This window comes from Leucoraja erinacea, chromosome 25 (assembly GCF_028641065.1).
Source record: "Leucoraja erinacea ecotype New England chromosome 25, Leri_hhj_1, whole genome shotgun sequence".
NCBI classification, from domain to species: domain Eukaryota; kingdom Metazoa; phylum Chordata; class Chondrichthyes; order Rajiformes; family Rajidae; genus Leucoraja; species Leucoraja erinaceus.
This window is the reverse complement of record NC_073401.1, coordinates 23,248,699-23,392,877: the sequence shown is the minus strand read 5'-3', so window position 1 is coordinate 23,392,877 and position 144,179 is coordinate 23,248,699. Positions and strand designations below refer to the sequence as shown.

Here is a 144,179-nt window from a genome sequence, read left to right as displayed (position 1 = left end):
GCATCTGTAGTTCTTTCCCACACTTTTTGTCTGCTGGTGTAACTCAGCGAGTCAGGCAGCATCTCTGGAGGACATAGGTAGGTGACATTTTGGGTCAGAACTCTTCTTCAATATGAACAGGAATGAGTTAACGAGAGTTAAGGCTGAAGGTTTGGGATAGTCAAGCTCATCCATTAAGCAGCACATTTGGCACACTTTGTAAACTCCTGTTAAGATAAAAGGTGCAGGAAGGAACTGCAGATTCTGGTTTACACCGAAGATAGGCACAAAATGCTGAAGCAACTCAGCGGGACAAGCAGCATCTTTGGAGAGAAGGAACGGGTGATGTTTCGGGGAGCCTTCTACAGACTGAGAATCAGGGGAGAGGGTGACTGGAGAGATATGGGAGGGTATGGTGTGAAAACGACAGATCAAAGCAGACGATGCTCAAGGAAAATAGAATGGATCATTGTTAGCTGTGGGGAAAATGATAAGGAGGCATACACGATACAAATAGTAAAATTAATCCATTCTGTCAACCCCTTTCAAAATCTTATATGTCTCAATATGACTCCTTATTCTTTCACACTAATTAATATAATACAAAACTCCTCAATCGTTCTTCATTTGTCAACTTATTTCTTCATTTGAGAACTTGTTTCTTCATTTGAGAATTAGGATGAGGGGGGGGGATGGGGAGAGAGGGAAAGCAAGTTGGAGAAATTAAATATTCATGTAACAACTGGGTTGTAAAAGGTGCCTCTGCCGTGCACGCGCGCACGCTGCACCGCCCGTGGGTGTGCGGTGCGTGCGCGCTCCCTGTCACCGCAGTGTGGTTCGCCCCGCGCCGGGAGCGGGGACGCGCCCCACAGGCGTCGACGCCGCCGCCGTTACCCCGAGCGACCGGAGAATCGGGCCCAGTCAGTCCCCGCGGAAAGGGGCAGCACGGTAACTGTGACAGTCTGCGTCTGGCCCGGTCCCCCCACACCCGGTGCATCACATCGCCTCCCCCACCCTCACCTCACCAATTCCCGGCGTTGCAACTGGTGGCTTGCCGACCTGTGCCAGCCAGAGGCCGTCAGCGGGGCAGCGGCTGGGCCTCAGGGCATGGTGGTGGGGTTGGGGACAGTGTGGCAACAAATAACCAAAGAGGCGAGAGGTGGAGGAGACTTCCTGGACAGGCTATCAGAGTTGGGAGAAGAGGATGGGAGAGAGAACATTTGCAAGAGTCTGCAATGGTGAAGCACGTGTTGTGGATGTGTCAACCATGGCTGAACGGGCAGCAGTGCCGCCCCCCTCAAGCAGAGTTGTCACTTTGCCTCTTGCCTCGCCAACATGAGGACAAAGTGTAGTCTGCACGCTGCGGGGCAGTAAAGGGACACCACGCCCAGTCCCTAACAACGAAGGAGCACCACTGTTGCAGATGCGATCCTTCAGATGAGTCAACTAAACTTACCAAACTTGGGCGTGTGTGGAAGATTTCTTGACTCTATTCAAAGAATGTTCTTCTTCTCCTGGAACCGCACCAACGTCATTCAAACTGGTTGTCAGGTTCACATCACATTGCTGTCTGTGGGAGTTAACTGTGTATCCTCCATTACAACAGTGACTATTATTTAAGAAATACCTAGTTGTCTGTCACATGCTCATTGAAGGCAAGAAAAGCACTGTTGAAATGTAAGTTTATACTTTTTGATAAATGGAAATATATCCTTGAAGTATGTAATAACAAGGTCAAACAATCATGGTACAAAGTAAATAAATCTGTATGTATACAAAGCGGAATTTTGGTTGGTATGTTTATATTTTGAAGAAAAAGTAATATTGAATGAATAAGCACTAATGTGTACAATGTGAACACCTTCCACGATGCAGTTAAAATCTTCAGGGTAAACACCATGGGAATGATCAGTGGACGGGGATAGGTGTACATGACAATGAGTGTGAATCCAATAGTTGGCATTTGGGACGCAGCTAGTACAGCTGACCTGCAAAGTTCCAGCGATCCTGTTTGCATTTTGAGTTCCGGTGTTTTATGTGTAGTTTACAATTCTTTCTGTACCATTAGGGTTTGTCTGGGTGTTCAGGTTTCTTCCCATGTGCCAGCGACGTGGATGTTAGATTAAATGTGTAGGAAGGAACTGCAGATGCTAGTTTACACTGAAGATAGACACAAAATGCTGAAGTAACTCAGCGGGACAGGCAGTATCTGTGGATAGGAGGAATGGGTGACGTCACCCGGCCCTCCTACCCACAGATGCTGCCTGTCCCGCTGAGTTACTCCAGCATTTTGTCTCTCTTGGGTGTTAGATTAATTGGCCACTGTAAATTGCTCCTAGAATTTACGTGGCTGGTGGAATCTGGGAGAGGTTTATGGGAATAAAGAAGGATTAGTATAAACGAGAACTTCTTGGTTGGCACACAGATGGAATGAAGAGCTTTTTCATGTTTTTCATGCATAGCCCTTTCATGTCCAGCAGGCAAGACATCCTGTCTGAAAGAGAACACAAAGACTGCAGGGAGGAAGAAAGGGGTGGGGAAGTGGTTGTGGTACAGGATAATATACGTGAGGTGATATTATTCGGTTTTGCTGTGAGCATTGGTCCGAAAGGTTTTTGTGCCTGCCTGTTGTTAGTGTTAAGGGAAAATCATTGAGGTTGGAGAGGAATGTGCAATAAGATCCAGTAGTTGTGGTACACATGGTACCAATGATATAGATAGGAAGAATACAGTTCTGCTGGCAAATTAAATAACTAGGGCTTTATATAGTGGGGAAGAGGATCCAAGTGAGGCAAAACCTTAAAATAAATTGAGTAGAAAGGATAAGGATATAGCATGGGGTTTGCAAAGTGATAAGTGTCCCAACTCAAAACATTGCCTATCCATTTCATTCACAGCTGCTGCCTGACCCACTGAATTCTTCCTGCACTTTGTGTTTTGCATTTCAGGGACATGGTTGTCAGGTGACCATGGCTGGGATCTAAATATTCTTGGATACTTGACATTTTGGAAAGATGAGTGGAAAGGAAATGGAGGTGGGGTTGTTTTGTTAAGTGAGGATGAGACCAGCACAGTAGCTAGAATTGATCTTGAGTCAAAAGATCTGCAAAGATTACCAGATTAGAAATATTTTAGGAACCAGCAAAGTGGGCAGAAAACAGATAATGGTAGTTAGTTAGCAAAAAAAAGATGGCAATATTATATATTCTTGCACATAAAAAAAGAAGTGTTAAGATAAACATTGATCTCTTAAAACGTGAGAATACGGAATTAATAATGGGAAATAAATGGTCAAAACTTTGCACAAATCTTTTGTTTCGGTCTTTAGGGTATAAAACACTAAAACCATTCAACTGATACTAGAATATCAGGGGGAGGGGGCAAATGAAAGAAAGTTCACAGGTTGATTCTTGAAATGAAGAAATTATCTAATGAGGTAAGAATAAGCAGTTTGAACCTATGCTCATGAACATGTATAAAAATGCAAGGTGATCTTATTGCAACATTTAAGATTTGGAAAGGGCTTGACAGGGTAGATATTGGGAGGATGTTTCCCTTGTGAGGGAATCTAGAACTAGGAGGCATAGATTTAGAATAAGGTGATGCTTGTTAAGATAGACATGAGGAGGAATGAGTTCTCTCAGAGGATAATGAATTTTGAGAATTTGCTGCCCTGGAGATGTGGGGCTGAGTTATTGAACTTCAAGGCTGAGACAGAGTTTTCACCTCTTGATGAATTGAGGTTGTGTGGGGAAGAGGCAGAAAGGTGAAGCTAAGGTTAGATAAATCCTGCTCTCTGAGAGGTGGAAAAGACTCCAACAGACAAGTGGCCTACTCCTGCTCTTATTTTTACGTAACAAACTTGGGATTGAGGATTAAAGATAGGAAATAGGCATTTCATATGAAGAAATTATTTGGATATGGGTCAAGCACCTAAAAACATGTAGACCCATGTCAAACAAACAAGCTTTTATATCATAAGAGGAGTAAGAATTTGACGTTGGCCTATTTTGACACGACAGGATGTGGGTTAATTTCCCTGGAGAATGTTTATCTGATTTAAGCACTATACTTTTGAGATACTTACTTATGGTCTTTATGGCAGGGCTGAAACTTTCTTGTAGAAATTGGTATGGAGCCCCGTTGACTACGATACCCACATTCATTTTAAGAGGCAATGTAGTACAGCGCAGAAACAGGCCCTTCAGTCCAACACATCTATGTCAACCAAGTTGTCTGACCAAGCTAATTCCACATGCCTACGCCTGCCCACATCTCTCCAAAACCTTCCTATCCATGTACTGTCCAGGCAATTTTTAAATAGACAATAGGCGCAGGAGTAGGCCATTCGGCCCTTCGAGCCAGCACCGCCATACAATGTGATCATGGCTGACCCCATTCCTGCCTTCTCCCCATATCCCCTGACTCCGCTATTTATAAGAGCCCTATCTAGCTCTCTCTTGAAAGCATCCAGAGAACCTGCCTCCACCGCCCTCTGTGAGAAAAAGTGTTTCCTCGTCTCCGTTCTAAATGGCTTACTCCTTATTCTTAAACTGTGGCCCCTGGTTCTGGACTCCCCCAACATCGGGAACATGTTTCCTGCCTCTAGCGTGTCCAAACCCTTAACAATCTTATATGTTTCAATGAGATCACCTCTCATCCTTCTAAACTCCAGAGTGTACAAACCCAGCTGCTCCATTCTCTCAGCATATGACAGTCCCGCCATCCCGGGAATTAACCTTGTAAACCTACACTGCACTCCCTAAATAGCAAGAATGTCCTTCCTCAAATTAGGGGACCAAAACTGCACACAATACTCCAGGTGTGGTCTCACTAGGGCTCTGTACAACCGCAGAAGGACCTCTTTGCTCATATATTCGATTCCTCTTGTTATAAAGGCCAACATGCCATTCGCTTTCTTCACTGCCTGCTGCACCTGCATGCTTACTTTCATAGACTGATGAACAAGGACCCCCGAGTTGTATCTGCCTTTTCCACTTCCTCTGGCAGTTTGGTTCATATTCAGAGATCCAAACTTCATCTCATATTTATTATCCTTGGGCTTGTGGGCATCACAAACATAAGCCAGAGTGGCCACACTAATTTATTGTCTGATTGCCCAACAATAATTGCAGGACTGGTCAATATATGCTTCAGCTCAATGTTGCCAAATGCAAATATTCTTCTTGCTTCAGGTTAAGATCATTGATAACACTGATGGTCACACGCCCATCCAGTTAGCAGATTGATTTATAATACACAATGTTAACTTTCACCAAGACCACGAGAATTTCTTATTCCTTACCCCACATCCAAAAGACTTGTATTTGTGTCTTAGTCTGTCCTTATCGCTTCCACATTGCCAAACCCCTTGTGCCACTCCTATGTCTATGGAGGTTTTCATCGTGGGGTTCTCACTGATGACCTTTCCTCCAACCTTCTACAAAAAAAGTTATCCATGCATTTCAGCTGATAATCCTCCACCCTGATGGAAAAGCTTGCATTTATATTGAAGTGACAATGTGTTGTAATAGAGGGCAACCTGACAGCTAATTAGCACACAGCAGTGTCGCACAGACAGCATTTAGACAATAGATCAGGTGGCTTGTTATGGTGCTGCGGAAATGGGATGAACACTGCCCACTGAGAAAATTCCTGTGGCTAATAAAAGGATTAACAATAAATTTAAAGGAACAGCCAGGCAGATCACATAATCTGTTATGGTGCAGTTATCCCTCATTACTGAAACAACAGCTTTGATTATGTACGCTCCTTTTTCCATTGATGCACATAGATTTCTGGTTTGTTCTCCCGGCTTAGCCATCTAGGACCTTGCCAAGTTTACTGGTTCAAGTTTGAAGAAGGGTCCTGACCTGAAGTGTCATCCATCTTTTTGATGTTCGTAATTACTCTGACACTGCTATATCTGTATGTTTGACTATATGTGCAGCTGTAGGAGTTTCCCCTCAGGTAATTATAAGTAATATGATGAAGTTCCAGTAAGCTAGCAGCACATTCAGATGAGTTTGGGCCTGCAACATTTCTCCTTGGTTATAGAGATCGATGGTATTGGGCTGCAATGATTTAGGCTGTGAGTCACCTTCTGCCCTGCTCGTGAATTTGCAGTATTCAAGCTGCAGAGAAGCACCTTGGCTGAGTCTGAAGAGCAGATTTTTGTATCACTTGCCTTTCTTTGATGGGAAACTGTAGATGGGTGATAAGTTAGAGCTCGTTTAAGTGTCAATTACAGCATCCTCCACACAGTCTGTTTCACCTTCTATTCAGATAATTGGTAAAGAAAGTGAGAGGAGGATGGTATTTAACACCTATAGTGTTTCTCTGTTCTGATTCTCTTGACCTTACCTTTTGAGGTGACAACATCATATTTTTATGTTCTGTGGGAAAAAAAGTACATCTTGATCTTAAAGTCTTAGGTGTAATATTAAGATTGCTGCCCCTTGTGTTGGATTCCCCCACCAGTTTCTCTTTAGAGCCATTCATTGAGCTTTGGGCCTCATGCCTGTTCCTTAGCAATAATTTTTTTTCCTTATTACATTTCCTTGGCTTAGTTACTGCTGAAGGCCTCATCCATTCCTCTAGTAACAGTACTATTCCAACGTCCTCTTGACTGATTTCCATCCCTCTCCCCTGTTGGTTTTATTCCAAATGTTGCTATCATGTTTGAGCGGCCCCTGCCCATGGACTGCTAAATCGCTTTCAAACTTTATGTTATGCCTTTTACAAAGTACAAGCTCTGGTATTTGGCGTTGTGGTTTAATGTGGGCAATGTCGCTCCTATCAGCTGAGCAGTCTGGAGAAGGCCCCGACCCAGAAAGTCATTAGTCCATTTCCCTCCACAGGTCCACAAGATTCCAGTATCAGCCGTCTCCTGTGTCTCCATTAACTCTGTCATAGTGTCATTGTTATTTCATGCTCCAATCCAATCTTGCCACCAATTTTTGTGTCATTGGCAAACTATATAATTATCCAATGTCAGCTATTTCTCATCTGAATGAAGCAAGTAATGGAGGTCTTGCTCAGAGCTTGTTGGATGCCACTGGTTGGTTCTTCCAATGAAGGGGAATGTGTATAAAGAAGATTCCGCCTTGACGCTCAATTCTGATTTCAGACCATGATCATTTACAGAGTGAGGGCAGCACAGCAGTAGAGTTGCTGCCTTACCGTGCCAGAGACCCAGACCCGGGTTTGATCCAGACTATGTGTGTTGTCTGTACAGAGTTTGTGCGGAATCCGGTTTCCTCCCACATTCCAAAGACATACAGATTTGTAAGCTCATTGGCTTGGCAAAATTGAAAATTGTCCCTAGTGTGTGTAGGAAAGTGTTAGTGCGCGGGATCACTGGTCGGCGTGGGCCTGGACCTGTGTTTCAAAACTAAACTAAACTAAGAGTTTTTTTATACAAGGTGCAATATATGTCCTTTTGACTGGAGATTAATCTTAAATCCAGACCTGTCCAATGTGACAGAATTTGGGGTCAATGGCCTACTTCTGCTCTTATGTCTTATGATCTTATTTCTCATTCTACTTTGAATACATTTGAGGACATTGTTAACCTGGTTTCTATTGAATTGTGAGCCCCATTGTATAATTTGGTATAATACTTGTATTTGTACATCCAGTGAAATGGAAACTCTCATTTAATCCACTAATCTAATGGGATCATTACTTTAAGTTGGAAGCCAGACATCTTTAGTGTTGATTTTCTAATAGTCAGCAGGTTTTGTATCAGGGTGCGGTGCTTAGTAAAGAGGCATGGAGTTGAGGATGAGTAATCACTCCTTAATGCAGGTACAAGCATGCAAAATATTACATTGCTGTGCAAAAGAAAAGTAGCTGTGACAAGCTTGGCATTGAGTATTGAAACATTTCAAGAAAATATGATATTTTAACTTTTATGGTGACTCATGTCTGAGCATTCGTAAACTCATTGTGAATATGTAATACCCCTTTTTGGTAGTCACTGTTGATAGCTCTTCCTCTCCTAATTGGTGAACCAGTGTCTCGAAGGCAGCACAGGAAAGGCACATTGAACTTGCACCTACTATCTAGGACTAACACTGAGCTCAAACTAAGCAGCCGCATTTAACTTAAAAAAAAAGAAAAGATAATTGTGACTCAACCCTTGTTAAGAAAGTAGACAGTTAAAAGTCTGGAAATTAGACATGGTGGCTTAAATTTCCTCAGCTTGGTTGGCAGGGCTTGTATCTTAGAAAGTTGAGGACCCGCTCCATAATATTTGATCTCTGCTGATAGTCTTCCACTGAATCAAATTTTGGGGTTCAAGCCCTAGTGCCAGTGATTTAAGGACAGCTGGGTTCATGTGTGTGTGTATGCTTGACTGAAGGAGTGCTGCTTGGTGGAGTTGGCCTCTTTAGTTTGGGATGTTAAACCAAAATGTGTCTTCCTCCTCAAGTAATGTTAGGGAGCCCTCAGTGTTTTTCAAGGGGAGTAAGTAAGTTTTATTTTGCTGTTCTACAAGCATATCTTACAAGCAACATCCCAAGTGGATAACATGGCTGATAGTTTTGTTGCTGCTTGCGGAGGCTTGCTTTGTGTAAAACTGGTTACCCATCATTATAGTATTTTGCGTCTACTTTGGTGTATGCCAACATCTACAGTTCCTTCCTACACATTATAAATGCACTTGCAGTTAAGAAGTATTTCATGAATTGTAAACCACCCTGAAAGGTTTATTTGCTTCTAAAAACATATTTACTGTTTACTCATCAATCATACTTGAGGTGGGAGATTGCAACGTTCACGTGGTCCGCCATGTTTCGACGAATGCAATCAACCTGGCGTGCACTATCAAATAAGATCAAATAGAACAAGTTGTCCTCCAACTTTAGGCTGTGCCCGCCATAAGCAAGAAGAAGAAGAAGATTGATTCTACTTGCCCTGTTTCCACTTTAAAATAATTTTCTGTATGTGAAATGCTGTTCATGTTTTCATACATCAGAGCGCATTTGGGAAACTGAACATTCTTTATTTTCAGGGCTACCTCCAGCACTTGTAGACAAAAATGTGAAGTAACACCTCTCACTCTCCCATTTCTCATACATTAATTGGTTACAGAGTGAAGGTCACGCAACACAATTTCATAAAGCATTTCTAGGTTTGGCATAGCAAGGGTCAAATTCAAAGTAAACTTTACATTGCCGCATTATGCATAGCCAAGGACGTTGTAATTTAAGTTAAGTTCAAGAACAGTATCATGTTTTACATTGACAATTTGATGTAACCTCAGACTTTGAATCCTGAACTTTGAATGTTGTGCTTATAATCTGTAAACTAATCATTCGGATCTGCTAGAAAGAAATAATCATGTTTAAATTATTGAAACATTTACCTTCTGATAAATGGGTTGACACTGCATCAGATTCATTTAATGTACAATCTAACAGTGGAAGCTCATTTTAAATCTACGTTGCCACGGGAAAATGGTAAATGGACCATCACTGAGACTGGAGCTTCCACACAAATGGAATTTGTTTGTCAGGTGACCTGTACCATTTTTCTTCTGGATGTAGCAGCATGATTAGTTTAATTATATTTCTGACTATTCTCCGTGCACTCTTAATTGTTTGGCCATTATGTAGAGTGGTAGCTTAAGCGTCATTGCAAATTTAGAGAGTGCTAAGTGTTTTAGTTCATTGAAGCATTGATCATATTGCAGCCACTGTGTGTTTATAGAGGTTGTATATAGGAAGATGCCCTGGTGTGTGGTTGCTCCCTCAACCTTAGATGATTACCTTTATGAGGATAGGAACTCAGTCTTCTAGAGAGAGCCTGTGATCAATCGATAGGATCCTTTCCCCCTCGCTGTTGGCATCTTTCACCTTAGCCGCCGCCATATTGTGCAGTTGTTTCTATTGGATTGGGGATTTGCATCTGAATTTGAAGGGGTAAATAGAGTTTAACTCATCAGTGTTTCAGGAACAAATTATGTGGAGAAATTATCAAGTTTGCAGATATTCCAATTTAACACTTTTTGATTTTTTAAGGAACGTGGATTTATCTGGATGATCGATATTGGTAATTATCAGTGATCTGTTTCTTTGTTTCTGATGGTAATACTGCATTTTGTTGGTTGTTGCTCCATTAGTTGTTTGATCACCACTATTATAGCATTGGTAGTAGATTTTCCTGTATACAGCAGGATGAGTCATGAGCAGTTTGTCATATTCCATTTTATGTTAAACTGGATTTTGTGTTGTCTCTCCAAGTCAAGCCAGTTTAAAGAAGAAGATGTAACTGTAGATTATCGGGCATTAAGAAAAACCTCTTGAAGAAAATTAGGTGACTCTTTTTCAGATGGCCTCTCGTCCCCTCTCTTATTCTTCCTCATTAAGCCACCTTGTATTTAAGGTGAGGATTTTTCCAACTCAGATACATAAAACTGTGTAGCAGAGAAATTAAGGAGCTCAAGCAAATGACAATTAATTTGTGACTTTAGGCGAACATCCAATTCGCTTATTGTGAATGGTCCTCCCCCCCACCCTCCCCGAGCACTAGTCTGAGGGGAATAGTAAAATTAATGGTTAATGTGATTAAGAAGGAACTGCAGATGCTGGAAAATCGAAGGTAACCAAAAATGCTGGAGAAACTCAGCGGGTGCAACAGCATCTAAGGAGCGAAGGAAATAGGCAACGTTTCGTGCCGAAACCCTTCTTCAGTCTGAAGCATTTTTGTGTACCTTTGGTTAATGTGATTAATGGTTAATGGTATAAAGTGATTCCAATGAGAACAGGATTGTGGACTGGGGAATGTTACACCAGCCACAGTAACCACAGTATAACTTGTATTTGGGTCTGTTCTTTAAAATATGTTATCACGTCTGCAGAACTATTATGAATTCTCAAGGAATTCAAATCAACAAGACAAGCAACGTTGGAGACAAATTGTTGGAGTATATTTTCCCTGATTGCATTTGATCTATGATTATTTTTAAAAGTATCAACCGTGGGAGAGCAGAAACTTGTTAGAAAAATTGGGAATCCTTCAGTGTGCTTTCCTTTGGGAAGTCCATTGACTAGAAGCATGGATACATTGAGCACCAAAGGCAGGGGAATGAAGGTGTCAGATGGAGGCAATAAATTTAAATTACAGCATGTGTGGGATGAATGTTCAGCTGACTAGTGACAGGTGTGACTCTGGCCCTCTGTATGACATTAAAAAAAAAACAGGAATGTGTTGGCATCTCCTTTCTTCACTGAACGCAGTATTGCATCAGTACCTGGTATTGGACTCTTAATATAACTCATATTCTGATACAAAGGGAATGGGGTATTATCCAGTGCTACCTGTTGTTTCACAATTTTTTCAAGACAGCCTTTATTGCGTTGCAGGGTTTACTTCAAAATCAATTGATACCCATTTTAGTAGAGGAAGCAGTGCAGAATGCAGGTGAATGTTGTGTGTGGAGGCCATCCTTGTGTAATTAATGTTTTGGCTAGAAGCATTGAATGACGTCCTGTCTGGCAGCAATGCAGAATGCAACCAAATATTCATGACCCCAATTAAATTATATGTTGCCTCTCATAACCTGAGAAAACCCAATAGCTCTTTGCAGCATTTGATAAATCTGTGACTTGCCCGGTGGGGGGAAATGTGGCAGCTTGTTTACACATAGCAAGATACCACAAACTGTATCATGATAATGACCTTGTATTAGTGACGTTAGTTCATGGATAATTATTGGCCAGAAGATCAGAGAACTCTATTGCTCTTTTGAACAATTGTCATTTGACAGGCAGGCTGGGATTAAACACCTCCTTGGAAAGATCCCAGTTCCGACAGTGTGGCACTTCATCAAAGCTGAACAGCCAGGATTTCATGAAAGGTTACAATCTCACAACTCTCAGAATTAGAAACAAGCTGACATGCATGTACTGGTTACCAGCAGAGTGAATTGAGGTCCTGAAATTCGGTGAATAATTCTGGAGGTACATTTTGGTTAAGGCTATTGTTGCCCATTGTCCCAGAGGAGTGAAGCAGTGTTTACAGCAGTGTTGCTTATGCCCTAGAACATGGAACCTGCAAACTAGAAATTGTTCATCTGACCCAGTTAGATTTTGAATGTCTGTCTGTGAGTATGTCCTAGATAGAACTGAAGTGTGATGAAATACTGAGAGATGTAGTGCAATTACACAACTGAACACCTGTTGCTTTATTAAAGCTATTAAAGATCTGATGATCTAAGTGGAAAGAAGCGGGGTTACTCTGCACCCAGGATCCAAAGTATTGGAGTAACTCATCGGGTCTGGCAGCATCTCTGGAGAACATGGATAGGTGATGTTTCAGTTCGGGACCTTTCCTCAGTCTGATTGTAGGGGGGGGGAGGGGGGGGAGAAGAGAAGAAGAAAGCTAGAAAAAGGGAAGGGCAAGATATAGTGTGGCAGGTAATTAGGTTGACACAGGTTTAGAGGTATATGAGCCAAACCCAGGAAGGTGGGATTAGTGTAGATGGGGCATCTTGGTCGGTGTGGGCAAGTTCGGTCGAAGAGCCTGTTTCAATGCTCTATGACTCTTATTTGTTTCGGTTGTGTCTTGTACTTATCAATTGTCGTCAAGTAGTTGCTGATTTGAACTCCAGCAGAGGCAGGTAATGTGGAAATAATAGTTCCTGCTATGATGTTTTGGCCATAGTGGAAACATGGTTGAGATCGAGACATGACTGGAAACTCGATGTTCCCAAGTTTTGAGGCTTCAGATGTGATCGCGATGGAGGCAAAAGAGGTGGAGGAGTTGTGCTACTGGTCAGGGAGACTGTCATGGCGGCACACAGAGATGACATACTGGAGGGTTCATCCACTGAGGCAGTTCATCCACAGAGCTTAGAAATAAGAAATCTGCGTGCACTTTACTTTGCAACCTGGCCCTTAACTCCAAGAAGACCAAGGAGCTCATTGTAGACTTCAGGAAGTCCAGAGGCGGCACGCACACCCCCATCCACATTAACGGGACGGAGGTGGAACGTGTTTCTAGCTTCAGGTTCCTGGGAGTCAACATCTCCGATGACCTCTCTTGGACCCACAATACCTCTACTCTGATCAAGAAGGCTCATCAGCGTCTCTTCTTCCTGAGGAGACTGAAGAAGGTCCATCTGTCTCCTCAGATCCTGGTGAACTTCTACCGCTGCACCATCGAGAGCATCCTTACCAACTGCATCACAGTATGGTATGGCAACTGCTCTGTCTCCGACCGGAAGGCACTGCAGAGGGTGGTGAAAATTGCCCAACGCATCACCGGTTCCACGCTCCCCTCCATTGAGTCTGTCCAAAGCAAGCGCTGTCTGCGGAGGGCGCTCAGCATCGCCAAGGACTGCTCTCACCCCAACCATGGACTGTTTACCCTCCTACCATCCGGGAGGCGCTACAGGTCTCTCCGTTGCCGAACCAGCAGGTCAAGGAACAGCTTCTTTCCGGCGGCTGTCACTCTACTAAACAACGTACCTCGGTGACTGCCAATCACCCCCCCCCCCGGACACTTATTATTTATTTTTTATTCAAATCGTTTGCTATGTCGCTCTTCAAGGGAGATGCTAAATGCATTTCGTTGTCTCTGTACTGTACACTGACAATGACAATTAAAATAAGAATCTGAATCTGAATCTGAATCTGAATCTTTAATGGGTTTGTACTCTAGCCCTCCCAATAGCAAGCGGGAGATAGAGGAACAGATACGTAGACAGATTACCAAAAGATACAAAGCAACAGGGTTGTCTTAGTGGGTGATGGACTTCTTCTCAATGGCAGGAGTGAAATGAGAGTGTAGCCAAGGGTTGTCAGGATCCTTTGATGATGCTGGCTACCTTTTTGAGGCTGCACCTCCTATAGATCACTTTGATGGTGGGAAAGTCAGTGACCATGATGGTACTGTCCATCATGGGTACTGACCCTTGGCAAGCTATCCCTTGTGGCCCAGCAGCTACTGTTTGTCTGCAGCTGCGGCCGGAAAATGGTGGGTGCAGCTGACTATCACTGAAGAATTGTGGAAGTTCCCTGGGTAACTTGGATAGTCTGTGTGTGTTGTTACACAAGAGTGTGGAGCAAGATGTGAACTTTTAACCTTTGCATTTACCCTTTAAGTTCACTCATGAAGAACATCTGCTTAAAGTTACCAATTGATAAACACTCCAGCCCTGTCCATACACCCTGTTTGCGATCTGGATTCTCTGCATCAATGAGCTCGGATGTAGGAAATCTACCTTTTCTGAACAATCGGTTGCCAGATTATCAGACTTTTACTGCATCTGCTTCTGCCTCCATGCAATCTCAGCCCTGTAGTTCTTAGGGCTTTTAAATGATGGGCACCCATTCTAGGCAGTTCTTGTGAACTGGCAAGTTGGTGACTACAGGTTGGTGACCTGTCCAGCAATCAAACACGGTACACCATACCACTCCAATTTTTAAGGCTTATTGCAAAATACATAATGTGTTACATTTGCAGATAATTTCTCTGTTATTGGGATTTTGGTTTCAGGTGGACTCCACATTTAAAAAAACTCAACCTTGCTGAATAATTTACTACATCTTCACATCCTACATTATTATAATTCATTGATTTTAGATGCCTGAGCACGGGAAATGGAATTTATTACGATAAAATTATGCAGGGGGCATTTGCACTTGTATATAATGTATATGGAGTGCTATATAATATCTGAATACTTTGTCTAACCTGATAAATATTATACCTGCAATATGCATGTACTTTCATATACTGATCTATTTATTTATGTTGAATAAATAAATGCCTGCGGGCCCGAGATGTGTTTTCCCAGTCTCGCATGCTGCTTCTTGTCTGTCAGGAAGTTGATGATCCACTGACAGGAGGGGTTCAGGCACAGTCAACTGGGAGAGTTTGGAGTGTAGTAGCTCTGGCACAATGGTGTTGAATGCAGAGCTAAAATCCACAAACAAAATCCTTGCATAGGTCCCCTGGCAGTCTAAGTGCTGGAGGATGAAGTGCAGGCCTAGGTTGACTGCGTCATCCCCTGATCTATTTGCCCGGTATACAAACTGCAGGGGGTTCTCAACCCCATTCTCCTACCTTCTGCCCCTAACCAATGACAGCCGTATTGTCAATCTCCACTTTAAAAATATCCATTGACTTGGTCTCCACAGGCGTCAGTGGCAATGAATTCCACAGATTTACCACCTTCTGGCTCAAGAAATTACACCTCAGCTCGTTGATAAAGGTATGTCCTTTTATTCTGAGGCTATGGCCTCTGGTCCTAGATTCTTCCACTAGTGGAAACATCGTCTTCACATCCACTCTACCCAGGCCTTTCACTATTCGGTAAGTTTCAATGAGGTCCCCCTCATCCTTCTCAACTCCAGCGAATACAGGGCCCAGTGCTGTCTCACGCTCATCATATGTTAACCCAATCATACCTGGGATCATTCTCGTAAACCTCCTCTGGACCCTCTTCAATGTGGGATATTATTCACTAATCATTAAATTTCTAAATTTAATCTGATTCACTGGGGCTAAAGTTGCTGCTTTACAGCACCAGAGACCCGGGCTCGATCCTGACTATGGGTGCTGTCTGTATGGAGTTTGCATGTTTTCCCGTGATCTGCATGGGCTTTCTCCAGAAGCACTAGTTTCCTCCCGGACTCCAGACGTACAAGTTTATAGGCTAATTGGCTTGGTAAAATTGTGAATTGTCCCTAGTGTCTGCAGGATAGTGTTAGTGTGTGGGGATTGGTGGTTTGTGCAGATTCAGTGGGCCAAAGGGACTGTTTCTGCGCTGTTTCTCTAAACTAAGAGAAACTAAACTTAAAAAAAGCTATGCTTTAAAATAGGAAAAGTTTCTGCATTGTGAACTTTCTCCAAGTGTATACACTGAAGGGGATGGAAGAATAAGCAAACTAAGGAAGGTACTAAAAGTTCCAGCCATGTCTCTTTGTCTACTTGTGACTGATTGAAATGTTGACAGTCCAAACATATCTAAACTTGACTCAGCAGCCTGAAGAAGAACCTTGTTACTAATGGATACTGGAATAAATGATTCATCACAGTGAGCTGACTTCACTAAAGCACCACAGAGGGCTGGCTGGGACTTATCAGCAATTGACTGATTACACTTATTTGAGTTGTATTACGAAACACGTCAGCTTAACTCTTAATGAAAATTAAAATAAGCCTATAGATGTTGGAAATCTGACATATCGGTAGCATCAGTGGAAATGAGAAACAGTTAAAGCTTTAGGTCCAGACTCTTGAAAGGAACTAGACCCGACGACACGGTTGCACAGCTGGTAGAGCCGCTGCTTCACTGCTCAGAGACCCGGGTTCGATCCTGACCTTGGATGTTGGCTGTGTGGTGTTTGCACAGACTCTCTGTTACCCTGTGTGTGTTTCCTATTGGTGCACCGGTTCCCCCCCACATCCCAAAACGAATTTGGGTTTTGTAGGTAAATTGCCCCAAATGTGTCGGGAGTGCCAACGTGGAATAGCACAGAACCAGTATGAACGGGAGATCGATGGTCAGCGTGGACGTGGTGGGCTGAATGGCCTGTTTAATGGGGTGGCACTTAGGCCCACCTGCCTGCATTTGTCCCACATCTCTCTAAACCTATCCTATCCATGTACCTGTCCAAATGTTTCTTGAATGTTAAAATTGCCGCAGTGCAATTTATAGCTGGTACAAAACAGGTAGAGGAAGTGAATGGTTAAGATGCATTGTGAGTTTTCTTCGTGTATAATCAAAATGGGACCTAAAGATAAGCTAGCATTTGGAGAGCTATAGCTGCTTCCAGCTGTACCCCTTACAGCTGTAAGTGTAGATAATCAAACGGGTCAGAATTCAAACAGTCAAAAATCATCCCATCTTGTGATCATCATAGAGAGCTTTGACTGCGCTAAGGGGGTGCATGAGCAGCTTTGTCATGATGTGGATCTGCCTGAAAGGTATTGGAGTTCAACTTGCCACACAGGTGGAAAGTATTCCATCATACTCTTGGGAGTTTTGCTATTGGCAAGTTGGGAAGTCCAATGGCAATTCATTTGCAAAAATATTACTCAGCCTCGTTAATGCTGTTGTTTCTGCAGCATTTATGTGGGTGATCCATTGAGCTTCTAGTTGAAGGTGATTGGTGTTGATGTCAGGAGTGTCAATGGCAATAAAACAGAAACTGCTAGAGCCAGTCAGCAACTATTGAGAGGGGACATTCCAAAATCTTTCATCAAAACTGGGGGAAAAATAAAAAATAAAATACAATTTAAGCTGCAGAGAAAAGATGGAACAAAAAGAAAGGGAGACCAAGTGGAGATAAGGTGGAGACCATAAGAGAATAAATTGTGGGATTGCAGGCTAAAAGATGTAATGAATACAAGGCATATCGAGGGAAAAGTAAATAGGGGGAGATGAATGGGGTCTGAAATTCAGGAGAGGGAAGGGGAGAAAAAAAGACTGAATCCTAGAAGTATGAGATATGAGGCGAAAATGACTGATTCCCTGAAATAGTTAATTAGGTCTTAAGTTCAGAGGACTCTAATGTGCCAAGTCGGCAGAATGAGACGCTGTTCTTCTGGTTGATGTTGAGCTTCATTGGAACACTAAGGAATAGAAATCAGAATTATAGTATTGGTATAGAATTAAAGTGCCAGGCAAATGAAGCTCAGGCTCACTCTTGCAGATTTAACAGGACTCTGCAAAGTGGCCATCCAACCTATGTTTTAGTTTCAGCAGCATAAAGGAAACTATTGTGAGCTTCGAATGAAACAAATAAATTGCAAGTTATCAAAGTAAATTGCTCCTTCACCATTTGCTCCGATCTGGATCTGGAGAGGATGTTTCCAGTAGTGGGAATGTTTTAGACCAGAGGGCACAGCTTCAGAATAAAAGACCTTTAGAATAGAGATGAGGCAGAATTTCTTTAGCCAGACGGTGGTGAATCTGTGGAATTCATTGTTATAGATGGCTGTGGAGGCCGTCATTGGGTATTTTTTAAAGCCGAGGTTGATAGATTCTTGATTAGTAAGGGCAAGAAAGCAGGAGAATAGGATTGAGTGGGAAAAAATAGATCAACCATGATTGAATAGTGAAGCAGACTCGATAGGCCAAATGGCCTAATTCTGCTCCTATGTTCTTCTGATGTTGGTCTTATGATACAGGCAATGTACCAGAATTCCCATGCAGCACAAGACATGCATTCTTCAGATCCTAGGTGTTCTTTGATGCCTCTATTTATTATATCGGCTCAAATGCTATTTAAATACGTCAGGAGTCAATTTGCTGGGCTCTTTTTATTCACTGGAACACTGATTCCTATGTTCTTTTCAAATTCACTAGTGTTCAGTTTCTGTTTTTCAACTAAGTAGGATTCTACATCACAAAGGGTTTATTGGCTGATCTTCTTTTAAACACTGGACTTTGCTGCTTGGTCTTCTTTGCAACTGAGTTAGAGTCTGCCTTCCAGCCTTTTCAAACCAGGAGAGCCACACATATATTTGATGTCCACATGAGAAGAAGAGAGGGAGTGGAGACAATTTATCGAAAGGAAGGGCACCATTGACAGTGCAATAGTCTCAGTACAAGATTTGTGTTCAAATCTTTAATGTGGAATACAGCCCCCAGTCTTCTATTATAACAACCGATGGTTCAATGGTGTTTTGTTTTCAGATATGCATCTGCACAATTAATTTTTTTTTTTCATATATTACACATGTGGGTGCCGCCATTTATTAACACCATTATTCAAAGTCCCATCAGCCCACGCACTCGATGTACTGGAGTATTTACCAGCGAACCGATGTCCCTCTTCTCTCCTCACCCGGCCATCTTTGTGTTCTGGGTGCCCCGCTTGCCTCTGACCTCCTACCCCGGTTCAACCCCCCTAACGGCCCATTCCTAGTGGCCGGCGTCTCCAGCTCCCTCCCTGTTACGCTCTCCGACAAATGATTTGCAATTGAAAAATAAATTATAAAATGTGCAGCTCATTGGCTTATGGTATGTGAAAATATATGAAAATATCAATGCATTTTTAAAAATCTGCTCTTTTTCTGTAATTGTAACGACATTGTGCTGTAACAATATTCTGCATTCTGGTATTTTTTTTTCTCTTTGCACTACCTGTTGTACTTGTGCGTGGCTTGATGGTATTCATGTATAGTATAATTTGACTGGATAATATGCAAATTAAGGTTGTCTCAGTAACTCAGTACACATGACAATAATATACCAACCAATTTATTGTGCAATTTATTGCACAAGATGCTGCACATGTTTTATATAATAGAGATCCAAGTCATTGCATGGTTAACCTTGTGCACTTGTTTGCATGGATTGATGCTTTGAATGACTTTTTCCACGTTTAAATCAACTCCATTCACCCACTTTTGAAGCACATTATATTGAATGCTGTCAAACTCATCTGAGCACATCATTTATTGGATTCATGACGTTATCAGAATACGAAGGGAGAATTACTTACTTACTGGAAAACTGAATTAAGGGATCATAAACATAGAAACATCACAAGGTCATTCATTAAAAAGTGAATCATTTTGTATTGAGGAAGTAACTCAAAGTACTTGAGGGAGGAGAGAACTGAGCAAATTGTTGAAGTAGGGCATGACGTTGAGTATGATCATCTGTTTCTCCACTACAAATTGTACATGAAAACAACATCGGTTTTACCCTTCTGCACACATTAGATGATTAGTGTGTCCATCAGAGTCCAGGAGAAGGCTCCATCCTCGTAGTATTGTATCTCAAGCACAGCTTATTTTATCATTACATTCTGTTTTGTACTTTGCCGAGCCAATTCTCAGCCCAGTAGGGTTTCAGTTCACCTAGTTTACTTGCCAATCAACTTGATGAGCTATAACAGCCTTGCATTTGGAAACATGTTCAGTGTTGTCTTCAATCCAAGAAAAAATATACTTTTTAAATGTGTTAATTCACGAAGTTATTAGCTCCCAGTGGAATTGAGAATGGCAGCACCTGTATAAAATCATGCTGACTCATGTCTGTTGAGACATTTGTGCTAAATATTCTTGAGAAATTATCACTGCACATGATAGAACAGACTGATGAAATTCTCAGTTAATATGTCTCATCATTCTTTCTAAATTTAGAGGTTTTATTTACCATGTGCTGTTCTTGTATCGTTGTTTGAACTTAACTGTTTCATTTTTTTACATATAAAAGAGATTGGGATGAGGGACCTGGCCCATTGTTTAGTAGAATGACAACCAACAGAGAGTATTAGAATGAAAGTAAATAGTTTCAGGAAGTAATGATGAGGAAAATCTAAACGAGTTTCTTATGAGAAGAAAATAATAGTTTGTAAAGAAGTTTTACAGAACCTATGTGTGAGTGAAGTTATAGAGCAGAAAATAAACTTGAAGACTTAAATATTCATCTGTCATTTCACGTTTTTTTTTTTTTTTAGAATTTTTTTTTTTTTATAATTTAATGAGTTGAATTGAAATGAGAATAAGAAAAGGAGTTAATAGTAAAGGATAGAAAAATGTGAAATATATAGTGTGTGAAGAAGGAAAACGAGTAAATGGAGAGAGAGAAAATAGTTGAAAAGAAAAGGAGATCATTATTTATAGTCTCTTCAACTCTTTAATTATGTCGCACTTTTAATAAAGTAGATTGTTCTTGAAGTTTATTGCTTAGAAAAGATTGAACAGGCTGGAGCATTTTACAAAAGGTATAATGATGATCCATAAAAGGAATTTTGGAATATAAAGCATTTCAATGGGGTTGACTGTAGAAGAAGCCTCTTGTGATATAGTCCAAAACCAGAGGTGATAGCTATAGGGAGATTGTTAAGAATTTCAATAAAGAGTTTAAAGGGCAAAAAGAGCAAATTGCAGAAGGTACTTTACATGGACTGGACCCGAGTCATGGTGCAAATCGGTGTCCATCCCATAGCTTCCACAAATACTTGGTCCACAGCATTTCTCTAGTAGTTTGGTTTTTTGCTCCAAATTCCAACATCAAAGTCTCTTGTGTCTTCGAAGAGTTTGAGGGATTGTTTAGATGTTTGGATTAAGTGTACATGGAGTGCTGGATGCAACTACAAAAGGTTGTTTGGGAAAAATTGATAAACCCCAATAGAAGAATATGTGAGATTGGGGGCTGAAATAATGTGAAGGACACTGGGGTGGAGTATAACTGCTGACAGAGACCCGTTGGGCTAAACAGCCAATTTCATGTTGTAAATTAAATGTAAGAAGAGCATTGTTTGTGGGCAATGCTGCATAAACAGAAGTGGTTACACAATTGTACTCTCAGCAAATAGAGGTGACAGGAAATGAAATTTGATTGCCAACCTATCATTGGAATCTCCTGCACTGTGGTTCAAAACAAAGTTGTACTTTAAATTCTGTTGGCTCAGTATCTGAATAAAACTACTTAACACAGCTAGCTCATCACAGTTGGGAAATCAGAAGTGGTAGGAGGAGTTAATTCCTGCTATTGGAATATGATGAACCAGATTGATGAACAGTTGATTACTTCTGGGAATAAGGGTTTTGCTTCAGAAACAGCCAGATAAAACCATTCCAGCAAAGATAGCAGGCAATCAGCCCACTGTTCCATAAAGAGCAATCCAATCACCCCTCATGTCTCTGCAAGTTATCTTCCTTCGGGTGCCTACAAATGTGAGTTAATCCACCCCCCCCTCTCTTCCCCCTCAAAACCCACCCCTCTCCCTCTCCCCACACCCACCCCCCCCCCCCCCCCCACACACACACACACACACACACACACACACACACACAAAAACCTTCAAGATGATTTGTTTAAAAAAATGAATGGATGAAAGGAATGTCTTCAACCCTGCACCATGGAACTGCCTGTGCAGTAGTTGGTTCCAGCTCACTGAAGGGGGAATTAACATCCTGAGTCATGTCTGGCTATTTCTGTTGCAACTGGAACGCACCTCCCTATTGGTGAGCTTTCCCAGCTGAAGGATAAGCAAATTGATGTTGGGACTATGCACTGCTGCTGACGTGCAATCCAATCGCGAGGCCTCCAGACAAGCTAAAAGAAGCAGTCTGTGTGTAATGTAATTACATTGCTGACGAGGGCTATGATGCAGGATTAGGTGCTATATACAGTACAGAAACAGCTCAACACTCCAGTAGCATAGGTGGGCGACGATGCTGCATTAGTTGGTCAAAAAGGATGCTTAACTTGTTTTTAAAAGCCTTTGACAAGCAGGATTGCAGAGAAAAGATTGCTTATAGGCAGAAACAATTTTTCTAATTCAGGCCACATGCAAGGCATGGGGTGACTAGATTCTTGTAAATCTATTTTATTTTAATAAGTGGTCTATAGAATATTATTTTTAAAAGCACTTTTTAAAATCCTCTTCTCTGTTCTCCCAAATCTCCTTTGCAGGGCAGTGCCCTTCTGCATTTCAATCTGCATTTCCCATGTCTCGTGGAGTTTCAAGGTAAGAGCTTTATTCCATAAGATAAGCATAAACCTTTAAAGCAGAGCCCTTTCTAGAAAAGTGACTTCTTACTGGCTGCCGAAATAATGAAACCGTGTGGTTTGTTCAACAAGGTGCTGTCCATTGAAAGTGCAGAATTATGCTCACTCGTGAATGTTATTCTGAGGGGAGCAAGTTGTATTAGTCTATATGTTACAAGGGTAACGCCGACCTAAATTTGACGCAGGTAAAGCAAGACGAGGTCGAGTCATTTCAAGTCAAAGGAGATGACAGTGCTTTGCCATGTAGCGTTGCAGTCGCCAGATATCCTGTTAGTGGATTGTCTTCCTGGTCGGTTGCGTTGTGCCTCATGGGTGGAGGTCTGATGTTTTGTAACAGCTCAGGCATGCTTTCAGTTGTGGTGATGTCTGCACTAACTCTCCCTCCCACAAGAAAACAGATGGAGAGGTTTTCTCACAATCAATTCTCATTTTAAAGTGGGGGCACTTGACACCATTTGTAGAGAAAAACTCAATAATTACCCCAGCCAGGAGAACCATTCCTGTTTTCCTACCTGTTTTTTAAATTTTATTTTTAGCTCTCACAGGTCAATCGATGAAGGATGTCATGGTATGATTAGTGATGTTATTGTTTGTGCTAGCCCCTTTCACTGAAAGAAAGTTGCCTGAATCATTGCAGAAAAAATGAAAAAGGAGACATCTTTGAATTGTAAAATTGATGTAACACATAGTGCTCAAGCCTCAAGGAACGAACGTCGGTGCAAAAGAACTGAGAAAGCATCAGTAAACTATGTGCTTTAACCTGCAGTTTATTAATAAAAAACATTTTATAGAACAATGATTGTGCAAATAGGGAGTTAAAACTCATTTATCCTTTAGGTGAAACCATTATGTCCTCTAAAAGAGCCTCAAATAGTGCCAAGCCAACTGCCTCTAGATCGGTTTTAAAGTAAGATTAGCACCATTCAGGATTAGCTGGAAAAGCATACAGTTCTCTCCTTTTTGTAGCTTCCTTTTTATCCATCTTTCCATTTGAATGCTTTGTGTTATTTGACATTCAGCCATATACAGTTTCCCTTTCAGAGTTGGAAGCACCTTCATATCTTTTTGCTTCCACTCCACCCTGCACATTCTCAAGTGTGTGAATGCACATGTTCATCAGTGTTTGTCACTGCAATTTCTCCTGACTTGTATATTTAATATAATATCAGGGATATTGTAAAAAAAACCCACAGTTGTGCAGAATGCACTTTCTCTTTATTTTATTAGCTTTAGTTCGGGAGAGTTATAGAGCAGGCACAGTTTTTGCGCTATAGGCAATAAATCGAGCCTACGCCCTGTCCTCGATTGGGTAACATCGCAGGGTCATTAAGCTTAGCCTATGACCTTAGCATTCTCGCTTAAAAATCTAATGGGTTAAAACAATTCCTTAACCAAAGTCTCAAAAAAAAATCATTAGAGCTCTCCAAAATATTTTTTCACAAAGGATAATGTTTCAGCAGTAAGATGTTAGGTTTAGTTGTTGCAGGGTTAATCCATCGATCAAGAGAAGGTTGGAGAATCTCTCCTTGTAATTGAAGAAAGGTGGGTTTAATGATATGAATTCTATGCATTTACCGAGGCTCTCTTTAACATTATGGTTTAAAGTACATAAAGCCTGAATTATGGGTGATGGAAAGGGGCAGGTGAATGTGAGAGCGTTTTCTTTTACAATGTGAAGAATTATAAAATAATATTGCTGAATATAGCAGAATGAACAGACTGAGAAATATGTATCTGCATTGGTACTACATTCCAGTGCTGCAACAGTCACATGCTTACACTTTGAATGAAGCCTTAAACAAAACCTTGTCTACCACTCCTGGTGATTAATATTTTTAAACTGAAGTGCCAGTCTGCTGATCTACATTAGCTGCAATATGACATATTTAAAACCCGCATCCTCTTCTTCAAATTCATTCACGTCCTTATCCCTTTCCATCTCTGAGGCCTCTGTGAGCTCTAAAATTTCTGACTTACAATGTGTTTTGATCTCCTTTACACAACCTCTCCCCACTGGTAATATGCCTCTGGTCATGGAATCTTCTCTCTAAACTTTGTATTTCCCTAAATCCATTTAACGAACCCTTCCTGTTTTTTCTTAGCTTTTTGCCCAAAAGGAAAAAATTAAGCAAAAAACTGCTGTAACGTTTATCCATACCGCAAATTGAATGTAACACAATTGATAAATTAGGGAACAGTAATTATATTATACAAGCCGAATTGGTTATAACGCAATGTCGATTGACAACTAGAGAACCAGTTAAAAGCTACTGTGAAAATTGACAAACAGGAAAAAAAGCTGTCTTGCAAAAAAAAAAGTGTTGGGAGGAAAAACTGTTTCCTCCCGTTGTAATCAGACACCACTGTCCCTCAGGAACATGGTCAGTTTCACAGCAGGTGGCTATTGACGAGCAATGGTTTTGATTAAGACTTTTGTAATGATATACTATTAAATAATGTAATATATAGCATTTAGTATTGTTAGCTTGCAATGATAAAAAATAAACTAATGGCTATTAAAAGGACCCTTTGTTTTTGAAAACCTGTAGAGAAATCAAACTTTGTTATTGTGAGTCTGAAACTGTCTAGTGCTTAACCCCGTTTTCCCCTTGACACAATTATTTTTATAATATGATCTATAATGTGAGGATTCGTAGGGACATAGCTTTCATGTTACAGCAGAGCTATCTGTACAGGAAATTGAAAATTTAAAAATAGTTCAGAGAATTATCAGATCGGGCTACATCCATGGAGAGTTTGGTCAAAATAAAGACATTGAAACTACGGGTGACAGGTTATAGACATGAGATGACAACAGTGTTTCTCCCTCCATAGTTACCACCTGGCCTGCCGGGTGTCTCTAGCACTTTCTCTTTTCATCTCTTTCTTGCTTGCTGTCAAATATAGACAATTCATATATTCATGTAGACAATGGTGTTGTAGTTGTTTGCTTTATTAATCATACTGTTGAACAAGAGTTTTTAGCTTATGAAAACTGCTGCTAGTAATTCATGTTGGGGCAGATGAAAAAAAGTTAGACCTCTGCGCTTGAAAATAAAAGAAACTGCAGATGTTGGAACTTTAAAGGGAACAGTGAAATTAAAGGTCAACAGTTAATGTTTCCACTCCCTTTCTGTTTTCACAGATGCTGCCTGATCTGCTGAGTATTCCTGGCATTTTCTGTCCTTATTTTGGATTTCTTATCGCTAACATTTTTTTCAGCCTAGTCATTGTTTTGTAGGTAGGGGTGTGCAACACCTCAGGTGGCTGAACAATGTCACATTAACAAGTAGCCCAAAATGATGATGCATCATGTTCCGAAAATCTATGTCAGCCTGACTTCCGGTCGATTGATAGCTTTCTCTGTAACTGTGATATAACTGCTGCAGGGAGAGGATGCTGGCTTTTACATTCCATTTACAAGCCTGGATTATGAAGTGCAATGGGGTTTGATTAACTCGGAGAGCCGTGCGGTCTGTGACCCACCCCCAGATCTCCGTAGATGTGGCCAGCACCGGATTCATTTGTTGCTGTGTCATGTCTTGCACTTCCAAATACACTCTGATTTAATTGAAAATGAAACGGCTGCAAGTATCTTGCTGTCTATTTTCAGTCATGTTCCATTTAAAGGGCAATTAGTATTGCTTGACATTTTTACAAATTGTACTGCAGGAGGATAACATTTTACAAATCTAATCAAGAAAATAAATTGAAATGACTAACACTTCAGTTTAATATTTATTTTCAGTTTATCTTTTAATTTCCGTGTCAGCCTTTATATATGGACTTTCAAAAAACCTTTGACAAGGTCCCACACAAGAGATTAATGTACAAAATGAGAGCGCATGGTATTGACATGGATAGAGAACTGGTTGGCAGACAGGAAGCAAAGCATAGGAAATAACGGGTCCTTGTCAGAATGGCAGGCAGTGACTAGTGGGGTGCTGCAAGGCTCGATGCTGGGACCCCAGTTATTTACAATATAAACGATTTAGACGAAGGAATTAAATGTAACATCTCCAAGTTTGCGGATGACACAAAGCTGGGTGGCAGTGTGAACTGCGAGGAGGATGCTATGAGGCTGCAGGGTGACTTGGATAGGTTGGGTGAGTGGGCAGATGCATGGCAGATGCAATATAATGTGGATAAATGTGAGGTTATCCACTTTGGTGGCAAGAACAAGAAGGCAGCTTATTATCTGAATGGTGTAAGATTAGGAAAAGCGAAGGTGCAACGAGACCTGGGTGTCCTTGTACATCTGTCACTGAAAGTAAGCGTGCAGGTACAGCAGGCAGTGAAGAAAGCAAATGGCATGTTGGCCTTCATAGCAAGAGAATTTGAGTATAGGAGCAAGGAGGTCCGACTGCAGTTGTACAGGGCCCTGGAGTATTGTATGCAGCTCTGGTCTCCTAGTTTGAGGAAGGACATTCTTGCTATTGAAGGGGTGCAGCTTAGGTTCACCAGGTTAATTCCCATGATGGCAGGACTGACATATGATGAAAGAATGGATCGACTGAGCTTGTATTCGTTGGAATTTCAAAGGATACATAGAAACATAGAAAATTCTTAAGGGATTGGACAGGTTAGATGTAGGAAAATTGTTCCTGATGTTGGGGGAGTCCAGAACCAGGGGTAACAGTTTAAGAATAAGGGATAGACCATTTAGGACTGAGATGAAATACTTTTTCAACCCGAGAGTAGTGAATCTGTGGAATTCTCTACCTCAGAAGGCAGTGGAGGCCAGTTCACTGGATGTGTTCAACAGAGTTGGATCTAGCTCTTGGGTCTAACAGAATCAAGGGATATGGGGAGAAAGCAGGAACAGGGTACTGATTCTGGATGATCAGCCATGATCATATTGAATGGCGGTGCTGGCTCTGGTCTATGACACGTCTTAACACAATCAAAATAGTCCATGACAGCACCAAACCATTAATGAATGAAAAACACTTGCTAGCCTATCTTTTGTTCTCATGTAGAAGGTTTTCCCAGGTACATTGAGAAGAATTGTGAACAAATCTAAAAATGGCTATACATTTGGACAGGTAATTTATGAGTGCTTTGGACTTAGGCCTCAACCGTACGTTAAAGACAGTCTAACTTTGAATAGTCTGTGAGTGGCATTTTGGTTGATATAATCTCTTACTTCATGCCTTTACACATTATTGTGCAGGTATCAATTTGTTAGAAAATTGAATACATGCCAATTGTGGTTTAAATAATATGATTATGCTGAAATGCACAGCATACATTTGTAAATGTTTTAGGACATCATTCTCGGTAAATATTTTGAGAATACTACTATGGTGATGGACATTGGACAGTGTTGAAGATGAAATAAATATCACATAGTATGCATTTCAATATCACCTAGCTTCAATTTCACGGGTAACGAACCACATTATTCTGTTTACCTGTTAATTCATCTAGAGCATTTAATTGTTTACAGGTTTTCAGCAATGCAGAATTGTTTAACCTGAATGTAACTATGTTATTTCTGATGACGAAAAGGCATATGTGTGTTTGTGTATATATATAAATTATAATATATGAATGCCTTTCAGTCACTAGAAATAAATACATACTTGCACGCATACAAGTGCGAACCTTGCCTCTGAATTTTACTCATAAGGGAACTTTGCTGCCTCCCACAAGGAAGAGAAATTCTCTGCAGATTAATATCTATCCAATGTGACAAGTCAGCCTCCCTTGAGCACATATGCAAGTTAAATAGTTTGATGCTATTGACTTGCTTGAGCAGAGGTGCAGGGACTCTACACGGGGACAAGCAGAATGTTCCATTCTATTTCACCATGTTTGGATGCCTCATTTAAATCTGGGGAGTGTTTTAAATCCTTCAGAACAAATTGAATTTGTGGACTGACCTTGTGAGAGATATCTGTGGGAGTGGTGGGTCACACAGTTGTGCTTTGCCTCATTGATGATCATTATAAATTGCCTCGAGGTGAGACAAGATGGTAACGATTATTTTTTTTTACATAAAGACAGAATATTCTTAAAATACAGCTAGGATTTTATTTGGGTTTTTTTTTGCTTCTCGGTTACTTTTAAAAATTGTGCCTTAAAACGGAAATTGATGAGACTTTTTTTTGGATATTTAATTTCAAAAATCAAGAAACTTGCAAGTCATTGCCACGCATAGTTATCTTGTACTCAAAACCAGAAACTGCAGATGCAAAAGAAGATGCAAAGTGCTGGAGTAACTCAGCGGCACGGGCAGCATCTCTGGAGAACATGGATAGGTGACGTTACAGGTCGGAACCCTTCTTCAGATCGATCGCAGGTAGGGGAAAAGAAAGCTGAAGGAGAGGCCTAGAGACAGGACAAAGCCTGGCCGGTAGTAGGTTCAATATGTAGGAAGGAACTGCAGATGCTGGTTTATACCAAAGATAGATACAAAGTGCTGGAGTAACTCAGCAGATCAGGAAGCATCTTTGCTGTAAAAAGATGGGTGACATTTTGGGTTGGAACCTTTCGTCAGTCCCTTAGGTAATAGGTTGATATTGGTGTGGAGGGTGTTTTGACAGGCAGATGGTTGGACAAGTTGTGAGACAAAAGAATGAAGAGTTACCAATTGTGAAGGTAGAGGAAGGAATGAGGGGAGGGGGAGAAATAGGTGTGTTCACGTGGGGCACGGGGGAAGGGGGGGATAGAGGGAGAGGGAGGAGGTTATATGGGGGAGTGCTGAGGGTTCAAAGCCCCGACCACCACGTGTGAGCAAAGGAGGAAGATGGCTGAACTTTATTGCCTTCCATCACAGCGAGGAATGTTGATTCCACTGTGGTGGATGTTTATGTTAAAATTATTGTGCATTGCGTTCTATTTTTACTTGTAAGGCAACTGAATTGTCACTGTACCTTAATTGGTGTTTGTGACAATAAATGTGAACTTGAACTATGTGTACTGGCCCCTGTGTGATTCCTGACCCACTGGTGAGATTGTCTCTTAAATAGATGGCAAGCCACACTGTTCAGGGACAATTAAGGATAGACAGCGAATTTTGGTAATGGCCAAACCTAGTGAAATTACACCTCTTTTTAGTTAACTTAATTATCTTGCAACAATGCAAGGTTGCTGCAGCTTGGTTTCACCAAGACAAATTAATCTTGTAAAGTCATGCACAAAAGACACTTACTCAATGATATTTTGTAGATGGTCGAGAAAATGATGATCATCTGGGAAGAACTAATGATATGTTCTTACTGACCTTAACAGGCAATGCATTTAAGACTTGATTCTATTCTACTTGGAAATATATATATATATATATAAGAAGTTTTCCTATCTCACAAAGCATTAATTGTTGATTAACTTTAGCATGAAGAAATGCTTATCTTTTTTGCTGGATTAGAAGGAGACTAAACTATCTTAGTTCCAAATAACTTCACTCGGTCCGATGTCCTGGATGATTTTCTGTTGTTGTCTGTGTTCAAAATTTAATAGTCTCAGATAATTATTTTCCATCTGTGTATATTTGTATTAGATTATAGATTGGGGGTGGTAGTTCAAAATAATCTATTTTACATTACTAAAGGACATCTTGACAGGATGATTTCACATAGCTGCGGCCTGCGGGAGTATTGAGGAAGAATATGGAACTGCGGATAAGACTTTTTTCATCTTAATTATTGCTCTTATTTGACTGGGTTGGGTGGGATTTAAAACCCTGCAGTTGTGGAAATCTATCATTGCCTGAGTGTCTACAGGAGAGCTGATCTCGCAGTTACTCCATTGCTGCAGCTCATTTACATTAGTTCACTCATTATACATATTTTATATACATTATCTAAATAATAAATACAATAAAATTGTTATCCATCTTCTAATTTTTTTGTCAATGAGAGCACATGACCTCTAATGTGCTATTGACTTCAGAAAATTGTGACCTATTTCCATTGTGGATTCAAGCCAGCTTTTATTTTAGACTTTAATGCTGTTACATTTATTTCCTGAAAGATGTTCTGGAAGAAATTAATTCGAATTTCTGTCTGTGAGATGGTTTCACATTGATTTTAGGAGCCATTAGTTATTATTTATCTATATTTCTATCTCATTATGAGCACATCCAAGAAATAGCATTTGAAAAATGGGTGACTGTGCTGAATCCAAAAATGAATTGACATATTCAATACTAAAAAATTTGAAAGTCAAAACACATCGCAGCCATTACTCAAAAAGGGCCTATTGGATGTCCAATAATTATAACTATGCTTGATATTTAATTCCATTTATTGCAATTTTTATCCTTTGGACCTTTCTGCAGTATAGGATCTTTTGGTTGGTTAAACTAATTTCTATAAAAAATAATGGTACATCAAAATATAAAAGGAATTGTAAAAGGGGAACGGCTCTGTTAACTGATTTTCTGATTTCATTTACACAGGACTCTGGCAATGCTGTGAAGGATTTTCTTTTGGACAAAATAGTGCGCAATGCTGACAGGTACTCTGATATCCATATTTATATCAATATCAAGAACTTTCTATCCAAAGGTTAAGGCATTCTTTTTATTTCATAAAATGATAGATGAAAGCAAGTATTTAATCAAAGAGTCACTCAAAATATAAACTGGTCCCTCAGCCAGTTGCATCTGTGCTGCTGAGCAACAAGCATCTCTTGAGGTTGATCCTACACGAATCCCATTTTATTCTTATCACATTCCCATCATAGACTCCATCCTCCTCACACCTTGTTTTCCAGCCTATCTTTGTGTATTCAGGAACCTGACACATTGTACTCAGTTCCTCATTCTCGTCACTGATATGGGCCACAACCAGTTGAGCCACAGCATTGATCTGTACAGCATCCTACTAATCATAGTTTGCCAGCTTCAGTGTCACCCATTTATCCCCTCATTTTTCCTGTCAGTTAATCAGTCCTCTAGCTACATCAATGGTACGTGTTCTCACCGTTCTAATTCTCAGCTGTGACATCTTATTGAAAATATTGTTTGGAAAATGTAAATAGACCTCATATCCAAACAATTTATTACATCCTCCAAGAATTTTAATAAACCTTTCAAGCCCTATCTCCCTTCCCGAAAAAACACTTTACTCTGTGCGTTGAATATTTGTTTGAAGTCTCTGTCATTTATTTATTTTTCATTATTTCTTCCCCAGTCAGTACCTTCAAGGGGCCGATGACGAGCGTTTGTCGGCACTGGGCCTGTACTCGCTGGAGTTTATACGAATGAGGGGGGACCTCATTGAAACATACAGAATAGTGAAAGGCTTGGATAGAGTGGATGTGGAGATGATGTTTCCACTAGTGGGAGAGTCTAGGACTAGTGGTCATGACCTCAGAATTAAAGGACGTTCTTTTAGGAAGGAGATGAGGAGCAATTTCTTTAGTCAGATGGTGGTGAATCTGTGGCATTCTTTGCTACAGAACGCTATGGAGGCCGACAGTGGACATTTTTAAGGCAGAGATAGATTCTTGATTAGTACGGGTGTCGGGGGTTATGGGGAAAAGGCAAGAGAATGGGTTTAGCAGGGAGAGATAGATCAGCCATGATTGAACGGTGGAGTAGTCTTGATGGGCCGAATGGCCCTATGCTACTATTCCTTATGACCTTATGACTTTTACCTAAGGCTTCATTCTTGCTTTTTATTTAGTTGTAGAAACAAAAGCATTGGTAACTGTTGAATATTGACTTGGGACTTACAAGTGCAACCTTCACTGTCAGTCAAGATAAGATGTTAACTCCAACCTTGATCCTTCAACCCACCTCTTCAAAGTTTAAAATAGCTTTCACAACTTTAGCATGAGCATCTACTTACCAAGGAAATGGTGAGAAATGATGGTGTGTTTTCATAACGTAAAGGGCCCTTTAAGCTTCTCCAATGTATTCTCTGCGTGCAATATTCCACACATTTGGCTGTATCTAATATTCGGTGGATAAACATTGTCGGGAGCCTAATGCAGAGCATATTCAGAAAGAAGATGAGAATAGTGACTGATAATGAGGGTCAACAGTTGCAATGAAAGTGATGGGGAATACAAAACGATGATAGAAAAGCTGCAAAAGGAAGATCTGAACTGCAAACTAACCGTCAATTATAATTGATTTGCGATCATGTTTGCAACAAATGTTCATGAGTGGGTCCACATGAGCTGTAATGTCAAAACTTGAACTTTCTCACTGATCTGTTGTTGCCTCAGTTAGCCTGCCCTTCTCTCTTTTGCTTCACCCTCACATTCCTCTTTATCTCCAGGGGTCTCTCCCACCCTTGGGAAAGTTCCCAATATCTCAGACAAACCCAGCACACACTCCCCTGTCACTGTCCTCGCCTATCTCGTGTCTCTGCCCATCTCCCTGAACGTTTGCAATCTCAGGATGATCTAAACCCTCAGAAATGTCTCCCCACCTACAGCCGCCTCCCAAATAATCTCCCAGCCGCTTGCATCATGCTTGTTTTCTCAAGGAATCCATGGAATCATTCCATTCTCCTCAGCTAACCCCACTCCCCTGCTTCAGGCTTGCTACAAGTTCACTTCCCGGCTCATCCCCACCACTTTTATCATTCCACCAAGTAAAATCTTGCACCTTGCCATTCACTAGAGCAATTTATTTGGTTTCTTTCCTTCCCTGATTGCTCCTTTTCTCAGAAACCAATTCCCCTTTAGGCACCTACAGCTCCTCTTCAATTTCCAGCACTTTCTTTGGCCTCTCTTGCTCCCAGAAACACTAGTCTCCCTCATTCTTTGAGGTAATTCCTCAACCTACTAACATAAAATATACAAGTTGCCATTCAAAGGCCTGTATAAAGAGCGAGATGAGGGTGGCACTGTGCTGCAGCAGAGTTGCTGCTTTAACACCAGAGACCCGGGTTCGATCGTGAACACAGATGCTGTCTGTATGGAGTTTGTACTCTGTGGTGGGCTTTCTCCGATTTCTCCCACATCCCAAAGACATGCAGGTTTGTAGATTCATTGACTTCTGTAAATTGTCCCTAGTATGCAGCTCATAGAAATAGTCTACGGGTGATCACTGGTCAGCAGGGACTCGCTGGGCAGAAGGGCCTGTTTCCACATGGTATCTCTAAAACTAAAACTAGAAACAAAATGCATGCTATTCCCTAAACCTCGCATTCTACTTTGGAGTTCAAAGCTTCTTGCATTCCCTTGGGTAGTCCCTCGCCATGTTTCACACTGGTCTATTATCTTCATATAGTAAAATGTGAATGACATTTGGAGTAATCTTTTATTTCTAGAGGTTCCCTATCCTTAGCACGTTAGATCTGAAGAAGCATCCATTGAATTGCTTTGGAGGGCGTCCTCCAGGTGAACACTGCAGAAGTGCAAGCTTGTATCCAGGTCTGGAGATTGGGACGTGTCACACTCGTTCTTCACTGGCTAGCTTTATTGCTTGACTTGGGTAAAGCTGCCAGTTGAAGAGCTGTTGTGGGCGGCCATTATATCGTTGATGGCTTCTGCTAAACATGCAACGAACTTTGCCAAGAGAGGAGTTCCGGCACACGACATTTACTGTGGGCGAACAAAATGATCACCAGGACCTTGTTCAAAAGGAAGCGCTGCCAGGTGAGAAGTTTGTTTTACCACCTGAACCTGCTCTGCAAGTAACTGTTCCAAACCATTATCTCCGTAGAAGCAATAGGTTGGAAGAATGTCAATATCTGATCTGGTGCGGTTAACTGAAGATCCCAGACACATAGAATGCTCCTTTTTACACAGCAACACAGAATGGAGGGCCATGTTCCATTGAATTGAACAAGTGATCTGTAAAAGGATCATAGTCATACAGTGTGGAAACAGACCCTTTAGGCCAACGTGCCCAAACCGACCAACATGTCCCAGCTACACTAGTCCCACCTGCCTGCATTTGCCTAATATCCCTCTAAACCTATCCTTTCCATGTACCTGTCTGACTGTTGTGAAAGTTGAGGGAGGGAGGGAGGGAGTGATAAGGGATAGGGAGAATTGGTGGGAGAAGAGGCATGGGGATGTTCTCTAATTGTAGTATTTCTGTGCAGCTGATTCGCACCAGTATTTTTCTGCATCTATTTAATTATTTGCATGATTGATTCTTGCATGTTGTTATATTTTCAACAGTGCCTCTTCTGTTAACCTTGTGTTGAATACCAAAATGGAGCTGAATGCACTGCTCCCGTCCATGGACTCTAATCGTAAAACATTAAAGAGGAATTTAGTTTGTCAGCAGTTGCCCAAGGCCTAAACTCTGCCACACCTGGTCCTCGGCTCAGAGAGACTGCGAATACTCGATTATAATACCCTCATGGAAACTGCCAAAAGGACAATCGTGAGTCATGGTCTTTGTTCTGCTGTTCAATTAAGCTAGGGGTTCCCAACCTTTTTTGTCCCGTTTACCCCTGGCAACTTCAATAGCACATAACTATGTTACTTCGCTTATTTATGAACAACTAGTGATGTACAGATACCGGTATACCAGAACCAAACACAGTCAGTCAATGAGAAAAAATATGTACAAATCCAGAATCACCAAATTTACCCCCTGGGGGTAAATTTACCCCAGGTTGGGAACCCTTGAATTAACCCTGATAAATGTAGTGTTTGATGTTTCTGTTGTATTAAGGTATTATTTGGGGCAATTCCCTCTAATTTGGATTTTTACAGTTAAAGGTTTTCTTATATCTTCCTACTTTTTCATTTCCATTCTATTCTCCAAAAATATTAACTTTGTAGATTCTGACAAATAATCTTTGGTGGAACACCACCACTAGAGCTGCCACCTCACAATGCTTGAGACCCGTGTTCAATTCCTAACTCTGATGATGTCTAAGTGGCGTTTGCAGTTCTCCCTGTGAGCACGTGGGTTTCGTTCAAGTGCTCTGCTTTTCTCCTGCATGCCAAAGACTTGGTAGTTAATCAGGTTAGACACAAAATGCTGGAGTAACTCAGCGGGCCAGGCAGCATTTCTGGAGAGAGGCAACGGGTGACATTTTGGGTCGGGACCCTTCTTCAGACTGAATTGTTTTGGTAATAATTGGGTAACAATCAGAATGTTTTGTTAATTTTATGTGAAGGAGAGTACAATTGATGCTTATGGTTGTTTTGTGGTCAAATTGTACATCTTCAGATGAAGCCTCAGGCCGCCAAAGTGATGTTATCGTGGGAACAGAGGGAGAAATGGGAAGGAATTATCCAGGACTGTTTTAAATGGAGAGACAGGAGCTTCAGGTTGTGTATAAGAATCTGTAAATGACAGTAGGTCCTAAGGAATGTTGAACATTCCTTCTCTTGCCATAAAGAAATCCATGGGAGGAGGATGGGAAATTATTGTGTAGGAATGGGAAGTCCAGTGAAATATGCGATGCCGTAGCCAGGCATAGCAGTCAAGGGTTTGAAAATTGCTGCTGGTCTGAATGATGGTAAGAGTTTGAACATTCTCCAGATATTCTATTGACATAACATGGGTGGTTTCTTGGAATAGGAGTTTTACAATAGCATGGTAATGTGCTGTCAAAATTTGTTGGAGGAAGCTTGTAGAGAGGGGGGTAGACACAAAGTGCTGGAGTAACTCAGCGGGACAGGCAGCATCTCTGGAGAAAAGGACTAGGTGACGTTTCAGGATGAGAGCTCAGTAGTGGGTCCAGTTAGCTCAGTTGGTTTGAGCATAGTGCTAATAACACCAAGGTCGTGGGTTCAATCCCACTCCCTAAGGTGAGAGGGGCAACAGTAGAGTTGCTGCCTTATAGCACCCGAGACCCGGGTTCGATCCTGACTACGGGTGCTTGTCTATTCAGTTTGTACATTCTCCCTGTGATTGCATGAGTTTTCTCCGGATGCTCCCATACTCCAAAGATGTGCAGGTTTGTAGGTTAATTGGTTTCTGTAAATTGTCCCTAGTGTGTCGGATTGAACTAGTGATCAGTGTTGGATAGAACTAGTAATCAGACTTTGGCCCACAAAGTCCATGCCAACTAGTAATCGGTGCTCACCAGGCGTCATGGACTTTGTGTGCCAAACTGTCTGTTTTCACTGTATCTCTAAACTAAACTAAAGGAATAAGGAATAGCTGTTTTGTCCCAAGATATGTTTGATTTACAATAGCTGCTGGCCATACTAAGCTGTAAGGAAAAACAAATACTTCTGAGGTTGCAACAATATAAACAGGAAAGATGCCTGTTGTGAGATATACAGGGCCCAGCCCACAATGCCACCAAAAAAAATGTAATATAATCAGTTCCTTGCAGACAGTGGAAGGAAAGATTAATCCGTGAGGTCTGGCCATCTGTCTAATCCAACTGGGGGGGGGGATTCATATCACATTATCACTTTGTAAATAGACCATTGCAACTGTTTGATTGCTAGATAATGTGTTCTATTGATGATTCACTCATCAGTGTAGAATCAGTAGAAAGTCCCAATAATAAACTTGCTTTGGTTTTAACAGTTGCTTCTTTTGAAATCTCAGGGTATATTTTTGGAAGATGCAAGAGACCTTAATATGTTCTTACCACCCTCCTCCCTTCCCCTTTTCCAATAGTTTACATTCTTCCTCCTCAATATCAATGAATGCATCACACTTCTTCTGCAAAGACTAATGTAAAGTTCAGGCAGTAGAAACAACCACTGCAAAATGCTGTGGGTCAGGCAGTTTCTCTGGTGAAAAAGGATGGGCGACATTTTGGGTTGGGACCCATCTTCAGATCAGGAGAAGCCCCTTCTTCAGACCCCACCTATTCCATCTGCCCATCCATCATCCCCACACTCTTCTGACTGAGTTGCCTACGCTAATTGTTCCCATCAGCGTATGCTACCTCCCATATTAGGTTCCATGTTTTATCTTCCTTTCCTCCAATTCCATCATCCACCTCCCCTTTGTTGCCTCCACCAAGCACCCACTTACACTATTCCTATACCATTTCTATTTTATTCTTTCGCAACCCCCTCAACCTGCCCAGATTCTCCTGCACACAAGGGGCAATTCACAGTTGACTAATTAAACTACCAACTCGCTCGTCTTTGAGTTATGAGAGGAAACTGGAGCACCCAAAGGAGTCACAGTCCGTACAGTCACAGACAGCACCAGAGGTCAGAATTGAATTGGGGTCACTCAAGGTCTGAGGCAGCAACTCCACCAGCCGCTACTCTGTAACGCCCCTTTTGAGCATTACTTAGTCTATAGTTAATATTAACATTGAGGATAGCTGAACCTTGACGGACTGCAATCCGACAACATACCTGGGAAGCCCATGAATAATACAACCTGCATTTCTGTAGCATTTGAAGATAGACACAAAATGCTGGAGTAACTCAAGCGGGTCAGGCGGCATCTCTGGAGAGAAGGAATGGGTGACATTTTGGGTTGAGAACCTTCAGACTAGAGCCGGGAAAGGGAAACGATAGATATAGACGGTGAAGTAGAGAGATATAGAAGAAATGAATGAAAGATATGCAGAAAAGTAAACATGATAAAGGAAACAGTCTATTGTTAGCTGTTTGCGAGGTGAAACAAGGTGAAATTATGATAAAGGAACAGGCCATACTGTGATGTCAGCTATAGGGGATATTCATTATGAAAAATGGCACATTGAGTAAAATAGCAGAGGGGTCCAACAGACACGAAGCGACATTAATTTAGGAGAAATTGGAAAAAGAAGAAATGTTAGCGTGAATGGGAAGTAATATAGATGAAGCTAACCTTTTAAGTAGTTTAGGGTCTATGATAATTATGTTTCTCCATCCATTGAGACCAACAGCAGTTCAGTTTTGATTGTTGCGGGCCAGTGTTGTACCCCAGTCTGTCTGAGGATGATGGGAAGATGGTTTGAGAATTGTTGCGTTTGCTATATAAAGATTGGAGGAGTGAGTCAGAACACAAAAGCAGCAGGAAAGCAATTAGTCTCTCGTGTCATGAAAGTAAGAAGGAGTGTCAGAGAAAAAGATGGTAAAGAACACTGCGTTCAACTTAAATATAAAGATCCTGCTATCTTATTTGGATTCTTTGGATAAACAGGATGTGAGACTGGTAGCAGTCATTTTTAGAAATGATTTCACTGCTCCTGCCTATAATAGTGAATTCAGGATTAGTTTTAGAGATACAGCATGAAAACAGGCCTTTCAGCTCACTGACCATCGATCACCCATTCACACTTGTTCTATATTATTCCACTTTCTCATCCACTTGTTACAAACTAAGGGCAATTTACAGAGGCCAGCTAACCTAACCTACAAACCCACATGTCTTGGGCATGTAGGAGGAAACCAGAGCACCAAGAGGAAACCCACATGGACACGGGGAGAACGTGCAAACCCCACATAGAAAGTACCCAAGGTCAGGATCGAACCCGGGTCTCTGCTCCTATGAGGCAGCAGCTCTACCAGCTGCGCCAATCTGCATCAGGGTTCCTTCCGAATTGTATGAAAAACAATGAATTTCACTGTACCGAGGTACATGTGATGATAAAGAATCACTGAATCTTCATGTTAGGGTCACAGATAATCTCGCATATTATACTTAATTATCAGTACAGTATTTTAAGATTTCCGTGGTTTGCCAAATTTAATACCGTTTCCAGGGAGTCTAGCTTGAGATTGAGATCATAATGAGTGTTCCATTCCTATATTGTCAACTTATTATTGCTCACCTGAGGCCAGAACAAGATTTATCTGCCTACTGGGTGTTAAATTGATAACTTTCTTAGTTTGCGGCTTACTTTGATTGATATTCGCAATCTGGGCTCAACAAATGAGTTCTTAACTGCGATCCTTCCACATACGCACAAAACGATCATTCCCGATATCCCTAAAGTCTACATATTGAAATCTGAATTGACATTGTTTGAAATTCTTGATATCTATAATTAAAATTCAGAAAACTGTCAAGATACCTGCTTTGAACCCAAGCAAGTAAACACTTGGTAGGACCTGCAAATCTACAAGAGATGAAAGCTCATCGGCTATCTGCATCCTTGAACTTATTCATTAAGAGAGAAATAACTCTGACTGGGACACAGTAGAATTTTATAGAGATTTAATTTTTGAAACCTAATGGTGGTGAACTAAATAAAATGGTTCCTGTATGATGATCAAACTTGAAAATGCTGGCTGTTTCGGTCCCACTGGAATTGTTGGTTACACATGTAGTAGTGAATTCAGCTAAACATAAATGCATAGGAAGGCACTGCAGACACTGGTTTACACAGAAGATAGGCACCAAATTACTGGAATAACACAAGAAAAGGTGTTGTTTTAGGGTCAGACTGAGAGTCAGGGGAAAAGAAAACTTCCTATCCTGGGCCTCATCCACTGTCACAGTGAGTGAGAAGGTAACTATGTTATACAGTTTCTCCAGAGATGCTGCCTGATCCACTGAATTACTCCAGCATTTTGTGTCTTTCTAAACAAATGCATTCTGAACTCTTGAGTTACACAGCCTGCACAATCAATTCAAATGCTGAAAGACATTTCTCTCTCGGGCGTTGAAAAAGGTAGAAATACATTTGAAATTTTCTGAGACACTTTGTCAATCTTCCAAATCTTGAAGGATTGCTGCACATTCCTTTAACTTCACTAAGTGGACCAATTCTCAGAGAAATGACTGTACAAACTGTTCACTCCTCCCATGCTGATGTTCAAATCAGCCTCAGTGGGCCTGAGAAACCGCACGCGACTGACTAGTAGAAGAACAGGACTGCCAGCAGCTTTGTGGAATAATCACGTTGTATTCCCTACGCTTGACAGGTTATACTGTGACGCCCAAGTAATGCCAGCACTCACGTTACTGAGGTGGCAGTGGTAGTAGCCACTATTAGGGCTGCCTCCCCAGGATGATGTTGGACCATGCAAGGAATCAATGAAGGAATGAAGCCATTGCAGAATGCAATGTTGTTGTGACATGGCCGGGAGGAGTGCAGTTTGAGTACTGAACCGGTCCTTCTTTTGGAAATGTCTGTGTGTGCCTCTGGAATTAATGCAATAGCAATTCACAAGATAACTTTGCTTAATGAATTAGTGTTGTATGAGCATTTAACATTCATTTCAGTGAATGGAGCAGGCAAGTGGGACCTCCATTTATCCGCATAGCATAGTTACCTTCACAAAGACAGCTGAGTAAAGGTCTTAAATGGAGTATAGACCTCAACAATTATCTCTGACAATCCAGCATGTCCCAAAGCTGCACTTGGGTGTATCAGCCTGTTTTTGTCAAGAGCATTGAACAGAAGGCTCAACTGATGAGGTTCAGTTTGTAAAAGGGGCCATAATAATTATGACTTTTTCTGTACTAGTTCCTACGTTTGTCTTCCCTTGCTGCAATGTTCAATTGGCAGAATGAGGCAGAGACTCTAAACAGTCCGCATCGACCGGTCAGGTGTCTGGCTTTGATTCAGTCTGCGCCCAAAGGAATAAATAGCTCTCTGGTGACATCCTGATTTAACATATCCGTTGGTCTGTTCCATTGCCAATAACTCATGGTAGAGGACCTGTATCTCCAAACAAATGTGGTGGCAGCATTAGGATGGCATACTGTTAATCATGTCACATCACAGGTGACTGATGAATGAAACTGCATTGTAAGGCGACAGTGAGATATGAATTTGTGTGGCCTTTGCAAAATTGACCACAAATTTTGCTCTCAGCAGTTGCTGGAGAATAAAACATTTGTTAACCAGCATCCACTGTCAAGCACTTTTTACTTTAGACTTTAGTGATATACTGTGGAAACAGGCCCACTGAGTCCGCTGCGACCACTAATCATCCCATACACTATCACTAACCTACACACTAGGGACAATAGGATAGGCTAAATGAAGCTTTGTGGCTTCAGCCTATTCCTTTTTCGGTCATTGATTATGTGAACATTGTGTGAAATGGATACAGTCTTGGTTCATATTTATACAGATTGTAAAGTTTTGTTCTTTTTAATGTATGACCTAAATAAACTGTTCATTCATTCATTCATTCAATTTACAATTTGCTGAAGCCAATTAACCTACAAACCTGTACGCCTATGGAGTGTGGGAGAAAATCGGAGCACCCAGAGAAAACCCATGCAGTCACAGGGAGAACGTACAAACTCCGTACAGACAGCACCCGTAGTCAGGATCGAACCCGGTTCTCTGGTGCTGTAAGGCAGCATCCTTACCGCTGCTCAACGGTGCCGCTGTAACATTACCTTCTGCCCTCTGTTAATTTTCATCCAAATGGATTGGATCATGTTGTTTTTGTTCTTGGCATGAGGTGTTGGGCCTGTGATAAGAGAACAAGCTCATCTGTGAAGTCAAGGCGTTCAAGGGAGGGGAGTGGTGTCCACCTGATGCCCTCTGGCATGTTCCTGTTGCTAAGCATGTCACCCAAGCAATGGCAGCATTAATGAGAACTGCAGACATGACTCACTCTGACACATTCCTGTTTTGACTGCAAAACCGAGCTCACAGTGATCAACATCACGTTTACAGTAGCAGCTTTTGATGATGTTGATTAATATCAAGAGCCTTCTCATTTCCCTGCAAAACATCCGGCAGGCTGGTCGTGTGAATGCTGTTGAGCCTTCTCAAGGTCCATGAGTTTATATTGGATCATTCCCTTATGTTTTGTGAAGATCTGGTCTTTGCTTCACACTCTTTCTGAGAGCTGGCTTGGTCTTATCTTAGAATGCCGTCAGCTACCTCTGATGTGCTCTGGACTAGGGGCTTGCAGAAAACCCTGCTCGGCCCCTTAACCAGCCATCCAAGCAGGCCAGCTATGAGAATCATTGTAGTCATCTTCACTAAGCTCCCATTAATCAACTCATCTGTTACCATCTCCATTTCCCAGTTGGGCTGCTAGTTCCAATTTCCCATGAACAACTTTTTGTCAAGTTGTCCATGTCAGGAACCTTCCTACTTGTCAACAAGTAGACAGTCTGGACAGTCTCTTCATTCATGTCTACTTGCTCCACAACTACCTACCCCCCCCCCCCCCCCCCCCCCACACAGATGACCCTATCGTTCTCTGTGAAGATCCTACCCTGGCTAAACTTCACAAATGCCTTCACCTCACTTTCCAGAATGAACCCATTGCTTGGCCCGCTTGCCCAACTGATCAAAGACGCTGTAATCATTGAAAACCATTTTTGCTGTCAACGATACCACCTATTTTCATGTTATCTGCAAACTAACATCTCATCCAAATTGTTTATATAAACCACAAACAACAATGGGCCCAGTACCGATCCTTCAGGCACACCACTAATCATATAGGTCTCCATTCTGCATCCCTCCATGAAGCCAATTCTATCTCCAGGAAGCTAGCTCTCTCTGGATCCCATGCAATCTAACCATCCAGAGCAGCTTACCATGTAGAACCTTATAAAAGGCCTTGCAGAAGTTCATACAAACTACGTCTACATCCCTGCCCTCGTCAACATTCCTAGTTATTTCTTCAAAAAAAAATATCCTGAGACACAATCTCCCACATATAAAACCATACTGACTATCCCTAATCAATCACATGATCTCCCAGGACACAATTTCCTACCCATCACATTAGACACCTCACCAGTGTCTAACACTGATTCATGTGTCTCAGGTAGGACTCTTGCAATTTATTCTCTCGCTTCCCACTGTGTCCTGTTCAGGCCTATCTACATCTTAGGATGTCCTAAGAACATGCCTTAATATGGAGTGTCCCCAATGCATCTCCATTAACTCTCCCAAGTTCCCTAGTCTTCATGTTCTTCTCTGAGGTAAGAACAGAGGAGAAATGTTAATTGACAACCTTAATCATCAGCCATCAGGTTATTAAAAGCTACAACCTCCCAATAAGCTCTGAACTACATAGACTATTATCGTTATTATTGAACTATTATTGTTTGTTTTTTATGTATACGTATGTGTGCGTGTGTGTATATATATGTAAGATAGACACAAAAAGCTGGAGCATCTCAGCGGGACAGGCAGCATCTCTGGAGAGAAGGAATGGGTGACGTTTCGGGTCGAGACCCTTCTTCAGACACACATGTGAGTATATGTGCATCCACTGAATTTGTTTTCTCATTTATCATATTGTTTATAGTACTATGTTTACATATTCCATTCTGCTGCTACAAGGAAGAATTTCATTGTTCTATTTGGGACATAAAACAATAAAACACTCTTGACTCTTGTCAAACTCCTGTGGCTCCACACACAGACGGCCACTTTGGTTTCTGAAGGGTCCTATTCTGATTTCATCCTCTGGAGGGTTTGGAGCGAGTCATTAATTTGCCGTTTAAATTTCTCTCTGCAAAGTGCTGTTGTGGATCCTCACTCGTTGATTATATTGAAGGCTGAAGCAGATCGAGGCGGAACCTATGGGCATGTGGGAAAGTGGCCTACGTTTGATGGGCTGAATGGCCTCTACTGCTATATCCTATGCCCTTTAGGCAGCCGTAATATCTAATTAAATTATTTTGATGCAAATCTCGTAGATCTATCCGTAAGAGTTTTATGTTTAAGCAGTGCTCGATTTGGCATAGAAGCAGTCCATTAGGCATTGAAGGGTTAAATGTATCAAACCTGTACTTGCTGCTGACAACGTTTAGAAAGCATGAGGACAAGTAGGTCCTAAAACTCGGACAGGAGATTAGGAGCAACTAATGAAACAGCTGCAAACCACCTCCAACGTGGGTTGACTGGGGATGTACTGCTGTCCGCCCACAGATGTGACTGCAGTCAGAGAGTTGTCAGGCCACTATCTATATTTAACCTCATAGAAACATAGAAAATAGGTGCAGGAGTAGGCCATTCGGCCCTTCGAGCCTGCACCACCATTCGATATGATCATGGCTGATCATTCAACTCAGTATCCCATCCCTGCCTTCTCGCCATACCCCCTATTCCCTTTAGCCACAAGGGCCACATCAAACTCCCTCTTAAATATAGCCAATGAACTGGCCTCAACTACCCTGGCAGAGAATTCCACAGATTCACCACTCTCTGTCAAAATAAGCAGTGAGGCTTGTGATCTTCAGATTCACACGAAGTTTGACCCAGTGTCCCATTTTTTACCTTCATGTTTGTTCTGATTTAAAATCCTACCCAGTTCCAGTTCACCTGCATCAATGTACCTATTCTGCAATGCAGGGAAATATTTGTGCTTACCTTGATTTACAAGAGGTACTGAATTAAATGGAAGTTAAAACAAAATTAAGTTATTTTAGTAAAATTTGCTACTTTAAACACAACTCTGGTGTTCGTCAACTATTTATAACGAGTTAGTCAAACTCAATAGCAAAATATCCAAGTTGGAATGTTACCTAATTGTTAAAAAGGGATGTTAAAGATTCAGGATAAATAAAAGGTATACCTTTCGTTTAAGTGATTATCACTGCCTGGTTTGTGAATGTTTTAAATGATCATGTTTCTAGACTAGAATGGTAAAAATCTTACAGGTCAGCCGGTGATGTGGCAATCTCCAACTACAGAGATGGGCAACAATATCGATGAAAATAATACAGCTCAGTATCTGTTGCATATTGATCGTTGAGGGTCAGTGGGAAGTTTAAATTTGTGGGTACATAAATTCAATGACGCACATGTCTTTGAGACAAGTAACTTGCTTGTCAGTGTATGTTGTGAGAAATTTAAACTAATATTCAGGACTGGAGCAGAGTGCACTTGTCGTGTGGTGGAAGCTGCAGCACTCTCACAGTCTGAAGTGGCCAGATTGAGACCTCAAAAGGAAGATACTAATTGAAAGCAGGAACTTGGTCCAATAATTCAGCAATGCTGTGCATTCCAAGGGGCTTGGAGGTTTAGCTCTCCAGCTGCAATCACCCCCTTCCTCCTCTTCCCGCACCCCAATAACCAACTTCTACCTCGCCCACCCCCTCCTCACTCTATTCTCTCCACCCTCCTTCCTCCAGCTTCGCCTCAGCACTCCCCCCCTTCCTTCGACAACTCTCTTCTTGCTGCCCCCCCTCCTCTTTCCTCTGCTCCTCCCCCCTCAGTCAGCACTAACTGGACGCAGCGCTCCCATTAATGAGAGCTGAGCGTGTGTTCTGCGCCCACTGGCTTAGCTGCATGCTTGCTGTTTAATGTAACCCTCACCTTTGCCTCAGTGCTGATGAGAGTTGTCCGTGCAGGGGTTTCTCTATCTCAGCACTGCCATTGAAAACTTTAATCAGGTTTGTTTTAAATAGCTGCCTCACATCTCTGAGGGATAGCTTCCAATTTCCAGTCTTCCTTACTGACTCCCTGAATGAGATTGCTCAGGCAATGAGCTGAACGCAGCATTTTACGTGCTGTTGGTTTGTAACTAGGCCAAGGTGATCCCATTACTCATTTTCCTCAGGCCTCATGCTGCTGTCTGGGAAAGAAGGTTTTAATCCCATCCCTGCGGAGTAACTTCCAACCGTGATTCTTTAGACCCACTTTATAACACCTTGCTCCCATTCTGACAGACCTTCTCCAACTCTGATTTAATAGCAGCTTGAAGTTCCAAGGTTCAAAGGTATTTTATTGTCATGTGTACCAATTAAGGTAGAGTGAAACTCGTATTACCTATACAGCCGTACCAAACAAACTACAACCACATAAAAGTTAACATAAACATCCACCACAGTGGATTCCCCACACTCCTCACTGTGATGGAAGGCAATAAAGTTAAATCTTCTTCCTCTTTGTTCTCCCACGGACGGGGCAGTCAAACCATTCACAGTCGGGGCCATCAAAGCTCCCGTCAGATCAAAGCTCCCGTCGGGGTGATCGAAACTCTCCGCAGCATGGAGCTCCCGAGTCGGCCTCTTCGTACCAGAGACCGCGGGCTTCCAAAGTTAAAGTCCCACATACTCCCGCCGCTTGGAGCGCCGGGTCGATCTCCAGTAAAGGCCGCCAACTCCACGATGTTAGGCCGCAGTGCGGACAGATTAAAAAAAAAAATCCAACATGAACAGTAATATTTCAGAATTGGATATGTGAAGAACCACAATGTGAATTTGACCAAACAGTCAGACTGGTGTGCTTCAAATTAATTCTGGAGTCTCCAACTTTCAAGGTGTCAGAATGAGTAGTTTTAAATGAATGATTTACATTATGATTTTGCGGTTGGATGGAAGAGAAGACGGACTTGCCTTTGTTTACTTGTGTGGGCTAACACATGTCTGGTCACTCCCACTCGATACTACTCCCAGCCACTGCCTCCTATATAATGAACTTATATGTTATGCTGTATCTCTCAATGCCTACGGTTCTGTTTGAGGTTTAAATTAAGGGTCTGAAGAAGGGTCTCGATCCATTCCTTCACTTCAGAGATGCTACCTGTCCTGCTGAGTTACTGCAGCTTTTTTGTGTCTACACAATAATTATATTTCCTAATTCAACATTCATGTTCATTGCTGGAGCCATTTTTTAATGCTACAGAGTAATGGAAGGAAGAATTTTTAGCTTCAATAAGGTGATTTTCCCCTAAAGTGCTGCAGTTTTGTCCTCGTTTCATGATTTAGGATCCATTTACTGTCCCTTGGAGTAAGCTCGGTTAATGTCAATGGTGTAAGTCACCATCTCTGGCCATGGTGGCACTAATTTTGTTCTTTATCTTGCAATGTGAAAATTGTCCAGAAGCTGAATGTGATTCTGTTGTTTGAGGAGGAAAAATAGTCTGAAAATATTACTCTAGCAACTTGGTATGATTGGAGATGGAGAATACTTGCATCTTAAACTGGTTATTGGGCTTGAGGGGCTTAACCTGAAAATGGAACCTGATATTGTAGGGGTCTGTGTTTCAGAAGGAACTGCAGATGCTGGAAAATCGAAGGTACACAAAAATGCTGGAGAAACTCAGCGGGTGCAGCAGCGTCTATGGAGCGAAGGAAATAGGCAACCTTTCGGGCCGAAACCTTTCTTCAGACAACCACAAATGTCTCACAAGGTGACATGAAGGAGGAGGAAGATCTTTAAGGCAAAGATCGATGGGTTCCTTGATAAGCAAGTGGATAAAAGCTTACCACAGATAGAAGGAATTACAGAGTTATTTATAGCAAGATTAACCATAATCTTAATAAATGGCACATTCACGTGGAGCTAAATGACCTACTCACATTCATAACGTATGTTCAGCTGATCTTTTTCTGTGGCATTAAAGAAATGTTGAACTGCAGCCCACATGTTAAACTATAGGTTGTCGTTATCTCATTGCTGTTTATAAGAATTTACTGCATACAAATTGGCTGTTCTGTTTTCTACTTCACAACAATGACCACAGTTTAGTCTAAAAGCACTTTGAAAAAGGACAGAAGTCGTACAAGATTTAAGTTCTCTTTAATTTTAACAGGATTCCAAAACGATTAGCACTATCATATTATCACGTTTTGCCTCGCTCGGTCCTTTTTATTGTGTTAGATGCAGAAACACGCTTGCCAGGATCAGCAGATGTGCCACTCAAGGAACATAATGTCATCTGAAAGAACCCCATACAGGACTTTCTTTTTATAAAAAAAGTACATTTCCCATTATTGCTTAACAGATTTACTAGAAACCACACCAATTCCTTTTAGATGATTAGAATGTGCAAGAGCCTTGTCTGGGTCATTGTGTGACCATCAGTTTCTCAATACAGTGAGCCGTGGACCCAGCAGTATAACATTTAGAGTCAGTCGCTCTTGTCAACAAGGGGTCAGGGAGAAACATGCAGTAGAGGCCATATGCAATATTGGGTTGAGTGTAGGCAGGGGCACAGGCAAGAAGACCTGATACCCTTCACCTTCATTGGCACACTTGAGTAAGGAACTGCTTTACTTTTGGATGTTTGGTGAGTCCCCATGTGAAGGGAAACATGGAGTTGCGAGGCTGATCTTCTGCTCCAGGCATTGCCGTCTTTCAAAATTGGAGACCACCACCTTGATTCAAGAAAGACAGCAGCTTGACCATTCCGTACTAAAGTGCGTGCTGCTATCCCCTCCTTGCCCCACCATCCCTCTCCACACAGCACAACCTACTGCTGGTGATTTTGTACTACAGAAAGGTCTGTCCAACTGAGCCACTGAGATCTGTTCCAAGCTGTGGCTTTGCCCAGGGCACAGGGTCCACTGGCAGTTTGCACTATGTGCCTTTGCCAAAGAGCCAAGACATGTCACCTGTCCTGAAAGACAAAAGAAACCCCCAAGGGTCATTATTGCCCCATGTAGCCATCGTCTTCAATAAAACTATAACTGCTGTGCAGGATATTTTCCAGCAAGTCTTAATTTGCCCCCAGTTCTCTAAAGAACTGGTGTCAGTTGTACCATAGTTGCCTTTGAGTTAGAAGATTGTGGGTTCAAATCTTATTCCAGCCTCTCGGGTGCATAACCAGCTGAGCATTACAATGCAACTTTGACAGGATGTTGCACTGTTGGAAATGCCACCTTTCAGATATGAATATAAGACACAGGGGCAGAAATAAGCCATTCGGCCCATCTTCTGCTCCACTATTTGATCATGGCTATTTTTCCCCCTTAACCCCATTCTCCTGCCTATTCCCAGTGACCTTTGATGCATTTACTAATCTAGCTCACTCTCACATAAACATAATAATCCATGGCACGATTAGATCCGGATATCCGGACAAATATTTATCTCAAAACGTAACACATTGCCGTTTGTTGAACATTGTATATGGGTAAGTTGGGTCCCCTTAAAAGTCACTAAGTTACTGCAAACAATTCATGGGCATTAGGATGGATTCTTCACAGAAAGAATGTTAAATCGCAAACTGCACGACCCAAAGAGCAGACTCCTAACTTGTTACCGCAACTGACACTTTGTGATCAGAAAGCCCTTAAAGACTTGTGTCTCATGTCAGCCAATCTGCAACAAAATGATTCATGGCTACCATGGAGGACAGAGAGAATGGAGTAGGAATACAGAAGCACCAAAGTTGTCACAGAGAGAGAGACAAAGAACGGCAATAAATTAAATGTACATCTGGAGGGATAGCCCACAAATAATGGAGCAATACTGGGAAGAAAAATTAATGACAGATCAAAAGATATGTAAAGTCTAAACGCTCTTCTTATTCACTTCCACCCCTCATACACTCCTCGAGCCCAACTCTTCACACCCCCATTGTGGACAGTTGATCACTATAGATGAACATTTATTTAATACAAAGGGATTGATGCTGTATTATTCACTGAGGACACGAGGGAAGTTTCCCCTGGGCACCGTCCATCAGGTAGGCAATGAGAACCAACGCAAGCAGAATACACTTAGGTGCCCATTAAGTGAGTTCTTCAGCAGTTAAATTCTCCAGAAATTATTCTTTGGTGGTTTAAGAACAGACTGCACAATTTAGGATCTCTGGTGGAATTTGGAGCAGCCTTGTCAAGGGGCTGTGTTCCTTGTGTTGTAGGAAGGAACTGCAGATGCTGGCTCACACTGAAGTTAGACACAAAATGCTGGAGTAACTCATCAGGTCAGGCAACATCTCTGGAGAAAAGGAATAGGCGACGTTCTGGGTCGAGACCCTTCTTCAGACCCTGAAAACCCTTCAGTCTGAAGAAGGGGCTCAACCCTAAACGTCGCCTATTCCTTTTCTCCAGAGATGCTGCCTGACACGCTGTGTTCCTTGTTACTGCCAAATTGCTTCTGATGATCGCCTTGTGAGCTTCAGTTTATAATAGGACAACTTGAAATCTGAATGCGGACACAGAATGGAAGTGCCCAGTTAATTTTTGCGATTGTTGTGATTTTATCCAGAAAGTGACATTCGTGCAATTTGTTTCGGAGTTATATCAATTCGGAGTCAGTTGGCATTGGGAAAACCCAGCACCAGGAGAGTCATTTTATAGGCAAATGTCGTGATTTTGAGTGCAGTCAGCAGCTGATCCCAGTTCAAACACTTAGCAATGGTAGCTAAAGACAAATGCTCCCCCCCCCCCCCCCCCCCATATTTGCTAACCAAATGACTCGTATTGCTCGTCCTGCAACAGGCCACCTACAAATTAAAATACAACATTTTCACTGGAGGAAGATTACATGCACATAAAACGTGTACAAGCATGCAACAATTCAGATAGAAATTGCTGATCCATCAGTCTTGTGACTAAACACATCTTTCCAGCAGTGGCCATACTTTTACCAATGGTGGATGAGTTATATTAAAGAATAAAACTACCAACTACCTACCAGCCATGATGTTCAAATATCCTTAAGAACGAGAGCACAGAGGAGGGAAAAAGAGATACCTTGAGATGAGCATTATGTGACCACATTATAACTACTAAACCACCCCAATGTCGCATATGCCCTTTCTTGCATGCAAGGCCTCTAGATGTGGCTACTGCAACATTACACACTGCATCTAGAAAGATGCTCACATTTCCATCTCTGCCAGTGTGTTATCTACTCCAGCCTTTTAACCAAAACTGGATAGGTGTATGAACAAATAAAACTGATGAACCATAGAAAAGCGACTGGGCCATCGCGCCTCGGCAGTTGAATCAAGATGGCTCATGCATCACAATTTAGGCAGCACTTGTCCACCAGAACCATGCAACCACTTGGGAAAGGCGAGGACATATCAGTTTAAACATTTAATGCAAGTTATTGGGTAATTTTAATGCACCCCATCAGACATGATCCACTTATTTCACGTCTTTATTGACATGGAATGCATCATTAGATTTGGAAATAGGGAAAAGGTTAGCCAGTAAAAAAATTAAATAAAAAAGTTTCTATTTAACATGTCATAATTCAGATTGATTTTTTTTTCATTTAAACTATGACGGGAGACAGCCTGAGTGGAGCTCTCTCTCCCCTTCTCCATTCGACAATCCCCTCCTGAAATATCATCTGTCCCATCTCCTTCACAGATAGGGTTGCCAGCTTTTTCCCAAATAAAGGACAAAAGGTCAAAATAAGGAATAAATTCCCAACGGCAATTTGTTGACCGACTCGGCCGTGGTTGGGTGAATGACGAGTTGGGCCGGGTGCTGGACTGCACACAAAGCCCTGCCGGCGGGCCAGCTGAGGAGTTTTGGCCCGCACGAAGTCCAGCACCACATCCAACGCATGAACCGATGATCGGCCATGAGGAGGAGGGGTGGTGATGTCGGCGGTAAGCGAAGGTACGATGGTCGGACAGCTGGCTGGGCTGCCGACCAACACGGGCGAGGCACTGCTGCTGCACTCCACGGGCTGCATTACGTCGGGACGGGTGAGGCAGGGTCAGACGCGGCGCTCCAACCCGACAGTCCCTTCGTCCCGAGTAGTAGCAGTCAAATACGGGACAAGGGCGGTCCCATGTGGGACAAACCAAATTAGCCCAAGATATGGGATGTCCCGGTTAATAAGGGACAGTTGACAACCCTATCCACAGATGCTGCCTGACCTGCTGAATTCCTCTAGAACCTTGTTTATTTGTTCAAATGGGATCAGTGGGCATCCTGTTTAAACTAGTTGTATACATGAGAGGGTTTGTAACGTTACTTACTCGACATCCCTTTTCTTGATTGTCCTCCCAGATGCCATGACCTCTGCTACTTTAGACACAATGGGGTCATAGTTCATGCTCGACACAGCAATGACCTCATCGCTCCTGGAGAACGAAAACACAAACGTTACCCAATGTTCTTTTATTATTTACCATTTTGTGTTTGTGAAAGACACATGGAAGATCAAGGACGGTGAAAGAAGACAAACATCGTTAGTTATCTATCCTTGTTTGGCCTACAACAATGTACCACGGAGAGAAAGGAAATCGGAGCAGTCTTGCCGATGAGCCCTCATTTTGAAATTAATCCCGTTGAAGATGAACGAATGAGCTTTGGTCTTAATCACCAAAGGAAATTTGGGATTCTCATGTCAGAGTCTTGTGAAAGATCAGTGTATACTTTCCAGAAGTGTGCTGCTGTTCAAGTAGTCAAATTTGTATTCCTGGGTGTCCTATATATATAGATATATATCTATATATATAGGGTTACTGGAGAAGCTCAGTGGATCAGGCAGCTACAGTAGAGTCAAGGAGACAATTGAGGGAGAAGAGAATATAAGGAATGCAGATGACTTCATTGTAGCACAGATTGGCAGCCATTCGGCCCAGGAGGTTCATGCCAGCTCTTTGCCATGTTAGATTCCGTAGAGTAGGACGAGAAACCTTGGGCCCAATAATGCTATTTCTGCACTACACATTTAATCTTCTGCCACTATCAGCCAAAATTCAAAACAAGAACATAGTTTTGAAGAGTCTTCGGTTTTTTGTTTTTACACACAAAACAGTACAATTACCAAAATTAGAGAGTACATATAGAAGTATTAATATCAATATTGGTGAAACATGACCAGCAGGAGAAAGAAAATCACAGTTGGATCTAAACTGTTTGCAAGGACACACCTACAAAGAAAATGACATTGTACCAGACGATTGAATGTTATATTATTGTTAGGGTTAAACACCATGATCATGCAAAGACAAGGAAAAATCGTTTGAGCTCTGAAGAATCTGGGAAATGTAATTGGCAGAAATTATTTAAAAAAAATAAAGCAGATAAATAACAACATACAAGGCATGATTGGTAAGTTTGCAGTTGACACAAAAGTGGGTGCTATTGTAGATAGTGAAGGTGGTTGTCAAAAATTGCAGCAGGTTCTTGATCGGTTGGGCAGGTGGGCTGAGAAATGGTTATTGGAGTTTATTTAATGCAGAGGAGTGTGAGGTGAGCATTTTGGGAAGGCAAACCAGGGCAGGACCTACATGGTGAATGTCAGGATGCTGCAATAGAGCAGAGGGATCTAGGAGTGCAGGTACACAGTTCCTTGAAAGTGGTGTCACAAGTAGATAGGGTGGTGAAGGTGGCTTTCAGCACATTGGCCTCCATCAGTCAGAGTATTGAGTATAGACATTGAGAGGTCATGTTGCAGTTGTACAAGATATTGGTGAGGCCACATTTAGAGTATTGTGTTCAGTTTTGGTCACCCTTTTATTGAAAAGATGTTGCCAAGCTAAAAATGGCGCAGAAAAGATTTACGAGGATGTTGCCAGGACTCGAGGGCCTATAGGGAGTGTTTGAGCAGGCTAGGACTTTATTCCTTGAAATGCAGGTGGATGAGGAGTGTCTGACAGAGGTGTATAAAATCATGAGGGGAGTAGATAGGGTAAATGTAGTCTTTTACCTAGAGTAGATTAAATTGAGAATCAGAGGATATTGGATTAAGGTGAGAGGGGAAAGATTTAATAGGAATCTGATGGACAACTTTTTTTACACAAAGGTTGATAGGTATATGGAACAAGCTGCAGGAAGAGGTAGTTGAGGCAGGTACTATCACAACATTTAAGAAACCTTTAGACAGGTACATGCAATGGATAGGTTTAGAAGAATATGAGCCAAACGCAGGCAGGTGGGACTGGTGTAGACGGGGCATATTGTTTGATGTGGGCAAATTGGGCTGAAGGGCCTATTTCCATGCAGTATGACTCGATAGATTATAAAAAGATTGCCAAAGGAGAATAAAGGCAACTTAAAAATGCGGAAACATATCAATGACCTGTGGATTCTCCACAGATTTAGCCAGGAATCTGGACTTTAAAAGGTCTTTAACAAACAAGGGACGATATATCACCCCATGAGTGGCACACGTGCTTGGTTTAAGGATAATTTGTGAACATTAATGAACATAATACTAATTAATGTATCGACGCTGAGAATGTTGGAAGAGTTTTTGCATTGTTCTTGGTTTGTATATATTTTTGTTTTTCTGAATAACTTTTTTGTATAACTAAATTTCGTTGTACATGGTCCATGTTACAATGACAATAAAGAAACTATTCTATTCTATTCTATTTTTGGGGGGGGGGGAGACAACTTAAAAGGTACAAATAAAGATTTGAGGATGGCTAACTAGGATATAAAATAGAATGTGAAAAATAAATGGATAAATTGTTGGGAATTTAGAAACAAGAACAATGTTTACAAAAAATGGTAATGAAAAGTTAGGTCTATTACAAGATAAACTCTGTGGTAGCAAATAGAAAATGATGGATTCATCAGAAGGTTGTGAGATTCATCTTCATTGCCTGAAAGTAAATTGATGGAATACTTGTTCCCTTTAGAGCATCTACAAATGAAATCAATGGAAATTAAATATGCAGTTAGTTTTAGTACTGATATTGTCAGGTTTTTGTTAGCTAATGTTGGCAATGGATATGGAGGTAAAGTGGAGATACACATCAGCCATGATCTATCTAAATGAAAGTTGGGAACAGGCTCAAGATACTAAATGGCATGTTTCTAATTCCTATTCCAGACACAATCTATGTAACTGGCTTTATACTGTCAAGAGAACTCAATGGAAAGGACTACGAGTTGCTGAGTACAGTGGGTGGTCGAATTGATCCGATTAGTTACGAGGCAGGTATTCATTTTAACGTGTCTTGGCATAATATTACTCCCTATGATTTCACACTCAGATATAGACTGTTGATTTGAGAGTCTTAATAGTTTTTCTTGCAAAACCTTACAGCTAACAGACATTGGATCCAGTAGAATGTCATGACTAGATTGTGTCTCTTGCACAAGGGATTGCAAGATCTTGAAGCAAAAGTCAAGCTTTGAAAATCCACCAATTCCATGGTCCCAACTATTATGATGCAGACACCTTTTATTCTGGGTAGCAGTAATCAGAACAAGTGAAGATCTGAAGTTCCGTTCAATTTTCATCACTGATTTTACAATTCCAAGTTAAAGCTATTTAACCTCCTCACTGCCAGTGTACCTGTTCCCAAATGGGCAGTTGGATGGACAACAGAATCAAGCATAATGCAAGCCAGAAGAACATTTTGTACATAGCAGATTAAATAAACTCTAGTGAGCTATTCCTATATCTGTACTCGCCCAAGTACACACAGACCTGTCTCTATACCACTGTTATCGTAAACATACGTTCTGTAATTATCACATTTATCTGTACAACTCATGTACATCTATTCCCCACCATCTCCACATACATGCAAATGTGCCAGTCATTGTATACATCCATGCTCTTTATAACTCTTTATATAAACTGCAATGCTATTACAGTTGTATACTGTGTAGTGGCCATTTGGCTTCATTTTGTGTGTCATAAATTATGGCATTTGCCTTTAAATTTTGTCTGCCTGTATTTATGTCGGTGGGATTTATTACGTAGTCGAAGGCGTGTTTGCTGCTGGGATTCTTGGGCAGAAGCTTGTAGTTTTTTTTAAAGTTAGTTCGGAGTAAGCATGGCGGGAAGGCATATCTTTCGACCATGCGGAGCATTCTAACATTGATCAGTCTGTATGAATATCTTACTGTTTTACTTCGACAATAAAGAAACTATTAATCAAGAGACCGTTTTGAAAGTGTATCTTTCGAGAGGCTTTGAACGGTGCGTGGAGAGGTCCCATGCGTATACGACGCTATCTCCTTACCCCGTGTCTCCTCATAGTGGCTAAAGGGACAAGTTCCTTGAACGATATAATACTGCTACTATATACTGTATATGTATACCTGCAATTCTTCATCTCTACATGTGTTTCCACACCTTGAAAGATCCATGCACAGGTTCCTGTACATTGATAAATCTATCTTCATGATGCCATAACTCATGTTGTATATATCTATTTGCATCTGTTCCTAATGTTCTCACTATTTATATCCATATCCTTGTTCCCAGATTTCTCAAAAAGACCAGCTGCAGTCCTGCAATTCACCAACAATTCTACTGGAGTATCTGCACCATTTTCTAGGGCCAGGTCGGATCTCCTACAGAAACTATCCTGTATATATTAAAACCATTAGCATCCGTTGAAGCATAAGAGCTATTTTAGCTGGGTAGATAGCACTCGCGATAGTTCCCTTTCAAATATTGGCCACGGTATCTCATATGATGGATCCCCCTGGCATCAATCTCAATGTTGCAAGTCACGCACAGCTCATAACCTTCCTTACCAAGAGAATTACAGCTTCAGTATGAAACCTCGTGCTTTCATTGAACCCTCGCATAAACTAGGAGAATATGGCATTGAAAGACACAAAGTGCTGGAGTAATTCAGTGGAGAGTAACTCTGGAGAAGATGGATATGTGACGTTTCGGGCCGGTAGAAAAACAAAACTGGGTGAAAGTTGAGACTCATTTGCTAACCAATACAGCTGACCTTACACCTGGATAGTTATCCTTCTGAGGATACAAAAGATGCTAAATAAATTCCAAATCCCCCTTTCTAATCGTTCATGATCTAACTATTATTGTGGTTAATCTAACACACAACTGGCATCAGAATTCAACTAGGGAGAGTATACTAATCTGCAGATATTGGAAGGCACTTGGGCTGAAATGAGCGAATGTCCAGCAGTGGAGTGGAAGAGGTTAAACTGAGCTCTGCATGTGTCAGTATGAGTGGTTATCAGAATGATGATTGGGAAAGAGACGGAGAGAAGCATATATAGGGATGGATTCCTCCACCAGTGAACTCCATTTTTACCTCCAGGTCTGTATGCAGTTGTTCATCCCAGTGGCTTTCCTAAATTGTAAAATAATCTCAGTTTTAAACGCCAGACACAAACAAAAGCACAATTTCACATAGAAATAAACTTATTTTAAAGAGAGTCAGTATAAAGCATCTATCATTATGTGGTCTGGTGCTGTCATCTTACTTTACAGTAGCTGTGAGAAATCTTGGATAGCCAAAGTCAGGACAGCAAATAGTTAGAAGCACCTACTTTGTGTAAAACGCCACAAACTTCCGCTCATCCAAATCTCCTTGAATGATAACATCATCGAATCCTTCCCCATGACCTGCAAGAGGCAAGGAGTTGCAATCATAGAATCATACAGCCATTCGGCCCAAGTTGCCCATTCCAACCAACATGTCCCATCTACATTAATCCCAGCATATCCCTCTAAACCTGGCCTATCCATGTACCTGTCTAATTGTTTCTTAAATGTTGCCTTAAATAGTCCCTGCCTCAACTATCTCCCATGTCAGCTCGTTTCCTACACACACACAAGTTTTTATGTTCAGTCAGGGAGAGAGATTAAGAGAAACATTGAAAAATAAAATCGTCCTTCACCAAAACACTTCAATCATTGAGGAAACTGTCTAACAAGCTAACGTAGCCCTTGCTCCCCACACTGAATTGTATCTGCTGCCTGCTACCCATTCCAGTAATGGATACATTTGGCCTCCTGTGAAATAAACTGTAAAAATTCCATAACCATGGGCAGGATAGGATGTCCGCAATGGAAGGATGCAACAACGAATGGGCAGCTAGTGGTGGGGTGTGACCCTCTTCCATTAGAAATGGCGTGTCTGCAATTGTAATTCGTAAAGCTTAACATTTCTCCAGATTCTTCTGTTTCTGGGTTTAAAGTCGCCTCATAACTGTCCCATATCTCCTAACAGCCATTTTTTTCTGAAAATCCAATGACACTGTATTCACCCTCCTTTCTACTGATTCAGCCATTTCTTCAAAAAATCTTGTCAAAGTGATCAGTTTACAATAATTACAAACTCAATGCTGAAACTGATAATCCCACACGTATTTAAAATTCTTTTTTGTATATCGAGGATATTATCAACATTCTCAACAACAACCACTACAACAAACTTTTCAAGATATTTATGTACGTTATTGTGCTTTTTCTGTTTGCGCTGCCTGCTGCACTTGGGCACGACTTGATTGTTTTTATGTACAGTATCATTTGACTGGATAGCACAAGAGTTTTCACAATTCATGTGTATATGTGGCAATAATAAACCAACACCAATCTCCTGTCCCCTCCTCATCTGCCCTTTTGTTTACTTTTCTTCCCATTCCACTTTGTACTCTTCCTATTTTAATGGTGTCGTATTTTCCAGTTATGATTAATCTCCAATGGTTTTGTTCTGCGTGTAACAGAGTGGCTATTAAGACAAAGAACTGAAACATTCACTTTGCACTGCAAGGGAATAGCAAGGCCAAAAGAAATCAGTGTTGAAAAGACTGAATTTGAAAGTAACTTTCAGAATACGAACAATGCCAGACATTTCTGTCAGAATTACCCTGGAAGTGATAGTTATACAGTGATACAGTGTGGAAACAGGCCCTTCGGCCCAACATATCCCAGCCACACTAGTCCCACCTGCCCACGTTTGGTCCATATCCCTCCAAACCCATCCTATCCATGTACTTGTCTAACTGTTTCTTAAATATTGGGATATTCCCTGCCTCAACTACCTCCTCTGGCAGCTTGTCCCATACACTCAACCACCCCATGTGTGAAAAAGTTACCCCTCAGTTTCCTATTCCCCTTCACCTTAAACCTATGTCCTCTGGTCCCCGATTCACTTTCACTGGACAAGAGACTGTGCATTTATCTGTGGGCCTCCACTGGATCTGATATTTCAATTCCTCCTCTATAGACCAAGCTTTGAAATCAGTGGAAGATCATGGATAATATATTTTCCCACTAAATGAAGCTGGAAAAGCTAAAGCATTTCTGAGTTAGTGAATATTTAAATGCAGGATGATATAATTGTTGCTAAGCAATATTCTGCCACTGAATTTTTAATTTTAACAACTCGGAAAGTTATTCCGTAGGAATTTAATTAGTGTCCAGAAATAATATAAGATGATGTTATTTGTTCTGTCTGTCCCTTTTATATCTCTATTAATTCCTTTGAATTTCCTCTCTATGCTTATTCGTTTAAATCTAATTTATACTTCCTGGCTTACAAGTATAGGGTAGGAATTTGCCGTTGCTTGCACGGAATATATATGTCTATAGTTGTGGCTGCGTCTGAAATTTAGCTCCATTGATAAATTCCGAGCTTTGCATCTCAATGGGATTCATCATTTAATTAGTTTATAAAACACGTCTTTGCATGAACTGCTCTGAGGCACTGGAACAACAATGACTCACAAAGATGTCTTTCAAACACCCAGGGGAACACTAGGCAACTGTTTGCACAGTGAATATCAAGCACTGTGTCCTTGCTGACCTGGAACTGCAGATGCTGCAATCTTCAGCAAATCACAAAGTGCTGGAGGAACTTGGTGGGTCAGACAACATCTGTGGGAGGGACGTTTCGTGTCAGGGTCCTACTTCAGATTGATTTTTTTTTTTGGGGGGGGGGGGGGGGTCTTTGCTACTGACCACAAAATCCCTGCCATTTATCTTCATATCTTGATGTACATTTGCAATTTCTTGTATCACAATTACTCAACTTATTTTCTAATTTAGCCTTGTAACTGCAACCTGAATGTTAAGTTCGCCTGATATCATTTCCAGTTCCACAAGCTTGTTAGAGGCAACAGCTCAAGGCTAACATTGAAAGATACAATAAATAGTTCAGTCAGTCAGACTATCAGCCTCAGTTTGGGAAGGGAACTACTATAATCAAATACAGAATTATTTGTAGTCGTTTGAGGTTTCTTTAAGTTATGAATTATTTCCTACAATGGGCACACAGTGACTGTTGTTCATTGATTGAACAATTGTTTCAACAACCATTGTTCACTGATTGAACTTATTGAGATTCATCACAGGAGATAGACACAACTTGCTGGAGTAACTCAGCGGGTCAGGCAACATCTCTGGAGAAAAGGAATAGGTGAAGTTTTGGATTGGAACACTTCTTCAGACTCAAAGGCAGAGAAGGACAGAACAAAACAGGGCCGGCAAAAGATGAGCTCAGGAAGGATAGAGTCCATAAAAGCCCATCGTTGGTGGGGAAGAAGTGCTAACGGCAGAGATACAAGGATGCGGACAGTGAAACTAGTAAAACAACTAGGGCGATGGGGAAGGAATGACAGGAGAACCCGACTGGTATAAAAGGCTCAAGTAGCTGTAGGTGAATTGAATGTGCATCACAGTTTTACCTGCATAGCGAATACTTTTCCCGAACATTGCTGTCCAGAAGTAGGGCACCGTGTTAATCTCTACTCCTTTTCCCAAGATGTTGAGAGCAGCTATTCGACCTGAGGGACATTGGGGAAATAGGAATTACTGGTTAGTGTTTTGTAATGACACAGAGGACTTGCAGTTAAAGCATTTATTTGATGCCAATCTGACCACATAACCGTAAACCAGAAGCAAAGAAGAGAGTCATTTGGCATTTAGGCTCCATAGGAGATTCTGTCTACCTGTCCCCATTCAATACAGGTGACATAATCTTCCATTCAATTCTCCCTCATACGTATGTTTATCTTGATTTCTCTTAACTGCATCTATGTAATTTGCATTGCGTTCTTACGACAGTGAATTCTAAATTCTATGTGCTTTCAGGGGTAAAGAAGATCCTCCTTTTTCCTTTTGGCCATAAATCTACAAGATACATTCTTCCATTAATTCAATCTAATTGGTCATGCAATCCTTTCAAGTTTGGAAGTCCAGGCTACTACTTAAAAAAAAAGAAAAAAATATATATATATATTTTTACTTGTCTTTTCCATCTTTGAGTTCAGTTCCTTTGCTAGCACTATTGATGTCAGAGCACCAGACCTGTAGTTCCACACATTTGTTCAAATTCCTTTGTTAAAAATACTTTATTATTTTAATTTTTATTTTAACAGTAAATAAAATTTAAAAAAAATAAGAAGCTGTACATGAAATGTAACGTCAATATATACTAGGTATCTACGGTACCATATTCCTGTACTTACTTCTAATAAAATAAAATTTTAAAAAAACAAAAAAATAAAACAACTTTGTATAGAAATCTACTAGCAGTCTGGCATGGATTTACCAGAACAGTTTCTTGATAGTGGATGATATCAATAGCAATACCGCCACTATTTATTTCCTGACTTTTGCTTGTAACATGCACTGATACAATCCATCTTGTCCAGGGCTTTTATTCTTTTCAAGTCTAATTACTTTATCAATTACACCCCTACTTTCAAATTTAAATGCCCATCTTTCTTTTGGAATCATCTGTGATCCTCATTGCCCACCTTGTTAAACATCCAAGTGAACATTGTGGCAAATGGTCAATATTTCATTATCCGGATTGTGAATGTTGCTTGTATTCCCCTTGGTGATGCTATCCCTATCCTTAGTTTTCTTTTATTTATAAGTCTGTGGAATATTGCAACAAAGTCAATCACTAATCGTAATAATTTTCCATCAAACTCAGCAAGTTAAAATTCCTCCATGTTATACACTTGAGCTTAGAACTTATTGCTGCAAAAGCCGTTCCAATAACAAAGTACACTTACAATAACAGAGGGCAACTGGTTAGCAATAGAACTAGGTTCAGGGACAAGGCAAGTATGTCTGCTATTAGATCCAGGCACATTGGTAGGATAATATAGCTTTTAAGGGCATGACTGGGACGCAACAAGGCAGCAACTTCCTACACACAAGTCATTAAACTGTTGTTTACTTGCTCCTGCTGAGGCCATGCTGAATTTGAACTTCCATATTGCTATATTCTGCAAACCAACCGTGTTAAAACAAAAGATGATTTCCTTTCTTCCAAACCCCAATAGTGCCATCAGAAAGTCCCACTTACCATGCACGTGGGCCATCTGCCAATGACCCACATTCACCTTCTTATTGTTGCGAAAGGCTAGTGGGAATGTGACAATGTCGCCGGCAGCAAAGACCCCAGGCATATTTGTCTGCATGAGCTGGAAGTATAAAAGACAACAAACCTTGGTGTCAACATTTTCAGCTTCACACAGAGGTCCGCTAATTTTCGGAGGATATTTTTTATAATATATTCAAGATGTGGACAGCACATGTGATAACTGTGGGTTTATTCAAAAGTTAGCAAAAATCAGTTGATTGACAAAGTGAGACCAACCAGCTTAGATATTGAAATCATTCTGAAGTCAGAAATAAGGAAAGAAAAGGCCATTCAGGCATCAAGTATGAACCACAATTCAATTAGACCATGGCTGATCTGCAACTTATTTTCATCATTGCCTACAATATCTTTGCCAAGCAACACTATCAAGTTTAGAAACTTTCAATTGCCTCGAGCATGAACTGAAACGGTGTCATAAATGAAAACTAAAAATTATTGATGCTATAAATCTGCAAGTGAAACACAAAATGCTGGAAACTTTCAGCAGGTCAGATAGCATTTGTTCAAAAAGAAACCGAGCTAATGTTGAAGCGAGGCTCAATGTTCCTGTTGAATGCAGTGGGTAGCATGGTATGTTACACAGTGGGCAGAGACAGATGATTTTCAGAAATGTATTGTACTGTGCTTTAAATATTTCAAGACTAATTATATGGTATGATCTTAATGTGGCTAACTACATGGAAGTCATATATGTACCCAAACCTTCAGAAGTGCAATTGTGAACTTTCTTGCAGTGCGTGTTACTTTCTTGTTGAAAAGGGGAAGCTGACAAAGCTCCAACTTGTTTGTGCACGGCTTCTTGACATTACCCCTTTCAGTCTTGCTCTCATTTTGATGTCTTTTTGTTCTGCATTTTCCCATTGGAGAGAAACAGTGGCTACCATCACATTCCATGTCGGAGAACAGAAGGATATTTCCCAAAGACATGCAGGTTTGTAGGCTAATAGCCTTTTGTAAATTGTCCATAGTATCTAGCATAGAAATAGTGTATGGTGATCATTGGTTGGCTGATTGGTAAAAATAAATCTACTGATGTTCCTGAACACATCATCAGTGATGTAACCCGGGGTCATTGGATGTTTCTGGTCTTTCAACACCAGGCGACCCGGCCATGGTTGATCAGGTGTTGTGTTGTGTTCAGGTGGCATTCGCTCCTCCCCATGGACCTTCTCTCCTGATCCAGAGCCACCTCGTAGATTAAGTGGGCCAAAGAGGGTGTTTCCACGCTGTATCTCTAAACTAAACTTAATTAAAAAAGGATTCCTTGTCCCTAAGACCTCCCCGTTGGATTGCAACCTTGTCGTGGTCGGGGAGCTTGTGTGTCTCAGTGACCCCTAGAGCTATGCCAGCAGGAGATTCGTCTCCTGTTAGGGTCTCCCATGCTGGACAGGTCGAAGGGTAGAGGCGAGACAAAGAGCGATCCACTGGTCCTCCAGGTTGGAGGTTGAGCACAGGGCTACCAACCCTGTCTCGTAAAACAAATATGTTACGGAACGAGCAACTGAAGGAATCAACAAGGAGTGGAGGACCTTCGTTGCTGCCAGGAGGCATAATAGGCAGTAGGTAAGTATCCCTAAGATGTTATGTCCTGTAACCCTGAGTTTCACTGTAATCCGAGTCTCCTGTACACATTACCTTGTTGACGGGAAGAAAGCCCTTAGAATCCATATTGATTCCACTCTGCTTGAGGAATAATGTAGCTGGTACAACCCCTACAGCAAAAGAAGAAGAATGATCCAGGGTGAACCAACAGATAAACTGATGCAGTTCACAACAAATAGCCATTGCAAGATGTAAAACAGTTTGGTTTTTTTTTGACCAATTTTGCCCCTTCACCTCTTTTCTTAATAGTCAAAGGGAAAGACAGCACACAATGAGGCCACTCCTTTCCACCAGCATCTTCCTGGGCTAACTGTGAAATGGTCGGCCAGAACAAAGCCCTCCCTTACAGATAGATAGATAGAATCTTTATTTGCCACACGACCAGGGTTGGTGGTATGTGGGTTCGGTACATGATGGCACACTGCTTTAGTCACATTAACACTAATAACAACACAGATCACAGTAATAAAGGGCATCCATACCACATCACAAATCACAAATCTCAACAATACATAGTGCAAAAGAACAGACAAAGACCATAGACAAGACACTATATACATCAAAAGTCCTTAATATTGACTGTTATTGGAGGGAATTGAGTGTTCTTATTGCTGAGGGGAAGAAACTGTTTTAAAAGCGGGTGGATTTTGTAGTAAGTGACCTGAGGCGCCTCCCTGAAGGGAGAGACTGGAAAAGGTGGTTTGCTGGATGGGAAGGGTCCGAGATGATCTTTATTGCCCGTTTTGAGGTACGTTGGAGGTAAATGGAATGGATTGAGGGAGTGGGAGTCTAGGACCAGCAGTGGGAGTCGAGGACCAGAGGACACAACCTTGGAATAGTAGAATGTACCATTAGAATGGAGACGAGGAGAAATATATTTAGCCAGAGGGTGATGAATCTGTGGAACTATTGGCTGTGAATGCCAAGTCATTGAATATTTTAAAGTGGAGATTGATAGGTTCTTGATTAGTAAGGGAACCAAAGGTTACATGGTGAAGGCAACATAATAGAGTTGAAGGGAAAAATAGATCAGCCATGATCAGATTTGATGGGCTGAATGGCCTAATTTTGCTCCTGAGTTTTATGACCTTCATCCCACTCCATTTCAGTTGGGTAATTTCATCATAATCCATTGGGCATGAAAATAATTGGATTAGCTCAGCCAAGTATTTTCGTTTCATTTATGTAAATAGAGAATAATATGACTGGTTAGTGAGGGTCATTAACTGATCACAATTGTTTCTATTGGCAGGTTAAGACAAAACACCACCTTGGTTTCATGTGGAATGTTGTTAACTAGCTCGGGTCCCCGGAGGAGCTCAGTGCATTTTCATCATGAAAGAGGTGACCTAGTGGAGTTTCCTGAACCTATACACTCAGGTCTACACGCAGCTGATAGTGTAACCACAGAGAAAGGGAATGTCCTCATTGTAACTCAAAGCTAAAGAAACATCTCTGGCACTGAGAAACTAACTGGCCTTCAATTCTGAAGATCACCCTTACCAATTCCAACCACACAAACATCTGCTCGAAGGATTTTTCCACTTTTCAGGACAACTTCTTTCACCTTCATTAAAATAAAACAGAACGTGTCAGTACTTGTACGATTTCTATAGTAAGTCCTATCTCTTCCAAGGTGAAGCTTGTGTGTTGGGAGTATCGGGTTCTTACTTTTTTTTTCACTATTCAAATTTTTCTGAGTCTTCTCTTGGTCCTGTACTCGCTGGAATTTAGAAGGATGAGGAGGGATCTCATTGACACCTCCCGGATTATGAAAGGCCCCCGATAAGAGCGGATGGGGGGGAGAGGATGTTTCAGTGGTGGGAGTCTAGGACCAGAGGACACAACCTTGGAATAGTAGAATGTACCATTAGAATGGAGATGAGGAGAAATTTATTTAGGCAGAGGCTGATGAATCTGTGGAACTATTGCCACAGACGGCTGTGAATGAAAAGTCATTGAATATTTTTAAAGTGGAGATTGATAGGTTCTTGATTAGTAAGGGAACCAAAACGTGTGCCTTCCACATCTCTTACCATTTTACATATTGCTCTCCATTTGAGGCCTGCTCACAATTGCCTAATATTGCTCTTGAAGCATCTCATTCATAATTGCTTCTTCCTTAAGATGTTAAACTTTCTCTGCTACTTTGCAATAATGAAGAAAGACTGGATAGACTTGGTTTATACTCTCTAGAATTTAGGAGATTGAGAGGGGATCTTATAGAAACTTACAAAATTCTTAAGGGGTTAGACAGGCTAGATGCAGGAAGATTGTTCCCGATGTTAGGGAAGTCAGGACAAGGGGTGACAGCTTAAGGATAAGGGGGAAATCCTTTAAAACCGAGATGAGAAGAACTTTTTTCACACAGAGAGTGGTGAATCTCTGGAATTCTCCGCCACAGAAGGTAGTTATGGCCAGTTCATTGGCTATAATTAAGAGGGAGTTAGATGTGGCCCTTGTGGCTAAGGGGATCAGGGGGTATGGAGAGAAGGCAGGTACGGGATACTGAGTTGGATGATCAGCCATGATCATATTGAATGGCGGTGCAGGCTCAAAGGGTCGAATGGCCTACTCCTGCACCTAATTTCTATGTTTCTATGTTTCTATAATGCCAAGCTTACATGACCACTTCCCAGCCAAGATTGGGAATGCAGTGCCATGTCTATTGTGTAAACCTTGATGCTCCATTTAATGCTTCGCATCCACCAAAGACTTTTTGTTTATCTAACCCTTGCTTACAATACAAAGCCATCTCACATATCACTGTGAGTAGGCATGAACGAAGTGTAAAATATTCAGAGAACTCGCTTCTAAATTGCTTTTGTACCTTTCCATCCTGACCTCGCAGCTCAGAGACCTCATTCTGCAGGTAGAATTTCACACGATTGGTCTCAAACATCTGAACATGGGAAAGAAAATGATCAGTCCTCTCCTCACATCGGTGCTTGTAACACAAACAGACAACCCAGACCCACTAATTGAAAGAGCACCATAGGACTTTAAAGGTGAGTTTCTATTGGAATCTAAGAACAGAGTAAAACATACTTTGACAAAGAAAATTCACTGTTCGCTTCTTTGCGCACTGTCTGTTGGAGGTTTTACATGAAGGTTATTTTTAGCAGGATGATGACTATGTGGATTATTAAACATTATTCCCTCCATTTCTGGGACAGTTTTGTGTCAAGACTGAAAGAAAATGTTACAATTTATACAGCTTCTTTCCCAATCTCAGAATATCTCAAGAGCGTTTTTCGAGTCATTGGACTATTCCTGAAGTGTTCTGCACCAGAATTTTCTTGCAAAGCCATCTGGTATGAAACATAATGCGTAATTTGCTTTTAACATTTCTTTAAATAGCAGTGTGATTATGGCTTGATAAAACTGTTTTGGTTGGACAAATATATATTGACCGAGGAGTGGCAGTGCAATAAGATCATTTAAACCCTATCCAGGAGAAAGATCAATGTTTCAAGTTTCCGTCTGAATGAAGCAACTTTGAGAACAGTAATCACCATCATTGCATTGAACTTCTTGAATAGTGCACTGAATAGTTGGACTTGAACTCGCTGATTCAGACAACGTTCTTGCTACCGTGTCTGTTTATGTTGATGCCATTTTAATTCGATTCAAATTATAAAAACAAGCAACGGAGAATAATTTAACTTTTGAACCCGTTTTAGGCCAGTCTGTCAATATGGTCTCCCCACTACACAGGTCTCCCCACTACACATCTACAAACTTTTTATAGGGGGACAGTCGAGAGCACATTAACCAACGGCATCACTTCCTGGTTCGGGAGCTGCAAGGCGTACGAACGGCACCAACTTGACAGGATTGTGAAGACCGCCAGCAGGATTATTGGTGCTCCACTCCCTTTCTTGCTGGACATATACAGGAAGAGATGTATCAACAGAGCCATCTCCATCATCAAAGACCCCTACCACCCATCGCATCACATATTCTCCATCCTGCCATCTGGGAAGAGGTACAGGAGCATTAGCTGCAAAACCAGCAGGATGCTCCTCAGCTTCTTCCCGCAGGCTATAAAACTGATAAACGGACTTAGCCCCCTGCCAAAGTATCGCGCACCAACCACCAACCTGGACACACTGCAGCAGCTGTCGATCGGAACGCCTGTTGATGTTTAGTAGAGAGTAGAGTGTTTAATTTAATTTGTTCATGATATATGTATTTTTATTTCTATTTACTTGTTGTTATTTGTACTGCACACTGAACGGACACTGGTTGAGCAACATTTTTTTGTTTCCTCTGGGTATGTGAGTACTCAGGAAATAACAATAAAGATATACTGATACTGATACTGATGTTTTTCAATGCTGTAGATTTCCTTTGTCCCACTTCTCACTTGATCAGTCCCTGTCCATTTAACATCTCTCTTCAAAAAAACAAAGCAGTCCAACTCACTCGACATGTCAGCCCTTTATCACTCTCTCGATTTCCTTCACTTACTTTCATTATGGATTGTCCGACCTTCTCTCCCAGCACCTTTCTGAAAGGAATGTTTTCAATGCCAATGACAGACACCGAGTGGGATTTATCAGTGAGGTATGCAGCTACTTCCATGCCTGCAGAAAACAAATCAATGCCCAATTCAGTTTTTGCTCTCATCCTCCGGCAAAACTGTTACATTCTAAAATATTATTTAATTTAATAACGGGGGTATGGGTGTCACCAGCATTTAGATTCACAGAGTTATTCGGCATGGGAACTATTGTTTTGTAATTGTGCAAACCTCTACAACTTTCCCTTGGTAGTTTGTCCCATAGATCCACCATCCACTGGGTGTGCCTCAAGTCCCTTTTAATTTCAATAGGCAGGGGGTTGAACGGATACCACAGGTAGACGGAATTGCAGAGTTGTGTTTACACCAGATAAAACACAAGACCATATCAAATCACACAGCAGGCTCGAGAGGCCAGGTGGACTATTCCTGCTCTTATATTTGTATACTTATATGTACACAGCATCTGGCTTGCTCGTTATTTATGTAACTTTTCCAATTAAGTTTCCTAGCAATGATGATTTCCAGTGGACTGACGATGGTGAATTTCTATTGAAAACCAAATCTGCAGTGAGCTACGTTTTGTCAGACATTTTGATAATGTATGAAGTTTGAGCTGTTAATATATCTCCGCGATTAATGTGGATTCACACAAAGTACGAAACATTGACGTTCCTGCTGCAAATGGGATTCAATATTTATACTTGATGGGGAATGAATCTGCATTTCATCGTTGCTGTACTTGACCGGAGAGAGAATTAAATCATTATTGAACTACTTCAGGGGGGGGGGGGGGGGGGGGGGGGGGTAACTGGAAGGAGCTTTACACTGAGCACGTGCAGGGCATGTTAAATTATTTTCTTTCTGAGCTGACGTAAGGAATGTCACTTTGTCTCCAACTCAAACTTTTTATTTGAAGAGCATATACTAATCAAGCATGTCTTTTGACAGAAAAAAACAGAAAATGCTATAAATACTGATCATGTCGGGCAACATCTGGAGAGAGAGAAACAACTTTGTTAGACTTGAAACATTAAGTCTGTTTCTCTGTCCTCCAACGCCAAGTGATCTGCTGTGTGTTCCTAGCATTTTGGATTTTAATTTCAGACTTCCAGCATCAGCAGCCATTATGATTTATATTTGGGCTGTGTTACTATTAATTGCTAATGTCCGAAGTGCATACTTATCTTGTAAGTACTGAGCTTGAAAAGATTATGCATGCATCTAAAAGTTAAGTCACGGACTTTAGTATTTCTGAATGAATTCTAAGCTTCTTATTCCTAGGTTGCACATTAAGAAGGTTCAGTAAGCTGTACCTATAAAAGAAGCTCCAACTATCACCGCGTTCCTGTCGTTGGCCAGTTTGGCAATGCAGTTTGCATCCTCTGGCGTCCTGAGCTGATACACATTCTCCAAGTCCGCACCTTGGCACTGAAGTGGTTTAGGCCTGAAATGCAAGGAGTGAAATCTTGATGATGAAGTCCTTTGAAAGTAGGCTGTTAACATTTCCATCTCCTCCTTTCCCCTCAGCCCAGTTTGAAGGATAAAATATACTAAAGTAAGCACAATGGGTGTATTGTACACTCCGTTTGTACACTCATGGGTGATGTGCAGCAGCATTTCTCTGTGAGAAAGTGCCGGATTGCAAACAATATTCATCACTTACTGGAAAAGTTTAAAACATTTAAAATCCACTATAATTTGAGTGTGTACATACCTTAAAGAACTATCTGTATTATGTGGGATGACTTTGATACCATTTAGTGTATTAGCGGTTGCTGTTGAGTGTAGTTTGCCTTCAACGAAGGACGTTTGACCTTTGTTACTTGCCGTACTGAATGGCAGTATAGAAGAATCTATAACTATTACGTAGGTGATGTGTCTGGGATGTCGCTGCTCTGCTTGTTACGCAAGAAGGCTCACCAGCGTCTCTTCTTCACGAGGAGACTGAAGAAGGTCTATCTGTCTCCTCAGATCCTGGTGAACTTCTACCGCTGCACCATCGAGAGCATCCTTACCAACTGCATCACAGTATGGTATGGCAACTGCTCTGTCTCCGACCGGAAGGCATTCAAGAGGGTGGTGAAAATTGCCCAACGCATCACTGGTTCCTCGCTCCCCTCCATTGAGTCTGTCCAAAGCAAGCGTTGTCTGCGGAGGGCGCTCAGCATCGCCAAGGACTGCTCTCACCCCAACCATGGACTGTTTACCCTCCTACCATCCAGGAGGCGCTACAGGTCTCTCCGTTGCCGAATCAGCAGGTCGAGGAACAGCTTCTTCCCGGCGGATGTCACTCTACTCAACAACGTACCTCGGTGACTGCCAATCACCACCCGCCCCGGACACTTATTATTATTTATTCAAATCATTTGCTATGTCGCTCTTCCAGGGAGATGCTAAATGCATTTCGTTGTCTCTGTACTGTACACTGACAATTAAAATTGAATCTGAATCTGAATCTTGTTGCAAGCAAGTCAAGTGTGAAATAAGAGAGAATGGGATTCTCTGGGTTGAGTGTTGTAATATACCATCATTACAATGGTACAGGATGGATATACGAGTTGGGAAGGTATGAGCAGTCAGACATTTGATCCATACATAGAATGGCGCAAGAGTTCCTGAAAAAAAAAATTATATAATTGGGGCGGGGAGGACAAAGAACTTTGCAGTGTGGCCATACATGCTAGAGGAAAGTGTTCATACTATGTGTAGGAAAGAACTGCAGATGCTGGTTTAAATCTGGAGAAGGGTCTCGCCCTGAAACGTCACCCATTCCTTCTCTCCAGAGATGCAGCCCATCCCGCTGAGTAACTCCAGCATTTTGTGCCTACCAAGTGTTCTTACTACTCCGATTAAAGCAAGAGAAATTCAACATCCCAACACATTTATGAAAGAATGTTCCCTGGACAGAGCTTCTTATGAGGACATTGTAAGCATTTTTAATCCAATGCCTTCAGAGATTTCCATGAGTTACACATTTAGTTCATGAAATCAGGGACCATCTTGGGCAGTTGGGACATATGTTGATAGGTGAAGACATTGGTCAAAAGGTGCAACTTTCGGTGCATTTTAGACCTGGTGCTGCCGGATTGAGAGAATTCAAGACAAACTAATCTGAGGAAACGCTGGAAATACTCAACAGGTCAGTCAGCATCTGTGGAAAGAGAAGCAGAGTTTACCCGTCAGGCTGAAGACGTCATCAGATCTTGAACCTGAAATATTAGCCGTCTTTCTTTCCACAGATGCTGTCTGACCCGTTTGGGATTTCCAGTATTATCTGCTTTGATCTCAGATTTCCAGCATCTAGAGTTTTTTTGATTTTCATAACTTTTTAATACACTGGATATGACGTCCGAGGGAGTGCACACAATAGCCATACACATGGACAGCATGTTGAAGGATGTGCAAAGGATTTCCGTAGGCTATGCCCTGAGACACAGCAACAAGCCCCTATACTGTAGATGGCAATAGCGATATTGTTTTCCCCTTGGCAGTCCATGGATCTATTAGATGCTCTATATTTAGTAGTGTTGCATGAGGGCAGAGAATTTGTTCTTTTTGATAATGCCACGGAATCTTTACCATTCTGTTAAACAGGCAGCTAGGAGTTTGATTGAATAGTTCAGTGAAAGAGCCTGATAGAGTGTGGCATCTTCTTCTTATCGAGTGTCCACACACAAGATTAGAAGCTGCTCAGCCAGAGCTGAACGACACGTCTCGGCATCTGCATGCAATGGTGTCTGTCTTGTTGCTTGTTGCGCGCGGTGGGGGAAAGATTGGTGGAGACAGGGCCGCGACGTGATTGCTCTTTCCTTGACCCCAAGTGTGGCATTGGGCCATGGGGAGAGTTCTGAAAAGCCTAAGCTCCTCCTGTCAGAGTGAGCAAGTATTATGGACAGAATTACCCTGACACTAGAGTCCAGGATGGGGCTGTGCCAGACTTCTATAATCAATCTCCCCACTAACTACCCCACCGCCACCCCCATTATCCCCTGGTTTCACAAGAACCCGAAACGATGCAAAGCCAACTGCTGGTCACCTGCTCCCTGTTGCAATCAGCAAATTGTTATACTCCATCTTGAGACCATCCTTAAAGTGGACCACCTTATTCTTTACATCCACTGAGACCACCTGCAATAAAGGAGCATTCAAGGTCATTCTGATGCACACTATCACTATAAGAATGATACTCACATTTATAGTAATGAAGGACCCCCCCCCACTGTTTCTCACAGTAAGTGCAGAGCACTGGTTGAATTACAATTCCACAGATCACAACATTTCCACCTGTACGGAGGTGTGTCAGGACAGGGCCTGGGCCGGTCATGAGACCGCTGCAGTCATACAGCCTGAAAACATTCACGCTTGTGGTTTGTATGGGCAGAATGAATGGCCATGGCAAGAAGAGACAGTGGCAGAGTCTGTGGAGTGGCAGAGTCTGTGGAGTGGCAGAGTCTGTGGAGTGGCTGAGTCTGTGGCGAGTGGCAGTGTCTGTGGAGTGGCAGTGTCTGTGGAGTGGCTGTGTCTGTGGAGTGGCAGAGTCTGTGGAGTGGCAGAGTCTGTGGAGTGGCAGTGTCTGTGGAGTGGCAGTGTCTGTGGAGTGGCTGTGTCTGTGGAGCTGCACTCCAGTGTTAGTTCGACATTATCAGGAGTATAAATGTAGCGAAAGCAAGGAGAGTAAGTGAATACATTTAAAGAAGCCAGTTTCACAATGGGCGCAGTAACATTAAAGTGTTACATCTAAGTGGCTAAATAATGTTTTGGGGGTTGTATAGCTGGCATACTACAGAGGATATATTCACCGGGTACTATTGGGATTTATAATATAATTGGCCATTTTACTATGGGCAGCACTGACATCATTGATCCAAAATCACTTGATACTGGAAGTAAGAATATCAGTTAGCAGACATTTCCCAATGGTCAATCTCACCCCAAACCATATAAAAAACTTAAAATAGCCATGAAAATTTAAATTGAAATTTGAATCTAATCATGGCATATATTAGATGATATCCTCATATTAGGGGAAACAAAGGGATTAGCTGTGGCAGCAGTTCTAGCTACGAAACAGCTCCCTAAAGCACTGAGGCTTAAAATGGATGGGAGCATTCTGAAAAAACGTTCTGTTTGAGGTTGGATTATTATAGGTTAATTTCAGGCTGCAAGCATCTTACTGTATCATAGTTATAACAAGGGTGAATATTCCCAAAGATGAAAATCAAAACTAGGATATCTGAATGGTTTTGGGGATTATGAAAATACTGGTGCATTGCTTGAGATATTATGAGAATGGGAATGAATGTGTGTGAAATGGAGAGTATTACTGGAGTTACAATGACGATACCAAGATTTAACTGGGATTTATAATCGGGATGAAGGATTTGACTTCAACGTCTAATGTAGACAGGGAATATTACTGGGAGTTCAACTGTGGAGGATATGATGGTATTTGCAAAGAAATTCCTTGCAACAGGAGAGATATTTTATGACTGGCATAATATAATGGAGGTTATTATGAGGATGGAAAATAATCATGGTAAGTATTACAGGCAAGCGCAAATTCACACTGAGAGTTGCAATGAGCATGGAAGATATGGAAAGAATCAAGATGTGACTGAAAGATGCAAAAAGAATAGAAATTAGATTTAGCAGAGAATGGTCGTCAGACTCTTACCTCCCTTCCTGTTTGCATTTCGATATCATACTGCGCTAAGAATTCTTTGGACCGCAGAGTGATTTGCTCGGCTTGGCATTCAAGGGACTGTGAACACAAGGACAGGCGATGAACACTGTGATCATATTTCAGTCATACTTGGCTTGCTACTCTATCGAGCTAATCTTCCATAACCACAGAATTATTGCACACATTATTAAAATGAGATGTAGATAAAAATCACAGGGTTAAACCCCGAGTCATATGTTGCATTCATATTTATTGCAACCCCCCCTTGGCTCCCATCTTGAGCTTGGGCGATAGACTGATGTCACCCAGCATAAGGTATACAGGACTTGTCCTCACCCTCAACAACTAAGAGTCAATATGAGTATTTAGTTAGCGTTTTCATCCTCCCACACTAGTAAGCAAGTCAATTTGAAAGATAATGGAAGATACTTTACTTGTGGGCAATAGTATACAATTGGTGATATCAAATCAACTTCTTATTTTTCTTTTATTATAATTTGGTATCAGCTGTTTGTTTTACACCATAAACCAACCCTCCCCATGCACTAATATCAGAATGAGAACAGGCTGTAATGCTGGTAAAGGAACAACAGCCTGCTGATGTTAATCATGTGGCCCAACGTGTGAGGAATTGTCTCTATTATATGTACATATCACAGCAGTGAAACCCAACCCACCAAAACCCTCCCTCTACAGACAGTGAAAAAGGAAAAATAAAAGTGAACTTTGCTCACAAAATAGGTCAAGGCAACAACCCGTTTAAAATCTCCATAAATCCTCAGATTATAACTTGTCACCGTGAGATCATGTTTGTGTTGTCTTGTGCAGGTCACTCACTAGAAGATAGACACAAAGTACTGGAGTAACTCAGTGGGTCAGGCAGAAAAAGGATTGGGAACGCTTCAGGTTTGGACCCTTCTTCAGACTGAAAGTATAGAGGAGGGAACTGGAGGTAGGAAATAGTCAGAGCAAAGAAGGACCGGCAACCATGGAAGGGTGGAGCCCATATTGGCCCATTGTTGACTGGGAAAGAGGTGATAACGAAGGGATACAAGGATGCAAACAGTGGAACTAGAAGGACGACTAGGGCGGGCAAGGGAGAAAATGCAAGGGTTACTTGAAATTAGAGAAATCAACGTTCATACCGCTGGGTTGATGAGAACAGGAGTAGGCCATTCAACCTCAGTAACTTATTTTGAATTGAAGGAGTCTATGACTTATTTGTGCCTGGCTTATGTCCATTACCTGCCTACTTCCATATCCAATGATATCCTTACTCCAAAATAATTGATCACAGTCCATTTTATAGCACAAATTGTTTCTGGAGCCACCAGCTTCTTGTGCAATTGTGCTCAAGGTTTCCACTATCCTTTTCTTGAGCTTGTAAAAAACAGCACTGCCTGATTCCTCCCACACTAGTAAGCAAGTCACTCCCAAAATATACCACGTGGGCAATAGTATACAATGGGCGATTTAAGATTTGCACTAATATCAGAATGAGAACAGGCTGTACTGCTGATGTGTGGCCCAAGTGTTTTGTCCTTATATGTTTCTCACAGAAGTGAAACCCAACCCACCAAATTCCCTCTAGAACAGTGAAAAAGGAAAAATAAAAGTGCTTTGATCAGAAAATCGTCAAGGCAACAACCCGTTTTTTAAAATCTCCCATAAATCCTCAGATTATAACTTAACACCGGGAGATCATTTTGTGATGTCTTAAGGTCACTCACTAAAGATAGACACAAAGTACAGTAACTCAGTGGGTCAGGCAAAAAAGCATTGGGAGCCACCTTCTTTGGACCCATGACTAAAGTATAGCTTTCAAGGATGACTAAACAGTCAAGCAAAGAAGGACTGGCGACCATGGAAGGGTGGAGCCCATATTGGCCCAACTGGGAAAGAGATCACGAAGGTCCAAGGATTCCTCGTGGAACTAAAGATGACTAGGGCGGGCACCGATCATACAAGGGTTACTATTTAGAGAAATCAAAGTTTCATACCGCTGGGTTGAGATAACAGGAGTAGGCCATACAAACTTATTTTGAATTGAAGGAGTCTATGACTTATTTGTGCCTGGCTTATGTCCATTACCTGCCTAGATAGATAGATAGATCCTTTATTGTCATTCAGACCTTACGGTACTGAACGAAACTATGTTGCCTGCAGTCATACACAGAATCAATAATAACAAAACATACATCTCAATAGTACACAGGCAAAGTCTTAGTTACAATCCGCTTGTTCTCCCTCTGATAGCTCTCCAGTCCAGCGGACCTCCGTGGTGGTCTTCTTCCAGCCTACTTCCATATCCAATGATATCCTTACTCCAAAATAATTGATCACAGTCCATTTTATAGCACAACTTGTTTCTGGAGCCACCGGCTTCTTGTGCAATTGTGCTCAAGGTTTCCACTATCCTTTATGTAAAAAACAGCACTGCCTGATTTCACTCCCAAAATACCACGCGCAGTTTTAAGATTTTTGTACTTTGTGCAAGATTTTCCTTATAGTTTCCCTGAATTTAACGTATGAAATTAGTTTCGAATTTAAAATAGCTTGATCAGATCGCACCCCAATTTTCCAAACTCGTGGTAACACAGGGAAAATTTATGATTTAACACTTTTAATCCCAATATTATCCTCCTGAATGTGCATTGGATGCCCTCCATGCTAATATAGCTTTCAAGATGACCAACAAAAAAACACTGGTGTTCCCAACATAGATCAGAGTCCACTATTCCTCGATTAAAGATGTTATATCTGTTACCGATCATATGTATCATATTGGGTAAGGGCTGTGGGTTGTTCTTAGATACAGATACAAACCTTACTTAGCTTAGGCCTGTCATAGGGGAGATGCATCTCCATAGTACACATTACAATCCGCCCAGTGAATCCTTCCTGCCTCAGAGTTTCAGCACAGACCAATCCTGCAGGGCCTGCAGTGAATGAATTATAATCAAAACAAACACAATTTATTTTTAGTGTATATAATAATAATAATAATAATCTTATTTATATAGCACATTGTCAGTCAACTTGCATTGACCCCAAAGTGCTTCACATAATTACATTACATTACACACAGGCAAAGGTGGGTGAAGTATCTTGCCCCAAGGACACAACGACAGTATGCACTCCAAGCGGGATTCGAACCGGCTACCTTCCGGTCGCCAGCCGAAGACTTAGCCCATTGTGCCATCTGTCGTCCCACATATGGCACCTTTAAGATGATAAAATGTCCCAAGCAATTCAAAAACGGATATAAATTGGTATTAAACTAAGGAAAGAGAGATAAGAAAAGCAAATTACTGCATCTGCTCGTGACCTGATTTTTTTTAAATTAAAAACTTGTACAAAAAGGTAGGTTTTTGAAAATCTTTCCGAAGAAGCTGAAAATGTTGTGTTTCAAACATATCTCCTTTTGTTTTTCTGCGTGCTAGAGGGAACACATCAGTTTACCCAACATCTCTTCATAAAACGAATCCATCATCGCCAGTACCTGTCCAGTGAATCTTTTCTGCACTCGTTTCTAAGAAGACCAAATCTGCATACAAATCTCCAGATGAAGATTCACCTAGCCCCTCTATAACTGCAAAAAGGCTACTGCTTCACCCGATCTAAGTTTTACCACAATAAATGCTTAATATGCCATTAATACTCCTGACCATTTGATGCCCCTGCACATCTGCCTATTGACATAATCTTGCCTGTGTAGAAAGGAACTGCAGATGCTGGTTGATACCGAAGATAAACACACAGTGCTGGAGTAACTCAGCGAGCCCTAGAATTATACAGTGTGGAAACAGGCAATTTGGCCCAACTTGCCCACACCGACCAACATGACCCAGCTACACTAGTCTAACCTGCCAGCATTTGGTTCATATCCCTTCAAACCTGTCCTATCCAAAAGGATTATTTTAAACCAGGAATGCTGCCTGATCCGCTGAGTTACTCCAGTACTTTGTGTCTATTTTCAGTTTTGCCCAGTCTGTGGTTTGGTCTCACAGGGCAGTTTTCCCTTCATGAGGACTATATGCCTACCTGCCCCAATGATAAGCACATTGGTGTTGTTGAAGCTGCCGTCACTCAGAGTCGCACACCTGACCATCCATTTCACTCGCTTCTGGGACTGCAGAGCCTGGGGGCAAAAAGGTAGAAATGTTAATAGTGAGAGCAGCAAGATCGGATTGTGTAGTCAAGGGCTTTGTTCTACTTGCTCACGATTATAGCACATTGCAAAGCAGCAGATCAGTGGTGTAGTGGTCCAGAAAGAATACAATGTCACAGAAAGCAGATCGGTATCGGCGGTCTGGGAAATGCTCTCTCTGTTCCCTATACATGTGAAAAACTAAAATACCAAGACAACGGCAACCTATCTGGTAACTGCGTAACTTGGCCAAACTTTTAAATCTAGATCCAAAGATTGGCTAAAATAAAATTCTGAATCAATTCTCAACTTGGATTCCACCTTTCCACATCAATATTCAGAATACAACGATGCGCTGTGATGGATGTGTGTGTAAATTGTGTTGTGTCTTGGGTCTTTTTTTTCTTGTATGTATGACTGCAGAAACAACATTTCACTTGAGCCTCTATGAGGTTTAAGTGACAAATAAATTGTATTGTATTGTATTGTATTGCATGATAAAATGAGTATGCTGCCTTAGAAGTCAAAAATGTTGCAAACATTCGTTTGGTGTTAATGCTTTCATTCTAGCTATTTTCCCAGCATTTTCTTTTCTGATTGAGTATTCCTAGTTCTTCTATCATTTGCTTTCATTGTAATTTAGGTCTTTGGTAAGAATCCTGATACAAGTGTGAGGGATTTTACCCTGATGCCAGGACTGGAGGAAAAACAACTGGATGGACTGAATTAATTAGGAACCCAATGGTCCGTTTATCTGCAGTGTGATTCCATAATTCATTCAATCTGCATGTGACAATGGGACAATGCTAGTTCTTTCATGGGCTTAGAGTTTCTTAAAAGATTCATGGTCATTCAATGCATTTTAGACCTGTCTAAACTAATTGAAAAATAAGACTTTCATTTAATTTGTCCGGGATCGGATTAACTCCAAAAACATAAAGAACAAACAGCAAATTTCCGAAGGAGATTTTGTGTTACCTGTTTACTTGCTCGCACCATGACTTTCTCTTTCTCTATTCTGACCTGTGAAGGCAAACGTCATTGTTAAGAGTGTATCCATAACTGAGATATGTCGATTAATGCTGAGGGGCTGAGGTACCGATGTCCCAAAGGCACTGTGACATCATAGCCTGGTCCAATTTGTTTACGGAGAAGGCAGTAATACATGAAGTAGAAGAAAGGATATGCTGAGAGAATGAGATGAAGATGGAAGAAGGTTCAGCACTAAGTGGAGGTTCAACAGTATATTGATTGAGGCACCAGATAAATTTGAACCCTTGGCTTTATGCTAGTCATGGAAGGCACAGCTCCATTCATTTAAATGGGTCACCAATCGTCACCCAACAGGTAAACACATGCAAGTGCGTTGGCATTTTATCTATATTAAAATTAATCCTTTTCATTAATATGCAATTTTATAATCTTTTAATATTTTATCAATTGTATGTTTTTCATCTGTTGCTGAATGCTGATGAGTACTTTGGTTCTTGGTCCTCCAAAATATTCCAAATGGAATTTAAACTGGAGGTGGTGAAGGCAGGGCTTAAGCCAGAAATGGTGTCAGGACAGTGAGACCATTTCAGTTGCACAAACTAATTGCAGCAGTGGGGTGCCATGCGTGAGGCACTCATGAGGCGCACGCAGTGTATGTAATCCTGCGCATGACATTTTCAATCCACCGACTACTGTGTATCTGGGAACCTGATTTAAATTTCAGTCAGTAGATAAATGGAGGTGGGGGAATGCTGAATCAAATTGGGGAGAGCTTTTTGCAGCAGTACTTATGTCATTTTCTGACTTGTAAATATCAGCTTGGCCTCCAGAGAGCACTCCCGGCTCGTCTTTGAAATTGTGTCAAGTAATTCCAGAGATTTATAGTTATATATAGAACTGAAACTGGCACTTTGGCTAAATTTGTCCACGCAACCATGCTGCACACCTAAACTAATCCTATATGCCTGCATTTGGCCCATATCCCTCTAAATCTTTCCTATGCATATATGTGTCCAAATGTTTTTTTTTTTAAATGTTGTTGTTTCCCTGCCTCTTCCATCTCCTCTGGAGGTTGTTCTCTATACCCAATGCTATCTGTATGAAAACATAATTTTGTCCTTGGGTCCACTTTAAATCTTTCCCCTCTCACGTTAAACATATGCCCCCAATTTTTAGACTCGCCTAATCTGCGAAAAATCTCTGCCAGAGCCCTACCATTTGTGCCCCAAAGCAAGGGATTAGGGACTTCAAAGCATCTTTGGAAAGATGACACCCCACTAATACTGCAATCCCCTGGGTATTGCCCCCAAGTGTCTGGGATGGGATTAAAATACTCAATTTAGAGGAGAGACCACTAACAATTGTTCCACAGCTGACACTCCAGCGAGTGGTGTAGTGGATTAGATGAGGTGGTTTTGGTGCAGCAAAATGAAACTTTACCTGAAATTTTGGTAAACTGTCTAATCCAGGAAAATCTTCAATGTCACCAGTTGCAACGTTAAAACAAGCCCCGTGCCATGGGCACCGAACTCTCCCATTGGTTAAAACACCTGAGAATTGAAATAACATGTTCAATCAGAGTCATAAATCTTCGCTGTTCAACAATTTGTTGGATGAGTGTTCTTAGTATCTATGTTGCAACACCAAAGATTGCCCTTGCGACAAGCTACTGACCTTTCACCAGGGGAGCCCCGTAATGGGGACACTTGTGTCCTATTGCACAATATTCTCCCCTCTCTTTGATCAACAGGGCTTTGCCACAGGCCACATCCACCTCCCGCATCCTGTGGGTCAAAAGCACATCATTCACTTCTTATCAATTCTATTACTCCCTCTCGTCCCATAACACTCTAATATCTCTGTACCCTTGTAATTCTGGCATCTTATATCCTCTCAACCGTGCACCCCAGTCCAACCCTTCCCACTTTTGTGCAGAAGAAATCAGCCAACTCAGCCTAAAACCAGAGGCTATCCAGGTCTACTTAACTAATTTCTGAAGAACGGTTTCGGCCCGAAACGTTGCCTATTTCCTTCGCTCCATAGATGCTGCTGCACCCCTTGAGTTTCTCCAGCTTTTTAAGTGTAACTTTAACTAATTTCTATCCTGGGTAAACTTGCTTGTTGTATCCATGGCTATTAAGGTGGTTATTGGACTTTGAAAAAAATTGGAAGAGGTGCAGTACTGTAATATTCCTGCTGGTGTCACTCCTAGCATGCATGTCATTTTGCTGATTACCAATTTAATAATTCCAACCTCAGCCACACAATCCAATGTTACTCCATTAACTGGGTTTGGGTAACGAGGGGGAATTACCATGATCAGTTTTTCATCCATTTCCCTTATTCAGGTTATGCCGATTCTACTAACACGGGGAAACCACACATTTACGTAGATTTACTTTTGTAGGTTTTACATAAATACCAAAAGCCTCCTTATCCCAGTGATAATTTGGCTGCCAATAGACTTAGCCCAGAAATTCTGTATGAGGTCACCACCCGAGATCCTCTGACATCGGCAATCTGATGATCTTCTCCATCATGGCAGTAATAATGGAGATCTCACTGCTCCTCTCTGCTCCATGAAGGAGTATAGGCAGGCCTCCTGTTGTAATCAATAACCAAGACTGAACAGTACCCATTCTCCCAGGATTGTCATATGTTGATAGAATGGTGCGGCTGGGCTTGTACACTCTGGAATTTAGAAGGATGAGAGGATATTCCATTGAACCATGTAAGATTATTAAGGGTTTGGATACACTAGAGGCAGGAAACATGTTCCCGATTTTGGGGGAGTCCAGAACCAGGGGCCACAGTTTAAGAATAAGGGGTAAGCCATTTAGAACGGATATGGAGAAAAACCTTTTCACAAAGAGAGTGGTGAGTCTGTGGAATTCTCTGCCTCAGAGGGCGGTGGAGGCCGGTTCTCTGGATGCTTTCAAGAGAGAGCAAGACAGAGCTCTTAAAGATAGCGGAGTCAGTGGATATGAGGAGAAGGCCGGAACGGGGTACTTATTGTGGATGATCAGCCATGATCAAATTGAATGGCGGTGCTGGCTCGAGGGGCCGAATGGCCTACTCCTGCACCTGTTGTCTATTGTCCTGTATGAGTGTCTCAATAACAACAGTTTAAAAGGAAGAACAACTGCAATCTAACTATTTTGATTGATTTTCTTTGTTCTGTTTCCCTGTTACTATATCAGTGTCTGCTCATGCAGTGAAACTTACTGCCCATTCTGGAGCTCATTCACATGGCACACTGCCACCTCCACCATGTCCTTTGGGTTTTGATAGAGGTCAACAGTGGCGGGCCGCTCCTCCATGTGCTTCGTGCTCCCGTTGGCCTTGCACGTCGGCATGGGGCTGACTTTGCCATTGGGCGAAAAGCTCTCTTTCTCCTTCTCCTTGTCAGGGACCATCACTTCAACTTTGACGTCAACTGAAAGATAGATAGCAAGCACAAAGCATTGTTTGAACTAGAAGGAAGTGCACTATTGATTATTAAAACAGTTATAGCGTGAAAAGTTAATAACAGTCACATGGCTGTAATAACTTGTTCGGGCACACTGGTTCCTGAAAATATTTTGGTAATATTTCAACAATAACTAAGCGTGTTCATGAAATTAAATTTATGGTGACCTTTTCATCCATGTTTATTTTGAAGAAGGACAAGGCAAATCAAAGTACAGGTACCAAGCACTTGTGTTAAACTAACTACGACTCATAAACGAAGACAATAATCATAAGAAAGCAGTAATTTCTGAGGCAATATGGTAAGTAAATGCTAAGTAGATTCACCTATTTTGCATTTCCTCTGAGAACATATTAATTGGCATCCTGAGACATATTCATCGGCCTTATGCAGCTGGAGACTCCTCTAATGTAGCTAAATCGCCTTAGTTCCAAAATCATTATTACAGGACATCTGCTAAAAGTTTACAAAGTCTTTAAAAGGTTCAATCGTAAACAGTGTGTGTTGAGATCTGTTTGGAGTCATTAAGAAATCCAGCACAAAAATAAGCCCTTTGGCCCGCTGTTCATTTACAAAAATGGTCATTTTAAACCTATATTTTTATTCTTCCCACATCCATGTAAACACCGCCCCTCCACCTTCATATGGAAAACATGCAAACTTCACACAAGCAACAACCAAGAATAGATTTGAACCCCGGTCACTGGTGCTGCGAGGCCATTTTGCCACCCACTGCGTTTGTTATATTATTATATTGTTACAGTATATTATGGTTAGTGACATCAAAATCTGGTGTTGCGTCATTAAAATGATAAAGGAAATGGAGTACAAAAGGAAAGATGTTATGCTTCAGTTATACAAGATTTTCATCAGATTTAATTGGTGGTACTGCATTCAGCTTTAGGCCCAATGAACCTGCCCCAGACCTGTCTGCGTAGTTTCACTAGAACGATGCCAGGGTTTACGAGAGTGGTTGCAGAAACTTAGCTGGTATACATTGAATATAAAAGATGGAGGATGATCCGACTAAAATGTTATGTCGATTCAGCAGGATATATATAGATGAACTCCAGTGATGAATGGAGATAATCTTGAAAGTGGTTAGGTCCACCAGGAATGAAATCAGGATGAAACTTTTGACAGAGAATGTTTAAATAAATGGTATTTTATTCCACTGAAGGCTAAGGATGCTAAATTAATTAAAGCTTTGAAAAATGATATCAATAAGACTTCAGTAAGGTAACTGTATAAAGAAATATGGTGCCAAGATGAATGAATGGAATGAAAGTTCACTTTAGGGTTAATCTAAGTGGAGAGGCAAACCAAAAGACCGGAGATGACTCATTCAAGTTCTTTTATCCTCCAACATTTAGTTGCAAAACAAAGTAACTTTGCAAACTCAAGAACGTCTTGAAGCCCTTATTGAAAAAAAAGTTATTTTGGTGGCTTTCAACAGGCAATGGCCAAGTTTGGCTGTCAAATGTCATTTTGTGTCGCAACCAAATCGCCCCTCTCTTCTGTCCGCTATTTGCCTTGCAGTGAACTTCCAGCATTTCACATTGAAAAATTGCCTGACTGCCCTGAGCTTTGATTGAAAATTGTCAATTTCAGAATTCTATCATAAACGTGTTCAGGTCCCATGACTGGCATACAAAGAACCAGACTGATATTGAGAATCATGTATTTCAATCCCACCATGGTCTCTGGGGAACTTAAATTCATTAAAATATTTGATGAAAGGATGATGATAAAAGTAATAACTGTGAAAATATAGGATTGCTTGAAAACCCATCAATAATGTCTTTAGAGAAAGGAATCTGTTATTCTCCCCTGGACTGGGCTCTTTGTGCCAACACGTGGGCCAATATGATTGACTGTACACTGCCTTCAGAAATGGCTAGTCAGTTCAGGAGAGAATTAAGCATAGAAACATAGAAAATACATGCAGGATTACGCCATTTAGCCCTTCGAGCCAGCACCGCCATTCAATATGATCATAGCTGATCACACAAAATCAGTACCCCGTTCCTGCTTTCTTGCCATATCCCTTGATTCCATTAGCCCCAAGAGCTATATCTAACTCTCTCTTGAAAAGATCCAGTGAATTGGCCTCCACTGCCTTCTGTGGCAGAGAATTCCACAGATTCACAACTCTCTGGGTGAAAAAGTTTTTCATCATCTCAGTTCTAAATGGCCTACCCCCTTATTCTTAAACTGCGACCCCCTGGTTCTGGACATCGGGAACATTTTTCCTGCATCTAGCCTGTCCAATCCCTTAAGTGTTATATATGTTTCTATAAGAACATCTCTCATCCTTCAAAATTCCAATGAATACAAGCCCAGTCGATCCACTCTTTCATCATATGTCAGTCCCGCCATCCCAGGAATTAACCTGGTGAACCTATGCTGCACTCCCTCAATAGCATCCAGGTGTAGTCTCACCAAAGCCCTGTACAACTGCATGGGCAATGTCAGCCAGCAACATTCACATCCCATGAATATATAAAAATAAAACTCCAGTCTTAAAAAAGGAAAAATTTGAAATCCAATTGTAGAATGAGATAAATATTCACATAGTAATGAGTCTGAAGAAGGGTCTCGACCCGAAACGCCACAGTTTCCTTCGCTCCATAGATGCTGCCTCACCCGCTGAGTTTCTCCAGTATTTTTGTCTACCTTCGATTTTTCCAGCATCTGCAGTTCTTTCTTAAACATAATAATTAGTAGCTTCCAAAGAGAACACAAGGGCGAAGCATATAAAATAATGATTCTGGGCACTGGAATTCAATGTCAGTACTTGCCAGCTTGTATAATTTGGGAGGTGATAAGAATAAGAAATGTGCATTGAAAGGAATCGAGATGGGTATGGTTTATAAGATATAAAATGCAACCGTCAATTAAATGAGGCAATAAAACAACTAATAGAATAATAGATTGGAGGAAAGACGCAGAGAGCATAAAAGTCGAGATGAAAAAATAATTCTATGTGAAGCAGATTTATCAGCTGTGGGATTAAATATGTTGTGGGGGCATTGGAATGGCTTCAACATAAATTCATAAGAATACTGACTGCACTGTGGAAATACAAACGCAGCACGTAATTATGTTAGGATAGAAGTTACGAGGTTATGATAGCGAAGTTTAACATTATGAAAGCTATGTTGCTCAGCTCGAAATCTGGTGCAGGCAGGAACCTGCTGTGCCTCACAGACCAGTAAATCTGCTGACCATCAGAAATGCCGTTGCCATAATCTCCTGTTCAGATTTTCACCTACTGTGCAAAATTTTAATTAGGAAATTTAATGGGAGAACAGAGTCACAGGGTTTGAAGGGCCTTCGATCATTTTGTGGTGTTGGTCTACAATTCCATTACATCAGTTAACTCGGATTTAAAGCCACGCCATTCAAAAGAAGAGTGTGTACGATGTATGGGGCAGATAATAATTTTAACATTTTGTACGCGAGCGACTTGTCTTTGTTCAACTTACTTTTCCATAAACTGTCACAAATTTGAGCCAAATGGGAGGTAATTGGAACTGACCAGATTCTTGTCACAATCCAGTGACTGCACCAGTTCTCGAGAAATAAGAGCAACATTGGGATGGATAAACTTGAGACATTCTCAAGGCACTAAAAAACAGTAGGTTGAGCAGGCACAGAGCTTCCCAGATTTGTGCTGGTTATTTATGAGAATTGGCTGAGTTTTGGGAACTTCAAAGACGAAGACCGATCTACTTGAAGTATTAAGACGTTGAAGGATTCTATTGTGTAGATGGAAAGCAACTATTTCCTCTGGTTGGGTATCTTGAACAAAAGGTGAAAGCCTTAATGTTAATGCCAAGACATTGAAAGGATGTGTATCAATTAATATTTTTTGAATAAAGGGCAGTGATAATTTAGAACTCTGTCCCAAGCAGCTTCTGCATCTGGGGTATTAATTGATTGTTAATTAATCATTTTCTTCCAATGTCCATCATAGTGACATTTCTCTCAATTAGTTCCACTCCTGCCAATCCAACCATATTTGTAACATCGCCCTCTCTATCTTTACCACAGCCTTTATGTTGTTGAAACTCTACTTTTCACCCTACTTTTCACTCTACTTTTCACAGGGTTTGACTATTCGAGTGCCATTCTAAGATGGTCTAACATTCTCTTCCAAACTTCAACTCATCCTGAATTATGATGTTTGCATCATTTTGTGTACCATCCTGATCACCTAGTACCACCAACCTCACCGTATCGAAAAACATTCTGATAGACTGGTGGCACCAATCTCAAAACTTCAATTTAAAGGTTTCATCTTTGTTTTAAAACCCACCAGAGCTTTACTCTTGTCCCAGTAACTCTTTCAGCTCTTTAATCCATCCCCCGATCTCTCCATTCTTCCAGTTTTTGAGCATTGCTTCCTATTTTGCTCCATCAATGGTAGCCATGCCTTCAGCCATCTTGAATTCCCACTCTAAACATCTCTGCTTCTCCTTTGAGGAGAGAGATCATTAAAACACATGTTTTTGACCAGGTCCTGGTCACTTCTAATATTACTTCTCTGCTTGATGTCCATTTGCCAAATTACACTCACCTCAAGTGTTTCCTATGTTTATCTATGTTCATGTTCCCATAATCAATATAAGTTGTTAATGAAATGAAGGTCATACTTCATCAGGTGTAAAGGGCCTGTCCAATTTGGCAATTTTTTCGGCGACTGCCGGCGTCATATCAGTGTCGCCAAAAAAAGTTTGAACATTTCAAAATCCAGCGGTGACAAAAAAAATGTTGCGTCACGTGGAAAAAACACAGCTCATCATACGTCATCACGCCACGTCACGCCGCGTCACGACACGTCATGCCGCCAATTTTTCGATTCCCTGATACGTCAGTCAAGGATGCCGGCAGTCGCCCAAAAAAAAAAAAAAAAAAAAAAAAAAAAAAAAAAAAATCGCCTTGGGACAGGCCCTTTAAGGTTTCAAGAGGAAATACATTTGTGATACATCTGCATATATTTCATTACATTGAGCCAGAGAGCTGCATCATCAACAGCTTCATGTAACTTGTCAGATTCCCTTAGAGAACCTCCAAGGTTGACCTGGCTGGCAACTGAAAATGTCACAACACTGCAGGTCAGGTTAATCGATGAAGCAGAATAGAGACAGCCTCCGACAATGAAAATGTATCCATTCCCCAGTAAAAAGGCAGATTTGCATTTAATACAGCACTTCTCAACCTCAAGATGTCAGAGGTTTATCCCCATGAAGTCCTTTTCAAGTATGGTCACTCTGCAATGTAGGCAATGGGGCAGACAATTTGCAAACAGCAAAGTTTCACAAAGAGCAATTATATGATGCCCACATAATTTAGTTTAAGAAATTGGTTGAGAAATAAATATTAGTCAGGGTACTCAGAACAATCAGTCCACACTTCACTGAATCATAGAAACACAGAAAACATAGGAAAATAGGTGCAGGAGTAGGCCCTTCGGCCCTTCGAGCCAGCACTGCCATTCAATATGTTCATGGCTGATCATCTAAAATCTGTACCCTGTTCCTGCTTTTTCCCGAAATCCCTCGATTCCTTTAGCCCTAAGAGGTAAATCTAACTCTCCCTTGAAAACATCCAGTGAATATATCACAAGATTAGGGAGCCAGTGAAAAGTCATCCATATCACTCAATGCATTTGTCATGAACTTCTGGCTGTGAGCCACATTTGATCAGCTTTTTCAAATTCCAATGCTTGCTTTTTTTTAATACCCGTCATTATTAAATTTAATCACATTTTCAGCATAATCTTTTGGAAAGGAACATTAATGGAATTAGGATGTTTTTTTGGCTGGTGATGGACTTTATTTAGTGGCTATATTAATGCTGTAAAGTTGGTTTATTTTCTGCAAACCCAGATGATTTTGGTACAACCCACCACTGCAACAGGAAGATATAGTTACTAAGTTTGCACATGTCACAAAGAAGGGAGATGTCATGGACACAGAGGATTGTCTCAGGAGAAATATGATATTGTTCAGCTCAATACTTGGGTGAAGCAATGGCATTTAATACTAACAGGCATGAGTTGATGCATTTTGGGAAGGTAAACAGGGGTCGGACATACATAGCAAATGGTAGGACCTTGGGGGGTGTTCATGAACAGAGGTATCTTCGAATACAAACTCCTAAAAGTGGCAGCAGAGATGGAGGGGGTGGTGAAGACGATATATGGGACATTAGCCTTCATCAGTCTTGGCATTAGAGCTGGTATATCATGTTACAGCAGTATAAAATACTGGGCACACAAATAGTGGCCGGAATCTGGAATGCATTGTTTGAGGAAGTTGTAGCTGCAGATACTCTCACAATATTTAAGAAGTATCAAGGCAAGTACTTGAATTACCACGGCATTGAAGGCTTTGGAATTATGAGGGCAAATAGGATTAGTACAGTGGGGACGCTGATAGCTGCTGCCATGGTGGACTGAAGTGCTTGTTTCTAGATGTAAGATTCTATGACTCAAAATCTTACTTTGCCTGGTCTTCATTATTAAAAAAAAGGCATCAAGTAGCATCTTCGTCTTTATCAAACAGCTTTTATTCCCTTTGCACCAGTTTAAAATCCGCTAACATAATAGAAAATTAGCTACATTCCAGCCCGCCCACTAACTGCTGAGAAAATTAGCAATCTCTGCTACAATCAATACAGTCCCCCAGTGCCCAAACTGTTGTTTCCAAGCTGACAATGTCCTACAGGCACACATACAAACATTCACAGTGAACCCAGTGTGATGGATGGCAAAGTCTTTTCTCTGTCTTTTCTCTCCCGAGAGACAGTCAAATTTTAGGCGGCGGGGCGATTAGTTTACAAGGTTGGAACAGAGGCAACGGCAGGAAGTTGTTCAGTCCGGGTTGTTCCAGCAAGGGCTGGAGAAGTCGCGTGAGTAGGGTACCCGCGAGCTCCCGAATACATGGGTCACTATGCATGTCGTGAGCAGTAGACAACCACGCTCCGAGGCCGGCCAGCCCCACGATGGTGAGTAGTCCGCAGCTCCGCAGTCTCCCGAGCCCCCGGGTCATTCAGGTTGGAGGCCGCTCCACGGTGCTAGGCCCCAACGACAACCGAGACCCGACAGGGAAAAGGTCGGGTCTCTCCCGGGAAGGAGCTCGGACCCGTTCTCCCATGTCCCAGTCCACCGGACCTGCGGCTGCATTGCTGGAGCCTCGGACAGGTCGAAGTCGCAGCAGCGAGTTTGTCACCGTTAGGAAGTTTTCAGTTAGCAAGACTGAGTAGGTATTAAGACATGGGTCACTATGCATGCGTGAGGCAAGACAACATAATGCTGTTAGGATTTTCTATATTGGATTCACTCCGTGCGTTCACTGGAAATGCAGCAATTCACTTTGATACACAATGGCCCCGGAATTCTACAGAGGAGCTTTCCTAGCATCTTGCTGAAAATCAGGCAGAACCTCTGAAATATAATAGGTACAAGGAACTGCAGGCACTGGTTTACTAAAAAAGGCACTATGTGTTCAGACTCTCTAGAATGAAGAACAGTCACAACCTGAATCATCACCTATCCATCTTCCCCAGAGATGCTTGCATTGACCCACTGAGTTACTCAAGCACCTTTGTTCCTTTCTCTGAAATATAATACCAAATTCAGAAAGTTAATATGGAAGCAAGCCCCAAATGACAATTCTTCACTGTAGCACTCAGATCAGCTAGCAGCCAGTTTCCCAGCAGTTGGGTACTAGGACCAAGTCCAATACTTGTCCCAGTAGGTTTCAACTAACAGATGGTTTGGACATTTTTGGGTCACTCGATTCAATTGATGCATATATCCACTTGGCATGAGAGAGTTGGCCACATTAGTTCTATTCATGTTAAACCAACTTCATTGCAACATTCATTGCTCAACAATTTAACCCAAGCATCACAATGTACTGCATCTATAACCTAGCAAATGCAATTACTGACATTAATGGATTAAGACGTTATTTACTTGCAAAACATTTCTATTTTTTCATTTTTGTCACATGCACTGATATATTTTCTGTAAAGGTTTAGTACCAAATAATGTCACATGATCATGTTCAGTAATCATTCACAGTCATGGGCAACAATAATTTCTACACTTGCGTCTTAATTGATTTTAAACTGTTTATTTTTTATTTTTTAATTAGTAACACTACCCGACCAGCCATCTGTTTACTGCTCAAACAAAATAGTTGCAAATGTTAAACAGAAATAAGTTAGAATTTAAAATTTTGCAAAGACTGACTCAATAAATGATTTGATTAAAAGCAATGGCTTATTTTACATTTAAAACTATGGGGAGGTGGGGTGGGGGGGAGGTGGGGATTGGAAACCCTCTACAATGGTGACTGAAATGTTTTTTTTTTGTTAAATAGGATTACCAACGTCAGTGTTGGAAGCTGTTGTGGAAATTTGGTGCACTCGGGGATAAAAAGATTTTCAAAGGCAGGCTCATGTGCTGCAAACAGCAATGAAAGCGATTTAACATTCCTCACCACTCTGCTCTTACCCAGCACATTGACCTACTTCACACGGAATTCTGGAAAACAAACTGAAACCCGAGTGGCAATTAGAGCAGTATTTGAAAAAAAAAAATAATCACCTGGTTTTGGCTTTGAGAAACATCCTCCCATGACTGGGCAACAGGAAAACTTTGACGTTTTGTGACAGAAACCACAAGAACAAGATACCACAATATTTTGATGTGTCTGATGAGCACGCGTTTCAAATCACACAGACTTGTCCTCTACAGAGGAAAGACAGCTGTGTGGTGGTTATCATTGATGAGCAGGCAATTGTTAAAGGTGAGAGTGGGATGAAATCCATGATGATGTGGACCAATCCATGCTGAGCCAAAGGGCATTCACTCATCAATATCTAAAATGACAAAAACAAGAGAAATGTAATTTGTTTTATCTGTTCTTTAAACTCTATCACGTAATAACTACAATGAAACTAACACATCTTCAACTCTATGACTCTATTGCATTTAATTTTTATTGTCCTTAATTTCACAAATTGCTTTATTGGAAAACTCAGCCATATACATTAAAAATAAACATTTATATAAAGTTTCTTATATGAACTTTGGCCAAACTGCACAGATACACTACTTTCAAAAACAATGTTATAAAAAATATGGAAATCTTTTGCACAAACAGCATTGATGTTCTTTTAATTCACTTTTCGTAAATTATTTTTCAGGCAAAGCAAGTATATATTATTCATCTCCCAAGGTCAAGTCAAGTCAAGTTTATTTGTCACATACACATACGAGATGTGCAGTGAAATGAAAGAAAGTGGAAAAAAATGAAATGAAAGGTGCATGGGAAGATGAGCACGAGCCAACTTCTTGAACTATTGCAGATCTTATACAATGATTGAAACCAGGTCTGAAGCAGGGTCTTGACCTTGTTTCAATCATTGTATAAGAACTGCAATAGTTGTTCAAGGAATTGGTGAGAAGTTCAAGAAATCTCAAAAGGGAGAGCATCGCCTAACTAGCAACACTTGCCCTTTGAAAAATTAAAATAGAAAGGAAGCAAAACAACAAAAGAAACATATCTTGATTTCCAAATTGGTATTTATAAGGTTCAACACTAATTAAACAATTAATAAATGTGTGAAGTTAGGGAATGTGTAACGAGATTAATAGCTAGTTGGCTGCATGACAAAAAAAAGTGATTAAGGGAATGAGGAAATTACTTAGAGATGAAAGAGACAAGCGCTAGGGCATCTTTTGTTCACAATTGTTGTGAATGATTGAGATTGACAATCTGCTATAATGACCAACACTCCTGAATGAATCATGGTTGAGTCTTGGCTTGATGGTAAAGGGCCTGTCCCACTTAGGCGACTTTTTAGGTGAGTGCAGGAGACTCTCCACATGGTCGCTGGTGGTCTCTGGCGAGTCCTCTTCATGGTCGCAGCGAGTTCTCGCATTCTGGGAACTAGTCGCGGCCTCAGAATGGTTGCCGCAAAATTTTCAACATGTTGAATATTTTTCTACGACCAAAAATTGTAGTTACGGGTAGTTGTAGGTAGTTTTAGTTCATTGCCTTTGCTGACCTGGCATTTTCATTGGCTCATTGGGGGAAAAAAAATGTAAGCACTAGTTTTCAGAACCAAGGATAACCGACCGGTAATGTTAAATGCCCGCCGAACTTCACAGCTCCTTCTCCCCCCTTTTCAAGGACTTATTGTACACTGTGCTAGCCGTCATAACCTTCCTGTTCATCGCGGTGTGTGTCTGTATCACCTTGGCTTTGTACCGTGTGAATTTCAGACAGCGCTGCCTGTTTTCCCTGGCCTCCGCTCTGTGTGTGTGTCTGTGTGTGTGTGTCTGTGTGCCTGTGTGTGTGTGCGTGTGCGTGTTCCACTCTGACACTCGCAGTTCCAGTTCCTGGTTTTTCCAGCGAGTGCCGCGAACTTCACAGTCGCAGGAAGTCCGCTGAAATATTGCCCAAGTGGGACAGGCCCTCATATGGCTGTATGGTAAGTGAGAAGCAATGCTTCCGCTTTGATTGATTAGTTCCATTTCTGTTTCTGATCTTGTACACCTCCACAAATCTGTTCTTCGCCTATTTTGCTGCAAAGAAAATAACCCACATTCTCCAGTCGAATCCTGGAGTTGAAATACCTCATTCGTGCATCATTCTCATGTTTTTTCTATAACCTCTTGAGGGCCTTCACATCCTTCCTGAAATGTAGTGAGTAGAATTTACATAACATGCTGGTGGCCTCACCATTATTTTGCATAGTTCAACTTTGTTACCTGACCCCAGAGCCCTATACATAAGCTTTACTGACCACTTTTTCCAACACAATCTACCAGTTACAGGTATTTTAAAAAAAGAACATTCTCATATTGCATTTTTCACAATCGCGCTATCTCAAAGCACTTTGCAGCTAATGAAATGTTGCTGAAGTGCAGTCACTGTTGTAATTTGGTAGTTCTCCAAACTACATTCAGCAGTTGGTTATGCCATGGGAGCCGATTTCAGTGTGTTGCAGTTATTTTTATATTACGGTTTACATAGAAAATAGGGTGCAGGAGTAGGCCATTCGGCCCTTCGAGCCTGCACCCCCATTCAATATGATCATGGCTGATCATCCAACTCAGTATCCTGTACCTGCCTTCTCTCCATACCCCCTGATCCTTTTAGCCACAAGGGCCACTCCCTCTTAAATATAGCCAATGAACTGGCCTCAACTACCTTCTGTGGCAGAGAATTCCAGAGATTCACCACTCTCTGTGTGAAAAATGTTTTTCTCATCTCGGTCCTAAAAGTCAGTTTATCTTATCCTTTATCACCCCTGTCCAACCCCTTAAGAATTTTGTAAGTTTCTATAAGATCCCCCCCTCAACCTTCTAAATTCTAGCGAGTACAAGCCAAGTCTATCCAGTCTTACAATGCGATCCATCTTGAATTCCAAACAATTCCACCCAAATTTCTACTTTTATTTTTTTTAATTTCAACTGTTTGAAAACAGCTGTATTTTGACGACTTCCCAGTAAGGGTTGCCTTACTGCTATTATCATAATGGCAACAAAGTTCTGCAATGGATACTTTTCTCCTCGTCATTCTTTTATGCTATATTCTTGCTGTTCCACTAATCTCCAGCTCAGTTGCTGCAGGAGGATTTTTTTTTTTAACAAAACCATAGGAATTTAAATGTTTTGTTTATTAGTTACGAAAGTGTGGGCACTGCTGGCAAGACCAGACCATCTTTTACGGTCCACTCCTATTGGCTTGCTTGGTTCATTTCAGAAGGCCTTTGAGAACCAACCAAGTGTGGAGTTAGACATTGGAAAATACAGTGGATTTTTTTTTCAGAGGAATATTAGAAACCAAATAGGTATTTTCCACAATTTTGTAACTTCCTGGTTACCTTCACTGTTAGGTTCTTCGTTGTATCTACATCCATGAATTTAAGTTTCTGCGTCTGCAGTTGTGGGATTGAGATTCTTCCCTTGTATTAGAGCTTTCCACCACACCCTATTGCTAAAACAGCGAGTTCAAATGCCCGTGGAAGTTACATTTTATAATTCAAAGTGCAGCACTCAATTGCAATAAAGATATGGTGCTATTACATAACAACTTAAACAAAGCACAGAGCTAACAACCTTTGAAATGTTAACTATACAATTACTTGCACTTGTCGAGAACTAATGTATAAAAATGATTTAAAAGAGACAATAGACAATAGGCAATAGACAATAGGTGCAGGAGTAGGCCATTTGGCCCTTCGAGCCAGCACCGCCATTCAATGTGATCATGGCTGATCATCCCCAATCAGTACCCCATTCCTGCCTTCTCCCCATATCCCCTGCCTCCGCTATTTTTAAGAGCCCTATCTAGCTCTCTCTTGAAAGCATCCAGAAAACCTGCAGAGAATTCCACAGCCACACCACTCTCTGTGAGAAAAAGTGTTTCCTCGACTCCGTTCTAAATGGCTTACTCCTTATTCTTAAACTGTGGCCCCTGGTTCTGGACTCCCCCAACATCGGGAACATGTTTCCTGCCTCTAGCGTGTCTAAACCCTTAACAATCTTATATGTTTCAACGAGATTCACTCTCATCCTTCTAAACTCCAGAGTGTACAATTCCAGCTGCTCCATTCTGTCAGCATATGACAGTCCCGCCATCCCGGGAATTAACCTTGTAAACCTATGCTGCACTCCCTCAATAGCAAGAATGTCCTTCCTCAAATTAGGGGACCAAAACGGCACACAATACTCCAGATGTGGTCCCACTAGTGCTCTGTCCAACTGCAGAGGGACCTGTTTGCTCCTATATTCGATTCCTCTTGTTATAAAGGCCAACATGCCATTCGCTTTCTTCACAGATCATGATAAAGTGATCATTAATAGAACAGGCAATGTAGAATTTTAGGACACGTTTAGTGAGGAAAGATTGTGCAAGATTCTTGCCTGGTGTATAAGAATCTATTTTGCATTCAACAACATACAATATTTACTGAACAATTTGACAATAGTTGGTCAGATAAATACTGTTGAATTAGTAAATAATTTCTGCAGGAGAAAAATTGCTACTCTTTAATAACTAAAGTGTGAAAGTTGTGGAAAATGTTGGGTATTCCAGTAATAAAGTAAAAGTAGGTCAATGTAACATTGGAATATTTAATCTTGCAGAGCTGTTTAAGTGGTTAATAGCCAGTTTCAATGACATGACCCTGAAATTCTCTCGAGGGTCACACGATATCCCATTGTGACTGAAGCAGAACCTTTGGGGAAAATTTATTTTCATGCTGTTTCTTTTGGTCAAGGATTGGGATCCTGCTGATCATATTGTGAAGTTACAGCAGCAGTTTGGGTGAACTTCCGTCAGAATATCATGGCCTATGTTCAGTTGGTTATCAGCTGTTTGCTTGAGAAAAGAATAAACTTATTTTGCATCTCAGCCAGTATTACGATTTACTTAAAAAAAAATCTCCATGGCTTTTAATAAATTTAAATTGAAAATTATTTAAATAAATGAGATAAATGCTTTGAAACATTGAGTTTGGGAAGAAATTATCGGATTGGAATCTTTGAAAAGAACCTCTGCTTTTTTTTTTAATTCTGGAAAATATCACACAAGCATTTTTCAAGCCATGTAAGATTTATTTTAAATACATACATATCAATTAGTTCACCTCTCCCTCTTTTAAACACAAAAGAATGGAAGTCCGGATTCTTTATCTCTCCAGAAGATAGACACAATAAACTGGGGTAACTCAGCGGGTCAGACAGCATCTCTGGAGCAAAGGAATAGGTAATGTTTCGGGCCGAGACCCTTCTTCAGTACGAATTTTGTTTGAAAGGCTGCAATGTGCCTTGACAGAAGATGATGTGCTGTTGTTCCATCTTGCTTTGGGCCTCAGTGTAACATTATAGGCAGCCAAAGACAGAGAGATCCGAATAGGAGCGAGATGGATTTTTAAAGTGGAAGCAACAGAAAACAGGTGGTCACCACTGCAGATGGACGCAGGCATTCCCCAAAGTGGTCGCCCAATCTGCATTTGGTTTCTCCATTGGAGATGAGACCTTTCTGGGAGCTCTGAATGCAGTGCACCAGATTGGCACTTCAATGTCAGAGCACTTACAGCATTGATGTCCCAGTACCACCCGAGGAAGAGAGTTCTCCTGGTAACCTGACCAACAGTGACTTGTAAATCACCAGCGTCTGAAGAAAGATCTCGACCCGAAACATCGCCTATTCCGTCACTCCATAGATGCTGTCTGACCTGTTGAGTTTCTCCAGCATTTTTGTCTACCTTCGATTTTTCCTGCATCTGCAGTTCTTTCTTAAACATCTAAAATGGATAATCTGTTATAATCTCATTGCCAGCCACAAATTTTGTTGTGTACAAAGTAACTACTGTGCTTCCTGCATGACAATAATAGCTACAGTTCAAAAACAACTTTTAATTGGCTGTAAAACACCAGGGCACCCTGAAGTTATAAATGCATTATATAAACACAAGTCTTTCATTTCATAGCTGGCAAACTGTGCCGTAACTTCAGTGTGAAACTGCTAGAACAAAGCAAGGGATTGGCATTAGCAAATGGTTTTATGCAGCGTTTAAACCACTGAACAAGACCATTTAGCTGAACTAGTTTATGCTGGATTTCATGTTCCATCCAAAGCGAAAGAAAAATATTGGTCAAAGATCAGAGGTTTTTAATTAAAAGATTAAGCCCTAACTCTTATATTTGTCAACCGGCCCGACACAGGACCTTAGCCTGTACTTAAGGAGACTCAAGAGAGTGCGTATGCTGGTGTCTGGAGGGCTAAGCTGCATCGGTGCAGGGAAATTGACAGGCAATGTCTTGGGTTGAGACCCTGCATCTGGACTAAAAGATAGAGGGGAGATACCCAGTGGAGAGAGGTGATAGGAAAGGATGGGGGAAGATTCAAGTGATAGGTTCATCCAGGTGAGGAGGAGACGAATGGCAGGGGGGAAAGTGAAGGAGAAAGCGATAGAAACTGGAGGGAGGTGATGTGAAGACAAATAAAAGGCAACAGATAATGGAATCTAAGAAACAATGAGTGGAACCAAATAACGGAAGGATGGTGGGCCGATGGGGACACTGGACGGAGAGGAAAGAATTTAATCAAGAGCATTTATACAATAGCATTTATTTCAAGAGGGCTACAATACAAAACCGGGGATGTAAAGCTGAAGCTGTATAAAGTGCTGGTCTAGGCCGCATTTGGAGCATTGTGAGCAATTTTGGGTACCATATCTGAGGAAGGATGTTCTGGCTATGGGGAGGGTTCAGAGGAGGTTTAAATATCTTAGGAATGAGTGGGTTAGCATATGATGAGAGTTTGACGGCACTGGGTCTGTGCTCGCTGGAGTTTAGAAGGATGAGGGGGGGCCTTATTGAAATTTATCAAATAGTGAAAGGCTTGGATAGAGTGGATGTGGAGAGGATGTTTCCAGTCTTGGACTTGAGGTCACAGCCTCAGAATTAAAGGACGATCTTTAGGAAGGAGATGAGGAGGAATTTATTTAGTCAGAGGGTGGTGAATCTGTGGAACATCCCCATCTTGGAAGACAAACTACCCATTGACATTGATGGCAAACAGATTGCCTCCCACAGCTACCTAGATTGTGCTGCCTCCCATCCCAATTCTTCAAAGGATGGCATCTTTTTCCCTCAATTTCTCCATCCCCACCTCATTTATCCTCAAGTTGAGACCTTCCACTCCAGGACATCCGACATGTCCTCATCTTCCAGGAAATGTGGCTTCCTGGTTCCCCCAATCATTAATGGAACCCAAACCTGCATCTCCTCCATTTCCTGCACTTCTGTTCTCACAATGTCTCCCCGCCCCCCCCATTGATCCTTGCCTTATACCCAACCAGCCTACGCATCCAGAACATTATTCTTCAACATTTCTGCTAACTACAGTCATCCCACTACCAGTCCTCCCCTTCCCCACATCTTTTTACTATCCCAATCCCTATCTCCCAGCCACTAAGTTTCTATCTCCCCCACACCCCATCTGCCTAACACCCACACACTATTCCCAATGGATCCCCTATTCCCACCCTCCATCAGCCCACCGTTCTTCCCTTATTTGACAGTTTCCTATCAGAATCCACAATCTTCGCCTCCCAGTCTCTGCAACATTCATCCACCCTTCCCCCTACACCTGACTCCACCCGGCAGCTGGACCCACCTGTTATTTGCTACCTCGTGCTCCACCCTTGTCCGTCACCCCTCTACACCGGCCAACTCCCCACCACTCGTTCAGTCCAGATGAAGGGCCTCAAACCAAAACATTGATGTCCATTTCCCTCCACAGATGCCACCCGGCATGCTGAGTACCTCGAGCAGTTTGTTTTTGCCAGCCTATTCTGTGAAATGACTTTTATTATTATTCTAACTTATTCCACTGCTTTACATTGGTAGATTATTTAAGACATGTGAAGATTAGGGTTTGACTTGCTGCTGGATAATTTAATCAAACACCAAAGAACGAACTATCAAATGGCCCTGCATTTCTGTTCCTTTCACCGTAGCTCTACAAATGTTACCATTTTGTAAGGTATACCCAATTCTTTTTTAAAAAATACTGCTGCATTTTCTTGCACTGTTTATTCGAAAATGCATTCTTGATCTGTTAACAGATATACCACACTACCTCAAAACCCAAATACCCAAGTGTAATTGCACTCACAGCTCAGAATGTCTACGCTGACTCTCTTCCACTCAATTACCTTGCACTAAACCCAAGAAATTGCAGAATAATTAGTGAGCATTTTTTACATACAATGTATAGCATGGAAACAGGCGATTCAAATGTCATATCTCTGGTGGAAGAGGTCTTTGCTTCACTTATACCTTTTCCCACCAGATTTTATCTCTTTTCTTCAGGTACTTATCTAGCTTCCCCTTAAATAACTCTTTGCTATGTGCCCTTACCACTCCTTATACAATACTGCATTCCACAGTCTCAAGGCTGTCTGGAAGTTGTTGGGTGTTTTTAACATTCCATATTGTAACTATTTGCAAGTGTCTTGAACTGTGGGCCTTAATTTGACATGTCCCCAAAGCTTGTAGATTCCCTTTTAGTGCCCTTTATACAAGCACATAAACATGAGCTCTTTATTCAAGGCAACACTCAAAATAGCTGTATCTAGTTCAACAATATACCAATTTAGTCCACATGGCATATTAATCCATAAAGGTACACTTACACATATACACAAAACGCCACAAATGTAACTCTTCTGTATGCTTCAATTATTTCCAGTGTTCATCTCATGGTTCAGTTGCTCTGTTATTGAATATTCTGCCAGCTAAGAAGATTTAGAGCTAACTTCGTAGACATGTTCAAAATCATGGGAGATTTCCCTATAGCAGGCAGAAATATGCCATTTGACAAAAAGAAGGGGCAGAAATCAAATGTCACAAATCTAAGGTAAAACACAAGGTGCTGGAGGAACTCAGCGAAGTCAGGAAATGGTTCACAGAAGAATAGGAGAAGATATTTTATATATCAACATAATATCTGAATCTGAATCTGAATATCATCTGGAATGCATTACTGAATGGCCAGTAACAAGACAATTATAATTTTATTTGTTCATTTTAAAAGAGAATTAGGTGTATGTCACAAAACGGTAACATTTGCAGGGTCATGAGGAAGAGAAGAGGCCAAATGGGGCTGAGTGATTACTCTTCATGTGTTGGCAGGCTGTTGATGAATCCACATATACATGGCAATAATATACTAATGTTGTTCCATTCAAACACATCATTTCTGAAAGAATAATTCCACTATTCAAATTTGGAAAAAGCATTTTGAACAAAAACTGCATAATGGGATGTTCCTTCATCAATGTATTGGATAGCACTATAGAAACAGCTGACAAAAGTGGGGGGGGGGGGGGGGGGGGGGGGGGGGGGGGGGGGGGGAAAGAGCAGCAACACAAAATCTAAACTTCCTAAGCTTCTTTCCATTCCATCTAAAGAGCCAAATTAACAAGATGGAGAGTGAAATCTTACTATCCACTATGATTGATTATTTTGCAGTGCAATAAACAAATCAATATTAGTTAACTGCAGGGAGAAAATCTAGCAAGAATTCTTCCAAACACCTTTCTACATTCATACAATTGAGACTTGCATGTCTCCACTCCTTACAATACCTCAGTAAAAATGGCTATTCTCCTGGCACAACAAAGTCTGTGTGTTGCATTTTTGTGTCATTGTTTGTATAAAACCAACTGATTGACACATATTTCATCCATAAAAAGAGAAGCATGTTGCACCTGAAGGGTGCGACATGAAATAAATACAAAGAAAATGAATGAGAAAGCGAGCACATGAGAATCATAAATCAACCACCGTGGCCGACAAATTAAATGCACTTTCACGATAGCATTTTGTGGGATTGGAAAGCTTATGGAAAAAGGTTTTCCAATACGAGCTGTTTAGACTTGAATTCCCTCAGATTCCCAGACAAAAATAAAGTGAGCATTGCGGAAAGTTACTAAAACTGGGGGGAAAACACAAGAGAGGCTATTTTCTTTAGACCTCAGATTTCAAGGTTGCTTATGGATGCAAAACAGCGTTTGGAATAATGAGAAGGAAATTGGACTGCAGCCTGAAATCTACAAGCAGCTGCAATTATCCTGCGAATAACAGCGGCAATTTACAATCATCCACAATTGCACGAGTTTCACAGAAGAAGAATCAAATGACAGGCCTCGTTATACTAGCCCTGAATACAAACTACCCACCAAGAAGATCATGAGAGATCTGCTAGAATTAAAGATATACTACAATCCAGCACCATTTGCAGAAATAATTACGAGATGAAATCCAATCACAGCCAGGGCTGGCTTCATATCTATGTCTGCATTATAGTAATGATTGAAACAGCAGCAATTACTTGCACTAATTGTAGAATAACAGCCAATGGGTTTAATGGAAACATTATCAAACAGGAATTTGATACTAAGCCAGTGAGTGATATAGTGAGTGATAAGCAGGTAAGCAAACTCTTAATCAAAGAAAATAGTTTAAGGAACAATTTTAAAACAGCAAACAAAAAAAGTGGAGGGGAGGATTGTTTAAGGGTTGGGAAACACATATCAGAACATGGAGACCTGAGAGTTGAAATCCAACCTAGTAATGTTGGGATGTAGGAAATCAGAAAATAATTCTGACAGGTGATGACATAGGAAAGGAAGGGTGAGGCAGCTGAGGGTTTCAGAAGCACTGATTCTTTGCTGGGCCACAACAGTCTGCTGCAGTGAGTGGTGCTGTTTTGCAGACTGACACACAGACACCAGGATGATTTAGATTTATTTAGTTCAGCATCTCATTCAGTAGTTCCTTCGTAAACCAGGGGAGGGTGCTGTTCAATCTTTGTTCAAAACGCGTAATTAATTTGGAAATACTTACGGGCCTGTCCCACTTGGGCGTCATTTGCACGTCGTTTACGTGACAGGCCGTTAGTGACTGACGCGCGACTATCGTCTAGCAGTACGACAGTTGGGCGCCAAGTGCTCTTCAGGGCCCTGCTTCTTTTGAGAGCCATTTGCGATGTATTTCGTACTTAGTCCGATCTCCGTGGCAAGGATTTTCCCAGTGAAAATCAAAGATATTATGGTGAAAATTTTTCAAAACTACGAGCGCTTTATACCCGGGTGGTCACGTGGCGCGGCGCTCAAATGGCGCGCCGACGGCATACGGGCGACGCATGGTTAGGGACGTTGATGCATGGTGACGCATATTAAATTAGCATAGGCTACGTTTGTGCGTCACTGTACGTCACCATGCGCTACACGTACGCCATCAGTATGTCAGCGTGAGCAAGGGATACAGTGAGCAGGTGGCACGCGAGGATTTTGAGCATCCCAAAATGCCGGGGCGCCGCGCGTTACCGCGTGTCACTGCATTTGCCACCATGCGACATGCGCGGCACGACGCGCCAACCAATTTTTAGGATGTCACGTAAATGACGCGCAAATGACGGCCAAGTGAGACAGGCCCTTTAGTGATTCTGCAAAGTAATTAAATTCTGGTTTGCAAAAAGGCAAGCATTCTTTGATATTTTGGCCCTTTTAAAGTAACGATTAATTTCCTACTTATTTGTGGCTGTTTATGGCATCTACCTTTACAGATAGAGATGATATCTATAAGTAAATTTTGCAGTTTCCTCTACATTGGAGAAAGCCGAAGAAAATTGGGTGATTGCTTTGTGACATCCACAGGGTGCTTGGTCCACAGGGGTGATCCCCGAGCTGCCTCCCTCCTTCATTCTCAATCCCACTCCTATTTTAATGTGGCCTCCACCGTTGCTACAATTATGACCAACATATAGACCAACACTTTGTAACCGTCTGGAATAAAGTGAATTTTCCATCTTCAGGTAAACTGCTCTCTTCCTGCTTCCCTGATTATGCTCATGTCTCTTTGACAATCAGGTTCTGTTAAATGTCTTGCTAATGATCAATATTCCACTCCTTATCACCTGATCCGTTTCAACCTTTCTCCAAAGCTAGACAAAAAATCTGGAGTAGCTCAGAGGGCCCATTCCTTCTCTGGAGTGAAGGAATGGGTGACATTTCGGGTTGAGACCCCTTATCAGACTCCTGAAGAAGGGTCTTGACCCGAAATGTCACCCAATCATTCTCTCCACAGATACTGCCTGTCTCACTGAGTTACTCCAGCATGTTGTGTCTATCTCCAGTGTAAACCAGCATCTGCAGTTCCTTCCTACATTTACCCTTTCTCCAAATGTGCTTTTGTCTTGCATCTCACTCCTCCCCCAGCTCTGCTTTCACAACTGTAAATGCACCACTCTCTCCTTAGTCCTGTGGGTCACTGACCCTAAACATGACTCTCTTCTCTTTCCACAGATGCTGCTTGGCTGGTTGAGTTCTTCAAACATTTCTATTTAATGTTTCAGATTCCAACATCTGCAATTTTATTTGTTTTCCATTACTGTAGAATATGCACCAAATGTTACATCTTAATTTAATTATTTTCAATAAGAGGACATGACTTCAGAATTAAGGGACAGAAGTTTAGGGGCAACATGAGGGGGAACTTCTTTACTCAGAGAGTGGTGGCGGTGTGGAATGAGCTTCCAGTGGAAGTGGTGGAGGCAGGTTCGTTGGTATCATTTAAAAATAAATTGGATAGGCATATGGATGAGAAGGGAATGGAGGGTTATGGTACGAGTGCAGGCAGGTGGGACTAAGGGAAAAATGTTGTTCGGCATGGACTTGTAGGGCCAAGATGGCCTGTTTCCATGCTGTAATTGTTATATGGTTATATAGTTAATAACTCACCTAATTATTGAACCAGGTTTAATCGAGGGTGGTGCTATGGCTGTTTTGACCAACTGGCCTCCACTTTGCAATTCTCTAACATCACTCCACATGTCCCTCTGGATCACAAACACAACATGGAACTTCAGTCCTTACTTTCAAGGACAGTCACTGATCTCATTCCCTTTGGAAATATTTGCAGTTTCTTTGTTGTCCAACCAAGCCTTCCCCTTCTTCTACATTCTCCCTCATATCCACAAACAAGACGACACCAATATTCTTCTCCATAATGGTAATATTTTCTCCCTAGGTCCAGTCTATTCCCACCAGCAATTGTAAAAACCTCCGTCAGTCAATTCAACAATTTCTAATCGCCACTTGTGGCTATTCCCTTGGGGAATAAATGCATTGAGGGATTAGATCCTCACATCCTCTGCTATGACTACGTCTAACAGGCTGAATTTATTCTCATGGTGGAAAAACAACTTAACTGACTCCTTTCATGTTACAAATAAAAACATATATATTTACCCAGAGGAACCAGCGTGGGATTTAGCTTATTCCTATCTCTTCTTGAGATATGTGGAATAGTCTTTCAATGTTCTCTTCGTTACCCCCTTGCTGGAATACCGATGGCAGAATTCGTAAAGCTTCTTTCTCTTACTCTAAACCAGAACATCTTCCACACCAGTGCTTCAAATACATGGAACTCAACTTCTCCACCATCGGTAAAATGGACTTGCATCCGTTCATTTCTGGGATTTTTTGTTATCATCCTTCCTCATCCCTTCCAGAACCAGGAAATGGTTCTCCCCCTCCTAATTTTCCAACCCATCAGTTGCCACATTCAATTCTCTGCTAGTTGCAACAAGTTTGATGCCACCATAAAAATATTTTCCACTCTTCTCTCCTATCAGCATTGCAAAGGAACATTTATCATTGAAATACCAAGGGTCACAACTTAATCTCAATTGATATTTCCTGCCCTTCCTGGGGCACCTGCCTATGCCACACAGGGGATGAAATAGTTTTTACTTCCTCTTTACTTCTACTTCCTCTTTCCAACCATCCAGGACACCAAACATCTTCCAACTGAAGCAGTGATATACTGCATAATTGTCCATGTAGTAGCCTGTACTTTCTGCTCTTAGTGTGATCGTCTCTACACTAGGGAGACAAAATGCAAATTAGGTGTTGCTTTACTTTACCTGTCTGTACAATCCCGAGCTATCTTCATCTTCCTGCGCAGTTCCAATGAAGCTCAAAGAATCACATCTCATTTTCTGCCAAAGCATACTGCAGTCTTCACACCGAGTTCAGCATTTTCTGTTTTCATTTCAGACTTCAAGTACTTATAGAATTTACCTTTGGGTAACTTGATATAATGATGCTGCTTTGTCCTTTTACATCTCCCCCAAAATCGATCTTTTGTGTGCGTACTTGTGATGTTATCATTTCCGCTGACTCACACCATTATCGTTTTTTAATCATTTAATCTCCACTGGCTTTCAGGAGGAAGAAGCTCCATTTTTTGGCCAACATTGATACAATGTGACTTGAAATGCCGTTGATCTACCATTCCTTCTTTCCCTTCCTACTTTCGCAACATCTTAAAACCTGCTTAGTTCTAAATGTTTCCATTTTTGATGAAAGGTCGTGAACCTGAACCTGAAAGTTTTCTGAGTGTTTCCACCATTTTCTATCTTTATTTCCTGTGCAAGAAAGTACAAATGCAACTAAACATTAAAGGACAAAGGCTTTCTCTCTGGCGGCTGCTGCGGATTCCATTAGAAATTTGTCAGGATCAATTCTGTTTGATTCCATAGATAACCATTGCTGCAGTTGTTTTTTTATTAGGAACTAGACCAGTGGGACCCGTTGGGTCCCGTTCCCCTAACTCAATATTCCAGCACTCAACCATAGCCCCCAACTGCGCCTCACCATCCCTCTTCCTACCCCATATCCTCCTCCATTCCTCCTCATCCCCCAACACTCCCTCACCCTCCTCGTCACCCTCCATCCCTCACCTCTCCTTTCCCCTACCCTCAGTCACTCCCTCCCTCCATAACCCTTCTCCTCTCTCTCTATCACCCTCCTCTTTGTCAACTGCGAAACACATGGCACTCTCTCAGCGCAAGGTTCTACTCTTGCATCATTGTATTTGTTTATTAAATTGAGAGCCATGTGTCCATTTTCTGCAGAATATTTTGCAGGACTGACAAACTTTGGCATTCTGAGAGTTTGGATCTTCTTGAACACAAATCAAGGAAAGTTAACATGACTTGTACAAAATATCAATCTGCCGAAGCAAGAGGGCCACAATGGATCAGGAAGAGGTCGAGTTGAATCAGCATAATGTTCTCTATTTAAAAAAGTGAGAAATGATCACATTAAAACATAATACTCTGAGGAACAGACCTATTTCATCAGGTCAGAAGTCCAGGATTACGACAAATTCAAGAGAAGATCGTCACATAAGACTGGAATAAGGAGATATTAGCACCTAGGGCCGTTGTGAATCTTTGGAATTCACTACCATACACTCAAATGGATACAAAGGATGTTAAGGGAACTGTTGCCCTTATGACACGCCCAATATTCATTCCTTAATCAACAATATTAAAACTGATTACCTGATCATAATGATGATGTGTCAGGCTATGTTATTCGCGACATAATTTGGAAGCTACAATCTTCCATGTTACTCATGAAAACTATCCTGTTTTCATTTTTGGAGAGAGTTGCTGAAATATCTTCCAGTGATCAAAATCTCTTTCAGTGATCACTGGCATTGTGCAACCCAACCACTACATAACTGCAACATAAACAATCCCAAAATAGAAGGGAATGCCCATTTAATAAAGTAATTGCCCAATTATCTTTCTTCGCGATAAATTCTGAGTTGTAGTTAATCTTTGAAATCAAAGTTTTTAAAATCCCCGCTAATTGAGCAGCAATGTCCATTTGAACACCATTTGATGTGTCCTTCTTCCTGCTATCCAATTGTGCCAAAATAGCATTGCACTCGTTTCAGTACACATGCATGTCTTAAAAATACTTGCTAACAAACTGCAGGCAAACAACTCATTACAATTCAAGTAGCAAAACATGGTTTTTCAGATGGTTGCAACATTGCAATTATTTATTTCCAGATTTCAGGTTCTCTAATTCTTTGCCAAGCACAACTGAGCCAAACAGGATGAATCTTGCAAAACCAGCTATGAACTATTTCTTGCTAAACAAGGACCGAGTTAGCAAGAGGGCTGTTGAGACCTAGTCGACAAGATTGAGATCAGTGGAATTTTAAGAACAAGGTGATTCAAGATAAATGGAGAAAATAGGAAAATGCAGTTAATGTATTTCAGTTCTTATAACAGGAAAATGGTTATCCCCCTACTCTTACTTCCTGTGTTGTTTGCAACAACTGGCAAGCATCCCATTATCCTCTGCATAATACCTGACCATATCTGCAGCGATCATTGTGAAATGTATTGCTCCATGTTACATTCTGATAAATCAACATATAAATAACTGTGCAACTCATAGGATAAAATTACTATTATTCTCCGATACCAAACCAATTAGAATCAATAGAGATTTCTGGAATATTTTCAAATAAGACTGGGCCTGCACTTGCAAAGTTTATTCTTCTTATTTCTGTAAAAGGAAAATTCCAATCCTTCACAATTTGCATAATACCCCAACATTAACTATTTGCTGTCTGTTACAATTTATCTAATTCATTGCACAATGAATACTGCTCTTGATTAAAATCAATGTCAGATATCCCTCACTCCCAATTTAACTCGTTACAAGTAATCTAATCCAAATCAAGTAATCCACGAGATTTAACTCATTCATACATGTTCTTTCATTTAAATTCACTGCCAGGTGGACGATGTTCCACAAGTAACTTACTCATCAGCTAACTTCTCATTCCCTGTATCATCAGGAGATCCAACATCCTTCATATTATTTAAGAAGGAACTGCAGATGCTGGAAAATCGAAGGTACACAAAAAAGCTGGAGAAACTCAGCGGATGCAGCAGCATCTATGGAGCGAAGGAAATAGGCAACGTTTCTGCCCGAAACGTTGCCTATTTCCTTCGCTCCATAGATGCTGCTGCACCTGCTGAGTTTCTCCAGCTTTTTTGTGTACCTCCTTCATATTATTGATTGAATTGTGTAATTGTTTCCCTTTTGTAACTTAATGTATATTAATACAGTCCCCTGTTTGTTCATTTTACATGCCCTAACCCCATGCCTGCTGTATTCAATCCACAGGACACGACTATTCACTTTGCAATATGTATTTCACTGAATATTTTTTGTGCATTCTGTGTACTATAACTCACAACTGTGTTAATATCCTTGTAGTTCATTGAATACTGGTCATTTAATTCCCCAGAACTTGTGCTCTTCCATAATAACATCCTTTGAACGATCATTGAACTCCAAGGAGAGAGCTCCATGTCCACTCAAGTACATTTACAATATAGTACAAGTTATTTGGTCATAATTATTTGATTTTCCTGCATTTACCTTGATGCAAACTATCCTGCCACCTTCCACAGTATACAGCATGTTGAAACATCCTCCAGCAACCAAACGGTTAATACACCTCTCTGAATATTTAGTTCCGTTTTGTGCAACCCGGCCGCTATAGAACTGCAATGCAAAATATCTCAAATACAACCAGATATAAACTATTAAACCATGAAACAATATATTTACCTAGTTGTTCTTATTCACCATAAATTCCAAACTGCGATGAATCTTTGAAATTAAAGAGTGCAATTAAAATTCAGTTCACTGGACTGCTAAATCCATGAAACACAATTTGATGTGTCCTGATTTTCCCCATGCAATATTGCTGATAGAAGGATAACCTACTTTCAATACACTAAAAAGCATATGTCTCACAGATATACGGCAACTTCAGGCTAATGGCATATTATAATTGTGGTTGCAGTATTGAAATAATATATTTCTGAGATTCTGCCCCTCTCTAAATCTCTCCCAGGCACAAATAGCAAGTAAGATTGATTTTGCTAAACCAGCAATGAACCATTTGTCATTAAACAGGGACTGAGTTAGACATAACCAAAAACTGACACCTGGTATTCACAGAGATGCAGCTACAATGGCTCTTACCTAATATGAAGCCACCGATGCAGGGTGATTAGAAATACTTTGCAATGTTTTTTCTTCTAAATTTTGCTGAAGTAGAGATATCTTCCCTTGCTGTAACTAGAGTTGCTTGTGGCAGTCCGGTAGTAAATATGTTTGCCAAATAATTTCCTGAATGATAATCACATGAGTGTGAAGTCTTTGCAGCAGAGGCGAACTGAAAGACCAGCAAGTGGAATGCAGCAGGGAGCTCTGCCAGCCCTCGGCAACATGCAGCATTGATGAAGTAGCAGGATGTAAGCACAGCGCGAATTGAGAATTAGTCCTCACTCCTCCTCCCTTCCCTGCCCCTCCCCTCTCTCTTTCCAAGGTCCTGACAGCTGATTGCTGTCCCCAGAAAGGCTGACTCATACTCCCTTTCGCACAGCCTTTAGCACTGCCTTTGACTGTCATTCCTACCGAAAAACCAAGTGAATATTGTAATGATACCTAGTCAGTCAGTTCTCTCAAGATGGGAAGCTCCCTATCTCCACAGTCTGATGAGTCATTTCCCTTAAGAACTCTCATATGGGAAATGGTACTGAAGTTGGGTGGTGGGGGGTGGGGGTGGGATAGAGAAAGGAATGAATACAATATTTAAATAACTGTCAGTATCTATTACAATTTGCTCCCATGTGGAATTTCTGACTTCAATTCTGAGTATTTTATCTTGAACAAATGTTGTGATGCAGTGTTAAATACAGGCAAATTCAGATCATTTTATTGTTTTGGCAACAACTCCGGTGCCATACGTAGTTATATTACCACATAATCAAAATATCAAAATCCTTTCTTTGCACTGATAGATTTAATCAATCCAGTCGCATGCTTCTCTCCACAGTTATGTTGTGTTAGATGTGGCTCATTGTAAACCAGTTCAAGTCCCATGTCAGAGATTTTTTTACAAAATATGATGTAGGACTGGTCAATACAATATTTTGTACTGCATATCAGTGCAACACTGATGGAACCCTACTTTGCTAGATAGTGTTGTGTTGTAAATATGAGCCTGTGTTGTAAATATGAGGCCTCAAGTGTTCTCTGTATTTGTTCTATGCATAGTAAGATTTTTACTGAATGGCATGCAAAAAAATAGTTTCATCATACCTAGGCACATGTGACAATAAAGTACCATTGAACATTGGATGGAAGTACAAGTTCCCGTGGCAATATTTTGATAAACAGCTCTGAATTCACACACGTGTCCACGATTTTATCCCTGAACATCACTAAGACAAATATCCTGATTATTATTATTTTGACATTACTTAAATACTTAAATTCTGGAAAAATGCGCCCACACCAACAATAAAAATGTGCATATCAAATATGTTTGAAACATTACATCTGGAAGAGATGAGATTCCTCTTAGCAGGTAAAGCAGACCAATTCCAAAAGACGTGGTCTATGTTTCTGGACCTATTACAAGTATGAGGTGCAATAGTAATTTTAAAAATAAATAAATAAATAAATGGTACCAGGACCTGGTAACGGGAGGTAAAACGACAAAAACAGACTTGGCTGGTAGTCCCCTTTCTGCGGAGTTTAATGTTATAATAGAGCGATTGTTCCTACTTTCTTTTTCTTTCTTTTCTAGGGTCTACTTTCTCACTTTACTTCCTTCTCTAACTTCTTTTCTAAGGGGCTTTCTTTTCCCAACACTCTTGCACTTCACGACTCTTGCGCACTTTCTTTACTTTCCTTACTTCTATCTTTTTCTTAAAGCTCAAAAAAAATGAAGCGGTACAAAAAATTTATTAAGATATATGTGCTGTGTAGTATTGTAATTTACCGTACTTCTAATAAAAATAAAATAAAAAAAATATATATATATATATATTATTTTATATATTATTTTGACATTGTGGGAGCTTGCTGTACAAGAACTGGCTTCCACGTCTTTTATAGTGCAACATTGACAATATGTTATAAGTCCATAATTTTTGGATGTCTTAAGGTGATGAAAGGCTCCACGTATGATCCAGTCTTGCCTGACCTCAACTGGATTTTACAGGGATCGCAGCAACCCTTTGGCCACTATTCTCATCATCACTCAGTCAGCAACTGATCTCTTCATTAAAACTGTAATGGATCAGATGTCTGCTCAAAATGAGACAAGCAAACAGTCTTTGACCCTAACATAGGACACTAGAGCAACCACTATTCACTGATTGTACACAAAAATGCTGCAGAAACTCAGCGGGTGCAGCATCATCTATGGAGCGAAGGAAATAGGCAACGTTTCGTCCCGAAACGTTGCCTATTTCCTTCGCTCCATAGATGCTGCTGCACCCGCTGAGTTTCTCCAGCATTTTTGTGTACCTTCGATTTTCCAGCATCTGCAGTTCCTTCTTAAACACTAATCACTGACTGACCATTCACCCCAAACAAAAACAGATATAATTAATTGATTCATGCCACATGCAAGAGCAGATAAACAATTGCACATGAAATGAAAATAAAGCCAGTGACTGACAAACATCCAGAAATATTCTGGATTCAACAATTGCCTCTGTCCATCAAGAGCTGATAGCCAGGGATTGCCACTGTTGAGAGCAATTTAACCAGTTTCTTTAAGATGACTGAATACACCATGATGCTACAATAGGCCTATCCGGAAACAATAAGCCTATTCACAGAGGCTTTCCCGATTGTGAACCCCTATAATTGTGAGCCCAGCACTGCATAGCAACAACTGTTAGAATGAACAGTGCATTATCCAATGGTCCAGTGCAAAAGAGGTAGAATCGGCTCTGCTCTGCTGCTACAAGCATGCGTTTTCTGCATTTGTTCATGTGTGCATGTGTGCGAGTCAAGTATTCAGAGCAATGCAGCAGTAGCCATTTTCTACTTCCCTCCATTCATCCCACGCATAGGTCCCTCAATAGTGTTGGCCGGGTCCTCTGAAGGTATAAATCTCGTGGGACTCTGACAGGTTTGTAGTTCTTCGACTAATGGCAGAAATTCCAAACGTGTCCATGATGGAGAAGGTGGGTCGATGTCAGGCTCACTGTCCCAAACTTGAGCTTGGTTTCAATCTGAGTGCTAAATCATCGTATGGCGAGGGAAAACTGGAGAAACAAAATCTGCCAAATCACTAGAGGATAGCAACACATGGACAACGTGATGACACATGTGTTTAACATGGTAAGGATGGCCACAATCTTTCTTCCTATAGGCTTTGCTTCCTTCCCTTTGATATCCATCTGAGCGGGTCTAATGTGGAATCTGCTTAGGAATTTACGACTGCACAAGACTGTCAGCCAAGATTACATGCTCAATTCTCTGGAAAGTAAGGTTGAGAGAAGATGATAGACAGAAAACAAAAATACTAAACCAGAACCTGGGAAGAAAAATGCAGAGAAGAGGCCTGAAGATAATTTATTTTATTTTTTTCCCCTGCCCGTTAGAAATTCAATTCCGGCAGCGCTGGAGAACCCACACACTTCAGCATCACTGTGCTATTCAAACATCCAGAATGTATGAATTATTCAAGTAAACCCACTCGCTGGCTGTGTTGATGTATTAGTCTCCCAGCAGTATTATACTTGTTACTATTATTGGTAAATGACAAAAGAAGGACATCACCTCCCGATCCACCCATCTGTTCACTCCAACAAGCATCTGCCATCACACCTGTGGCAGAGTCTGCCCGAACCATGCTGGACTCATTAGCCGCCTCGGAAACATACATAACATAGAAACATAGAAACATAGAAAATAGGTGCAGGAGTAGGTCATTCGGCCCTTCGAGCATGCACCGCCATTCAATATGATCATGGCTGATCTTCCAACTCAGTATCCTGAACCTGCCTTCTCTCCATACCCCCTGATCCCTTTAGCCACAAGGGCCATATCTAACTCCCTCTTAAATATAGCCAATGAACTGGCCTCAACTACATTCTGTGGCAGAGAATTCCAGAGATTCACCAGTCTCTGTGTGAAAAATGTTTTTTTCTCATCTTCGGCCTAAAAGATTTCCCCCTTATCCTTAAACGTTGACCCCTTGCTCTGGACCTCCCCAACATCAGGAACAATCTTCCTGCATCTAGCCTATCCGACCCCTTAAGAAGCTACAGAACTGCCATGGAGGCAAGGCATCCTCAAACCCAATAGTCGAGAGTCAAGAGTGTTTTATTGTCATATATCCCAGAATAAATAATTATATTCTTACTTGCAGCAACACAATGATGTAAACATAGTACATTAACATTATAATAAACAACAGAAAAAAAATGTTATCTCAGAAGAAGAATGGAAAGGCAAAACACCACAGATGCTGGAAATCTGAAAGAAAAGCAGAAAGTGCTGAGGAGATTCAGCAGCAGCACCCATGGAAGGAGACACGGAGTTAATATTAAAGTCCATGAGCCAAGCCATTATCTTCACTGATCTGAAACGTAAACTGCTTCTCTCTCCACTGATTTTGCCTATCCTCATCATGTTCTATTTTCTCTTTTTTTATCTATAAAAAAATGCTTCACTGTAACTTGCATTGAAATAAATCTTATTAAAGCATACAAGTTAACCACAATCTCTACTTTGAGTTGATTCCGAGTAACATTGATTAACCCTACACCATTTGATTATATATTGCACTCATTTGCAGGGAGTTAATTTCAAAGCAGTAATACATGAGGACTGCAAGGACTCCACAGTTTGTAGTAACATGTCAATGCTTCATTTATAACAGCAATTTACAATTTGAATCGGCAATAACCAGTGTGTACAATCCCTTCCGCTTTGCAGCAAACTGCAACCTTTGTATTATTCTTATAACCAACTGGCCACCATGTTCTATAATTAGTAACCACTTCTCATCCACACAATAAAATTATAAAGGTCGGTAGATGTTGGTTGTGGCGTTAGGAAGGATTCCAGGCGGTTGAAGCGACACCTCTTTGGTGCACAGAAGGAATAAGTATTCAGAGCAATGCAGCAGTTTGAGGGATGACAGAGTTTGCATTCCAGCTGTGCACAAACACCCCAGTTCTTCAGTTATCGTTGGTGGTGGTGGTGGCGGTGATGATGGGAGTCACAGCAGGCACACCCTATGGGAGTGCTTCTGACTACTATTATCACCATCTACTATATGGAAAATACCTTTGTGCCAACCTGTATTGAATGAACACAAAATAAATTAATACATAGTGATTAAAAAAGCATTGCTGCACTGATATTTAAAGATGATTATAAGTCTTGCTGGATTTGTGGGATTCATATCAAAGCTGTAATATGAGGTTCATGATGGCTTCCCATTAATTTTGAATATAAATTCATCTGGTGTCTAGAATTTACCAATCTAAGTACTTCCTGGAACACTGTTCATTCGGATTAAAGGTGAGTGAGTCAATTCATCCAACCGTGTATCAGTGAGGTCCTAGCTGCACAAAAGAAAAGGTATTTACGATCACAAAAGCGTGGACCATGCAAAACTGGAGCTTCAAGGGCCATATATTCAATGAAGTTCAAATCAATGAACCTTGAACTTGCTTATCACAGAGGGAATGAATCAATGTATTCCGCATGGTTGCACCAAACCTCAACATATGATTATAGTAAGCACAGAATTTCAATGGATTTTCAATGACAAGCAAGTGCTGTCCTAATCAATAGGTCCACCACAGACCCAATCACAGTGTAATCTGGAATTGGTCAAAGATCACATGAATTAACTTCCTAATATCACTCTATTCATTATTGCATTTTACTCTGAACAATCTTGTAAAAGTCATTATATTATCTCATATACATCATCTACAATGTTCACTCTCATGTTCAGAGCCAAGATCATTCCAACTTCAACCACTCCAACTTTAGTAATTCAATCACAGCACTATGATGGGGTGGAAGATTGCAACCTGCATTTGGTCCGCCCTGTTTCAACACAATCAAGCAAGACCAAATAGAACAAGTTGTCCTACAACTTTAGGCTGTGCACGCCATACATAAGAAGAAGAAGCACGATGATGGATACAAGGAACTGCAGATGTTGGTTTACAAAAGCACATGCTCACATTCATAGACTGAGCTCCAAATGATCTTTGACCCCTTCACTGATGCCATTCCAAAGTTTGGGTCCTAAGTTAAAAAATCTGGAAAATAAAGCCTTCAACAATACCTTCAAAGCATTATTTCTGCAAAATCTCCAAATCCCATTCATAGAATAGACAAATCAATGCCAATATCCTCTTCCGACCTGAGGGGAACGTTTTTCCACATGCCTAGCACCGGACTGCTAAGCCAAGGCCTGTCAAGGTAAGACACTTCAAGAGGGATAAAGAAAATACAGACATATAGCATGGAAATAGGCCTTTCGGCCTAACTTGCCCATGTCGACCAAGAGGCCCCATCTACACTAGTCCCACCTGCTTGCACTTGGCTAATATCTTTCGAAATCTTTTGCTATCCATGTACCTGTCCAAATGTCTTCTAAAGATTGTTATAGTACCTGCCTCAACTATCTCTTCTGGCAGCTCGGTCCATAAAACCATCACCCTATGTGTGGAAAAGGTTTCCCCTCAGGTTCCCATTAAATCTTTCCCCACTCACTTTAAACTTATGTCATCTGGTTCTTGATTCCCCTTAGGCCGCACGGTAGTGTAGCGGTAGAGTTGCTATCTTACAGCGCCAGAGACCCGGGTTCAATTCAGACTAAGGGTGTTGTCTGTATGTTCTCCCTGTGACCTGCGTGGGTTTTCTCCAGGATCTCCGGTTTCCTTCCACACTCCGAAACACGTAGGTTTGTAGGTTAATTGGCTTGGTATAATTGTATATTGTCCCGAGTGTGTGTAGGATAGCGTTAGTGTGTGGGGATTACTGGTCAGCGCGAACCCGGTGGGCTGAAGGGCCTGTTTCCGCGCTGTATCTCTAAACTAAACATCCTCATAAATCTTCTCTGCACTCTTCCTAGCTTAGATTAACAACATCCTTCCTATGTTAGGGTGATCAAAACTGAATATAATACAATAAACCTTTGTTATAATGGACCATGGTGGTATGAGGAGGGATGCTGTCCTATATTTCTGATTGTCTACTATAACTGAGTAAAGGGATCATCGAGTAATAGAGTATCATTGTATAAGTAGTAGAAACAAAAAAACTGCAGATGCTAGTTAACACCCAAAATGACACAAAATACTGTACTAACTCAGCAGGTTAGGTAACATCTGTGGAGAACATTGATAGGTGATGTTTTGGGTCATAGAAACATAGAAACATAGAAAATAGGTGCAGGAGTAGGCCATTCGGCCCTTCAATCCTGCACTGCCATTCGATATGATCATGGCTGATCACCCAACTCAGTATCCCATCCCTGCCTTCTCTCCATACCGCCTGATCCCTTTAGCCACAAGGGCCACATCTAACTCCCTCTTAAATATAGCCAATAAACTGGTCTCAACTACCTTCTGTGGCAGAGAATTCCACAGATTCACCACTCTCTGTGTAAAAAATGATTTTCTCATCTCGGTCCTAAAAGACTTCCCTCTTATCCTTAAACTGTGACCCCTAGTTCTGGACTTCCCCAACATCGGGAATAATCTTCCTGCATCTAGCCTGTCCAACCCCTTAAGAATTTTGTAAGTTTCTATAAGATCCCCCCTGAATCTTCTAAATTCTAGTGAGTACGAGCCAAGTCTATCCAGTCTTTCTTCATATGAAAGTCCTGCCATCCCAGGAATCAGGGTCGTGACTCTCGGTCTGGAACTGGGCCTGGAATGCAGAGTTGATGGCCCTGGCCTGCTAACGGCAGGGGGAGAGGCGATGATTGGCAGAGTCGCTGGACATGGCGGGTGTACAGGTAGGAGCCAATGGCCTGGATTGGCAGAGGAAGCTGTGTGGGCCAGCGGTGGCAGCAACGGGTCTGGGCTGGTGGTCAACGTCAATAGGTCCAACCTCGATATAGCCAGGGAGGCGATGCGGACCATGGGTGGCGTCAACAGCCCGGCCTGGTGAAGCTTGGGAGGTCCAGCTTGGAAGCTGCTGAGGTTACGACGTGATTCAGTGGCAGCTTTGGTGGCCCCAGCCTCAGAGAGACCAGGGAGGCAGTGAACGTTGGCTCTGCATCTGCCGTCGATGCCGCGGGACTCACTCAACCAATCCAATGCCTCTCTTTTGAAATCTCCCGCTGCAGTTCTGATGCCAAAATGCTTCAACGATGTTCTCAAAGTTGAGAAAGTGTAACCTCGTCACTGGCCCATTGCAACCCCTCTCCCATGACCACTCAATGGAGAAGCATCTGGAGAGGCATTGAGTACCTTGAATTTCCACATTGCAAGAATGTGGAGGTGATGTGCAAACACAGAAGCACACAACAGCTCTGTCCTGCTCCATCTAGCATTTCTAACCTTGGCCCGACTGGACAGAGCCTGCACATTCATCGGTTACCTCAGAACCCACAGAACTGGAGTATAAGTCAGTCAAGAAACTATACATGAAGAAAGAAGATCAAACTTCAGAGTATAACTAATTAAACAGGGGCCTTTCTTTCACTGCATGTAAAAGGAGATGGTTAACTCTTATGCAAGTTAATAGTCAATATAGAGAACTTGTTTTCATCATTCACATAATCTCTTAAGCTGCCTTTGTCTCTTGTCCCACACCACCCACTTTCACATTGCAATATTATCCTTATTCATGTGTAATTATTCGCCTCCTACAGTTTAACACAGACTTTATCACAAAAGCAGGCAGTTTTGCAATTAGGAAAAGTGAAAGAATAGATTCGCTAATGCACGTTTTCTCCTCAATTTCTTGCGATGGGAGGGTAGAACGGTATGGGGAGAGAACCTGAGGGAAAAGTCAAAAGCTGGAATGGAAGAAAAGCTGACACCAAATGTAACGTTGGTACACTTTGATCTAAAGGGTTGAGATTTAAATTGCTGAGAGTTGGGCTACCTGATTGAAGGGAGCCAAGCGGGTGGCACAGTGGCACAACTGTAGAGTTGCTGCCTCACAGCACCAGACACCCGGGTTCAATCCTGACCACGGGTGCTGCCTCTACGGAGTTTGTACCATCTCCCCGTGATCTGCGTGGGTTTCCTCCGGGTGCCCTGGTTTCCTCCCACACTCCAAAGATGTGCTGGTTGATAGGTTAAATGGCTTCAGTAAAATTTGAAATTGTCCCTAGTGTGTGTGTGTGTGTGTGTGTGTGTGTGTGTGTGTGTGTGTGTGTGTGTGTTACTGTGTGTGTGTGTGTGTGAGTGTGTGTGTGTGTGTGTGTGTGTGTGTATATATGTGTGTATATATATATGTGTATGTGTGCTGTGTGTGTGTGTGTGTGTGTGTGTGTGTGTGTGTGTAGGATAGTGTTACTGGTCAGCGTGGACTCGTTGGGCCAAAGGGCCTGTTTCCACGCTATATCTCTAAACTAAACTAAACTAAAGCTGGTAACAAGTAAAGTGACACAGAGTGCTAGAGTAATTTAAGCAGCACCTTTGGAGAACGTGTATAGGTGATGTTTCGGGTCAGGTTCCTTCTTCAGACTGATTATAGAAGGGCAGAGAAAGCTGCAAGGGAGGTGGGAGTGGGACAAATTCAGCAAGTGATAGGTGGATACAGGTGAAAGATTTTTGATTGGCAGATAGTTGGAAAAAGGCAGAGATGAAAAGACAGAAAGTGTGAGAGAAGGAGAGGAGGATCGAAGAGGCATGAAATGTGAAGCCGGAGGAAGGAATATTGGGGGAAGGGGACGGAAGAAATGGGAAAGTGCGAGTATCCCAGCTCTGCCTGCTTTTTTGTTGATTACATTGAATAGCCTTTTTTCCAACATACACTGGTCCCCATCCCCCAACTCTCTGCTACATCGCGAAAATGCGCCGATGCAGAACTCAATGATTTCATTAACTTTACCACTAACTTCCATCCTGCTTTCAAAATCAAACACTGGTGCGGTACTGAGGAAGCGATTTGTTGAGAAATTCATCCCTGGTCAGTCAGTAAAACGTGCATTTGCATCAGAATTAATGTTGGAGGTGGAGTGCAATGTGTTACTGCAATCACGTTAAATTCTCTTCCAACAAAGAGGAAACCATGCAGCCAATTGAGTTAATGCTGCTCTCAAAGTAATTCCATTCCCTCACTTATTTCTGTTTAATTTATCTTTCTCGTTCCCATTGCTTCCATCCTAATTCTTCTACTACAAATCTATCAAGGGATGTGTGCAAATGGCCGCCATGTATTATAAAATATAACCATGAATACACTTATTCGGAAATAAAATACTTCTAGATGTCTTAAAGTACGAAAGTACGAAAGTATCATTACAAACACTTCTTTGTCTTGTGATAGTAAGTGGGGAGGAACTCACTGGAACAAGTGATAAGCACTGAATCACATTAACTCTGATATTCCTAAATGCCCACATACCTCTGAGGAATGTAGTGGAGCAGAGGGATCTAGGAGTGCAGGTGCATGGATCCTTGAAGGTCGAGTCGCAGGTAGATAAGGTGGTCAAAAAGGCTTTAGGCACATTAGCCTTCATCAGTCAGAGTATTGAGTGTAGAATACGATTTGTCGATGATGGAAAAGCTTTAACATATCAGAAGGTGAGTCAATCATCACTGGATACTTAACCCTTGATCTGCTCTAGGTGCTCCATTTAAGATTCTGTTTAATGGTGATACTCAAGACTTTGATAGTGGGGAGCTTGCCAATGGCAATGCTGTTGAATGTCAAGGATAGTTGGTCAAGTTCGATAAATTTCAGATTTTTCCCATTGCATTCACAACTCCATCCACAGGTGGACGACAAAGACCATCTCAAGGGAACCAGTTATTTCTTGGCGACCTCCCAAAAATATTGATTTTCTCAACACTTAAGTGAAATGTTGATGAGCATGTATTATTAAGGATGCCGACATTATTGTGGAGTTATAACACTGTCTTCCAAAGGTAAAGGCAGAGAGAGGGTGGGTTGAAAGAACAAAATTGCATTTAAATACCTTTGTTGAACAATTAACATTCCCAAAGCACATTACAACCAATATGCTCATGTAATATTCACAACGTGGTAGCCAGTTTGGACACCACAGGTTCTCATGATTAACAATGGAATCTCTCTTGACCTTCTGAGTATTTCCAGCATTATCTGTTATTGTTTCAGACTACCAGCACCAGCAATGTTCTGCTTTACTGTTGGTGATGATGATTAATATGATTAATTATTGTTTTATTATTATTGGCTATTAAAATTAATTAGATTAAATATTTAATGTAATTAAAAATCAGTGATGCTCATAGCAGAAGCTTGCATTTAAAGGATTAGCAGCGTCCTGTTTCATTCTACCTTATGGGTCTACGACAGATTTTGGGTTAAGGCTTGATGGAGGTCATGCTTATCTTGAGAAATAGTCTTTCCTTCCATCTTCACTGTACAACAACTTATTTTTTTCCAAACTGTGGACCAGAGCTCTCAGGAACGGTGACATGATGATTACATGATAGAAGTAGTAATCAAATAGCGATCTGGGTTAGACCCAAGCAAGCAGGCTCGGCAAGTTAGCAATCCATGGATAAAACAACATCAGAACAAATGGAGAACACTAATTCAGCTGAACAAATAATGAGGTTTGTCTCAAATAAAATCTACTATGGTAATGGTGAGCATGAAAGTGTTAAAAACCACCATACAAAAAATAGCTAGCACACAAAAGGCAATCCATAGTTAAAGCAGTGGAATAAGTGAGCGAATCAGGCAGCATCTCTGGAGAAGATGGGCCGGTGACGTTTTGGGTCAGGACCCTACTTCTAACTTTAGATAAAACTGGACAGATCACGCAGAATCTAACTGGACACCAATTGCAACAAGACCTTCATCAAAAATATCTAGGGACTTCTTGTAAAGCTCTTCAATGGAGATGCTAAATGCATTTCGTTGTCTCTGTACTGTACACTGACAATGACAATTAAAATTGAATCTGAATCTTAATCTGAAATTGAAAGAGCTGTCCCACAGTCATCCACAATCGTAGCTTACACCCAATGTCCCATCTTAAGCCCTCTGATCCCAAGATAATGTTGCACAAGTTCCACATGACAATGTCCGAGGCCCAATTTAGCTAATTGTGGCTTTTCGCTCAATCATCAGTAAAGGCAATGTCATCAAAATGATACTGACTCCCCTATCACCCATTCACTGATGCCCAGTTTAGGTCTTGCCACACCTTTCAGTCTTAAAACTTATTCAGATCTTGGTCTAAACTTTGAAAAATAATTAGCTGAATTCCCTAGCTGATGGGGCAACAACGGCTCGTGACATAAATGTTGTGTTTGAACAAATATTGCATCAAGGAGCTCCGGAAAAATTATAATCAAGTACAAACTTTCCACTTGCAGAAATCGTAGCTCACTCAAAGAACGATGGTTTGAGGTTATTCAACTCAGTCCCACGATAATTTTGTGCAACTGCCACAAGCCAATATAATAGTCCCAACCATTTTTGGATGCTTCATCCTCCTGCTATCTTAGTCTCAGAAGCATATTTACACAACGCTCAATTTCATTCACAATCCCACAGAAAATGAAACAACCCATGTCTACATGCAGATAAACGGAGGTAACATTCAGGAGGGGCGACAGTGGATGAAATACCACACAATGACCATCTCCATCAAGACAGGGTCTGGCCATTAATACTTGATGATTAAAGGCATTAACTTTAACAAATTCCAGGACATTACCACTGAGCAGAACTTTAATTGGATCAGCTAAATTATGTAACAAGTCCGAGACTGGGAAACTTGTGACAAGTCATTCAGTTCCTAATTCTTTAACACTTTCCAAAGGTTTGGCAGAATAATCCATTTGCCTGAAATAAATGCAGCTCCAAATACACTCACGGACCTCAACATCATCCAAGACAAAACATCATATACGACGAACATAATATCCATCATATTCTATTTTCTTGCCCTTCAACTGGTTTGACATAGCTATGATACGCACTATCCACAAAATGTATTACAGTCTACCCTCGTTATTACGGACCTCTTTATAATAGATTTTGGCTCCAATAGACAGAGCGGGCCCACAGTAATTAGACACCACTGTCTCTTTAAGAACACAGGCTGCTAGTTACACTGCTTCGATCGATTGACACTTGTACAATGATACTCTATTAAACAATGTAACAAACAAGTATTTTTTGTTTGCAGTAACAAAAATATATTTTTAGCTGTTCTAAAGCACTTTGTATTTGAAAATAACTCGCTGTTTAACAGAATGACCACGGTGATTGGAGCGAATCTTACTCAGTTACAGCGGACACTTTATAATAACGGACACCATTCTACCCACCCGTCCATGGTCTGTTATAAGAAGGGTTCTCCGCACAGTTATTCACCAAGTCTACTTCCACAGCCCAGACCACAACCTCGACCACAAAAAATGTCTACAGCAGTACCTGACATGAACATAGATACACCTTCAGGATATCTTACAAATCACATTTTATCCTGACTTAGAAATATGTTGTTGTTCTTTCAAGCACAATGGGTCTAATTCCTGAAACTTCCTACCCAATGCAACTGAGGGAATTCTAAAGTTCAAAGTAGCGATGCAACATTATCTTAGGAACAATCAGGCATGGAAACAAGGAACCAGTACATGAAGGAAAAAAACACCTTTTAATCTATGGGAAGGGCCCCTTTAAAATTAACTAAAAATTCTGTATTCCGTTAGTCTCCCAGCTCACCCAAGTTGGAAAAGATAACAGAGAACACATCCAAGAAAGGATCCACATGTGCACTACTGAAAGCTGCAACCATTGATGCCACAAACTCAACGGAGCATGAGAACTCAGTTGCAGTATTCAAGTGACGTAATTACATATTTAGTCATTTTTTACACAGGGTTTTCAATGACATGTGTTGGAATGTGACATATAATTTTCATTAAATTAAAAAGGGATTTAAAGTCAACAGAATGGGTAAAAACTGCTCTCCAATTGTTTTTATTTTAATTCCTCTAGAGGCTGGGCACAGGAGTCATGAATTTATCAAACCCGTCAAATACCCCTCAACGTGTTAACAAGGTTGAATTAAATCAATCTAATCCCATTAACACCCAGTTCATACATTTTATATTAAGATTTAGCGTACAAGGTCATTGAGAACAAATACCTGTGTAAAGATAGGAGATGGCAAAAACCTTCAAGATATCATAAATGGATCAATCCCAACCGCGCCATCCTATGGAGCGGCAACCGAGGAAATAAGTTGCACTTCTGAGTTCAGGTCCATCGGTGTCCAGTGGGTACAATAAACACTGGCTCGATAATTACCTGCACGAGGAACCATGAAGTACATAAATATATATTGATGCTTTACATGAAACTACATAGTAGCACCAGTTAAAGTCAACTGTGACAAAGTCTTCCCAGCTTTAAATAAAGTTCAGATAACACTTTCCTCATTGTCATTAACTGTTTTACTACTACAGAAGTTAACCATTGACTCCCAACAACCCTTTTAAAAAGATAGGTTCACTGAACTCCCCATTGTCATCTTTATGAACATTTTCCAAGGCACCCTTGTCTTGTGTCACTGATCATTACAGGGAGGAAAGTCGACACATTTGAATCAACTTCATGACTTTTATTGGCCATTATCTACGCTTGATCTTTATATTGTCAACTAAAAAAAATATTATCAATGAAAAAAAGAGACAGGATCTAAAGTCAGGGTTACAAGGGTAGTTTTTGGGCCTTTGACAATAATAATAAAAATAATAACTTATTATAAAGCGCTAGACAACATCAGACCACAAAGTGCTGAAAAGAACAAAAAGGAACAAACTCTAAAGCCATTAAGCAGGGTTACAAGGGCAAAGCCAGTGAATTTGGGAGGATTTTGGACAAAGGGCTCTGATCTGCAGCGGCAAGGTGTTCCAGAGTGTCGGGGCAGCAACAGAAAAGGCTCTATCCCCTCTGAGCTTTCGCTTAGACCTTGGTATCTGCCTGCATCCTACAAATGAATTAAAGTAAACTACATTTTAATGGGTTTATTCCCCTGGAGTGAAGACCATGGTAGACTGACAGGTCGACTAGACCATTCAACTGCAGCTTATGGTGGAGTTTTAATTCTGCTGGTGCAGACTGGTAATTATGTTATTGGTCAACTTGTCGATGGAGAAACAATTAAATCGCTCTGGATTAAGGAGCATGAAGTCCTCCATTTAAAGTACATTCACTCCCTTTGTTATTCTCAACTCTTCTTCCATTTGGTGTTCAACATGAAGCTGTGTGAATTCAGCAGACGATGAATTCAGCAGTGTGCCATTCTGACACCAGAACAGAATTAACTCAGATGCCTGAATGGAGGGAATCCAGGCCATTCATTGAAAAGTGAACACAATTCTGCCTGATTGATACTCGACTAACCTGTCAGACGACTCTTGCAAATTAGGCCAGTCCCCAGATGATTTTGCAGAGGACTTCGCACGGACCGACCTTGCTGTGACTGAGTGCATGCTCAGCTCAATCCTGAGTGGGTCATCCAATTTAATTCTCAATTCTCAGCCATGATCATATTGAATGGCGGTGCAGGCTCGAAGGGCCGAATGGCCTACTCCTGCACATATTTTCTATGTTTCTATGATTTGAAATAAGGGTTTGGTTCAGATGTTCATGACATTTTGGGCATTTTACAGGGCAGTTAAGCTACAGCTGTATTGTTGTAGATCTGGTGCAAAACGTCGTCCAAACTTGGTAGTGATAGCGTACGTTGCAAACAAATAAAATTTAATGATAGTGCACATATTTTTTTAGTTCAGAGTGTTTTATTAACTAAATGTAAATATGCAGGTTACAATTGTGGGTTGATACTTGCAGCTCTGGCGCAAGACCTCTGGTTACTGGTCAATAAGCACAGTGCAGCATGTCACCGTTTCCTCACTGTAGTCCGTGGTGGGAGGCAGTGAACCCAAACAGTAGAGAGTACATGACCTTCCTGGGCCGTGACAATCATCCAGCACAGTTACAGTTTTACTCAGAGATTAAAATTGATATAGCCTGACCCCATAAAGTTTACATATTAAAGAAACATGTAGGTTGTGCAATCTTTTATTCAATTACACACTGGTAATCATGTGTGTATTTGCTGTTTCCTTTGTACCAGAGGAAACACTTGTTTCAATCTAATTTGGAAAGAATATTTTTATGCTCTACCATGCAGGTTATTGAATACATTTCTGCGGCAAATCATCTTCAGTTTCACCATTGACTATTCTTGCATTCATTCTTTAGGAGTCTCAGACACGTACTAGAAGAGTTAAATATACTAATTATTATTTTGAAATTTGGATCAGATAACTTGTTCGTAGGTAATGGGGTTTCATCAGGAGCCTGTTTCCTGTTATTAGGTACATGCTCTAACAAAAACAATTAAAAAAAGGATCTTTCTTATTTTCACATTCTTCAATGGACTCACACACCACCATCTTTGACACTTCTGGCCAAACAAGTCTTCTAGATTCATTTTGCTCCTCGAATTTTGCCTCTGACACACTCCTCTGATCTTAATTATTTTTTACTGGTGACCGTGCGTTCAATTGACTTTAACACTCTTCTCCTTTACAGGACTGCTTAAACACTCCTCTCACAGTAAGACACAGCTGAAAGGCATTGTTGAAATTTATCATTTAATAGGGCTCCTGTTTTGCTTAGAATTTGCTAGGATCACTCTTCTCCACTCTTCATTGCTGTCCTGGGTCCAAACTTGCAGGTGAGTGATTATCTATCATCAAAGACCCTTACCACCCATCGCATGACATTTTCTCCATCCTGCCATCTGGGAAGAGGTACAGGAGCATTAGCTGCAAAACCAGCAGGATGCTCCTCAGCTTCTTCCCACAGGCTATAAGACTGCTAAATGGACTTTGCCCCCTGCCAAGTATCGCGCACAAACCCCCACACTGCAGCAGAGCCACTGTTGTGCCGCTGCCGGTCGGAACGCCTGTTGAATGTTTAGTAGAGTGTTAAATTGTTCATGATACATGTATTTTTTTATTTTTTTATTTCTATTTATTTTTCATGCACACTGAATGGACACTGGTTGAGCAACGTTTTTTTGTTTCCTCTGGGTATGCGAATACTCAGGAAATGACAATAAAGATATACAATACAATACAATACAATCTTTGATATCAAAGCAGCATAGAAACATAGAAACATAGAAAATAGATGCAGGAGGAGGCCATTTGGCCCTTCGAGCCAGCACTGCCATTCATTATGATCATGGCTGATCATCCACAATCAGTAACCCGTGCCTGCCTTCTCCCCATATCCCTTGATTCCACTAGCCCCTAGAGCTCTATCTAACTCTCTTTTAAATTCATCCAGTGAATTGGCCTCCACTGCCCTCTGTGGCAGGGAATTCCACAAATTCACAACTCTCTGGGTGAAAAAGATTTTTTCTCATCTCAGTTTTAAATGGCTTCCCCTTTATTCTTAGACTGCGGCCCCTGATTCTGGACTCTCCCAACATTGGGAACATTTTTCCTGCATCTAGCTTGTCCAGTCCTTTTATAATTTTATACGTTTCTATAAAATTCCCCCTCATCCTAATAAATTCCAGTGAATACAAGCCCAGTCTTTCCAATCTTTCCTCATATGACAGTCCCACCCTCCCGGGGATTAACCTCGTGAACCTACGCTGCATTGCTTCAATAGCAAGGATTATTCCTCAAATATTTCCTCAAATTAGGAGACCAAAACTGCATGCAATACTCCAGATGTGGTCTCACCAGGGCCCTGTACAACTGCAGAAGGGCCTCTTTACTCCTATACTCAAATCCTCTCGTAATGAAGGCCAACATGCCATTAGCTTTTTCACTGCCTGCTGTACCTGCATGTTTACTTTCAGTGATTCGTGTACAAGGAGACTAGAGGTCACAGCCTCAGAATTAAGGGACATTCCTTCACACAGAGAGTGGTGAATCTCTGGAACTCTCTGCCACAGAGGGTAGTTGAGGCCAGTTTATTGGCTATATTTAAGAGGGAGTTAGATGTGGCCCTTGTGGCTAAGGGGATCAGGGGGTATGGAGAGAAGGCAGGGACGGGATACTGAGTTGGATGATCAGCCATGATCATATTGAATGGCGGTGCAGGCTCGAAGGGCCGAATGGCCTACTCCTGCACCTAATTTCTATGTTCTATGTCTATGTTTCTATGAAGGAGATGAGAAGGAATTTCTCTCGTCAGAGGGCAGTGAATCTGTGGAATACATTGCCACAGAAGGTTTTGGAGGCTGTCAATGGATATTTTTAAATCAGAGATAGATAGATTCTTGATTAGTATGGGTGTCAGGGGTTATGGGGAGAAGGTAGGAGAATGGGGTTAGGGGAGAAAGATAGATCAGCCATGATTGAATGGCAGAGTAGACTAGATGGGCCAAATGGCCTAATTCTGCTCCTATCACATGACCTTATGACATGATCTCTTTATACCAGCTATCTCCCCTCTACTCCCTCGGTGTGAAGATGGGACCAGATCAGAAATGTTGTCTGCTCATTTCCCTCCAAGATACAGCCTGACCCGCTGAATTCTCCTGCTCTGTGCACTTAGACTGTGCTCGAGTTTGGATCGGGATGCAAATGGTATCTGGTTGGCAATAATATCTTAAGAAGTTGAACAATCTTAATTCCCTTCTATGGTTGGCTTGTACAGATACATCAATCCTCCTTTTCCAGATTAATTTGAATTCAGGCCTCAGCAAGAACTGCGATATCAGTGTAGCTGTCGCTTGGGTTTATAACAAAATTAATGGATAAATTGGGTTACCTTTAAGAAATGAACTAAGAATACAAACCACTTACAGCATAGTCAACATGGTCTTGTGAGATGGCCACCAACGTGATAATGGTCATCACTGAACAGATGTGGCTCAACTGTGGTAACTCAGCATGACCTATGTCAGCAGGGAAGTGTGAAATAACAGCAGGTGCAGAATGAAGCTCAGGGCTCGGTTTTCATCACGAAACAATCCACAGATATTTTCCACCATCAATATTTAAAGAGACAATATGCCATTTTTGAGATCGGTGTGCACTCCACCCTTGCCATCAATTGAATCTGCAGTGATGTCAGCCACTCCTGATATATGACAAATTGTTCACTGTTAAATGTAAGATCAGTAATCCCTTATCTTGGGTCCTGGTACACAAGTTCATCTTCACTTTATACATTAGTGATTGAAGACATAAGGTTTACTTATAACACTGAATAATTTGCCATTGCATTAAAATGCAAATCTGAAACTCCCATGTGCATTAAACAGTAATCTATAATTGGATGTGTGCAGCAATGTCCGTTACTCATTACTGCTTTCCTCCGTAACACAGCTAAAGACTAAGTGTAGGCAATCTTATCACAGTTTCCTGAAGTTTTCCTCATGGCTATCTCTGCCATTAATTATCACTTCAGTTAACACAATTACCTTCATCCCTCATTGCACGCTGGGACTACACATAGAACATAGAACAGAACAGCACAGGAACAGGCCCTTCAGCCCACATATTCTGTGCCTCTTCAAATTCTCATCCCTAATCATAATAATCAGCAATTTGTGCACCATCTGCAAACTGGGAAATATAACATTTGGTCTCCTCAGCCAAATTGTTGACATGGATCATGAATTACTATGAGCCTAAACATTGATCCCTGTATGCAGCCGAGTCATATTCTGCCAACTTGAAAAAGATCCCCTTATTCTCACAACTTGCTTTTTGTTTCATATGCAATTCTCAATCCATAGTATACTGACATAGATTGAGAATACTATCTCCAAATCATGTGTTCCCTTGTCAAATGCATTCCAAAAATCCAAAAAATCCACATGCACAGGTTCCCTCTTTTCTATTCCATTCGCCACCTCCTTAGACAGCTCCAGTAGTTTAATCAAATATGATCTCCCTTTCGTAAATCCATTCTGACTCTGCTTAATGCTAATATTCTTTCTTAGACATTTTGTTTTCACATCCTTTAATATAGACGCCAGCAGTTTTTTTTATTTGTAAGCTAACAGTTTCCAGTTATGTGTTTTTTTCCTCGCTCCTTTCTTAAATAGTAAACTTACATTTACTGCCCTACAATCTACAGGAGCAATTATGAAACCTATAGAATTTTTAAAAGATGTTAACTGCCGCATCAACTAACTCAACACCTCTGGGATGTGGAGCATCTTTTCACCTGAACAGAAGAGAAAACCTATCAGTAAGGGAATCTGTCCAATTTGCATTCATTTAAATTAATACACTGTAGATAGAAAATTGGGCAGGGATTGTCAATTTTCTGTTTTCCCCTTTCACTGGCCCCATTAAACAAAGCACATCGTCAGGAAAATGCCTCCATAATCCCTCCTGCACCTACACTAGGCTTGTCAATATCCTTCTCACCCAAACAGTTGTTCTGCTGGCATCCTGCACAATAATATTAATTTCATTTGTTTCTTCCACAGAGCCTGCTTCTTTACAAAGTAAGAAGAGTCTTTTATTGAAGTCATCTACATTGTCAGGATTTTGGAAGAATTCGGAGGTTGTGAACTGAGCCAACTAATGGGATAAAAGGGCTTTATTTTTTATTGTAAAATGTCAACACAAAATGATTTTGATCAGTTCGTGTTGGGCGTGAGTTCACTGAGCAGAATTGTGCCTGTTTGGAACCATGTCCAGTATATTTATGCTAAGAAATTCACGAAGGATGAAATGCTACAATCAGTCTGCTTCAGGATTATGCAGGGAAGGGATAATTCTACAATTCTGTAGAGGTGAATGGAAGAGTATCATAAATTCATAACAATAATCCTTGTGTTCACACTGTCCTCACATCATACAGGCTGTAACTTAAACCATCTTCCAGATACGAGGATCTCTTAAAAGCTCGGGCTTCACTGATATAACCTAAAGAACCAATATTGGTATTGCTATATCACCATCACAGGAACCGAGATATAGTGGAAGACGTTGTTTTGCATGATATTCAGACAGATTATGAGTACATCAGGGAGTGCAAAACAGAAAATAAACAGAGCAAGTCCAGAGTCAAGGGCCACAAAGAGGTAGATTGGAAGATCAGGAATTCTTCTTTAGCATGTGCAAGGTCTGTTCAAGACTCTGATAAAAGTGAACAGAAGCCATTCTTGAATCTGGTCGTACGTGCTGTCAAGCTTTTGTATCAGTGAGAAGGACCGGGGTATGAGTGATCCTTTATTAAGTTGGCTGCTTCCCCGAGGCAGCATGAAGGATGGAGTTGACGAGGATGGGGGGGGGGGGGGGGGGGGGGGGGAGAAGCTGATTTGCATGATGGCATGGCTACATTCACAATGCTCTGCAGTTTCATGACGTCTTTGGCAGAGTAGTTGTCATACCAAGCTGTGATGCATCCGGATAAGAAGCTTTCTTTGTTTTATTGTTCAATATTTCATGACTGTTATGAATGTTATAAATAAGAAGTTTCCTTCAGTCAAATTAAAGGCTGCGTTTGTACTGAACTCCAACATGCAGATGAATGCAAATTACCATAGAACACATATCTATGTCACAAAAGGTCTCACTCACTATTCTTTGATATATTTCCATCTCTCATCTATTCTCTATCAATCATAGTTCTGCCTCTCAAGAAAAAAACAACTGTAATCCATCCTAATTTCCATCCACTGGTTCAAAGCAGTAATAGTTACATTTTGGACTAAATTGAATGTTAATATGTGGAATAATTGTTCCGATAATGAAGGCAAAATCCCAAAACTATTTCCAAATTACTTGGATGGAACAAAAGAGTTACAATAGGATCTCTCTGGATGGATGAATGAAGATACATCCAATTCCCTTCTTCATATCCAGACATCTTGTGATGGACCACATGGGGGCCCCAGTTGAAATCACAACAGATCCACCCCCTTCAGGTCTCCTTTCTTAACTGTTAAATTTGCGCTTCCCAAAGAATTCTGTACATGAAATTCCTCAGAGACCATTGATGCTGAACCCCTCTACACTCACGGTCCTGATGCAATATCTCGACACAAGACTTTGACTATCCCTTTGCCTCATAGTTGCTGCTTGACCCACACGTTCTTCAAGCAGATCAGTTTTTTTGCACCAGATTCAAGCACCTGCTGTTTCTTGTGTCCACATACCAACACAAGATTGTCATCAAACAGAAGGTTCTGTTTTTAAGGGTTAACTAGACCAAGTGCAGTCTGCTCCCCCAATGGTGTGATTCCCCCAACCCAATATTCCACCATGCACCCGTCTCCTCCAATGGAACTGAAGCCGTTGCCAAATGTAAGTTTCCAGCACTCCCCTGCCTCCCTCAATTGCACCTCCCCTGCCTGCTGCAGCAGTGAAAATTTCAGTGTTCCTGTCTTGCAACTTTGTTTCGAAGTGTGTTGGAAGCTGTCATGTAAATGGAGAAGCCTGTTTATTTGTGAAATACTTGGGGGTGGGTGGGGTGGGGGGGGGGGAAGGGGGAGAAGGATTTGATTAAAAACGTGTACTTCAACACGACGAAATGAAATGAGGAGCGGATACTTAGAAAGAAAAGCGAAATCTCTACCGAAATGGAAAATATCTCGGAGATTGAGCGTCTGGATTGGGCGTGGCAATGAATCAAAGGAAGAAATGCAGCCGGCAGCCGTACATGCAAATGAATCCATTCCGATTGTACATCTGCGAGAATCGGCCATTCCGATTGGACATCTGCGAGTATCAGGCACGAATCGAAAGGCAGGAAGGGCGCCAGTCGGCAGTCGGTCGGATGGCCCCAGAGTTTTACAGATATACTAGACCAAGTGCAGACCCGTTGGGTCTGCTCCCCCAATGGTGTGATTCCCCCAACCCAATATTCCACCATGCACCCGTCTCCTCCAATGGAACTGAAGCCGTTCTCAAAAGTAAGATTCCAGCACTGGCCTGCCTCTTTAAAAAAAAATCCAATTGCACCTCCCCTGCCTGCTGCAGCAGTGAAAAGTTCAGTGTTCCTGTCTTGCAACTTTGTTTCGAAGTATGTTGGAAGCTGATAGGAAGGAGCAGCCGTCAATGAATCAAAAGGCAGGAAGGGATCCGTACTGCAGGCGGACGGATTTGAGTTTTATATATTAATAGATATATATATATATATAGATAGATGAACCCAGCAACCTGAAGGAAAATGCAGCATCATGAAATGCTACCGCCAGTTGCAATTTTGATAGATGTTCTATTATGTTATTCACATTTGCTGGTGACGCAGTGGTACAGTTGTTGCCTTACAGCGCTTGCAGCGCCGGAGACCCGGGTTCGATCCCGACTACGGGTGCTCTCTGTACACAGTTTGTATGTTCTCCCCATGACCACATGGGTTTTCTCCGAGACCTTCGGTTTCCTCCCACACTCCAAAGACGTACAGGTTTGTAGGATAATTGGTTTGGTAAATGTAAAGAAAATTGTCCCTAGAGCATGTACGTTAGTGTTAATATGCGGGGAACGCTGGTCGGCGCGGACCCGGTGGGCAGAAGGGCCTATTTCTGCGCTGAACCTCTAAACTAAACTAATTTGGTGCTTTATCATGCCATTATCTCACCTGCACAAGTGTATCAATTACGTTATCATCATTAACCAGTTTATCCTGTTCAGAAACACTGGCTTTGAAAGAAAATGTTAGGAATTTCTCTTAACCTTTGCATTCATGTTTGAAACTGCAATTGGAACCATGACAATCAGCTGTATGGAATATACCCGCTACATTATCCAAAGACAACAAATATCAACTTTACTTCCAAGATAAAGTGAAATATGTCAAGATATATGGAGATGATATATTACAGTTTGTGGTTACGAAGGCACATATCTTGCAATGTGCTACTCCTGCACTTTTACATAAATATCACAAATTTGTAAAGTGGAAACAACTGCAATGCATCCAGAGTAAGAATAATTTCACACTGAACTGCCACTTGACATACAACGCAATTTCAATCCAATTTATTTGAATTGACAATAAAGTTTACTTTGAACTTTGAGCTACTAAAATGTAACAATCTAGATTTTTCAATGAAGAATGATGCAATGTTTGGCTTGAAAGAAACACAACTCAAGTTTCAGTGAGGACTCTCTGCCAGTACTTCACTACACTGCAAGTATGAAAATATGGTTGAATTACTGGACTAGCCGCTAAATGTGGAGGAACAGCAGTTTCGGTAAACTTCAATGAATCATTTGTCTGACTATTTGGAAATCCTGATAGTTCGGCCGTTGGCTCACCACATAATATTTGTGCGCTCCTTTCTAATTCTCTAGGGCCACAATTCCTGTACTCCTTCCAAATTACAACATAGAATAGTACATCATAGGAACAGCCCCTTCGGCCCAACTTCTCTGTGCTGAAGTAGGTGCCAAAAACAAATCTTATCTGCCTGCATATCATTTATGTCCCTCCATTCCCTGTATATCCATATGCCTATCCAAAAGTCTCTTAAATGGCAATATCATATCTGTCCCAACCATTGCCCCAGGCAGCTCGTTCCAGGCCCTCATCGCCCTCTATGCAAAAAAAAAACTTGCCCTGCACATCTGCTGTAAACTTTGCCCGTCAAGAGTTAGGAGTGATTTATTGTCATATGTCACAAAACAGAACAATTAGATTCTTACTTCCAGCAGCACAACGGGTCTGTAAATATAGTACTCAGCACATGATATATGAAATATGAAAATAAGCGGGGCACAGACAGTTTATTGCTGGTTTTACAGATCTTTCGATTCTTCCTGCACTATTTCCATTATAAATGAGCCTAGGGTAATAAAAAAAATAATCACCGATCTCCAGTTTCTCTCATTCTTCACTTTGGTGATCTTCAGCCTCCCAGATTTGAACTTGCAGAAAGCACACGTTTTCAATGCACCTTAATAACTGCACAATGTTTAGAGATACAGCGTGGAAACAGGCCCTTCGGCCCACTGTGTCTTCGTCAATCAGCGATCCCCATACACCATAGACTATCACTATCACACACACTAGGGACAATTTACAATCTTTACTGAAGCCAATTAACCTCCAAACCTGTAGGGCTTTGGAATGTGGGAGGAAATCAGAGCACCCGGGGAAAGTCCACGCGGACACAGGGAGAACGTAAAAAATCTGTTCAGGATCTAACGTGGGTCTTGGTGCTGTAAGGCAGCAATTCTACGGCTGCACCACCATGCCTCACCATCAGAATCATTTTCCTGGTTTTGGGGAATCTAAAATTGTAGGACATAAGTTTAAAGTGGGAGGAAGAAATGAGGAACAGGTTTTTCACACAGATGGTGGTGGTGATATGGGACAAGCTGCCAGAGGATTAGGTAGATCCAATTACAGTGTTTAAACAGTCGGACAGGTACTTAGATAGGAAAGGAGTAAGGGGATATGGGCCTAAGGCAGGGAAATTGCATTAGCGTGGATAGGCAATACAGTCCGTATGGCCGAGTTGGGCTGTAGGGCCTGCTTCCATGCCGTGCAAGTCGATGACTATATGGCCATGTTTCTCACACCACAAAATCTTCAAAATATCAATAATTAAATTTCTTTCCATGCAGTGTTGTATTTTTCTACGATGGGTTAAATTCATTTTCAACTTCACACAGTTATTTTTCCACTACTTGAAGGAATTAATTTTAGGTCAAGGTCTCCGATAATGTGGAAGGCAGAACAGATTAAATAACAAAAGGAAAAACAGTGCGAGGCAAAAGGGATTGGAACTGGGATAATAAATGAACATATGATTAGTCTAGCAAAAGTGTGAAAAACAATAACAGCTTTGTTACCAAACACTGGTGTCTGGAAATAAATTAAATATGAAAAAAACTGTCAACAGTGTTGAGCAGAAATCTATGAACAAATGATCAGAGGAGCTTTGGAACAGCAAGAGGCTATTTAACTTTTCAAACATCTCCCACTGTTCAATGATTTAAGACTTTCTGCCTTTGCACCTTATCCTTATTTCCTTTGATCACAAGATTCAATTAATCTTGATTTAAACATAAGAATTGAGCTAAAAGTCACAAAATCGAAGTGTGGAAACGGATCCTTCGGCCCAACATACCCGATCGCAAATCCCACCTGCCTGCTTTTGACCCATATCCCTCTAAACCAGTGGTTCCCAACCTTTTTTTGGCCATGCCCCACCTAATCACCTCTAAAATCCTGATGCCCCCCCCCCATGTGGTGATATATGATTCTTATAATTTAAAAAGTGAACTCCGTTTCAGCTGAAGAAGCTTAAAACGCAAATACCTTGGTTGTAATAACTGCACAGTAAAGGCCTTTTTTACCCCCAAAAAAATATTTACTATAAATAACATCTGAAACATAAACTACATATGTTTACCTGATGGAAAATCCCAAAAAATAAAAATCGAAAATTTGGACCCAGACCTCAATTGCCCCCCTTAAAAATCAAATTGCCCCCCTGTGGGGCGTACGCCCCACATTGGGAACCACTGCTCTAAACCAATCTAAATGTTTCCTAAACATGTGATAATACTTGCCTCAACTACCTCCTCCAGCAGCTCGTTCCATATACCTACCACCCTTTGTGTAAAAAAGTTACCCCTCAAGTTCCTATTAAATATTTCCCCCCTCACCATAAACCTATGTCGTCAGGTTCTTAATTTCTCTACTCTGGGTAAAAGACTGCATTCCACTCATGATCTTGTACACCTCTACAAGATCACCTCTCATACTCCTGCGCTCCATGAAGTAGAGTCCTGGCCTGTTCAACGTCTTCCTGTATCTCAGGCCCTCGAGTCCTGGCAATATCCTCGTAAACCTTTTCTGCACCCTTTTCAGCTTAACAACATCTTTCCTATAACAGGGTGACCTAAATTGAACACAATACTCTAAATGTGGCCTCACCAATATTGTACAACTGTAATATGACCTCACAACTTCTATATTCAATATTCTGCCTGATGAAGGCCAATGTGCCAAAAACCTTCTTGACCACCCAATCTATTCGCGACACCACTTTCAAGGAACTATGTACCTGCAATCCTAGATCCCTCTGCAGTTCTCTTAACCACTTTCAAGGAACTATGTACCTGCAATCCTAGATCCCTCTGCTCTACAATGTTTCCCAGAGCCCTGTCATTCACTGTGTGGGTCCTGCCCTGGTTTGACTGCCCGAAATGCAACACCTTGCTCGTCTCTGTATTAAACTCCATTAACCATTCCTCAGCCCACCTGCCCACCTAATCAAGATCCTGCTGCAATTTCATCTTCACCTTCGCTATCTACAATACCACCCACTTTAGTGTCATCTGCAAACTTAATAATCATGCCTTGTATGTTCTCATCAAAATCATTGATATAGATGACAAACAGCATTGGGCCTAGCACCGGTAACCCTGAGGCACACCATTAGTCACAGGTCTCCAGTGTGAAAAAACAACCTTCCACCATCACCCCGTTTCCTACCGTAAAGCCAAATTTCTATCCCGACAGCTAGCTCTCATTGAATCCCAAGCGATCTAACCCTCCAGAGCAGCCTTCCATGTGGAACCTTGTCAAATGCCTTGCTGAAATCCACAAAATACAACATCGACAGCTCTGCCCTCATTAACCTTTTTGGTCACACCTTCAAAAAAACGAAATCAGATCTATGAGACAAGATCTCCGACGCACAAATCCATGCTGACTATCCCTAATCAGCCCCTTCCCATCGAAATGCATGTGTATCTTATTCCTCATGATACACCTCCCGCTGCTTAGCAGGGCAAAGAAGATCCGAAAGACACATCCTGATGTTCGAAGCTGCCCTCTGGAAGGCGCTATAGGGCATCAATTCAGACTCAGGAATAGCTGCTTCCCGAGATATATCTACCATAAATTCAAATCCACACATGCACTGACCTACAATAGAGGCACATTTGTGCACCTATTCCCCCCCCCCCCCCATCTCCCTTCTGTTTTGTTTTTCTGTTTCTTCTTGTATGCACACTGAGTACGAGCAGCTTTAGTTTCACTGTAATGATGACATAAATGGCATATCTATATCTATCTATGATACTCTCTAGTAACTTTCCGACCACAGATGTTAAGACTCACTGGGCTATAATTCCAAGGCTTTTCCCTCCATTTCCTAAATAGAGGCACATTTGTCACCCGACAGGCTTCTGGCACCTCATTTATTTAATGATGACATAAATCACAGCCAGGGCATGTGCAATTTCATCTCTAACTTCTCAGTGTCCTCAGATATATTTGGGCTGGCCCCGGGAGATTTGGACCTTCAATGGTAATACTGACTCCCCTCAAGACACTTCCAATTTCAATTACTGTTTACAGAAGAGAATCAAAAATTATTATTGTTGCTGCACATAAATACATCTATTTTCTTAACTTCATTTCTGTAAGGCAAGGCTACAATTTTTAGACTGAATTCATCAGCCTGACGAAGGGTTTCGGCCCGAAACGTCGCCTATTTCCTTCGCTCCATAGATGCTGCTGCACCCGCTGAGTTTCTCCAGCAATTTTGTGTACCTTCGATCTTCCAGCATCTGCAGTTCCTTCTTGAATACAATTTTTAGACAATGCCCTCTGATCTTGAATTTCCCAACCAACAGAAACACTATCTATCTACCTTATCCATTTCCCATATTGCACTGAAATGTCAATCAAATCAAACTGCAGTGCCTAAATTCTGGGGAATATCTTGGTTTGCGTAATCTCTCCTTCAAATTTACCGATAATCGGTGTTCAACCTGCAGCTGATGGCCAGTCAATTGGCAAATAGCCTGCAACGCACAAAGCTACCAAGGACTTCTGTTCGATTTATTTCCTCTGAATATTTTTTTGAAACATTTATTAATATTTTTATTGTTTGTTTGATAACTCTTCTACAATGACTCAAATTTATCTGAACAGTTTTTAAATGTCTCCGGCTATCGGATAGATTTTAGAACTTTTTTGAAAACAGGCTGTGAAGGCATTCCAGGTTGCAAGACCTCAAGATTCGAAGCCCAATGTTGAAGCCCACTCCATCCGATTGGACATTGGGCTTCAAGAGTCAGCTCATCTGGCTGCTGCCATCTGAGGATATTGCTAAAGATATTCCCTGCATGTCTGCATAAATAATAATATTGGCGAGAGTCTGGACTAGTCACAGAGAGATGACCAGTTTCTCCTTTTTTGGAAATAGTCACTGTCTGGCACATGTGGCATGATTTACATAATCAACTGACTGTCAAATCTGCAAAAAAAACACATAGGGATTCTGGTGCTGTTCTACACTACCCCTGCATCTAAGTGGCTGAGAAAATTCTGGCTTGTATTTTACAATGAGCCTGAAATCTACAACAGGCTGTTGAATACCTTGCATCGATAGTATAAAAACTAATACCATATGAGCAATTACCTATGAACTTGTGGATAGATTCAGCTGGCAGCTTTGTTACCATTATCAGAAAAGTTTAGACTATAAACATACACTTTGAGAGTCCTATCTGAATCAGATACTTTTCAGCTCAGCTTTATGTTTGATTGCCAATTGTCCACAACTCCAACAATTTTGCAAACTTAGGAAGGTGATTGGTGACAGCAGGGCAGTGGAGGTAGTGTACATAGATTTTAGTAAGGGATTTGATAATGTTCCTCATAATCGGCTGATCCAGAAGATCAAGATGCTTGCGATCAACGGTGACTTTGTCACTTGGATTCAGGACTGGCTTACTCATAGAAGACAGTGTTGTGGTGGAAGAGAGCTATTCTGGCTGGAGATCCAAGCGCTGTGGTCATTTGGAATCAGAACTGGCCAAGGGTGGTGATGGAAGGGTATTATTCTGGCCTGAGCTCTGTGACCAATGGAGTTCCGCAGATATCTATGCCGGATCTCCCTTGTTAGTGATTTTATATTACATATAGCGGGCAGAGAAATGACAGATGGAGTTTAATCTGAACAAGTGCGAGTTTGAATGTAAAGCGAAAATATAGTTCATGGCACGACCATTAACAGCAAGGATATACAGGTGGATCTTGGGGTTCTTAGCTCCCTGAAAGTGGCAACACAGCTAGATATAGTGATGAAGAAGGCCTACGGTATGCTTGTCTTCGCCTGTCAGGGCGTTGAGTATCAGAGTCATCTAACAGCTTTAAAGGACCTTGGTTAGGCCACATTTGGAGAACTGTGTGCAGTTCTAGTCACCCCATTACAGAAAGGATGCAAATGCTTTAGAGAAGGTGCAGAAGGCCTTTACCAGAATGTTGCCAGGATTAGAGGTATTAGCTAAAAGGAGAAGTTAGACAAACTTGGTTTGTTGTTTTAAGAAAGTCAAAGGTTGAGGGGAGACCCGATAGAAGTATATCAAATTATGAGTGGCACGGGGAGGGTAGCAGTCAGAATATTTTTCCCCAGGATGGAAATTTGAAAGACTAGAGGACATGTATTTAAGTGAGAGAAGTGAAGTTTAAAGGGGATGTGGTTTCTTTTTGCACAGAGAGTGGTGGGTGAATGGAATGTACTGCCAGGCGATGATGGCAGATACGAGTGTCATTTAAGAGGTTTTTAGATAGGCACTGGGATATGCAGGAAATGGAAGGATTTGGATCACATGCAGGCAGAGGAGATTAGTTTAACTTGGCATCATGTTCGGCATGGACATTATGGACGGTGGGGTCTGGTCCTCTGCTGTGCTGTTCTATGTAACCAACACAAGTACATTTATGTCCTAATTGTTTATCTATATCTATAAAACTCTGTGCCTGACGACTGGCTGCCTTTCTGCCTTTTGATTCGTGCCCAATACTCGCAGATGTCCAATCGGAATGGCCGATGCTCGCAGATGTCCAATCGGAATGGATCCTTTTACTTTCTTCCTTTGATTCACTGCCACGCCGAATCCAGACGATCAATCTCCCAGGTCTTTTCCATTTCGATGGAGATTTCGCTTTTCTTTCTAAGTATCCGCTCCTCATTACATTTTGTCGCCTTTAAGTACACGTTTTTAATCAAATCCTTCTCCCCCCACTCCCTCATTTTGTCGCCTCCTGCTGGCCAGCGACCATAACGGCTGCTGGCGCCCGCATTTCAACCTCAAGAGACGCCATTTAATTCGGCCTTTCAAGAACGGCTTCAGTTCGAGGACCACGTCTCCCGTGGGGGCTACGGGTAGGGAACGGCTGCGTTGGGGGAGCAGACCCAACGGGTCTGCCATTGGTCTAGTATATATATAAAACAGATCTCCCTGTACAGATCCCTGCAAAACACCACTGGTCACAGAGCTCCAGCTAGAATAACACCCTTCTGCCACTACCCTCTCCGTCTTCTATGGACATTGGACTCTTTGCCAAAAGCAAGAGGAAACTTACTGAACTATTTTAAAGAAAGATTAATCTTTTTTCAATGATGTTCACATCAGCGAAAGGCCAACATCCAAGCCTAATGTAACTTTGTACTGCACTTTAATAAACATTCTCTACCGATTATAGAGGGGAATCTGATAATGTTTCAACAGGAAAGGACCAAATGGATACACTAGTACCATTGAAGCAGCAACTGCTATTCAGATTAGACATTGCCAGCACACCTTCACAAATTATAAGGCATGGGTCACTAACCTTTAGTATTTGTCAATGTTATTTGATTGTACGTACTGTTCCTGCATAGCCATGTGATTAATTAACCTTCCAGGCCATGATAGAAGTCAAAAATCACCACTATGAGATCTCTACATGCAGCCACAGATCAGCTTCCTGGCACAAACTCATTTAAAACAGGGTATAGACAACTCCATGTGGAAATTTTGCATTTGAGTATTAGTCATCTTACTTTTAGTTCCATTAAGCTCCTAAAACCCATCCCATTCATGCCAGTCTTGAAATGAACCTTTTCAAAGGAAGTGCCTTAAATGGTGAAGGAAGCTGTTGTTCCCTGGAATTCCTGTCTTCCAAATTTGTTCTTTGCTTGTTCTTGACTGAAAATGGCAAAATGACTGGAAGGCCAAACAACACAGCCCTCTTTAAAGAACAACTTTGCCAATAACCATAAGACCATGAGACATAGGAGCAGAATTAGGCCATTCAGCCTATCGAGACTGCTCCGCTATTCGACCATGGCTAATCTAGTTTTCCCACTCAATCCCATTCTCCTGCTTTCTCTCCGTAAACTTTGAAGTCCTTAATAATCAAGAACCTATCAAATTAATAATATTAATCAATTTAATAATCAAGAACCTATCAATCTCCACATTAAAATACCCAATGATATGGCCTCCACAGCCGTCTGTGGTAATGAATTCCACAGATTCATCACCCTTTGGCTAAAGAAATTTTGTTTCATCTCCTTTTTAAACGGTACATTGCTTTATTCTGACTATCAGTGTGCAGAGTGGGGGTCATGGCCGTAGTGGGACTGGCTCTGTGCGAGGCTGGGGGACAATAAACAATAGGTGCAGGAGTAGGCCATTTGGCCCTTCGAGCCAGCAATGTGATCATTCAATGTGATCATGCCTGACCATCTCCAATCAGTACCCCGTTCCTGCCTTCTCCCCATATCCCCTGACTCTGCTATTTTCAAGAGCCCTACCTAGCTCTCTCTTGAAAGCATCCGGAGAACCTGCCTCCACTGCCCTCTGAGGCAGAGACTGTGAGGCATCTTCCGGTGGCTTTGAGAGAAAAACGTCTTAATTCTGATGTAAATGTCACATTATGACCAAGAATCGAATACTGTCACATTTACTCGGAATATTCATTTTAAGTTACAATGAGTCTATATTTATGTTAGAGACCCCCCATGGTGCCTTGCAACTACCTTTAACCTAAAATAACCCCAAAATGGTTGCATTGTTTGTGTATGTGTAGTAGGTGTGTGTGTGTGTGTCTGCCAAACGTGTGTGTATTATGCACACTTCTGTAGATGTATGCATGATGATAACAATATTGTCCCAACATGTCCAAAATGTCACCTCCCTCTTATTGCCCTTCCCCTCCCTCCCCTTTCAATCATGGCCACACCACCACACACAAACACACACACATTTTTAGCATCCAGCACAAAAGCAGCACATCATGTTATTCACCAGTACGCCATAATCATAAGCCATTCACTCATTGTTTAAATAATTAGACGCAATAAACAGTAAAACACTAAAAGTAGACTTTATATAATCATTTATTTTCCCAATCGTTTGGTTTACATTCCATCTACACTTCGTCTGAATATTCTTCACCAGATTCCAAATCTTTTGTAGTGAGAGAGTGGCTGTTTGTTGACCGTCACTTGTCACGGACCAAAGCAGTCTCTTTGCAAGTCAGCTCATCTGCTTCGCCATCAGGAACTGCCTCTTGAGGCGATTCACCTGCTTTAGGCTTTTCAGCGTCTGCGGATTGAACTAAATTAAAAGAGGAAAAAGAAAAGGAAAGAAAAATAAAATAAATCAACATCCTCAAATATATATTTTCATTGTTCGAAGTAACATAATATGACCATAAATACTAAGACATTTTGTTTGAGTCCTATCATTACCTTTCTTCCTTCGAGACCTTGCTATAGCTTTGATTTATTGTTGTAATGTTGCAGAAGTGACGATAGCACCGGCATGATAACCCGGGATACAATGCTGCTTCCTAATAATAGCAGATAAAATGTGTAAGGGAGTATTTTACCTTTTTTCAGGTTTTATATTATGTAAGACAAAATCAACATAACAATAGAGCAACATACAAGGCCTGATCACCATCACTTCAACCATGTGTTGCTATCCTACTTCCTGATCATATTCCTCTCCAAGAGTGTTGTTTTGTACGGCATCTCACTGGCATGCATGTCACACCAAGGTTCCCTTTCTCTCAAGGATGCAAACCCAGAGAGTTTGTAGCCAACGTACTGAGCCCAGCATTTAGATAAGAGGACTAGTTAGCATGATAAAAATAACCAATGCCTGCTATAACATAACCTGCTCAGAAAACAAACATTATAGAAAGTCATGTTAAAAAGTCAATTTTATCAATTTAGGTTTAGGACTAGAGAGTTTTAGACTCACAATAACAAGATTATTTTTCATGCAGAATTTTCCAAAAAAAAGTTTTTCTCGACAGCAAGAAGTTTCATTTTGTTACTATAAGTTAAAAATACTACCTATTAAAAATACTACCATTCAGTCTATTGAGTCTGCTCCGCTATTCGACCACGGCTAATCCACCACATCTAAATAAACATATAGAAAACTATTCCAACTAGTCACTGTACAAAAATTAGACCAGTGGCTCATTATACCTCTCTCCATCATGCATTTCCACACAAGCAAATAGAACAGAGGATGATAGGATGCTTGACTGGTGACTGATCTCATTGCATTCACTATATCACGACTGCCAAAATCAATCCCAAGGAGTTGATGGAAATATCAGTTTGTAATTCCATACTCCGATAGGAAAGCAAATGGTTACACGAGAACTGGCCACAAATTTTCCCACCAAACACATAATTAATCCTTCCAAGGAGAAAAGCATGGATCGGCTGTGACCTAGGGCTTGAAGTCCATTTAAAACACACAAAGTGGGATTGTATGCATTTTTGACAAGCTGGAAAAATCTACAATTACTTTACTCCCAACAACGTAAGGAGACAAGACGACCTTTCACCCAGCCTCCAAATATAGCCTTGTCAGGAGTTTAAACTGGTCCCTTAGGAATACAGTCGTCTGTAAGGAATGACAATATAACATCTTGTCACGTTTAATCGCTCCCAGCCAGCTACACTAAAAAAAACACTAAAAAAAGAAATCCATCTGGCACCAAATATTTTCCGTCCCAGTACACAGCAGACTGTCAACAACTAACATCCTGTTGAATTCTCTCAGCTTTCATTAAATCATTCATGGGGGGGGATAGGAGCAATCCATTTGAAATTTATACATACCTTTGCAAAGGGCAAGGAAATTAACCCTAAATTAAACCCTAAAAGGCATTCATTTTCCTTTACATGCGATGGGTTTTCTTCATCTGTGCAATTACAAGGGGTGGTGGTTGAGGGGAATCGATTTTTTTGTTATCAGGATAAAGGTCCCAGTCTGACAACTTTCAGGTAACAGCTACAGATGCTTTCGAAATGTATCCAGGATGTCAAGGAAACCACAATCAAACATGCCTGTACTGTGGATTGAACTGGGATATTAGTGCTACGTCAAAGGAATGTGGACTTCACCCAGTGAAATATTCGAGCAAGGTGATCGTTTTAGATGGAGGGATGATAGTCATCTCATAAGATGTTAGTTACCCTTATAAACCATTATGGTGATCTACAGCAAACCTGTCTACCATAATTATACAAGATGTTGGTGAAGTCGCACTTGGAGT

At 41.2% G+C, this 144,179-nt stretch overlaps 1 protein-coding gene and 1 long non-coding RNA gene across 7 annotated transcripts; both read right to left on the bottom strand.

Moving 5' to 3' along the window:
* Window positions 1-47,696: 47,696 nt before the first annotated feature.
* LOC129709093 (apoptosis-inducing factor 3) lies at window positions 47,697-123,139 on the bottom strand. Of its 6 annotated transcripts, XM_055655201.1 has the most exons (23): window positions 108,867-109,151; window positions 108,447-108,488; window positions 91,009-91,283; window positions 82,142-82,352; window positions 80,591-80,700; window positions 80,357-80,466; window positions 78,902-78,946; window positions 77,818-77,914; window positions 76,600-76,712; window positions 73,765-73,851; window positions 72,127-72,218; window positions 69,404-69,534; window positions 68,036-68,151; window positions 66,393-66,464; window positions 65,066-65,129; window positions 63,596-63,672; window positions 61,883-62,000; window positions 60,249-60,347; window positions 57,108-57,183; window positions 56,870-56,908; window positions 51,863-51,967; window positions 50,557-50,577; window positions 47,697-48,532 (listed from the first exon to the last, which is right to left on the bottom strand). In XM_055655201.1, the coding sequence occupies exons 3-23, from the start codon at window positions 91,037-91,039 to the stop codon at window positions 48,493-48,495; spliced, it is 1,854 nt and encodes a 617-aa protein (XP_055511176.1). In that variant the 5' UTR covers window positions 91,040-91,283; window positions 108,447-108,488; window positions 108,867-109,151; the 3' UTR covers window positions 47,697-48,492. The 6 variants fall into 6 exon arrangements, with proteins under 6 accessions (XP_055511176.1, XP_055511177.1, XP_055511175.1 ...); XM_055655202.1 differs by lacking the exons at window positions 108,447-108,488; window positions 108,867-109,151 and adding an exon at window positions 123,001-123,139; XM_055655200.1 differs by lacking the exon at window positions 108,447-108,488.
* An 18,838-nt stretch (window positions 123,140-141,977) lies between these two features.
* LOC129709098 (uncharacterized) lies at window positions 141,978-143,291 on the bottom strand. The gene is made up of 3 exons (XR_008725458.1): window positions 143,098-143,291; window positions 142,348-142,448; window positions 141,978-142,213 (listed from the first exon to the last, which is right to left on the bottom strand). It is a non-coding gene; the product is annotated as an uncharacterized LOC129709098 (long non-coding RNA).
* Between the last annotated feature and the right edge of the window lie 888 nt (window positions 143,292-144,179).

What these genes read in the sequence shown, in the direction of transcription:
- LOC129709093 (XM_055655202.1), bottom strand. Translation starts at nt 91,039, where the DNA reads ATGGGAGGATGTTTCTCAAAGCCAAAACCAG. An exon ending in TGTGCTTATCATTGGGGCAG is followed by an intron (nt 76,713 to 77,817) that starts GTAGGCATATAG and finishes CATTCACTGCAG; the next exon opens with GCCCTGCAGGATTGGTCTGT. An exon ending in ATCAAGAAAAGGGATGTCGA is followed by an intron (nt 50,578 to 51,862) that starts GTAAGTAACGTT and finishes CTCGTTCTTAAG; the next exon opens with GATATTTGAACATCATGGCT.